The sequence below is a fragment of the Peromyscus leucopus genome, chromosome 23 (assembly GCF_004664715.2).
Source record: "Peromyscus leucopus breed LL Stock chromosome 23, UCI_PerLeu_2.1, whole genome shotgun sequence".
Lineage (NCBI taxonomy): Eukaryota > Metazoa > Chordata > Mammalia > Rodentia > Cricetidae > Peromyscus > Peromyscus leucopus.
The window spans coordinates 12247215-12391393 of NC_051082.1; the positions used below are offsets into that span (position 1 = coordinate 12247215).

The 144179-nt window shown below is 49.7% G+C and overlaps 2 protein-coding genes and 1 long non-coding RNA gene across 3 annotated transcripts; all 3 read right to left on the bottom strand.

The window, feature by feature from the left end:
- Positions 1-34133: 34133 nt before the first annotated feature.
- LOC119086556 lies at positions 34134-39951 on the bottom strand. The gene is made up of 4 exons (XR_005089862.1): positions 39831-39951; positions 37728-37812; positions 35991-36059; positions 34134-34506 (listed from the first exon to the last, which is right to left on the bottom strand). It is a non-coding gene; the product is annotated as an uncharacterized LOC119086556 (long non-coding RNA).
- A 20126-nt stretch (positions 39952-60077) lies between these two features.
- Positions 60078-114147, bottom strand: Ptpn11 (protein tyrosine phosphatase non-receptor type 11). Its single transcript, XM_028855669.2, is given in 19 exon segments — positions 60078-63896; positions 64511-64603; positions 67125-67237; positions 76102-76253; positions 76663-76730; positions 77587-77741; positions 81959-82090; positions 84570-84728; positions 84831-84910; positions 88238-88334; positions 99156-99269; positions 101759-101875; positions 103393-103585; positions 106318-106439; positions 106441-106550; positions 106858-106990; positions 109096-109234; positions 112731-112851; positions 114072-114147. Coding segments are annotated over 18 exon segments (2151 nt in total). The 3' UTR covers positions 60078-63896; positions 64511-64533.
- A 25452-nt stretch (positions 114148-139599) lies between these two features.
- On the bottom strand, positions 139600-140878 carry LOC114681908 (pre-mRNA-processing factor 17-like). Its single transcript, XM_037198515.1, is given in 2 exon segments — positions 139600-140142; positions 140144-140878. Coding segments are annotated over 2 exon segments (1014 nt in total). The 5' UTR covers positions 140615-140878.
- Between the last annotated feature and the right edge of the window lie 3301 nt (positions 140879-144179).

A 144179-nucleotide genomic window follows, 5' to 3' on the forward strand; every position in this document is an offset into this window, starting at 1 on the left:
GGGGGGGTGGAGGACTTAGGCAGGAAAAGTAACAAGCTCTGGCTCTAAGTAATGAAGCCTTTGACACACTCAGCCCCGTGTGGCCTCAGCGTTGGAGGAGGTGAGAGAGAGTTAGCTGAGACAGCTCCGCTGACACCATCTCTTTAGAGCCAGCAAGAGCTCAGTGCTGCTTTACAGGTTTGGAAGTCTCCCCGGGGGACCTGAGTGCTGAGAAATCTTTATCTGTCACTACTGTGATGACAGGAGCTGGAAAGTCAGCCCTTACTTTGTCTGAGGATGTTTAAAATAAGCCAAGGAAGTAAAGCCCGGAGCAAGAAGCAGGTGTATCAAGTGAGAAAGAGGATCAAATGAAAAAGATCTCGCTCTCGCTCTCGCTCTCGCTCTCACTCTCTCTCCTGCTGTTCTGTGGCTCTTTGGACATGGTCTGTTTAAAGAAAAACTTGATCTGGTCGGGAGGCTGGGATGAAAACCCCGATCCCCACATCTCAATAGATTCCTGGGACAGCATCAGAGACAGCGAATGTAGACACTCCTGGCCTCAGAGGCTCGTGGGGGGTAGCCAAGAGCCTTCACATAACTTGAGAGCTTCCAACAAGCCCTCCCCTTGCGGTGCTGGATTTTGTCCCTCCCTCCTGTTAGGTAATGACAAAGCCAAAAGGTGGCTGAGCCCAAACCACTATCACCCACAGATGCAGCAGTCCTGGGAGAGATGGCCCACTACAGTGGCTCTGGTGGGGATGTCTACCACATTTTGCGTGTCAGAAACTAGGTCCCTGGTCCCCTTAAAGATGGTGGGCCTTTAAGAGGAGTAGCTAAGTGGAAGGAGGTTAGATCATCAGAGCCCCCCCCCCCGTAAGGCCCCCGCTGTTCTCACATAGGAAGTTGTCCCAAAGATTAGCAAGCCTGACTTCTGAATCTCTCAGGCTTCCTGCCTTGCCATGTAATTTGTACGCCTTCCATACACAATTCCACCACGTTGCCATGTTGGGACACAGCCCCTGGTTGATCTTGGGCTTTTGGTGTCTAAAACCGCCAGCTAAATAAAGCTTCCAGGCTCAGACTATTTTGTGATAGCCACAGAACCCCGGATTCATTACAGCATCATCAGACCCCTGTGTTAGCTTTGCCATGCCCACACCCTCCTAGTCCACCTCCATGCTAAGCAGAATAACAAGCAGACTCCGACTCCATCTGCCTCTCCTCCCTTTGGGTCACAAACAACCTGCACAACTGTACTCAGAAGCTCTGACTGTCTGCTGTAGTCTCATCTGTGGTGGGTTTGGAGGAGGAAAGAGAAGGAATCGTATTTGTTTTCTTTATTCCTGGGGCTACAGGGGAGACAAAGGCCTGTACAGAACTCGGTGTCGGTATTCTGCTCTGCCCACGAGAGAGTAAAAACCACACAGAGCAGTGGGGGTGCGGAATGGAAGCCCGTGCTGCCTCGGTCTCTGCCCGGGTGCAGCTCAGGCAACCAGCTACAGAGACGACAACCTAAGGGGTCACAGCCTTTTCCAAAAATATCACTGGTCACCAAGAGCTCTCTGTAGACCTCTGCCAACCTGTGCTGTTGGGACAAGCCTCAGAAGGCTCGGGGTCTCCTCCCCTGAGCACAGGGCCAGAGCAGCTGTGTACCAAGAGATATACTGAGCACAGGCGACCAATGTCCATCACAGGCCAGTGAGCTGGGTCAGCAGGTAAAGCAAGGATTAGGAACCAAGTCAGAGTCCCTGGCACCCATGTGAAGTGGGACATGGTAGTGCGTATCTGTAATCCCAGCACGTCTACAGAAAAATGAGGGCAGAGAAAGGAGAATACCCACAGAAGTCCAGCAGGCCTGGAGGTCAAGGCGGAAAAACCACAAGGGGTCCTCTTTCAAACAAGGTAGAAGACAAACACTGGCACCCAAGGTTGTCCTCTGTCCTTGACACACACTCTGTGGCACTTGGACACACGCCTACACAAATAAATAAGCAAATCAATCAATACACGTTTTTAAAAAAAAGTTATAATGTGGTTGACTTAGTTTCTACAACCCTTGCTTTGAGGATAGTGTTGAGAACACGGAGGAGCAGAGACACCCTCCCACCCTGGTTCACCTTCCAGAACCTTCCACGAAGGTGCCAACACCCCCTGTATCCAGATCTCTGACTCGGGCATCTCTCTGCCACTTGAGTTAACTACTTGCTTGTTCACCAAGAAAGAAATTTTTCAGCTGAAGAAAATAACTAACCCCCTTCCTCTTTATCCCTGAGCCTTAAGTGTGAGGGGAAACAGTAAAGCGGACTTCCACCCCCTCCACCGCCCCACTGGACGGTAGCGGTGACGGGAGGGGTTTCGGGTGGCACTCATGCCAGCAGGCGGTGCCAGGGCCCGAAGGTGCAGGATGCTTCCAGAAGGGAAGGCCTGTAGCAATGAGCACTCTGCAAAACCTAGGGAAGAAGACTTGGTGCGCGGGGATCCGTCGAGTGCATAAAACAGGAACCCAGAAGGCAGTGCTTGCCAGCCCCTCCCCCCACAGCCATTAAAAATGCCCCTCGGCACTGCGCGGCAGAGAAAAGACAGAAGCCATTAAGTTCCATTTCTGTCTGAAACAGCAGCGAGCTAATTCCCCATATGTGACCTACATTGCGATGGTGGTGGCCAGGGCTGTAGCTGTAAAAGGGACTGCCCTGTGAGGTAGAGGCAAGCAGCTGCAGCAGTGGGGGGGGGGGGGGCTTCCATGCATGTGTTCGGGCGAGTGGCAGGAACCTTGGACTGCAGGCTTGCAACTTCGAATCTGCCTAGACTTCTCCTAGCAAGCAGTCCCCTGCCTTTTGTAACAGTGGTTCTCAACCTTCCTGATGCTGTGGCCCTTTCGTACCGTTCCTCATGTTTTGGTGACCCCCCCCAACCATAAAGTTGTTTTTGTTGCTCCTTCATAACTGGAATTTTGCTACCGTCATGAATTGTAGTGTAAATGTCTGATAGGCAAGGCCGGGGGTCGTGACCCACCGGTTGAGAAGCACTGCTTTGTAACCTCCTCACCCCTCTTAAGAATTTGCAAGGGTCAGGGAGACATCTCAGGAGCACAGCAGCCTTGGGAAATGTTATGATGCAATGAGTAGGACCACACACACACACACACACACATACACACATCGTTCAACAGTGTTTTCTCCATCACTGAACCCCTCAGTGGATTCCAAAGCTTTGGACCTTAATCTCATACAATTAAGCTTTTGTCTGTTATCCAAAGCTCTGAGCAGAGAAGCTGCATTTGGAGAAGGAAGGCTACGAGAAAAGTGAAGAGAGGCTACTTGCTACCAGGAACTGGGATGTGGCTTATGAAGTCCCAGGTTCAGTACCCAGTACTGCTTGTGTGTGGTGCCTCGCGCCTTCGATCCCAGCATTTGAGGAAACAGAAGCAAGGGAATCGGAAGTTCGAGGTCATCCTCAACTACATAACAAGTTGAAAACCAGCTGAGGATACACAAGACCCTGCCTCAAAATGAAAGCAAACAAAAGACGGCGTGTGTGTGTCAGGACCATACAGAGGGAGTAAATACACTGCACTCAGGGGAGACCTGACCCTCCACCTTATTTTGTAAATACAGTTTCACTAGAATACAGCAGCACCCATTCACTTTGCATGTTGGCTTACACATGCATATTTGCATGGCAGACTGAACTAGGTAGCAGGTGGTGGGAATACCTTCATGTCAGCGGCTTGCTTTGATGGCAGCATCAAGGTTAAGCAGGAGGCCGTCCCTGTCGGTAGGAAATGGGGCTGAGGTGTAGCCTGTGGCAGCTAGCTAAAACCTGGGCACTCTGCTCCCAACTTCCCTTAAGTTTGTGCCCATTTCAAAAAGTATGAAATAGCTGGTGATGTGACTCAGTGGGTAAGGGCGCTTGGTACCAAATCAGACGACCAGGGTTTGCTCCCTAGAGCCTATGTAGTTAAAGGAAAGTACCAGTCCTGCAAGTTATCCTCTGACCTCCACATAAATACTGTGGCGTGTATGTGTGTGTGTGTGTATGTGTGTGTGCATGTGTGTGTATGTGTGTACATATATAATAAACAAACACATAAATAAATCAATGTTTTCAAAAGCATTAAACATAAAACAAAGAGTATCTCTGGACTCAATGAGTTGCAGCAACTACCGACAAAGGCCAGCCTGAGTATGTCCTCGGGCAACGCGGCTGACCTCATTATCCACATCCATCTTCTTCTCCCTCCTGCAAGCCAGAATAGATGGACCACAGGCACCAGCAGCTGCAGGTCGGTTCCTCTGACATCCGGGCACCAACCCAGCAAGAACCACACCTTACCGCTAAGTGGATCTTGTCCCAATCCATCAAACACTTAGCAGCCATTCCTGCCGATGCAGCAGCCATCCCTTTCCCTTAGACCATTTTGCCGACAAGCCACACAATCCATCACATCCTCCTATTGGCTCGTCAAGACATCCCCAGAATCCAGAAGTTCCTCAGCGCCTCCACAGCTAATGCTCTGGCGTGAGCCTGCTTTTCTCACACCCGTTACTCTAGCTGCTTCCTCACAGATCTCCCTGCATTTGTCCCTGATCCCCAGATGTCTATTCAACACTGCTAAAAATGAAATCAAACGGCCGGGCGGCGGCGTTGGCAGCGGCGTTGGCGGCAGTGCACGCCAGGAGGATCTCTGTGAGTTCGAGATCAGCCTGGTCTACAGAGAGAGGCACCAAAACTACACAGAGAAATCCTGTCTCAAAATAAATACATACATACATACATACATACATACATACATACATACATACATAAATAAATAAATAAATAAAAATGAAATCAAACTTAGCAATTAGACCCCATCTCTCCTGCTGTCAGTATCCCAGCAAGGCCCCCTTTCACTCAGGATGGAGGCTACTGGCTTCCCCATCACCCTCAAGGCTCTGCAAAGCCTCCTCCATCCCAGATTCTCTCCCACTTTCTCAGCGGGAAGTTCCTACCTCAAGTCCTCAACACTGGGTATTCCCTCTGGCCAGAATGGCCGTTCCCCTTCTCCACTCAGCCAGCTCTCCCCACATCCAGGGCCTCACTCACCTGCCACCTTTTCTACAATGTATCTCTTGACCCTATTTAAAATAACCGCATGGATAAGCCCAGCACTCCCTCCCCACAGACCTATTGTTATTTTTTTTTTCATGGCAATCTCTACTCCATGAAACTTTGTAATTTATGTACTTACAGGGCTGGAGAGAGGGCTCAGCATTTAGGAGCACTGGATGCTCTTCCAGAGGATCCAGGTTCAAATCCCAGCACCCACATGACGACTCATAACTATCTGTAACTTCAGTTCCAAAGGATCTGAAGCCCTCCTCTGTCCTCTGCAGGCACTAGGCATGAACGTGGCACACAGACATACCTGCAGGCAAAACACCCAGGCACATAAAATAATAAAAGACAAAAATTAAAGAAAACTATATAGTTTATTTACTTAATATGTTTCAAAGTAATAAGCATAATATTTGCCCAGTTGGGGTGTGGGCTGGCATAAGACATCTTCCCCAAACGCCCTCCACTTTATTTTTTGAGACAGGGTCTCAAAACATGGAGTGCACTGGTTTATCTGGAATAGCCAGCCAGGGATTTTACAATCTCTTCCTCTTCGGCACCTAGACTGCAGACACATGCCCACTGCACCCTGCTTTTTATGACTTCTGGGGTATCAGACTCAGGTCCGTAATGTTTGAACAGCGAGTGCTTAGGAATTGAGCCGTCTCCCCAGCTCCTGTCTTCTCATTTTCACTCAAACATCCCAGCTCCTGAGACTATATTGGAGGCAAAGCTAAAGTAACAATAAATACACGTTGAAATGAATGGATGAGAGAATGAATGAGTGAGTGACTAAATGGATGAATGGGTACATGAGTGAATGAATGAATGAGTAAATGAATGTATGAGAACATGAGTGAATGAATGAATGATTGAGTACATGAGTGAATGAATGAATGAGTAAATGGATGAATGAGTTCACGAGTGAATGAATGAACAAGTCTTGGCGTAGAGCAGAGAAAACAGGAAGAAGGAGAATGGTACACACCTTGAATTTTGAATGTACAATGTCCCCTCTGGCAAACGTATTTGAATACTTGGTCCTCAGCTGGTGGCACTGTTTGGGAAAGTTGTGGAAGCTTGCGGAGGTGAAGGCTCACAGGAGAAAGTGGGCCACTGGAGGCGGGCCTTGGGGCTTTCTAGCCTGGCCCCACTTCCTGTCCACTCTGCTTCCTGTCCACTCTCTGCTTCCCGCTCCCAGAAGACTGAGGTGATGGGTGAGCAGCCCCAGCCACCCACTCTAACTGCCATGGAGATGCCTGCTACCATCCTGTCCTCTCAGACCCTTCCTTCCAGAAGTTTCTTTTTGGATATTTGATCACAGGGAGAAAAGGACCCAAACTGAGCTCAGGACCCACACCAAGGCAATACCTCAAGACCAGAGTCCCTTCCCAAGTCCCTCACCCCTCACTGGGACCACAAAGGGAGGTGTCAGGGAAGCGAACTCCAGTGACACTGTCACCTTAGATTACAGCTTCCAGGGATGCGTGGAAGACAACGGTCCTCCTGTCCCCGCCACCCAGGCTCTGGAATCTTGTCCTGGTCACCCTAGTGGATGAACAGAGCTGGCGATTAAACAGACAAGATGTGGGCGTTGTCCATGGAGCTGCCAGCAAGTTGTTCAGGGAGCTGCCAGGGTGCCACTTTGCCTGAGTAAGACAAGAGGGAAAGACATTATGGAGGCAAAGTGAGGCAGACTGCAATTGAAGTGTCCATTCACCAGGGGCATCCTTAAGATCACTGCACTCAGCAGAATATACTCAGTAATACTTTTAAGAACACTGCACTCAGCAGAATATTACTCAGCTATAACAAAGGCTTGTGATCCTGGGGACCAGCCGTGTCCACCAGTCAAGTTGAAAGAGAGACTATAAAATTGCCCAGGATCTAGAGAGTGACCACAGTTGTGATCATCGAAAACTCCACACGCAAGGAATACCTACCGGTGGGAAACCCACAGCCAGCTTAACTGTGACAGCCTCCATCTGTCACAACTCTGCTCTCCAAATTATTTCCGGTAATTATAGACATCTTTCTCTCAACGTAGAGGAAAACTAAATCGATTTCTTAAATACACTTGTGACATCGGGGAAATGTGTAGTATGAATTTCCCCCTCACAATAAGTCTTCCATTCTTAAAACTAACGGCAAAACAAGGAATGATTGTAGTTGGGCATTTTACTCTTTGAGGACCCATCACCCAGCTCCCAAATAAATACATGGAGACTTATTCTTACTTGTGGATGCTGGCCTTATTTTTTTTTTATATTACTTTACTTCTCTCTTTAAAGACTTTATTATTTTTAAACTCTTCCTTTCTATGACTGTCTATACCTTTCTCTTTTCTTTCTTAAGCCTATGTACATTTTTAAACACGCTGTAACCTGTTTAGAGGTTTTTTCCCCATCTGGATCTGTCTTTACTGCGTATCTCTATCCTTTTCTGACCACATGAGCCTTTAAAATGCTATTCGGTGCAGCTCGATAGATTTAGCAGCCGAGTTTGCCCAATTCTCAGGCCATAAAAGCCGAGTCTAAAGCTCACAGAGTAGGAGGTACGTTCAACCCCCAGATCTGGAATTTCAGAGCCCTGCACTGTGGCAGGCATTTTTTTACTTAGTTTTTTGTTTCTACTTGGTGCCTCCTGAGTGCTGGGATTAAAGGCGTGCACCACCGCAGCAGACTAAGGCAGAACTTCTTAAAGGAGCTGTGTCCTTTTTTTTTTTTTTTTTAAGCTTTCTCAGGCCCTATGGAAATTTGAGTCTCACATTGGACCGCCAGAATATAAGGGTGTTTGTTTGTTTGTTTGTTTGTTTGTTTGTTTGTTTATTCTGTGGGGACCCACCATCCACCTCCCAAATAAATACACGGAGACTTATTCTTACTTATGAATGCCCAGCCTTAGCTTGGCTTGTTTCTAGCCAGCTCTTCTAACTTAACTGAAATTATCCTGGGGTTGGGGATTTAGCTCAGTGATAGAGTGCTTGCCTAGCAAGCGCAAGGCCCTGGGTTTGGTCCTCAGCTCTGGAAAAAGAAAAAAAAAAAAGATCAAAAAGAAAACAAGGTAACTGAAATTATTCTATTTCCCTTTAACTAGATTTTGCCTCTGGTATTTTTACCTTTCTTACTTCTATATATCTTACTTTCACTCTTACTCCGTGGCTGGCTGGGTGACTGGGTGGCTGGGTGGCTGGGTGGCTGGCTCCTGGCATCTTCCTCTCCTTTCCTCGCTCCTCCCTCTTCTCTCCTATTTATTCTCTCTGCCTGACAGCCCCGCCTATCACTCTCCTGCCTAGCTATTGGCTGTTTGGCTCTTTATTAGACCAATCAGGTATTTTAGGCAGGCACTGAAGCACAGCTCCACGGAGTGAAATAAATGCAACATAAAAGAATGCAGCACATCTTCGCATCATTAAATAACTATTCCACAGCATCAATGAATGTAATGCATGTTAAACTAATATTCTACAACAAATGATGTTGACATTTATTAAGCAATTGTGCCCTGTGATGTTCTAAGTAGTTGACTTTTTTTTTTGAGCCCTGGCTGTCCTGGAATTAACTATGTAGACCAGGTTAGCCTTGAATTCATGGAGCTCCACCTGGCTTTACTTCCAAGGACTGGGATTAAAGGCATGCATCACCATGCCCAGCCTGACTTTCCTGAATTCACTTAAACCTTGGCTCACTCACGGCCCTACTCCTGAAGTGATGTTCCCTGGACTCTCCACTGCCCTGGGCTGGGTGAAAACAGGCCTCAGACAGACACAGATGAAAGAACAAATGAATGAGTGAACAAGTGAGTTGGTCATCACCTGAGGATCCGGAGGATGGAGCCCAGAAAAATGTCCATGTTTAAAAAAGACAAGTGGACCAGTGAGACGGCTCAGTGGGTAAAGCACTTGCCAAGAAAGCGTAATGACCTGAGCACTGTCCTCAGAACCAGCTAAAAGTAGAAAGAGAGAACTGATTCCACAAGGTTTCCCTCTGACCTCTGCACTTGAGTCATGGCATGCATGTACTTTATGTGATCTCACAAGGGCACATACACTAAAGAAAAACTAAACAGAGATGAATAGGAGTTGGAGAGTTGGCTCAGTGGTCAAGAGAGCATACTGTTCTTGTAGAGGACCCAGATTCAGTTCCCGGGATCCAAATCAAGAGACTCACAATTACCTGTAACTCCAGCTCCAGGAGATCTGACTCCCTCTTTTGGCTTCCACTGGTACTGCACTCACATGCACAAGTCTGCCTGCACACACACACACACACACACACACACACACACACACGTAATTAAAGTAAAATGAAATCCTTTTTTAAAAAATGAAATGATTAGTAGAACAACACACCATCAACAGGAACTCTTAGCAACAGAGAGGAATTCAGGCCATATTCATATTTTCACCTGACTCCTGATACATTGATAAATAACAAGGAAATACCAAATCAGAACAAAAAATTTGGTATGGTTTAAACCTGGACACTTAATGATTTGATGCTCTTTAGCCATACTTACAATAGCTGTGCATATAACCTGATCTGCAAAAAGCATGAACTTTCATGACTGCCCGGGGCCTTGAGGTGTGCAGAACAATGCATTTACTAAGACAAGAAGTGAGTTCCAGCCAGGCAGTGATGACACACGCCTTTAATCCCAGCACTCAGGAGGCAGAGGCAGGCAGATTTCTGTGAGTTCGAAGCCAGCCTGGTCTACAGAGTGAGATCCAGGGCAGGCTCCAAAGCTACACAGAGAAAGCCTGTCTCGGGGGGGCGGGGGGGGGAGAGAAAAAGAAGTTAGTTTCAGTTGCATCCACCATCCCAGTCTCTTCCTGCCTCTCTTCCCTCTGCCAGGTTCCCTTTGTTCAAGAATCCCTCACCTACTCTGGTTGGCTCATGCAATGGAACGTGCCACCCAGAACTGAGTGGCATAGCAAAATAAGCTTCAATCATTTTGCTCATGGATTATTTCAATCTGTAACTTGGACAGCATTCAGGAAGGCGTCATCTTTGTTCCTTCATTATTGTGAGGAGCAGTTTGGCTGGAAGCTGAAGAATGGACCTTCTAGATGATGCGCTGGCATGGTGGGCAAGCTGGCATGAGCTGTCAGCCTGGGGCACAGCCATGCTGGGGGCTTGCTCACACTATGGCAGCTGGGCTCCAAGAGCAAGCATCCAGTAGAACAAGATGAAAGTCGTAATGGGCTTTCGGAAGTGGCCTCGTAGCACCTAGCCCTGGGGGAGAGAACACCAGCCCTTGATGGAGAGAAAAGTCAGTTCGTAGAAAGAGCTTGAGAGATGAGATGTGGCTCTTGGGAAATGCATTCTGACACGAGAATCCTGGGGAAGGCAGGTGTTCCACAGACTCCCGGGATACATCAGTTCATCCTTCTTGCTCCATTTCTTTGATTTACATAAGCATGGGATGAAGTTCTACGCAGTGAGATGTGAGGAACTTGCCTGCATCTTTAGAGAAACATATTTTTGCTCTTAAAAGGAGGCATAAAATCAAGCAGGGAACGTGGCTTAATTGGTCAAGTGCTTGGCACACAGCATAAGGGTGAAACTCCAAGCACGGCAGTGTGTGTCTGTAACACCGGCACTGGGCTGGGGTTGAGCAGAGCAGGAGGATCCTTGGAGTTTGCTTGTCAGCCAACTCTGCCCAATCAGTAAAGTCTAGGTTCAGTGAGAGACCTTGTCTCAAAAAAATAAGGTCAAAACTAGCACGCACACTTTTTTGTTTGGTTTGGTTTGGTTTTTTGAGATAAGGTTTCTCTGGGTAGCCCTGGCTTGTCCTGGATCTCACTCTGTAGACCAGGCTGGCCTCAGACTCAGAGCTCTGCCTGCCTCTGTCTCCCCAGTGCTGGGATTAAAGGCACAGCACACACTTAGTGGAGTTACAGGCCAGCCAAGGCTGCATGGTGAGACCCATTCTCAAAAAAAAAAGAAAAGAAAAAGTAAATAAACAAGGTAGAGAGTAATTGAAGAAGTTACATGATGTCAACCTCCAGCCTCCACATGCACACTCATACATGAGCATATGCAGACACACAAACACACACGCATGAATGCAAAAAGACACAAAGTCACCATGTGCACATGTGCACATACCCCTCATCTAAGCACTAAGGAGGATGAGCAGGAGATAAACATCCTCTGTCTCAACCAGGCGGTGGTGGCGCACGCCTTTAATCCCAGCACTCCAGAGGCAGAGCCAGGCAGATCTTTGTGAGTTCGAGGCCAGCCTGGTCTACAGAGCAAGATCCAGGAAAGGCGCAAAGCTACATGGAGAAACCCTGTCTCGAAAAACAAAAACAAAAAACAAAAAAAAAATCCTCTGTCTCAGAAGGGCAGAATCCCTGTCTCCTGGGGTTAGACAACATAGTCCATCTGACAACACCAAGAAGTAGACAGTCATCACCACGACGCAGATGTGGGGCTGGCAAAGGCGGGAAGAGTGATGCCGGTCCCCACTGAGATAACCACGTCCCTGCATTAACCTTAGAGTCCCGGTTGCCAGTGACCACGAATTCCTCTTGCTTAAGCCAGGATTTTATGTTGTAACAAAAGCAGCCTGGTTGTTTTTACCTGGCTTCTGTCGCTCTGATGGGACACTACAGCCTGGGTAATTCACAAATGCGATGGTGTGAGTGAGAATGTCCCTCACCGGCTCATCTATTTGATTGCTTGGTCCCCAGTTAGTGGAACTGTTGGAGAAGGATTGAAGGGCGTGGCCCTGTTGGAGGAGGTGTGCCACTGGGGGTGGGTTTTGAGGTTTCAAAAGTCCATATCAGGCCCAGTCTCTCTCTCTCTCTCTCTCTCTCTCTCTCTCTCTCTCTCTCTCTCTCTCTCTTTCTCTCTCTCTCTCTCTCTCTCTCTCTCTCTCTGCCACCTGTAGATCTGGATGGAAAGCTCTCAGCTACTGACCCAGTGCCATGCCTGTCTGCTTCCTGCCATGACAATGATGGGCTAACCCTCTGAAACCCTAAGCAAGGCCCTGATTCAATGCTCCCTTTTCTAAGAGTTACCCTGGTCATGGTGTCTCTTCACAGCGATAGAATGCTGACTAAGAGAATAAAGAAATGTAAATTCTCAGTTCCAGAGGCCATGAAGTCCACTGTTAGGATGACAGCACCTGACAGGAGCCTCTCTCACGGTCACGACACAGGGATGGACAGGAAGGAAGCATTCCAGCTCGATGGGTTCTTCCTCTCTGTGTTAACCCATGAATGCCACCATGGAGCCTATCATGGCCTCATCAAACCGTAGCCACCTTCAAGTATCACTGTGATGATGAGATTTAACTGTCAACTTGACTCAACCTAGAATCACCCATGAAGGGGGTCTCAGTGAGGTGCTACCTACATTGGTTTGGGCTGTCGGCATGTCTGTGGAGAGGTACCTTGATCAATGTGAGAAGATCCAGCCCAGTGTGGGTGGCATCATTCCCTAGGCAAGAGGTCCTGGACTATTTAAGAGTGGAAGAACCTAGTTGAACATCAGCAAGCATGCATGCATCCACTTCTCTCTGCTCTTGATTCCGGATGTGATGTGAAGAGCTGTTTGAAGTTCCTGTCTTGACTTCCCCTCAATGTCAGAATGTAACCTGGAATTGCAAGCCAGACTAAATGCTTTTCTCCCCTACGCTGCTTTTTGTCAGGTTATTTTATTACAGCGACAGAAATAGAATGAGAATAGTTATCAGCATTTGAAAGTAAAGATTCCATTTCTAACACATGAAGGGGTTGGGTGGGGGTCCATGTTCCAAGCAGTAGCCGCCGTGTGATATAAACAGATGCCACTCATAGAGCTCTTATGGGAGGGTGCACATATATGTGCTGGTGTGCATGCATGGATGTGAGAGAGAGAGAGAAAGATGGAGAGAGACAGAGACAGGGAGACAGAGAGTCAGAGACAGACCTAGGGCACGTGCAGAGGCTAGGCAGCCTCCAGTGCCATTTCTCAGGCATGAGGCCCACCTTTTCCTTTTAAGGCAAGGGCTCTCGTTAGACACTAGCCCTGGAGTTCACCAACTAGACTAGGCTGTCTGGACAGCAAAACCCAGGAACCCATCTGGGATTACAAGCACATACTGTCACGTCTGGCTTTTTCACTGGGATGCTGAGGAGCCAACTCCAGTCTTCATGCTCACAAGGCAAGTGTTTTACTTCCAAGCCATCTCCCCAGCCTTTGTTAAATATATCTCTCTGGAGCTGGAAAGGTGGCTCAGTGGCTAAGAGCACTGGCTGCTATTTAGAGGACCCAGGTTCAATTCCCAGCACCCACACGGCAGATCACACCTGTCTGCAATCTCAGTTCCAGGGCTTCTGACACCTTCACACAGACAGAACACCAGTGAACATAAAGTTAAATATATATATATAATACACACACACACACATACGCACGCATGCACGCACGCACGCATGCACGCACGCATGCACATATCCCACATAACAACTCATAGGTGGGTGGTGACTTTAACTCATTACTGATGAGGACAATTTAAAAAAAAAAAACAAACTTCTGGTTCAGAGACTCAAGGCAGAGCTAGGATCAGAACCTCAGAGGGAGGCCCCTGGCTCTCAACGAACTTCCACATCTACCTCACACCCCACTCAGATCTACAGACAGATCCAGAAAGTAACTGTGGCTCCTGCCAAGTTATGAGTCTGATCTACCAGAAGCAACTGTGATCTTGTGTGTATGGGATGGATGGATGGATGGATGGATGGATGGATGGATGGATGGATGAGTGTGAGTGCATACACACACGTGTGTGGGGACCAGGGGTTGATATTAGGTGTCTTCATCCATCCCACTCTACCTTATTGTTTTGAGGCAGAGTCTCTCACTAAATCTAAGCTTTACCAATACAGTTTTCCTGGCTGCCCATCAAGCTGCAGGGATCCCCCTGCCTCCCCATCTCTTGTGATGGGGTTACAGGTGCACATCACCATGCTGAGCATCTTGCGTGGGAGTTGAGGATCTGAACTCAGGGCCTCACGCTTATGCAACAAGCACTTCAGCAGATGAGCCACCTCCCCAGGTCCCAGCTCCTGTTGCAATCTCAGGAACAATCCCTTATGATACTTGACAGCCATCCTGTGAAATCGAAGCGTGAGCTGTGACCAGGTGGCCTGAGGACAGCCACTCAAGCCCCATCCTGAGTAGGAAGATGGAGGAGAGTTTGGGAGGAGAGTCCTCTTAGCTCAGAAGCACACTCCACCAGCTCCCCAAAGCAAGATTCCAATTTAGTTCAAGCACCACTTAGAGAGCTGTTCCCCACTTGCGGATGATCCTCAAGCGTAGTTCGACGAGCACTTTCGCTCTGGTACATACATAACACCCCTTCCAGAGGACAGCAAAGCTTTCCTGGTGATGAATCGAGCAGACCGTGAAGTGCCTGGTTGACATACACTTGGAGAATCTAGAAAAAGCCATAGAGCTAAGATCGTCATCTGACAAACCCCCGGATGTTTAAGTCAAGCGCCTCTACTGCAGACATGTCAGGAACCCATCCTACGTTATAAGCCAGTGAGTCCTGGCACACTTGAAGCCCTGCACTCAGGGCCTGGCTCCCAAAAGAGCATCTGATGATTGTTCTTATTACCGTCATTTTGATCCTTATTATTACAAGTCAAAAGTCAAGTACAGCACCTCACTGTCCCCAGCCAGCCAGAAGAGTGAAATACTAATAGTAGCCAAATTGTCCCACAGGGTGAGGCTGGGCTCTGAGAAGTATATGCCCCTTGGTGGCAAGATGACAACCAAGACACACAGGCCCTTTGTGTGGGGGTGGAGAGAGATGATCTCATCCCAGGGACATGAGCATCCTGAGTGCTCGGTGAATCTGGGCCTGGGGAGACTTTCTGGGGAGGGAGGCATCTGAGCACCCTCGCCTTTCTATCTGGAGCCCAGTGACCGGAGTCTCCAGGCCCCTCTCTGACTCCTGAGCGGACTCATTGCATGAGCTGCCGTCTGCTCACCCCGGGTTTTCACTCTGTCCCTAAGGGCCTGGGGTATGTGACACAGAAAGGTCCAGAAATGCGATGTGCTGCATGGGATGCTTCCCTGCTGTGGGATGTTCTGTATGGCAAATGTGTTGCTCTGATTGGTCAATAAATAAAACACTGACTGGCCAGTGGCTAGGCAGGAAGTATAGGAGGGACTAACAGAGAGGAGAAAAGAAAGAACAGGAAGGCAGAAGGAGTCACTGCCAGCTGCCGCCAGGACAAGCAGCATGTGAAGATGCCGGTAAGCCACGAGCCACGTGGCAAGGTATAGATTTATGGAAATGGATTAATTTAAGCTATAAGAACAGTTAGCAAGAAGCCTGCCACGGCCATACAGTTTGTAAGCAAAATAAGTCTCTGTGTTTACTTGGTTGGGTCTGAGCGGCTATGGGACTGGCAGGTGACAGAGATTTGTCCTGACTGTGGGCAAGGCAGGAAAACTCTAGCTACACTTCCCTCCTGGCTCATTGCTTCTGTCCTTGACACCCCCTTGGTCCCCCTCCTGCTCCCTATCACTGATCATTCTCCTCATGCACACGGTCTTGGTCGGGGTTACTACTGCAATGGAATGCCATGACCAAAAAGCAAGTTGGGGAAGAAAGGGTTTATCTGACTTATACTTCTTTATCTGAGTCCATCACTGAAGGAAGTCAGGCCAGGAACTCAAACAGGACAGGAACCTGGAGGCAGGAGCTGATGCAGAGGCCATGGAGGGGTGCTGCTTACTGACTTGCTCCTCATGGCTTGCTCAACCTGCTCTCTTCTAGAACCCAGGACCACCATCCCAGGGATGACATCACCCACCACAGGCTGGGCCCTCCCCCATCAATCACTAATTAAGAAAGTGCCCTACTGGACACGAAGCTGGGACTGTTCATTGGCCTGGTGGGGGACTCCGTCTGCAGGGGCTTTATGTCGTCTCTCTCGACTCCTTTCTCTCTCTTTCTGAGACTCTGCTCCCTGGGAAAGGAGGGGACAGCAAGGAGACAAGGAGGGAGCATGGCTTGGCCATCCTTTCCCTTCTTGCTTTGTCTTCCAAAGCTCGGGGCTCAGAAGGAGAAAATCTGTTTTCTGATATTTTGGAGGATGTGAGGAGGCATGGGTATGAAGTCATTCTGCACGCATGTGCAGTAGCCAAAGAAGTACAGTGAATGCTCTTTTCTCTCACACTCCACCTTATCCCCTCCGGACAGGGTCTCTCACTGTACCTAGAGCGAGACTAGAAACCAACAAGCCCCGGCCATTCTCCTACCTCTGCCCACCCACAATGCTAGGGGAACAGGTATACCAGTGATCATTCCCAGACTTTTTACATGGGTACTGGGATTTGAACTCAGTCCTCATCCTTGCATAATAAGCACTCTTACCCACTGAGCCATCTCCCCAACCCCTCCTCTTCTTGCATTTTTAGGAGCAGCCAAAGGTGGCTGGGGAGCCAGATCCTTGCCCACATCCGGAACTACCTAGGAAAAAGTCATGCTTTGTGGTGAAGTCTGTTCATTTAACTGAGCTGAGACCCACTGGAGCTAGCTGCCTTCGTCTCTGCCAGGAAGGCACAGCCTCATACATTTAAGCTACCAAGTCTGAGTTTAGCCAGGTGTGGTGGCGCACGCCTTTAATCCCAGCACTCGGGAGGCAGAGGCAGGTGGATCTCTGTGAGTTCGAGGCCAGCCTGGTCTACAGAGCGGGATCCAGGACAGCCAGGTCAACACAGAGGAAACCTGTCTCTAAACACAAACAAGTCTGCATTTGACCACTGACTGGCGTAACATCACTGCCATGCTGTGCATCCTGGGAGAGGATGGAGGGAAGAGAGGAGAGTGGTCCAGAAGAGTTGTTAAAGAGCTTTCAATCCCAGCTGCACCGCTTAGCTGTTGTGTGACCCTGAGCACACTGCTTAACTTCTCCGAGCTTCTCTGACACCACCTTTTCGTTCCGCTTCCTTAAACCTACACACACACACACACACACACACACACACACACACACACACACCATCTGGGCCTCACGACTTTTCTCCTCCCGAGATTTTGTCTTGGAATTAAGTATCAATCCCTTGAAAACCTCTAACTCAGCCTCAAAGATTTGCAAGTGGATTTGTTTACCAGATATAGACACAGCGGTTGTTCAACAGAGGCCTGGTGACAGGTGGCAACAGGGAGGTAAGCTTTGACTGGGGAAGGAAGATCAAGAAGCTTCCAGAAGAAGTAATGCAGAGTGCTAGGGAGAGGATCCAGGCCTCAGTTTCCCCCACGGCAAGCAATGTGAACAAAACGTTATTGAGCTCAGCTGTCTGTGCAAAGGTTTCACAGTCTCCCTCCCTATTTCCTGTTCCCACGAAGCCCATTTTACAGGTGACGAGATCGAGACCTGGAGAGGTTAAACAACTCACTCTGGGTCTCCCAGCATCATGTGGAAAGACTGTGTTGAAATCTTGGAGCCTGGGGAACATCTCACGGATCTTTAAACATCGCATGCATCCTTGGATAGGGCTGGAGAGTGGGGACAGGGATTAAAAAGAAATCAGGGATGAGCAGAAGCTACTGAGAAGTCCCAGCCATGCTTTACACCGACATGGCTACCACGGGCCTGAGCATCAGACCCTGTGGGTCTCTGAGAGCAGCTAGCTGCCACCATACCTTCCTCCCTCTTACTGCAGGCATCCTGTCCCTGAAAATTGTTACCATGACAACATTCTCACAGCCTCACGACTTTCTCCTCCCGAGATTTTGTCTTGGAATTAAGTATCAATCCCTTGAAAACCTCTAACTCAGCCTCAAAGATTTGCAAGTGGATTTGTTTACCAGATATAGACACAGCGGTTGTTCAACAGAGGCCTGGTGACAGGTGGCAACAGGGAGGTAAGCTTTGACTGGGGAAGGAAGATCAAGAAGCTTCCAGAAGAAGTAATGCAGAGTGCTAGGGAGAGGATCCAGGCCTCAGTTTCCCCCACGGCAAGCAATGTGAACAAAACGTTATTGAGCTCAGCTGTCTGTGCAAAGGTTTCACAGTCTCCCTCCCTATTTCCTGTTCCCACGAAGCCCATTTTACAGGTGACGAGATCGAGACCTGGAGAGGTTAAACAACTCACTCTGGGTCTCCCAGCATCATGTGGAAAGACTGTGTTGAAATCTTGGAGCCTGGGGAACATCTCACGGATCTTTAAACATCGCATGCATCCTTGGATACGAAGTGACAATAAAAGAAACAGGAGCAGAACTACTGAGAAGTCCAGCATGCTTTAACGACAGGCACAGGGCGAGCACAGATGGTCTTGAGAGCAGAGCTGCCACCAAAAATGAAAAGACCATGAAAACTCAGGCCAGGCAAGGAGCTGAGGCCAAGTGGCAGGAGGCTGAGAGAAGGAGCTGGCACAGGGCTGAGGAGTGAGCGCTGGGGGCCCAGGAGGCAGCGAGGAGGTCACCAGATGGCTACAAGGCCGGAGGCCAGAACACGCCACAGCAGGAATCCCAAGTGGTCCCACTCTGCCAGGCTCTCTTCAAAATGGTGATGCCTCTACCCAGAAAAAAAAGAAAAGAGAAACTGCAAAGAAACGCACATTCCCTTTTGCTCAAACCCAGGCCTCCTGAGTGCTAGGCAAGCACCAGTGAGCCATAGCCTTGGTCTAGACCTGAGGAACCCAATTTTCCCTCTTTAATCATGCTCAGGTTTTCTGTGTCCCAGATCCTCCCAGGGTGCCAGGATATAATTACAGGGAAAGCCCAGATCACCACTGGTCCCCAGTATAAATAGTGTTAAGAACCCCCAACGGAAGCAAGTATAGTGTTGAACACCTGTAATCCCGGCACTTGGGAGGCTGAGGCAGGAGGATTACCAGCACTTGGGAGTTGGAGACAGGATGTCCTGATGAGCTTTAGCCACCACCTTGACTCAGCCTAGAGTCATCTGAGAGGAACCACTTGGATCAGATTGGCCTGTGGCCGTGGCTGTGGAGGACTATTGATAATTTATGTGATGGGGTTCAGCCCACTGTGGGTGGCATTACTCCCTAGGCATGTTGTCCTGAACTGTACAAAAAAGCTAGCTGATCATAAACCTGCCTGGCCAGCAAGCAGTGATCCCATGGCTCCTGCCATGCTTCTTTGGCTGTGAAAGGAGTTCCTTGATTGGCAATAATGCCGTGTGGACTAGCCAGCAGACCCACCCTTGGGTTTCGGTCTTGACTTCCTCCAAGATGGAGTATAACCTAGAAGTGTAAGCCAAATACACTCCCTTCTTCTCTAGGTTGCTTTTGATTGAGGTGTTGTATTACTGCAACAGAACTCAAACTGTGCCTCGTTTCCAGGAAGGGAGCACCTGGCTCCTCCAGCCAGCTCACTGAGGGGCCTCACAGAGTCACCCTAAGTCAACAGGAGGCCTTGCAGCCAGCACCCAGGGTCTCCATCTTCACAGTGACCTTGGGTCACACTTGTCCCTTTCTGGAAAGTGAGTATAATTATATCACCCACCTCTGAGGACTGCTGTGCAGGGGGAAAAGGTCCTGGAGAGAAAGGATTTGATGTGCCAGCTAGGGTGGACTCTGAACTCCATGGGCCAGAATTATTGTTCTCGTTATAAGTTGTTATCATTAGTGTGGCACTTGTCACAGTCAACCCTTCCTGAGTGATGTGTTCACTGAGCATGTCATTGGTCTTTATACTAAGGATCTTGCCATTCAGACCGGGCATGATGACACCACATGCAATTCCAGCGCTCTGGAGATGAAGACAGGAGGGTCACCCTTTGGGGGCCAGCCTGGGCTACATAGAGAGACACAGAGGTATTGAGTTCAAAAAGTGGGACAGTGCCAAGGGCCATGTTGGGGTCCGTGGTCCTGCTGCAGCTTGGGCCAAGTTGATGTCCATTTGCCATTACCTCTGGAAGCCATGTGGATGTCCCTGGGCCAGGCTGCTGCTGGGGACTATGTTGGTGTCTATATTGCCACCAGAGACCATGATGAGGCCTGTGGCACACGCTGATGCCAGAGGCCAGGTGGGCGTCCATGGCCTGTGCTGTCGTCAGTGGAAGTCCATGATCTGTGCCCCTGCCGACTGTAAAGGACCAGGAAGCTTCTCCAAACCGGCAGTGGTAGTGATAGCTGCAGGCTCACAGTTGAGAAAGAGAGATGGCTCAGTGGTTAAGAGCACTGACTGCTCTTCCAGAGGTTCTGAGTTCAATTCCCAGCACCCACATGGTGGCTCACAACCATCTGTAATGAGAACTGGCGCCCTCTTCTGGCCTGCAGGCAGAATTCTAGTAAAAGAAAAAAGAGAGAGACATAGAAGGCTTCTGTGACAGCCCCTCCCCCAACAAAAGTAACAACCTAGACAGGAAGCCATCAAAGAGAACTCTTAATACTTGTGATAAGGGCTGGGCAGTGGTGGCCCAGGCCTTTGATCCCAGCACTCAGGAGGTAGAGGCAGGCAGATCTCTGAGTGTTAGAGGCCAGCCTGGTCTACAGAGTGAGTTCCAAGACAGCCAGAGATACACAGAGAAACCCTGTCTCTGAAAACGAACAAACAACAACAACAAATGTGACGAGGGTGTTGAAGTCTAGTTCTCCACAGCAGATGGCTACTAGCAGGGACGGGGAAGACTCATTTTTGAGGAGCTGGCCACCAGGAGTTTGACCATGCTCCTGTGGCTATGTGGACAACACAGATGGTACTTTTTTCTTTTTATCTTTTTGGAGTGAGAACCCACAAGGGTTGGAGGTGGACCTGTGAGGATTGGGAAGTAAGGGTGATTGGGGTGCAATCAATAAAAATAATTAAGTTAAAAAAATAAAAAGCTGCAAGACAGCTCAGCAGGTCAAGGTAATGGCCACTAAGCCAGATGACCTGAGTTTGACCCCAGGAACACACAAGGTTAAAGGAGAGAACCGATTCTTACAAGTGTCCTCTGACCTCCACATAGACACCATGGCACATGTACCTACATGCACATAGACAAACAGATAGATATTTAAAAATAAAATTCTCTCTCCCACAGCCCAGACACCCTTCCTGGGCACCCCTCAGACACAGATAAACCTCAGGGCATCTCAGGGACAATCAAGAGAACCTTGGTCACAGTAAAAGCTTTAAGGGACCAGGCAGGTGTGCTGCCGACATCCTAAGGGGGAGATGACCACAATCCTCTGCTCCGATCCCAAAGCCTGTGTAAATTGTGAAGCAATCTCAGGACTGGAGGCAGCGGGGATGGTACCCTTCATTTCAATTATCCAGCAGACTCTCTAAAGCCCGCTACAGGACACACAAATAAAACAGGAGGTGCTGGGGCCCTCTCGGCAACACACAGCCGCTAGAGGCTGTAATTAAGAGCATCTCGGAGTCGTTCCAAATGAACAGCCACCTCCCCCCACCAGAAAAGAAAGAAATATTTTGACAGGCAAGGTGGAGTTTTCCCTAGACAGTGTGCTTATTTAAAGCATGTGTGGCAAGCTGCGTGTGGTGCCACCGCCTTTAATCCCAACACTGGGAGACAGAGGCAGACGGAGCTCTGTGAGTTCGAGGCCATACTGGTCTACAGAGCGAGTTCCAGGACAGCCAGGGCTACATAGAGAAACCCTGTCTCAAGAAAAAAAAAAGAGAGAGAGAGAGAGGAAAGAAAAGAAAAGAAAAGAAAAAATAATTGTTTTATTTATGTGACTATGTGTGGGGGCACCCAAGGAGACCAGAAGAGAGTGTCAGATCACCTGAGGCTGGAATTACAGATGGTTGTGAGCCACCAGGTGGGTACTGGGACTCAAACTCAGGTCCTCTGCAAGAGGAGTAAGTATTCTTATCCACCGAGCCATCTCTCAGGTTCCTCCATTTATTTAACTGGAGTCTTTACAGTCCAGAAACTTCACGATGATTTAAAAAGTACAGGAGTCTCCACAGGGGACTGTGCCAGGGCCGGCTAGTGTTCTGGCTGATGGTCTGTACGTGGCAATGGACAGGCACATCCATTTAGATGACGGGGTGAGAGGGACTGTTATGTAACTGCATACTGCTAATCTCATTAAGAGGAATCTAATTACTTCTTCTTTCCTAGCCAGAGACACAGTAGTTACCAAAGCATTCCTCTATTATTCAGAATTAAATGTTCAAGTGAAACATTACAGTGATTACAGAGCACTGGATGGGATGAGCGTGATTCTGGGAAGGGCTGAGAGGGTTCATGAAAAGCTTCAAAAGTATTTTCAGCCCCTAACGGACAATGCCTGAGCCTCGGCACACAAGGTGCATGAACACAGGACAGACAGCATGTGTGGAATCCTGGAGACATTACACTCACTGTGTCTAAATTTATTCCCCTGAGGATCCCTCAGATACAGAAAGGAAAACAAACCACCCTTCTCGACCAAGAAAATTGACTAGAAAACTAAGAAGTGTTAAAGAGTGCACGGACTCTGCCCCAAACTCACGGCTGGACCAGGGATGAGATGACAGGATGCTGGCCGGGGAGATGGTCCACCATCTTGCCTTGCAACCATGAGGACCTGAGTTCAGTCTCCAGAAGCCAGGTTAAAAATAAATATAAAAACAGGGTGAATGGTGTACGTCTACCGTCCCAGCACTGAGGAGACAAAGACGGACAGATCCCTGGGGCTTAGCAGCCAGCCTAGGCTACGTGGTGGGTTCTAGGTCAGTGAGATCATCCCAGAAACAAGGTGGCCCCTGCCTGGGGAAGGATGCCACATAGCCTTCCCCCGAGAACTGAAACTCCTTCAGGAATTTCAAGGAAGGGAGGCTCGTAAGACTCTGGCTGACAGCTCCAGGGGTGCAGCTTTCTTGACTCTGTAACCAGTGTTGGGGTGAGCTTTGGAGGGTCACCAGGGTTGGGGTGCTGCTTCTGAATTACCCCTGCTCCTGCAAGTATCCCCAATAAAATCTCATTCGGGGGAGGAGGGATACATAATTGGCTCAGCAGTTAGGAAGGAGCACGTACTGCTCTTCCAAAGGACCCGACTTTGAACCCTAGTACACAAGCCAAGCGGCTCACAACCACCTGTAACTCCAACTTGGGGAGCATCTAACACGGCTGGCCTCAGCAGGCACCCATGCTCAGCGCATGTACATGGACACGCATAACCACATCATCTAAAATAATTTTAAAAAAAAACAAATGTTTTTACGTCTCATGGGTTCACCAAGGGAGGATGTTAGCTGTTCGGTGGCCATGGCAGTAAGACGTGGACACTGTGGTCTGGGGTTGACTTTCTAGAATGTGGGGCCATTCTGCTTCTCACCACGGAGCTGCCTCTCACCAAGACTGAAGGTGGCAGATTGACTTGGGCACAGCCTGTTCAAGGTGTATTATCAGGCCCTGGGACCTGGTCACAGCAGTACACAAACAGCTGTGTTATCAATGTTAGAATTTGGGGGATGTTGTGGGGGGGGCAGTGAGGAACCTCTGACACCAACTACCGGCAGTCTGCAGAGACTCAAAGGAAGAAAGGTAATAAAGAATAGACAGAGAGAGGAAGAGAAGAACGGGGCTTCAGAGAGACAGAATGTCACATTCAAAGGCCCAGAGGTCACAGGGGAAATGCAAGGAACAGTGTGGCTCAACTGGAACAGAGAATACGAGGCTACAGCTGCCATTGAAGCCTTAGAGATCAGGTTGGGGAGCCCACAGAGCCATGGACAAAAGCAGGCGTGCATGTGAGAAAGAGAGGAGATTGAGGAGGCTGGGGTGCAGCCAGGAGTTGGCTCCCTATTAAGGAGTGGGTCCTATTTCCCAGGATAGAGAGCGGAGTTGCAGTTCAGACTGTAGAGTTAGAGGAAGAATGGGAGTGGGAACTGGGAATGGTGGGTTGAGCGGGACTAGAGACCAGTGGGATGCTGGGGTGGATCAAGGAACTTCTAACCTCCAGGCCAATTGTATGGTGAGGCCATTGGGAAAAAAAAAATGAGTCTTCATGATCTGGGGAAAGATGGAACTTAAGAGCAGTTCTGTGCTATGCTGGGTAATGGCCACAGCCACATGGGCGACTCACCCTGGACCTGAAATGGACCTGTATGATGAAAGATGCGGCCCTTGTCCTGTCTAGTTTTAAGGGGTTAATCCTAATGTCTAACTCCGTTCTCTTCCACCGTTGAAAGGCATTTAAGTATGCGTAAGCCTTCTTCATGGCTCTCTGCTTCACCCCCTGTAAACATTCTAGAGCCTAGACCAAATCCAGAGCGAATAGTTCTGATGAAAATTTAGTCTCCGCATTGACATGTGACGTGTCCTGGTTCCGCGTCTGTCACGGTGGTGAAACACCTTGACAAAAGACACCAGAGGAGAGAGGGTTTATTTCAGCTCACGTTTCCAGAGTTCAGTCCATCACAGCAGGGAGCCAAGGTGGCAGGAAGGCCATCACATCACAGCCACAGTCAAATGTGAAACAAATTAAAACAGGCATGCTTGTTACTCATCTAGCTCTCTCTTCACACAGTCCGGAGCCCAGACCTAGGGAATGGTGCCGCCCACCTTCAGGCTGGGTCTCTTCATATTAAGACAATCAAGACAATCCCTCACAGATGTTAATCCAGATGATTCCTCATAAAGACTCTCTTCCTAGGAGAGTGCAGTAATTACAACTAACCATTGCTGCTGCTGCTGGTGGTGGTGGTGGTGCATGCCTTTATTCCCAGCACTTGGGAGGCAGAGGCAGGCAGATCTCTGTGAGTTTGAGGCCAGCCTGGGCTACAGAGTGAGTTCCAGGACAGGCTCCAAAGCCACACAGAGAAACCCTGTCTCAAAAAACCAAAAGGAAAAAGAAAACTAACCATCATGGGCTATAACGGTAAAATGCACAGAGCTTTCAAAAAATAGTACAGAGAGAAAAGAATTGTGCTAGGTGTGATACAACACGCCTGTAATCCCAGCATTGGGTGGCAGAGGCAGGAGGATTGAAGTTCTAGGCTAGCCTGGGCTACGGGGTGAAGAGGAGGTTAGTGTGGGCTACAGAGAAGAAAAAGAAAGGAAGACCAGGGAAGGAAAGGGAGGAGTTGAGAAGGGGAAGGAGAGAAGGGGAAGGCGAGGGAAGGGGAAAGGGGCCTGTGGTAGTATCGTATTCCCCCAAAATATTGTGTACCCTAATAAATTTATCTGGGGTCAGAGAACAGATGGCCACTAGATACAAAGGCTAGAAAATGGTGGCACACACACCTTTAATCCTAGCATTCCAGAGACAGAAATCCCTCTGGATCTCTGTGAGTTCAAGGCCACATTGGAAACAGCCAGGCATGGTGACACACGCCTTTAATCCCAGGAAGCAAGCCTTTAATCCCAGGGAGTGGTGGTAGAAGGCAGAAAGGTATATAAGGTGTGAGGACCAGGAACTAGAAGCATTTGGCTGGTTAAGCATTTGGCTGGTTAAGCATTTAGGTTTTGAGCAGCACAGTTCAGCTGAGAACCATTCGGAGATGAGGACACAGAGGCTTCCAGTCTGAGGAAACAAGACCAGCTGAGAAGTTGGCCAGGTGAGGTTAGCTGTGGCTTGTTCTGCCTCGCTGACCATCCAGCATTTCACCCCAATACCTGGCCCAGATTTGTTTTTATTAATAAGAACTTTTAAGATTCATGCTACAGGGGCCTTCACCTCCACCATCTTGTCAATATTTACTAGCAATCTGAGCTGCAGCCACAGGAAACATCTACCACAGTCTCCATTGGAAGCAGAGCCCTTAATTAATGAAACAAACAATTAACCTTGAGCTCAGGAATGTTCCCCAAGGCCCAATTCAGGAGTTTGCTCATTCAATTCAATGAACATTCACTAGGAGCCTCTCACGGGCAGGACTTCACACGGAGTGCCCTAGGAAAGAGCCATCAATCAACGGTCTTCCACTCTAGGGCAGATGCAGCTCAGATCACCCTTCTCAAGCCAACAGGGACAGTCCACTTGCTCTTCCGGCCTCTGGGACCTCATCCACTCCTGGCACCTGAGCTGCCCTCCCACCACCTGGTGCTTCTCAAAGCAAAGCCAGACCCACGGTGAAGCCAAAACCAACACACGGGTGTAAAAATCCAGGATCCAAGCACTAACAAAGCCCATGCCTTAATATCTTTGGAGTGTACATTCTACACAGGTCTACAAGCTTGCAGAAAGTATCATTTAGGATTACTTTTTTTTTCCTTTTGCCTGGACAAGGTGTGAGACAGGGTCTCACGTAGCCCAGGCTGGCCTCCAATTTGCTATGTACCTGAGGATGACTTTGAACTCCTGATCCTCCTGCCTCACCTCCCAAGCGCCGGGATGACAGACATGTGCCACCACACTCTGCTCTGAAAAGATTCTGTCTATGTTTATTTCATGTTCCAGATTTTGAATATTATATATACTTTTATATTATATAATATTATATACTTTTATATATACTTTTTTTTCTTAAACCCTCAGGTAGGCCGGATATGATGACATATGCCTTTGATCCCAGCACTTGGGAGGCAGAGGCCTGTGGATCTCTGTTCAAGGCTAGCCTGGTCTGATACATAATGAGACCCAGTAACAAACAAAATAGAATAAACCTCTAGTGAAGATAGAAAATGCTGCCCAAAACAGGTCAGTTCAAAGTTACATGGTCAAAAGCTTAGAAAATAGAACAAAGAATTACATCAATAGTAAAATTATCATGCAGAGGGGCTGGAGAGATGGCTCAGGGTTTAAAAGCACTGGCTGCTCTTCCAAAGGACACGGGCTCAATTCCTAGCAACTATGTGACAGCTCACAACCATCTGTAACTCCAGTCTCGGGGGATCTGACACACCATCTTCTGGCCTGCACAGCCAGGTTCACGTGTGGTGCACACACAGACATGCAGGGCAAACACCCGCACGTGTAAAATACTTAAATGTCTGCAAAATGATCAGGCAGTGATAAAGAGATGAACCCACAAGGAGTCCGTACTCTGATTTCAAGGCAGGTATGGTGGCACGTGGCTATAACCTCAACACTTAGGAGGCTGAGTCAGGAGAATTACATATTTGGGGTTAGCCAGGACATGTAGTGAGACCTCTTCTTAAAACCCCATGAGGTGACCAGTGAGGTGGCTCAGGGGGTAGGCGAAGGTGATTGCTGCTAAAGCAGTTAGAAATCCAGTGCCCAGCCAGGCATGATGGTGCACACATTTAACCCCAGTGCTCGGAAGCCAGAGACAGGTGGATCTCTGAGTTCAAGGCCAGCCTGATCTACAGAGTGAGTTCCAGGACAGTTGGGCCTACATAGAGAGACAGAAAGAAAGAAAGAAAGAAAGAAAGAAAGAAAGAAAGAAAGAAAGAAAGAAAGAAAGAAAGAAGGAAGGAAGGAAGGAAGGAAGGAAGGAAGGAAGGAAGGAAGGAAGGAAGGAAAGAAGGAAGGAAGGAAGGAAGGAAGGAAGGAAGGAAGGAAGGAAGGAAGGAAGGAAGGAAAGGAAAGAAGGAAGGAAGGAAAGGAAAGGAAGGAAGGAAGGAAGGAGGGAGGGAGGGAGGGAGGGAGGGAGGAAGGAAGGAAGAGAAAAACAGACAAGCAGATATCTAGGAACCACATGAGGGAAGGCAAGAGAACTAACCTCTGCAAGTTGTCCTTTTACCTCTACATATAATCACACTCAGGCATGCACTGGCACCTGGGTACACACCTATGGACTTTCACATGTACATACATACATACTGTAATACTTTTAAAAACCCAAGAGGTAGAGATGTGGCTTTGCATTAGAGTGTTTACCTTGCACGTGGAGGACCCTGGGTTCTATCCTCAACATTGCAAATGTGTGTGTGTGTGTGTGTGTGTGTGTGTGTGTGTTATAATATACATATTATATTATATATGGAGGTCAGATAACTTGCAAGAGAAAGTGCTCTCCTTCGATCCCAGAGGTTGAACTCAGATCCTCAAGCTTGGCAGCAAGCCCTTTTAGGGGCTGAGCCATCTTGAAAGCCCCATTTTTTTAAACTTTAAATAGCTCCCAGGCTCTATGTATTTCTGTACAACTTACCTTTATTTTCCTAATGTGTTTGGGGGGATTCACAGCCCCAGATCATTTGCTTCTGGGGAAGACGGTATCCACACCCATTTCCTCTCGATAAGGGTCAAATTTCCATCCCATTCACAAAGCCACTGTGCCAAGACCGTGAAAGAGAATTGAGTGTGGAAGATGCCTGTGTTTCAGCCACGCGAAATGAGCCAAGTGTCTTTAATACCAACCTCAGAGGGCTTCTGTGAGAGCCGGAGGAGGAAATGCTCATAAAAGTTAACGTGGCCTGTGTGACCATCCCCAACCCCTCAGGAAGAACTTTGCATCCAGGAGGCATTTGAGGCATTTAACCCTCGGCTCAACCTCCGTGACAGAGCAGCAGTGTTCTCATTTACAAGTGAGGCAACGGAAGCTAGCCTGAAGACATGCCTGCTCAGTGGTAAGATGAGGACTTGAACTCAGAACCTTCTCCCTACTCTGCTTAACTCCGGAAAGTCACAATAGAACGGAGCTGGGGTGGGGCCTGGCCCAGCCTAAGCCCTCAGTCACTGGCCATTGTTGCTATTGGTCATAACGAGCCATGTTGGAGTCCCGACGACGGACTGTCAGAACCGGCTTTAATTATTCAGCCACCTGGGGACAGAGGAAAAGAGATCACACCTTCCCCAAAATCCATTTCTAATTACTTCCCCTCCCACTCCAGGGAGCACTCTGAATCCAGGAGCACCGGGAAGTGGCTCCCCTTGGACGGAGAAGTCAGTGGGAGTGCAGCCTGTTCTTGCCAGGTGCCCAGAAATGGGTGAGGAAGCTGCACAGGTTTGAACATCTGCCTGAATCCTCTATGCAAATTAACTCAGCCTTCACCACACCCAGGAGGCTGCAACTGAAGGTAAAGCCACTTAACTAAAAGCTGCTAGCATAGAGAGCGGCAGACACCACACACCTGCCCACCACTATACCAAGGATAGGGGCGGGACAGACAAGAATATCACCTTTAAATTAAAAAAAGAAAGAAAGAAAGAAAGCTGGGCAGTGGTGGCACCCGCCTTTAATCAAAACACTCGGGAGGCAGAGGCAGGTGGATCTCTGTGAGTGCGAGGCCAGCCTGGTCTACAGAGTCAGTTCCAGGACAGCTGGGACTACATAGAGAACCCCTGTCTCGAAAAACCAAAAAAAGAAAAGAAAAAGAAAATGTCAGGGGACCGGGAAGAGATAACTCGGTAAAGCACAAGGAACTCACTAGTGGAAACTGGTGGTGCACGGCTTTAATCCCAGCACTTGGAAGGCAGAAGCAGGCGGATCTCTGTGAGTTCGAGGCCAGCCCGGTTTACATAAGGAGTTCCAGGCCAGCCAAGGAAGAGAATGTTCCGGCATGTCTGAGGGTAACAAGAGAGATGAATGGGAATGGACATGGTCAAGATACATTGTATATATGTATAAAATTGTCAGTGGATACATTTTTAAAATAGTATAAAATGGGGAAATAAAATAAAAAATTAAAATGTAACCACAAAAAAGTCACAATACTAGAATTGAGTTGATTGCCCTTAACCAGTTAGTGAAATGCTACATTGTGTAAGTGCAGACAAACTGTCCCTTTAGATTTCTTTTTCTTCTGCTACTTCACAGGTGCTGGCTCCCTAGGCGAGCACAGTTCTTCCACCCTGAAACCGGAGGCTCCACAGCACCAGCCCTGAGCCTCCCAGGCCCCTCTGGCTCCCCACGGACCTCTCAGCCCCAGGAATAGAATGTCACTTTTGTCCTGTTCCAGAGACAGTGTGGCTCACTTTTTAATATCTCCGTTGCCGCCGCCGCCGCCGCCGCCGCCGCCACCACCGTCCTGGTGATGTGTCGAAACCAATGCAGCAGGCGATGGCGTGGAAAGATGCAGACAGATGCTGACAGCCAGCAGAACCCCGGGAAGACAAATGACTCACAGGCACACCTTGGAACGCAGAGGTTAATTACCAGCATCTCAAATATCTGAGGGGAAGGTGTGGCACACCCAGATCCCCAATTAACCTCTCATCTGAAAATCTGCAGCTGTTACAATTCATAGACAGAGACTAGCCGGCTGGCAAGATGGCCCAGTGGTTAAGAACACTTGCAGCTCTTGCAGAGGACCCAAAGGAAAACTGTCCACCTCCTTTGTGACAGAGTCTCTCAGTGGCCTGGAGCTTTCCAACTAAGTGAGGCTGGCTGATCGGCGAGCCCCCAGGGATCGGCCTGTCTCTGCCTCCCCAGTGCTGGAGTCACAGGCAAGTGCCACACCACACATGGCATTTCATTTGGGTTTCAAGGTGGAACTCTGGTCCTCATGCCAGCAAGGCAAGTGCTTGTCTGACTAGGCCACACCCCCAAGGCGCTATCTCTTCATGTGAGGACACTGATCCCACTCAGATCACACCACCCTCCATACATCATCACCCGGAACGGCTTCTTAACACCATCAAGCAGGGAGTCACGATCTCAGCATATGAACTGTAGGTGTGGACGCACATTGTGCAGAGCACAGTTTCTGCTAAAGTGGTTTTTTTTAAAGTCTTTTTTTATTTCTATTATTTTTAATTATGTAGGTGTATGTGTGTGGGTTTGAGTACACATGAGTGCAGGTGCCGGCGGAGGCCAAAAGGGGGCACCGGATCCCCTAGAGCTGGGGTGGCAGGTGGTTGTGAGCAGCCCGACATGGGTCCTGAGACCTCTGATTCTCTGCGAGATCAGCAAGTGGGCTCTTCAATGCTGAGCCACCTCTCCAGCCTCTGAATGATTCTGACCACAACAGACGGCTCCATCCTCCATCACACGGAGGAACGGAGCACGTGGAGAACAGACTATACCCTCCTCAGCCGGAACTGACCATCATCTTGGTGCACTGAGAGCTACCACACAGGGACTATTTCATGAGTGTCCCGGCCACAGCAGCACCAGTCACCACATAAATAAAAGACGCTTTACACAGTGCCGCCCCTTGCCAGGTTGTACTGAGACAGGCGGTCCTGACTGAAGGCTTCAGAGTGCGGCTCACACAGGTAAGAAGAATGAGGTGGCTGGCCATCCCCCACACACACACACACAGCCATGTGTTCAGCAAGTCATCTGCCCCTGCCAGCTGTCGTTGGAGTGATGGTTTCCTTTCAAAGAACAAATCACAGGAAACGAGGCCACGCGATTCCCGTGGGCTCCATGAGGCCGCTTGGCATGACTCCCTGCCGGGGACTGATCTGGGTCCTGTTCTGAAAGCCCGAACCTGCTGGTGCTGGTGCTGGGAGCAGATCCAGTAGGATAATCCTGGAACCAAAATGCCTGCAGGGAACACTGAGGAAAGAAAATGTCCTTCTTCTCGGTGACAAACAGGAACAGACTCCCCTGCTCACTTAAAGGGACAGTTGCTCTCAACCCTCTTGATGTGGTTCCTTAGGGATATTTTTCTTTTTTCTTTTTTTTTTTGGTTTTTTGAGACAGGGTTTCTCCATGTAGTTTTGGTGCCTGTCCTGGATCTCGCTCTGTAGACCAGGCTGGCCTCGAACTCACAGAGATCCACCTAGCTCTGCTCCCCGAGTGCTGGGATTAAAAGTGTGTGTCCAGGGTTATTTTTCAGTTTGTCATTATTAGCATTATTATGTGTGTACACACCCATGATGGGGGGCGGGGGGGAGGTGCCACATCATGCATGTGGAAATCCTAGAACAATGTTGTGGGTTTAATTCTCCCTTTTCACCTCTATCTGGATTCTGAGGATCAAACTCAGGGTCCCAGGCTTGCACCTCAAGCTTCTTTCTCAGTTGGTAGCCCAGATTTCCAGTGAGATCTCTTGATTAGTTTCGCGTTGTTTTTGACACAGGGTCTCTTGTATCTTAAGGCTGGCCTGGACTTCGTGTACAGAAGCCCATGTAGAAGACAGCTCTAACCTCCTGCTTCTGCCTCCCAAGTGCTGGCATTATAGGCACCCACCACCACACGACACCCCATTTAATGTGGATGAGAATCACCCCAGAGGTTTCTAATTTGAATGCTAGATGAGTACTCTGCCAGCCGAGCTAACTCCCCAGCCCAGGATCTCTTGGTTCTCAGATGCCAGTTTCCAGTTTTTGTTCTGTTTTGTTTGGGGGTTGCTCTGTGTAGCCCTGGCTGTCCTGGAACTCACTCTGTAGACCAGGCTGGCCTCGAACTCACAGAGATCTGCCTGCCTCTGCCTCCTGAGGTCTGGGATGGAAGGCGTGACTGCCACTTAAATTGTTTTTTTTTTTTTTAAATCATATGGTGCACACTGTGGAGACTGCATGAAAATTCGCTGTCTAGTCCTCATCACTCTACTGCTCTTGGAAGTGACACAATCCCCTCAGCTGGACCAGTCACACACCAGCCTTGTGAATGATGCTATGCCCAGGCCACCCAACCAAGGTGAAGGAATGAGATGTCTTCCCCTACCCATGTAGGCTTTCAGGAGGCCTAAGTCTTTGTGATGGGCACTCAGCTCACCTCACAAAGGAAAGGCATAGAGTCAAGATCAGACCTGGGCTGAGGAGGTGCCTCAGTGGATAAGGTTTTCATCTCACAAACATAAGAATTGGGGCCCGGGCGGTGGTGATGCACACCTTTAATCCCAGCACTCGGGAGGCAGAGGCAGGCGGATCTCTGTGAGTTCAAGGCCAGCCTGGGCTACAGAGCGAGTTCCAGGACAGTCTCCAAAGCTACACAGAGAAAGCCTGTTTCGAAAAACCAAAAATAAATAAATAAATAAATAAGAATTGGCGTTCAAAAGCCAAGTGTGGTGATGCGCAGTTATAGCCCCAGTGCTGGAGGAGTGGAGACGGGAGGGTCTCTGAGGCTCATTGGCCAGCCAGCCTAGATGAATCAGTCAGCCCTGGGCCATTCAGAGACCCTGTCTCAAAAAAAAAACAAAATGCACAGCTCCTGAAAAATGACACCTGAGGCTGGCCTCTCGCTTCCACACAAATGTACACGTATGTACACATATTCATGTGCGTATATATGTACACATACTTACAAGTGTGCACACAGACACACATAAATGTAATTTTTAAAAAAATCATTGCCATGCATAAAGTCTGGACATATACAACCATGTATGGCTGCTCTCGCTGCTGCGCTCCTGCAATTTTCTAGAGGATAAAAGCCCTATCTTATCCCACTGTGTGACCCTGTGACCTATAGTTTTACCTTATCAGAGTGCAAATCCTACCCTGGGAATCCAGAGCCATTGTATTATCTCATTTATGGGGGCGGGAAGAATAAAGACAATAACGGGGTAAAGGGTGAGTGAAAGTCCCTCAGAAAATCTTTGAGCAAAGTAATTTCAGCATCCTTCAAAACCCTGTAGGCGCCTCCGCCTCTTAGGTGGGACCGTCTCTTCAGAAGGCCACACTCACACTTGGGTACGACCATCTCATCCCTCTAAGTACCTCTCTTCTCTAACCCCCGTCCTTCCATCAATACTCAGGTTAATACGTCCCAACTCTGCTTTCTACAGAGTCGCCCTGAGATGCTCTCTACAGTTAGGACCCAGCTTTACCTGGGTGGGGGCCACTCGGGAGAATCTCAGCCACTGAGGGCGCCACACCTCATAAGTTAGCTGAGGATGCTGGTCCAGTTCAGAGTTCTGAAAGTCCAGTGAGCGTCTTAGCCAGGGGAGCTTGGGTAACCCACTAGGGTGACATCTGAATGACAGCCACACAGACACGGTGGAGGCACCTGGGCCTCTGTCCTGCCCCAGCAGACTCCCACCCCGTCGTCCTTTTCTCTGAAACCCATTCTAAAGAGATTCCAAGCTGCAGGGCTCAGAGAGCAACCTATGCAGGGTCTAGCAAGGTCAAGACTGTTTATGAAGCCTGTGACTCCCGACCTTTGGTTTGCCATCTGCAAAGGCTCTAACCACCTGCCAAGTTCAAACCCTTAAAGAGTCTCTGCTGGGGGTCGCAGGATGTCTAGGCAAGGGAAGAAGCTTGTTGCCAAGCCTGGCAACCTGAGCCCTATCCCGGGAGACCCACATGGTGGAAGTAGAGAACCAGCTCACTCAAGACCTCCACACTTGTGCTGTGATACACGTGTGTGAACATGTACACACAAACACACACACACTAAATAAATAAATAATAAATACATAAATGTTTAAAATTGTAAGATACTACGCTGTAGCCCCTTCATTGTGTAGGTGGTAAACTGAGGCACAGAGCTGCTTCCAGTTGACATTGATGATGTCATGGTCATCATCCAAACAAATGAGGTCAGACCTGAAAGGACAGCTGCAGGTGAGCAGAGGTTATGATACTGGCAGAAATGCAGGACTCTTCCCTGGACCCTGACCTCTGCTCCACACAGAAACGCAACCACAGGGAGCAAAGGGGTCCAGGCAAAGTTGATAAAGCTGGCAGGTGCTGTGTCGTTTCCTCATGTCCCCAAAAATACAAATGGAGCCACTGACGAGGCTATCAACACAAGGAAAATGGAAAGATGGAGACTCTGAAATAAAGAGAGACACAATGAGGAGCCAGTTCAGAGAAAAGTCAGAGTCAAACGAAATGCCTGCTGACCAGGGTTTGCTTATGTGGGTCCAGACTTGGCCACTCCATGAAATATTATACACCTGTTATAAGTGTTGCTCACAGGGGCTGGGATATGCTCAGTGGTGGAGCACTTGCCTAGAACAGACAAGGCCCTGGCGTGTCCTGTACCACAGAGGCAAGGGTGGGGTATCCCCTGATGGCCATGGTCCCACATGTCTGTCATCCCAGCACTAAGGACCTGGGTCTGTGGGATTGTAGTTTTGAGGCCAGCTTCTTTTGACATGATTCTTGATTCTCTGCGGACCTTCCCAGATCTCTGCCTTCGTATTGCGGGTGGCTGTGGTCTGGGTTGGTTTGGTTTTGACTTTGTTTAGGGTTTTTTTTGTTTCTGTAGGTTGTCTATCAGCTGCTAAGGTTTACCGGTGGCTTTCTCACAGCACAGAGTGCCGCAATGACCTTGGATGGACTCACTCCAGAAGGCCTGTGTCCCTGTGTGACTTCCAAGGAACCACAATTAGCCAGGATGGCCAGGATCTTGGGAGAAAACCTACTACTTCAGTATTGAGGAAGATGACTCATTTGGAAGAGATCTGGAGCTGGCCTGGGTTCCCTGGCTGGTGGGTGACTGTGAAGGGACAAAATGACTTCAAATTGAAGAGTGTGGCCATGAAAGAACACCACTGCCAAAGAGCCTTCTATGCTAGTGAATGGCAAACTCCAACCACTGTAACTGAGGGAGAGTTCTTGCCTGCGGCCAGTAGCTGAGAGCAACCATCTCTACTGGAGATTGACTCAAACCTTCTTCTACAGCGGTAGCAAGAGGCCAGGTCTGACAACACTGAGGACAGAGACACAGGCCTTAAGAAAGTGGAACAAGACCTGGGCGGTGGTGCAGGCCTTTAATCCTAGCACTCAGGAGGCAGAGGCAGGCGGATCTCTGTGAGTTGGAAGCCAGCCTAGGCTACAGAGTGAGAGCCAGGACAGCCAGGGCTGTTACACAGAGAAACCCTGTCTGGAAGAAAAAAAAAAAGTGTAGCAGTTCAGACAAAAACTAAAATAATAATAACTCTCACGACCCATCTGCTCCAAGAGACATCTGAGCATTCTCTCAAGTATTTGTTCCCACTTTTTTCTTTCTTTTTAAATGTCACCAGGCTTCAAATCTTGAATGGCCCCTCCTGAGCTTCTGGGACACCTCCTGCCTTCTGAGAAAACAACCAAATCAATTACAATAGTTGAACACCTGGATCCAGCCATGTCTGAAGGCCTCCCAAATCCTGGAGCTACAGTCTCAAAACTAACAAAAAATACATATTCTCTCTCTCTCTCTCTCTCTCTCTCTCTCTCTCTCTCTCTCTCTCTCTCTCTCACTCTCTCTCTCTCACACACACACACACACACACACACACACATACACACACACACAACAGTCCCCCAGACCTTAGCACAGCTGACGCCATGATGGACGTATCACTCAGACCATGGAACCCAGCATGGAGGCATCAACACCTGCCAAAAAAAAACGAGAACAAAGACCTAATCCATCAAAGTCCGTAGTTCTGGGAAAGTCCCTACATGTACAACCCTTGCTCTTCGGCTTCTGTAGCTCTGCTTCTGGCAAACTGTTCTTGCTAACTGAGCTGTGTCAACCCAGGATGTGGTTTTTGTGCTTAAAAGCTCACCCTGAGAAAGGATCAGGACTGCACTGGGGTCCTGAACACCCACTGTAGTCTCCGGCTGGCTAATAAAGACTTTCTATTGGCTTGGACCCATGTCCTAGGAGTCTTCTCTGGTGGATGCCTCACAACATCTCTCTGTCTCCCTTCCTCTCTCCCTCCCTCCCCACTTCTTCCCCTCCTACTCTTCCAATGGTCATCTCATTTTCAAAACAATCCTGTAAGAGTCATAAGAAAGCTTTATTATAAAGCTCAAGCACCATGGAGTCAGGCAGTGGTGGTGCACGCCTTTAATCCCAGCACTCCGAAGGCAGAGACAGGCTCGAGGCCAGCCTGGTCTGCAAAGTGAGTTCCAGGGCAGGCTCCAAAGCTCCAGAGAAACCCTGCCTTGAAAAACCAAATAATAATAATAATAATAATAATAATAATAATAATAATAATAATAATAAAGCTGAAGCACCATGAAGAAAATCCTTCTCACTGTCAAAGTATCTGGGGCCAGATCCAAGCAATAGGCAGAGACAGGAGAAGCCCTGGAGTTCAATGGCCAGCCAATCAGTGAGAGAGACCTTGTCTCAAAAAATAAGGTGGAGGGCCGGGCGGTGGTGGCGCACGCCTTTAATCCCAGCACTCGGGAGGCAGAGCCAGGCGGATCTCTGTGAGTTCGAGGCCAGCCTGGGCTACCAAGTGAGTCCCAGGAAAGGCGCAAAGCTACACAGAGAAACCCTGTCTTGAAAAACCAAAAAAAAAAAAAAAAAAAAAAAAAAATAAGGTGGAGAGTTATTGAGGAAGATGCATGGATTCTCCTAGACTTACAGCCCAGGGCACCGTCATAAGCCAAATGCACTGTAAGTGAAAGGCTTTGAAAATCCCAAACCTGGCCAACCTCATTGCTCAGCAACACAGCATCCCTAGAGTCCCCATTGCTTCCCCTTGCAATGTAGTGGTCTCCTGGGATCTGCAGCTCCCTGCCACCACCCAGTACTAAAAAGAGGATCCTGGGGCATATTGCTAGTTCAGGAACAAACCCCCAAAACAAAACTCAAAGATTGACTCCTGCTGAACGCTTTTCAGCATCACACCATGGTAAAGCCAAAAAAGATGAAAGGCAAACCACTGGGAGTCAGACATCAGCAGTGCCACATTTCGCCTGGGGGTGGTGCCTGCCTGTAACCTCCACACTCAGGAGGCCAGGGCCAGAGGAGGATAGGCCAAGCTACACAGGGAACTCTTGCCAATCACTTACTCAACGAATCAACCATCAATCAAACAATAATTTTAAGTGTAAATCTTCATTGCCAAAATATAAAAACTGCTACTTATAAGTCCTGGTGTCTGGCTTCTCAGGAAATAGGGCAATTTGGTGACACAAGCCCAGCACCACCACCCCACCATGGCATGGCTGCACAGATTGGCACCACCTGCCTGGGTTCCCATCCTGCTTTGCTACTTGTTACCATACAGCTGCAGGCACATGACTGGGACCTCGCAGGTCTCAGACCTTGGTCTCTAAGATGAGAGACGTCAAGTGGCAAGCTCAGGTCACACGGAGACTCCCTGGGTGCAGATTGTTGCAGACGGAATGCCTGAGGAAGGGACAGAACAGAGCCAAGGCATATAACCCAGTTTCAGTTCTTCCCGGTCATCACTCCTGAGCCACTAACATTGTCCCTCATTTGGTGTCCCCAACAGTGACCCTTGTCTTTGAGGGGTCCCCATACTTGTAGTATCCCACCCTGGACTTCACAGGGTCCTTATCAATCAGGCGCAGGTTGTGCCCTGAGTCACGCAGAGTCCCACCTTCCCCCTGAAAGACCTGCAGCCCCACACAGGGTTTGGTGGTGGCTGCCACCAGGCTTTTGCTTTGGGGCACATAGGACAGAGAGGGACAGAGCTAGCTCTGGAGAGATTCAAGTCCTCTTTCTCTCTTGGCAAGAAAGCATTTAAACATTTGGGGGAAGTGTTTGGGCTTATGACACCTGCCAGGTCATCATCGAAGCTCTGGAAAAGATGAAAAGCAATTGCCAGGTTTTGCAAACAGAAGCAGCCCCCTGGGAGAGTGTCCACCTAGCATGCAGGGAGCCCTGGTTTCCATCCCCAGAAAGGCCAAAACCAGGCATAGTTGCTCAGGTCAGGCCTGTCATCCCTGCGCTGGAAAAGCAGAGGCAGGAGGATCAGGAGTTCAAGGTCATGTTCAGCTGCATAGTGAGTTTTAGGCTAGCCTGAGACACATGAGGCTGACCCACATTCTGGATACTAAATGCAAAAAACAATAAGCTGCTAGATCTTTAAAGAGTTGTTAGTTTTTTGTTTTTTTGTTTTTGTTTTTTTTGTTTGTTTGTTTGTTTTGTTTTTGGTTGGTTGGTTTTGGGTTTTGTTTTTGTTTTGTTTTTTTGTGTAATTAGTCTATTTCTGTCCACCCCTCTCATATTTGTCAAGGTTACTATCCTGTGATGAAACTCCATGACCACCTTGGGAAGGAAAGGGTTTATTTCATTCATACTTCTTTAAAAAAAAAAAAGATTTATTTATTTATTGTGTATACAGAAGAGGGCACCAGATCTCATTCTAGATGGTTGTGAGCCACCATGTGGTTGCTGGGAATTAAACTCAGGACCTTTGGAAGAGCAGTCAGTGCTCTTAACCTCTGAGCCACCTCTCCAGCCCTCATTCATACTTCTATATCACTGTTCACCATTGAAGAAAGTCAGGACAGGAACCTGGAGGCAGGAGCTGATGCAGAGGCCATGGAGGGGTGCTACTTACTGGCTTGTTCAGCCTGCTTTCTTATAGAACCCAGGACCACCAGCCCAGGGATGGCACCACCCACTATTTACTGGGTCCTCCCCTATCAATCACTCATTAAGAAAATGCCCTACAGGCTTGCCCACAGCCTGATCTCATGGAGACATTTTCTCAATTGAGGTTCCCTCCTCTCAGATGTCTTTAGCTTATGTCAAGTTGACATAAAACTATCCAGAACACTTCTCTTCCCAAGGAAGAGGTCTTTTATTCCGTCCTGTCATTATCCCTATTTAATAGGTAAGGAAATTGAGGCTCAGAGACGCCTAGTAACCCGCCGGAAGTCACCCAGCTAATTAAAAAAAAAAAAAAAAAAAGGCAGAATGGAAATTTGAACCTAGTGTTTAATCTTTATGCCCCAAGTACCTCAGCCGGGCAAACACTTGTGCCAAGCTGCCTTCAAAAGGAAGTTTTTTTTAATTAATAGCATACTTCCAATACCAATTTGTTGGGTTCCGCACGGATTTAAACCTCTGCCTTCACCTGGCTTGGCAGCGCCCTCTCCCACACTTCACGCCGCCTCCATCTTTCTCTCATTTAAGTATTTTGGAAAAAAGACCAAAGTTTGACAAAAACTGAAAATGTCTCTTATTTCATCCAGCCCTAGTTACCGGCAACAGTGGGCGGCCTTTCCTTTCCCCTCTTATTTTATTTTATTTTATATTTTTTTAAGCTGCTCTCTTTCTATTTTACTCTTTGTAGTTGGTAAATTCCCTCCGAGCCGCCGCTTGCGAAATCAAAAGGCCTGGGCTGAGGAGTTCGTGTGAGGCTGCGCGGCTCTGAGTTCAGAAAGCCCACGTACCAGGAGCAGCTGCACCCATCCGCCGCTCCGAGTTCCCACTCCCACTCCTAACCGGTCCTCGGAGGTCTCTCCAGGTCTCGTGGCCCCCGGAGTTATTTTTAGACCTGACACTCAACCGTCAAAGCTCTGTCTGGGGAGCTGGCAAGATCACTCAGTCGGTAAAGAGCTTGCTTTTGCAACCCCAGCCCCGGGGCTGGGCCCCCGCCTTGCCCAAGGGTGCTGAGGATTTGAACTTGGGCCCTCATACTTGAGCGGCAGCGTTTTGACTGACTGCACCGCCTACCCAGCTCCCGTGCCGGGATTTTTTTTTTTTTAAAGGCAAAGTCTTCTCTGTGGCTTGGTGTCTAGAGGGCTGGGAGACGAGGCCCAGTCCACCACACCTGGCTTGGATTATTTTTAAACACCAGGTCCTGTTCCAGCTGTGCACAGGCCAGTGGAAAACTGCAAATAGCAAGGTTTTTCCTATATCAAACAACATCACACACACGGTTGTCGGGTAGCGGGCAGCCCCTGCGCCGTGCAATTACCAAGCCCGCCTCGCGGTGACCCTCGACAGATCCTGACAGCCTGGGACTGGACACCGCAAGAGAGCAGCAGCTGGGCTAGCTGGAGGCCGTCAGCCAGAGCTCCCAGCTCCAGTTCTGCACCGCAGCTGACCATACCGGAGGACAGAGAGAGCTGCCCGCTAAAGGAGTCCCGTGCAGACTCGAATCAGACTGAGTCCTGAGCCGGCCCACCTGCAGGGGGCGCCACTCATAGAGGCGGCCGTGGAGTCCACCCGGGACCTGAGCATCATAACGGCCTCATCCAGGGTGTCGCACCAGCTGTGATGACCTCTGGCCTTTACTGAAATAAATTTATTTTCCAGGTAAAGTGTCCAGTTCCACGAGGCCTTTAAGGGAACCATGCCGACTCCTAAGACATTTTCACCGCTGCCAAAGGAGTGCCATTCTATTGTCCATACCTCACCTCTGTTTTCCCACTCACCAGCGAATTGGCTGTTTACAAAAACCTTCACAGCCTTTAAAACCTCGGTCCCCGAGGGAACAAGCAACGGTCTGGGATCCAAGCTCATCAGCTAGTGCACGTCTGGGACCCATGTCAGCCATTGCACTCATAGCTCTGGTTAGTCCCGTGGATCAAGATTATACTCACTAATATTGAAGGAAAGAAGGGTGGACCGTCTTTAGACAGACAGCTAAAACACCAGGCTTGCCTGCTCTTCATTCCACAGATAATCAGTGCGGCCGTCAGGCTCAGTGTTGAACGTACAAGCAGCACACAGATCTTCCCTCGGTAAACAAGACTCACGTTTTTCCCATCCACTTTTTCCTCTTCTAACTGCACAGCACTTCTTGCTCTCGCCTCGGGGCTGGCCTGGTTTCTTCTCAGCCAAGCTTCCATCCTATTCTACGACTGAGCTATTGATTATCCCAGCAAATGTTTTTTTTTTCATTTATTTATTCGTGCACACACACATACACGCACCCTGGGTCCCAGGGATTGAACTCAGATCTTCAGGCTTGACAGCAAATGCCTTTACCTGCTGCTCTATCTTGCCTACATAAGATGTTGTTGTTGTTATTATTTTAGATACTTCAGAAAGGAAAATCCCAGCACTCAAGGAGGCAGAGGCAGGTGGATCTGTGTTCGAGACCAGCCTGGTCTACAAAGTGAGTTCCAGGACAGCCAGGGATACATGGAGAGACCCTAAAAAAAAAAAAAAAAGTTGCGTTGCGTTGGTGTCTCTTCACAACAGAACAGTGACTAAGGCAGTGTGTCAATCATTTCTACACCTGTGTGACCATAGGACCTTCAGAGACAACTTGAAGAAAGAAGGTTCTAGTCCATCATGGTGGGCCGGACCTGGTAGAGCAGCTAAGTCTACAGTGATGGGAACCTGCAGGTGGCTTTTCACATCCCAGGGAATGTGAAACTGCGTGTGGCCCAGTTCCTCCAGCTCTACCTCCTGAAGGCTCCACAACTTCCCAAAATAGTGCCACCGGCTGGGGGCCGAGTGTTCAAACCACAAGGGGACATTTCTCTTCCAATCCCTAGCACAGGCTGACAGCCTTGGGTAGGGACGGAGGCACTAAACAAATGAAAAGACAAATAAATATATCTGACCACATGGTGAAATTGTGAAGAAAGACCGGAAGGGGGGTGGGTGCTGAGAGCTGGTGTTATGGAAATACTGCCTATAGGAACCCAGAAGTAAGCCGGGTGGTGGTGGTGGTGGTGGTGGCGGCGGCGGCGGCGGCGGCGGCGGCGGTGGTGGCACACGCCTTTAATCCCAGCACTTGGGAAGCAGAGCCAGGCGGTTCTCTGTGAGTTCGAGGCCAGCCTGGTCTACAGAGTGAGATCCAGGACAGGCACCAAAACTACACAGAGAAACCCTGTCTGGGGGGGGGGAGGGAACAGAAGTAACTGGGGGGTGGAGGGAGGCAGCTCTCACACCTGCCTTTGCCCCATGATGAGAAAAGTATAGTGTCCTGATGAGGACATGATGGGGGATTGGATTCGGGCAAGGGGTTTTGTTTTTTCAGACACAGTTCTGCTATATCGCCCAAGTTAGCCTTAAACTCAATCCTCCATTCGGGCAGTGGTGGCACTCGCCTTTAATCTCAGCACTCAGGAGGCAGAGGCAGGTGGATCTCTGTGAGTTTGAGGCCAGCCTGGGCTACAGAGTGAGTTCCAGGAAAGGCACAAAGCTACACAGAGAAACCTTGTCTCAAAAAAAAAAAAAAAAGAAAAGAAAAGAAAAAGAAACTCAATCCTCCTGCCTCAGTTTCCCCTGTGCTGGGATTATTAGCCTGTGCTGCCACAATCTTGGACATTGTCTTCAATGTAGTGGTGACTGTCCTTACTGGGAATCCCAACTGCACCCCTGGTCAACACTGTGAGGTGGACTTTGTGGGGTTCAGGAAACACGGGGAGAGGAAAGGAGGTGACAGAAAGCAGCACACTCACATGTCACTCAAGGTTACTGCTGGGACAACCGCATCCAAATGGAGCCTGAAGTCCCAGGAGAACGCTCATTGGAGTCCCAGTCAATGGTGACATTGGTGGATGCACAAGGAGCAAGACGAGTAGCCAGATATAGGTCCAGGCTGAATCTGGGTCAGGTGGTGCACACCTGTAACTCCAGGCAGAAGATCTCAAGTTCACCGCCACCCTGAGCTACAGAGTGAGTGAGTAGTCACCGGCCAGCCTGAGCCACAGTGTGAGACCCTGCCTCTAAATAAAGAACTATTCAAATAAACAAGGTTAAAGTGGGTCAGTGACGGAGTCCTTGCCTGGCATGCACAAGGCCCTGCGTTCAGTTTCTAGTACTAACAGAAAAAGGGTCAGGCTGTCAGTCAACGGTGATGCCATAGACACGTGGGCCCAGAAATGTGTACCTGGAGGCCTGTGGGCATGGCTCTGTCAGTAGAGTGGATTGCCATAAGACAGAGAGAGAGGAGCAGGAGGAAGAGAGGGGAGGGAGGGGAGGAGAAGAGAGGAGACAAGAGGAGAGGAGAGGAGGGGAAGGGGGAGGGGGGAAAAGAGAGGAGAGGAGGGGAGGGAGGGGAAAGGGGGAGGGGAGGGAGGGGAAAGGGGAGGGGAGGGAGGGAAAGGGGGAGGGGAAAGGGGGAGGGGAGGGAGGGGAAAGGGGGAGGGGAGGGAGGGGAAAGGGGGAGGGGAGGGAGGGGAAGGGGGGGGAGGGAGGGGAAAGGGAGAGGGGAGGGAGGGGAAAGGGAGAGGGGAGGGAGGAGAAAGGGGGAGGGGAGGGAGGGGAAAGGGGGAGGGAGGGAGGGGAAAGGGGGAGGGGAGGGAGGGGAAAGGGAGAGGGGAGGGAGGGGAAAGGGAGAGGGGAGGGGGAAGAGGCAAGGAGGAGAGGAGGAGAGAGGAAAGATGAACAGGAAAGGAAAGGATACAAAGGGGTACACAGGGTACCCACAATGTCTGTCTCAGGGAGCTGTTGGGGTGCTCCTACATAGCCCCCGCCCCATCCTTTGTTGAAGAATAAAACACAGGTGATGTGGGAATCGAGATGCCCAGCTCCCAGCCTGTAGCGTGGAGCAGCAGGAGATCTCACAGCCTGGTGGTCTGGCTGTGGGGGAGAAGTGGATGATGGGTAGATGGGGAAAGAGAGGGAAAGAATCAGGAGCAGTGCCCAGAATCCTCTGCTGGCAACGGTAATTGCCGGTGACATTCCCTGAGGGAGACATGTCATTTTGGAAGCCAGTTAAAGGTAATGTGGTGTGTAGCGTGGTTTGCCCATCCTAGGGCCTGTCCCCTGATGGGTCCTGGTTCTGCAGGATTCAAGACAAATGATGGGCTGAAAGATGGCCCCTCTGGGGGTAACACAGCACACAGGCTGTGCTCACAGCCTACCCCAGGCGATGGGATTCCAGAAACTGCCTTCAGTCTTGGAGGAACAGGCAAACTGCCCCAGGCACCACAGTGGCAGGTGGGCTGGCTTTCCGAGGGCGTGGTCACTTCCTGCTAGAGAAGAGCTTTTAATTTAGTATTTTAAAAATTGTTTTTTTTTTTTTCTTCTTACACAGAGCCTAAAAATAACAACTGGATGCCGAGTGCTTGGGATTCGTGCCAGAAAAACTAAATCAGTCACTGAGGGATTTAACAAAGCCAGAAGTGGTGCTGAATGCCTGCAGTCTCAACACTCAGGGGATGGAGGCAGGAGGATTCCTACCATACTGCAGTGTGGGCAGTTTCTAACTACGGCTTCCATGGCCAATGGCTGCCCAGGCTTGGTCTGAGCCTCACAGCGTCCTGTCTGTGTCTTTAGGGCACAAATACCCAACCTTGATATCAGGAGCAAAAATGAAGCCGACCCTCAAACTTGTCCCCATCCTTTGCAACCTCTGATGAAGGTGCTTAATCGCATATGACAGGGTCTCCTGTAGCCCAGGCTAGCCTCACATTCAGTATGTAGCCAAAGATGACATTGAACTTTTGGCCCTCCTGCCTCCATCTCCCGAGTGCTGGGATGGAGGGCGTGTACCACCTCACCTGGTTTTAGGTGGTGCTGCGGATCAAACCCAAGGCTTTGTGCATGCCGGGCAAACACTGTACCAACTGAGCCATGTCCCCAGCCTTGAACTTTGGGATTTAATGGAATTCAATTGTCTTGAAGACCAAACTGAAAAGCAGGGCATGATGGCACACACTTGTAATCCTAGCACTCAGGCTTTGAGGCTATTTCAGAAGAAGAAGAAAGAAGGAGGAAGAGGAGGAGGAGGAAAAAGATGAGACATACTGTTTTACACCTGGAGGTAAAGGAACTTTATGGAGGATGTAAGGACAGCCATAGATCTCCCAGAATCCCATTCAAATTCTGGTCAGCCTGGGAGTTCCCAGATTTTTCTAGTCCAATGACCTCTCTGAGTCTCTAAGAGGTCAAACCCTCCTCCACACTGCCCAGCCCTGCTCCGGGCACAGACACTGTCATTGTTGCCAATTGTACCTTCTCTCACTCACTCCACCTTAGTTCCACGAACAGGTGAGTATACAGCCATATATCTGTACATATCGGACCTGTTCTTTCCAATGCAGGCAAGAAATGTGCCATGGGAAATGCTCATTCCTCCCTCCTCCCCCTCCTCCCCTCCCTCATCCCCTTCCTCCCCTCCCTCATCCCTCTCTCCTCCCCTTCCTCCCCCTCCCTCATCCCCCTCCTCCCCTCCCTCATCCCCTTCCTCCCCTCCCTCATCCCCCTTCCTTCCCTACCTCATCCCTCCCTCATCCCCTTCCTCCCTCCTCATCCCCTTCCTCCCCTCCCTCATCCCTCTCTCCTCCCCTTTCCTCCCCTCCCTCATCCCCCTCCTCCCCTCCCTCATCCCCTTCCTCCCCTACCTCATCGCCCTCCTCCCGTCCCTCATCCCCCTACTCCCCTCCCTCATCCCTTCCTCCCCTCCCTCATCCCCTTCCTCCCCTCCATCCCCTACCTCATCCCCCTTCCTCCCCTACCTCATCCCCCTCCTCCCCTCCCTCATTCCCCTCCTCCCCTCCCTCCTCCCCTTCCTCCCCTCCCTCATCCCCCTCCTCCCGCCCTCATCCCCCTCCTCCCCTCCCTCATCCCCTTCCTCCCCTCCCTCATCCCCTTCCTCCCTTCCCTCCCCTACCTCATCCCCCTTCCTTCCCTACCTCATCCCTCCCTCATCCCCTTCCTCCCCTCCCTCCCCTACCTCATCCCCTTCCTCCCCTCCCTCATCCTCTTCCTCCTCTCTTCCTCCTCCCTCCTCCTTTCCTCATCCCTCCCTCATCCCCTTCCTCCTCTCCCTCCCCTTCCTCATCCCCTTTCTCCCCTCCCTCATTCCTCCCTCATCCCTTTCCTCCCCTCCTTCATCCTCTTCCTCCCATCCCTCATCCCTCCCTCATCCTCTTCCTCCTCCCTTCCCTCCTCCTTTCTTCATCCCTCCCTCATCCCCTTCTACCCTTCCTCATCCCTCCCTCATCTCCTTCCTCCCCTCCCTCATCCCCTTCTTCCCCTCCCTCATCCCCTCCCTCCTCCTCTCCTCTCTTGTCAGCAAGTGTCAATTCCTTATCTCACATTCGGAAGATACTATGGCGACACCACAAAAAGCCCGTCAGAACAATGGTTTGAGGAGGTGCAGCAGGCGGGCAGCCTGCCATTCCTTGCTCCCAGCTGCATTTTCCAATGCCCCAGGATGGTTCTTAAAAATCACCTGCAGGATGACAAAAGGGCTTGCTGCAGCCTTAAGTCGGCATTGATCTCCGTCTTTGTCCTTGTAATCACAGCCATCTATCCTGCCTAAACAGGGGCGTGAAATGGACTTATTACAATAATGGAAAAATACCCTGTCTTCCTGCCGACAGTCCATGTTTCTGAGGCCTCTTTAAATGTACCCCAACATTCACCCAACCCAGTGTGTCAGTTTCAGGAAAAACCAGCAAGATGGCGGGGTGGGGGGGTGGCTGGTGTGGAGGGGGGGTGAAGGGTGGAAGGTTGCCATGACAACAAAGGATTTCAGTGATGAGTATCCATGGTGATGGGTGCTGGGTTCTGAGCGGTTTTAAATGCTTTAGTTAAAATATGTAGCAAGCACACAGCTGAGAACTCAGGAGAAGGATCGGGGCACTGTCTGCTCCCGGATGGGTGTGGCCCTGGGCTGTTGGAACAGAAAGAAAGGTAGTGTAAGGATGGGTCCACTCCCTGCGAGACACTGTTGAGGGAGTGAGCGAGACACTGGGTCAGCCCGAGCTGGACGGCCTCTAAACAGTGCTTTAGCCCCTGTGGGTCCCTTTGTATCTCCATGGGGTGACACCTGTGACGGACCCAGTCCATGCCTGCTTCTTTCCCAGCAACCCCCTTCTCAACCACAGCCTTGGAGTCAAACCAGCTCTCTTCAGAACCAAGTGTCATCAAGCCTGGTCCTTACTGGAGATCTAAATCAGGCGCTGGAGGTGGCAAAGCTGGGCCATCCATCTCCTTCCACCCCCCCAGAGTCTCACGGGATAGGAGCTAGAGAGAAATCCATCTGAGAGCAGTATTTTGGAATGCCCACAACCAGGAGAACTTGAATCTTCATGGCTTACTCAGAGTTCGATTATACTCCTTTTATAGCAGAATACTCACTGGGAACCGTTGAGACCAACAAAGCATGGACTTTAATACAGTGGCAAGCCAATAAGTGCACGCCAGTAATCCCAGCACTCAGGAGACGGAGAGAAGAGGACCACTGCAGCTTAGAGGCCAGCCCGCTCTACATAGGCCGGCTCCAAAAACCAAATCAATAAGTAGAGCAACTGCAGAGACTCGGGGAACCGGGCTCCCTCGCCATCATTCGGCCACCATATAAAAACTCCCTTTTCGTGCTCACTTCATTGTCAGATAGGACTACCTGATTCCAGCCACCACATCCAAGCTCCGGAGGGTAGGACAAATGAGGTAAAAGCAAGGGTCTTTTAGAGAAAAGTCCCTGGAAGGCCCAACAAGTCCCAACTGCATCATCTAAGATGGGGTCACCTAGCCTCAAAGGAGAATAAGGTCATAGTCTTCCTCCAGGGGGCGCGAATTGGCCTATCAAATTCAGGAGTCCAAGAAATCATGGCGGAGTCAACACTGGGGCCAACGAGCATTCTCAGCCACAATGCTCTCCAGAGAGAGCCAGACTCCATTTGGATGCCTCTTTTTTCCTCTCCTCCTCCTCCTCCTCCTCCTCCTCATCATCATCATCATCCCTCTTGCCGCCCTCCAGGAACCCCTGAAGCAGCATGTTGGGAGAGATTCGCTTTCCCCATGCTCTGAAGACGGCAGTGACCGCTGGACCCTGCTGAGCCCCCAAGTGTCGCTCTTGGGAAAATCTTGGAGTTCGGCCACCATAGGAGGCGAAGTCATCTTCTGCAGCAGGCCCATCGTGGATGCTGACTCCTACCAGCCTGTGTGAGCCGCTAGTCATTTTTTTTTTATTGTTATGACAAAATTCCCCAAAAAGCAGGGTTGGGGATTTAGCTCAGTGGTAGAGCGCTTGCCTAGCAAGCACAAGGCCCTGGGTTCGGTCCTTAGCTCAAAAAAAAAAAAATTCCCCAAAAAGCAAATTTAAAGGGGAGCCGTTTATTTTGACTCACAGTCTGAGAGGGAAGGATCCATCGGAGCGGGGAAAGGCAGAGTTCACCAAAGCAGCCGGAGTGGGAGGCAGAGGCTCCTCCTATCTCAGTGGGCCAGAAAACAGATCAACAGACGAGCCTGGGGGAATATTTCACACTCAGATTATAAGTGGGTCTTAACTGCCATCAGGGAAGGGAAGGCAAGTGTCCTCACTCTCCATCAGGAGCGAGGCCCCGAGGCCTTGAGACAGCGGTACACTGAGCAGTACAGTCACCAGGGGAAACCCACCCCTCTCCATCCACTTCCAATCCGAAGGGCGAGCCAGACCTTGCAAGTCTCAGGACGGCGCTACTGGGTGCTGGATGTTCTAGCAGAGAGAGAGCCTGAGCTTTAGGCGTACCTAGACACCCAAGAACGTTAACTGTGCTTCCGAGCACCTGCTGGCTCTTATTCCACACGAGAGAGGGTCTGATTCCTGTGATAAAAAAACACTCTGACCAAAGTCAGCTTGGTCACAGCCATATTGTCACAACCCATCATTGAAGAAATCAGGGCAGGAACTCACAGCCAAGGAAGCACAAGGGAGGCTATGAAGAAAGGCTGCCCGGGGGGTTCACTCTTCTGGCTTACTCAGCTTTCTTACACGGCTCAGGACCCCTGCCTAGGAACAGCCCTGCCCACAGTGGGCCGGGCCCTCCATCAATTCGCAATCGAGATAATGCCTCACCGACAAGGCCATACATAGGTCAGTCTGTTCTCAGCAATCCCGCAGGTGAGACTCCCTCCTCAGGTTACTTACTGTAGGTTGTATCGAGTTGACAAGTGACAGGGATGGATTCTAATCTGAGTTCCGCCACTGCCTTGCTGTGTGGTCTTAGACCCATTCCTTCACCTCTCTGAGCATTCACTCTCATAAGACAGGGGGAGGGTGGGTAAGTTAGATGGTTTCAGAGATCTCTAAAGAACAGAACTCCAGAGGTTTACAGAGAACACCAAATATAACTTGGAGACCCTAGCTATCACTTTTTTTTTTTTTTTTTTTTTTTTTGAGACAGGCTGTCATGTAGCCCAGGCTGGCTCCAAACTTATTACGTAACTGAGGCTATCCTTGAGTCCTGGGATGACGGGCATGCAGCTGGCTAGATGCCATTCTTCTGTGAAGGCAGCTCCAGCAGCGGCTAGCTAGCTCCATTGAGCATCTGGGTGTACACAAGCGGCCAGCTCAGCTTAGTGGCTGAGAGCAGGCTGCATTCAGTGCATCATAAAGATGTTCTAAACCAGGCAGAATCATCTCTCAAACTTGCAAAATTAGACTCAATTATTTTTAAAACAATGCCTCCCTTAATTTGCAAATGAGCACAGCAGAACGCTAAGAAGGGTCCTATTTTGGATGCTCAGTATGTAGCCTTTTCAATCGAGATTCTAAGGCTCTCTCTCTCTCTCTCTCTCTCTCTCTCTCTCTCTCTCTCTCTCTCTCTCTCTCTCTCTCACACACACACACACACACACACACACACACACACACACACACACAATCACCACCACCACCACCACCACCCTCCTGGCTGGTTATTAATAAGCCTGCCATTTCCTGGGTTTAAATTAGCCCCAAACATCAAACCCAGGGCACAGAGCAGCTGCTGGCTTTTTGCTCTGTAGGAGTTATTTGTCTGATTCTATCCCAGACCAAAGGCCCGTTTCCCATTTTCTCAAGAAACGTGGGCCGATCCTCCCTGGCACTCTGGAGTTTAGCTGACATGAGATCACTGTCTCTCTCACCTGAGTTCCCTAGCTTACCAAGAAACACACATTTTAAGACCACAAGAGGGACTTGGAGAGATGGCTCAGCGGTTAAGAGCACAGACTGCTCTTGTATAAGACCTCAGTTTGGCTCCCAGCACTCATGTTGGGGGCTCACAGTCACCTGTAACTCCAACCCCAGGAGATCCAATGCCCTCTTCTGGCCTTCAAAGACACCTGAACTTGTGTACACACACACACATACACAGATACACATAATTAAAAATAAGACAAATCCTTAAAAAAAAAAAAAAAAAAAAAAAGATTGAACGGTTGCACACACCTTTAATCCCAGCACTTGGGATGCAGAGGCAGGTGGATCTCTGTGGGTTTGAGGCCAGCCTGGGCTACAGAGGGAGTTCCAGGACAGTCAGGGCTACACAGAGAAACCCTGTCTCAAAAAACTTTAAAAAAAAAACAAAATAACAAAAAACTACAAGCCACGTGTGGAGGTGCACACTTTAATCCTAGCACTTGGGAGGCAGAAGCAGGCAGATCTCTGTGAGTTCAAAGCCAGCCTGGTCTACACAGTGAACTTCAGGCCAGCCAGGGCTATAAAGTGAGACCCTAGCTCAAATTTAATTAATTTCTTAAAAAATCTACAAGAAGGCCGAAGATGTGGCTAGAAGGTTTGGTGGTGCACACCTATAATCCCAGGAGGAGAGAACACAGGAGGATCAGGAGTTCAAGACCAGACTCTGCCACAGAGTGAATTCCAGGGTAGCCTAGGCCACATGAGACTCAGCCTCAAAAATTCAAAAATAGGGCTGGAGAGGTGGCTCAGAGGTTAAGAGCACTGACTGCTCTTCCAGAGGTCCTGAGTTCAATTCCCAGCAACCACATGGTGGCTCACAACCATCTGTAACGAGATCTGGTGCCCTCTTCTGGCCTGCAGTCATACATGCTGTATACATAATAAATAAATAAATCTTTACAAAAAAATTCAAAAACAAACAAAAAAAGCCCCAAGAGTATACCATGAGACTGGCAACAGCAAGTACTGGCACTATTGAAGAATTCTGTAAGACAAGAGGTCCACCTAGGAAGGTGTCAGTATGTGCCAGGCAGAATGATGGTCAGAGGCTCCCATTTGGTGAGTCTGACCATGCCAGGCACCAACTGCTCCTTGTTTGAGGGTACCACAGAGCCCATGAGGTCGGATGCCTTGCGGAGGCGCGCTGATGTCCCAGTTGAGAAGGGTGGGCCATAGGTGAATTAAGCTAATGGTGTGAGTTAGCAAACCTTGTTGGGGAGAGAAATTTTTTTTTAAAAAGAGGGAATCCGGGGTCTCCAAAAGGGTTATGATTTTAAAAACCATACTCAACAGGTAGCAAACAGTACGTCTGCTGAACCTGACAGGAAATAGGCCTGTGAGGTGTTTGAATAAGGGTATTCTAGGCAGAAGGACAGGCTGGGCAAAGGTCCTGAGGTTGTGACATGCCTGGTCTGATTAAGGACAGTAAGGAGGCTCATGATTGAAGCGTATCAAGGGACACACAGAGGAGGTAAGGACCAACAATGAACAAGGGGCCTTGTCAGCCGAGGGAGGATAGGAGTCACAGAAGAACTCTAAGCTGAAGGACCTAGCATCCCTCAGGGCTGCTGGACTGAGAAGACCATAGAGTGGACGGCGGTGAGGATAGAGTGGACGGCGGTGAGGATAGAGTGGACAGAGGTGAGGACAGAGTGGACGGCGGTGAGGACAGAGTGGTCGGCGGTGAGGATAGAGTGGTCGGCGGTGAGGATAGAGTGGACGGAGGTGAAGATAGGGGGGTGGAGGTGAGGATAGAGTGGACGGCGGTGAGGACAGAGTGGACGGCGGTGAGGATAGAGTGGACGGAGGTGAGGATAGAGTGGACGGAGGTGAGGACAGAGTGGACGGCAGCAAGAAGGACATGATCAGAGACGAGACCACTGCAATCGTCTCAGCACAGGTGGAGGTGGCTGGGCAGCTGGTACAGTTCTTGATAGTCAGAAGTAGAACCAACAGAATTAGTTGAATCCAGATGGGATTGAGTTCAAATCCCAGCACACTCCAGATCTTGGGTGCCTCACAGGCCCTCCCTGAGACTTTGTTTCCCTTGGGACTAGTGTGTGTCACAGCTTTCTTCAACCTACTGTGTCAAAGTTAGAGTCCCATCTCCTGTGGCTTCACAGAGCTAAGGAGAAATCCATCTGATCAGAGGTGGATTCTGAGGAGTTGATGAGACCAGGGCCATGGAAGCAGGGTGGGTCACAGCCCATGACCATCCTCGATTCAACTTTGGCCTTCCTCCTGATGTCCAGCCTCAGCCTTTCTCTTTGCTTCTCCATTTCCTCACCTTCCTCTATTAACTGCAGTCTCTGGTTCTCCCTTGAAAAGGCTCACACTGCCCCTGGGCCTTTGCACATACCAATCCTGTGAAATAGGTAGGGAGGGTGGGTGGGTGGGTGGGTGGATGGATGGATGGATGGATGGATGGATGGATGGATGGATGGATAGATAGATAGATAGATAGATAGATAGATAGATAGATAGATAGATAGATAGATAGATAGATGATAGATAATTATGTGTTGCCTAGTCCAACGAGCTTTTGTGGCGTAGGTGTGTCTTCCACGGCATCCTGGGACACAGGAGATTGAGGTGGACACTTCGCTTCCCATCAGCGCTTTCCACACCTAGACCCAACTCAGTCCTATCCGTTACTCCCCACCACTCCCAGTGAGCCAGGGCAACACTAATCAGACCCACCAAGTCATATTAAAAGACTGACCGTGTGGAGGCTGAGAGACGGCTCAGTCAGTAAAGCCCTTGCCATGAGAGCATGTGGACCTGAGTTCAGACTCCCGCACCCAGGTAGAAAGTTGGGTGTGGCAACGTGTACCAGGAACCATGGTAATGGTGACATGGATACACGAGGATCCCTGAGGTTGGGTAGCCAGCCAATCTAGCTAAATTGGAGAGCTCGGGTTTTGGTGAGAGGCTCTCTCAAAAACTAAGAGAGAGATGAGGAACACACTTGACATGGACCTTTGACCTCCCTCCACACATATGTGAGTACACACACACACACACACAGAGAGAGAGAGAGAGTTTTTGTTGTTGTTTTGACTTGAAACAGGATCTCATATAGTCCAGGCTAGCCTTGAACTCACGCTATAGCTTGGGATGACCTTGAACTTGCCTCCATTTCCTGAGTGCTAGGATTGCAGGTATACCCCAACATACTCAGCAAAAAAAAAAAAAAAAAAAGTTTTCCTTGTTTTATTATTTTTATCAATTTTGCCTATGTGTGTGCACGCATGTAGCATGTGGGAGTCAGAGGACAACTTTCAGGTCATTTCTCTCCCACCACCATGTGGGGATCAAACTCAGGTCACCGAGTTTGGCAGCAAGCACCTTTACCTGCTGAACCATCTGGCAGAGCCAAAGAACCATTTTCAGAAACAAGTTTTTGTTAGAAATGCTGGGAGCCCCGACTTGATTCTTTCTGTCTCTTGTAAATGCTTTCTGTCCCATCCTCTTAGCTCTTACTGGACGGATAAATGGATGATTAATAATCTGGAGAGAAAGCTGGAGCCGCTGGCACCATTTACATGCCAGCTGCTATTATGCAAAATTGTTATTCAGAGGGTGCAAACATTGTCCTCTCGGTGGGGTACACTTGCTCCAAAGGGAGGTGGGGAAAAACCAAAGGGAGGAGGCAGAGGACCTCAAAAACACAGGCAGAGGGTCCTAAAGCCCAGGAGCAGGCAGGGAGGCCACTTCCTACCTGAAGTTCCTGCAGCAGCATCCTGCCACTCAGAATGTGCACAGCTGAGCCCTGGGGAAGCAGAAACAGGAGGATGCCAGGGGCTGCTAAGCCAGCCAGCCTAGACTACTGGGCAAGCTCCAGGCCTGTGAGTGATCCTGTCTCAAAAACCAAGGTGGATGGCTCCCAGGGAATGATACCTGATGCGCACACACACACTCACAATTTTTAATAAAGATGCCAGGCTGGGGGGATGAAATCAGTAGAGTTGTTGCTGGCCCAAAGTGAGCCACTTAGCTGTCCTCTCTCACGATCTAGATTCCTCGCCTGGAAAAAGAAGTGAATTTGGGCATGGTGGTACAAGCCTGTCACCCAGCACTGGAGAAACTGGGGCAGGACAAGAAGACTGGACTGGGCTATATAGTGAGAATCCATTTCAAGAGGAGGAGGAGGAGGAGGAGAGAAGGGGGAGGAAAGAGAGGAAGCAGATGGTGAGAGGAAGGGGAACGGGGAACCTTCAATGGAGGGGGGAGAAGGGGGAGAAGAGGGCAGAGGAGGAGGGAAGGGAAGGAGGAGGGGGAGAGACCCACGCTACATGAGCACTTCATACCTGGTACCATAGTAGATTTTTTTTAAATTTCACTTTATGTGTTTGAGAGTTTTACCTGCATGTATATATGTGCACCATGTGTACACAGTGCCCAAGGAGGCAAGAAGAGAAGGATCACTGTATTCCCTGGACCTGGAGTTATAGACATGTGGATGCCGGGAATCAAACCCTGGCCCTCTGGATAAGCTCAAATGCTCTTCAAGCTGAGCCACCTCTCCAGACCCCATGTCCCGTACTGTAAACCTGGTCAAAAGCTCATGGCCGGTGGGGGAGGGGCATCATCACTACCAGGACAATAAGATCCATGTCCACCTGACGGGTGGGATGTATTACAAGGACACAGTGTCACCAAAATGGAGGGCACATTCTACCCTCCAGGGTACAACCATGAACATGTAGTCAAGGACTTAGAGCCATGTCTGCCCCATGCTCTCCCAATGCTCACACAAAGAGCTTTGTGCCAATGGCTGCCCCATGCTCCCCCAATGCTCGGGCTGCGGAAGCTGGAGGTGAGGGTTGCTGCCGCACACCAGGACCTGCCACACACTTCAGTGTGACGGAAGCAACAGGGGAAGCTCCGTGAATGAAGACACACATGACTTTCTTCGAGCCTAGAAACCTGTCAAGACTCAGGCATCTGCAGCTCCGGAGAAGACTCTAATTTCAGCACATTCCCGTTCTCTGTTGCCTTCCCTTCCCATGGTTACAGGGATCTGGCAGGTGCTTTGGGGTTCCACAAGCTGGGGCGATGGGAGTGATGTCTAAGAATATCTGAAGCTGCTTCCCAGACGTCTGTGATGCTGTTTGCCTTGGTTGTTTTTTTTTTTTTTTTTTTTTTCTTTAGATCCTGTTTTTTGATCCCTATCTGCTCTATAGCCTGGACACTTGCTGAGCCGATGATACCAGGCAGGCTTCAGACCCGAGGGCCAGCAAGATGGCTCCAAAGGTAAAGGAGCTTGTCACCAAGTCTGATGAACTGAGTTTGATCCCTGAGATTCACGTGATGGGAGAGAAGAGAGCCCCTCCGATTGTCCTCTGACCCCCATGAACATGTGCTGGCACACATACAATCTCCCCCACACAGATGGTGCACAAATGAATAAATGTAAAATATAAAATGAGGGTCTGAGAGATGGCTCATGGTTGGAGAGCACCGGCTCCTCTTGCAGAAGACGGGAGTTCGATTCTCAGAACCTACGTGAAGACCCTCAACTGCCTGTAACTTCGGCTCCAGGGGCTCTGACGCCCCCTTCTGGCCTCCACAGGCACTGCAGACATGTGGCAGACTCACATGGACACATAAAGGAAAATTTAAAAAATAAAATAAGCTGGGCATGGTGGTGCAGGCCTTTAATCCCAGCACTCAGGAGGCAGAGGCAGGCAGAGTTGGAGAACAGTCTGGTTTACATAGTGAGAACCCTCTCAAAAGATTAATTTTTGATTGGGTAAAATAAGAACTCAGAGGAAAAAAAAACAAACAAACCGGGCGGTGGTGGCGCACGCCTTTAATCCCAGCACTCGGGAGGCAGAGGCAGGTGGATCTCTGTGAGTTCGAGGCCAGCCTGGGCTACTAAGTGAGTTCCAGGACAGGCACCAAAGCTACACAGAGAAACCCTGTTTCAAAAAAAAAAAGAAAAAGAAAAAGAAAAAAAAAAGAACTCAGAACCTCACCTCCAGAGGAACCGACATAGGCTTGGATATGACCTTGAACATTTACCTCCACAGGGAAATCTGCTTGTACAGCTATCCTCAAACCACAGGAGGACAGGTGGGTGTCCTGGTGACCTTGAGAAGCTGCACATTTCGGACTGCGGCTCAGTGGTAACAGTGCTTGTATAAGTTGCCCAAGGTCCTGGGTTCTACCTTCAGCACTGCAAAGGGAAGTTTTAAAAGCGCCAGGTGCACCGTCCCATGCCTGTAATCCCAGAATTTGGGGAGTGGAGGCAGAAGGATCAGGAGTTCAAGGTCATCCTACTTAGTGAGTTTGAGGCCAGCCTGGGCTACATGAGAACCTAGTCCAAAAAGCTAGAAAGAAAAAAAGGAGGGATGGATGGAAGGAGGGGTGGGGGAGAACAGGCTGGCAGGCAGATAGATCTGATGCAGAAGTGAGCTCTGAGACTGCATTGCCAACAGTCCAGAAGAGCGACCATTCTTTAGATGGGAGGGTCCTGTGAGCCTCCACCCAAGAGCATCCTCTGCCTGGCTCTGCCTTGGGAAGCTGAGCCCTGTGGATCACGGCAGACTGTGGCCCCTACAGATCCTAAGCCCCTACAGCTGCTGGGCCTATACCACTTGGCTCTCTCGACTTGCCAGTGGGTTAAGACAATGCAGTTAGAGTTGGAGACGGGGAAGGAATCAGCAGGCATTTCTCCCTCCCTTTTCTGCTACACCCTTCTAAATCCGAAGCTCCAGCCAGGGTCTTTTCCTGGCCCAGGAACCAACCACTCCAACCAGAATCTACATTTGTATATTCACAGCTGCACTGTGCCTCTCAAAGGCAGGAACGACTAACCTATCTCGAGGTTGAATCTTGGCTAAGGAGTAGAGGATTTGAACCCCAAACAAATTCTTTTTCAGTGTAATTATTATATATTTCAGTATAAAGCTGGTCCTGCTATCGTGGCTCATGCCTTCAATCCCAGGCAGAGGCAGGTGAATCTCTGTAAATTCAAGGCCAGTCTGGTCTACAGATCGAGTTCCAGGATAGCCAGGGTCACATTCTGAGACTGTTTAAAAGCAAAGCATATTCGCCGGGCGGTGGTGGCGCACGCCTTTAATCCCAGCACTCGGGAGGCAGAGGCAGGCGGATCTCTGTGAGTTCGAGGCCAGCCTGGGCTACCAAGTGAGCTCCAGGAAAGGCGCAAAACTACACAGAGAAACCCTGTCTCGAAAAACCAAAAAAAAAAAAAAAAAGCAAAGCATATTCTACGCAGGGAATATTAAGACTCATTTTTGTACAGGGCTGCCTCCTTGTAACCTTTGATTTGCTTTGTTCTAGAGTCTGAATGTAGTCCAGGCTGGCCTTGGACTCAATACATAGCAACTCCCCTCTGCCTCCACCTCCCAGGATTACAGGGACATGCTACCACACCCAGTCTGCTTTCCACTCTTACTTCAATAGCTATATTCAATTAAAAAGAAATGACATGACTTTACATGTGCCTGGGGTAAGAGTGACATTTCAATCCGGTATCCACTGTGTGATCAGATTGGGATACGTGGCATATCCATCACATCGACCAGTTAGCATTTCTTCGTGTTTGGGAGCACTCAAAATCCCCTCAATTAGCCATTCTGAAATACACAATTAATTGCTGTCAACCATAATCATCCTCCTGTGCGACAGAACATTAGGCTCCATTGATCCCATCAAACTGTACCCCTGAGCTCATCCATCATTCTTTCCCCATCCTCCCCAGCAGCCACACTTCCGGTATCGGGGCCTCGCGTGACAGGAATACCAAGCTTTGGTACCTGGACTACTGTGATGGCTGATCTCGGTGGTCAGTTTGACCTAACTAAGAGGAGGGAACCTCCGCGGAGGAATCGCCTCCATCAGACTGGACTGTGGGCAGACTGGAGATAGGAGAACCCAGTCCACTGTGGGCGGAACCATCCCTAGGCAAGTGGGGCCTGGGCTGTATTTAAAAAAAAAGGGAAGAAAGAAAGAAAAAGGTAGCTAAGCAAGTCAGTAAACAGTTTCTGTTTCAAGACCCTTGAGTTCCTGCCTTGGTTTTCCCTTGATGATGGAACCTGTTTGCGGAATAAACCTTTTCCTCTCCAAGCTGTTTTTAGTCACAGCAACAGAAAAGCAAATGAGAATAACTATCACCACCACCGAGTCCACAGACTTCTAGCTCATTGTTGTGCAAATTCACTTTGGAATCCAAACTAGCTGGGGGTCGGGATTGTGTCTGAAGTCAAAGCTCTCAAGACCAAGGTCCCCTTTCACCCCCTCAGCGTATGAAGGGACACAAAGCAGATGTGAGATGGGACCACGCGGAGGGTAGGTTCTCAGGCCAGGAAATTCTCTGTGGAAAGGTGACCTACCTAATCCAAGAGCCCCGGATTCCTTGCTGTAGAATTTGGTCCTCCAAGAGAGGCCACCACCATCTTCATTGGATCACCTGCGCTTGCTTGCAAGTCCATCACGTGGAACTTGTGGATGGCTAGCATTCCCTCTCAGGGAAGGTGTGAGGGGGGCCTTCATTCTTCCTTGTGCATGCAGTTCCTCCCTATCTAGAGATGGCCTCTGCAGTCGCTAGAGTATTAAAGGTTGGGGAGCTTAAATGAACGGGGCTCCATCTACACAGCTATCAGGAGCCATCCTCCATGCTGCAGGTAGGCTGCTTTAGGATCACATGACCACATTGCCAACCACCCTTCACCCATGTCCTGTAAGGCACCCAATAAATCCATTGGTTGCCCAGAGTGAACTCTGATGAAACTCTACTCTGGTTTGTCATTGGGACCTTATGAAGAAGGGCCAGGTGTTGCTTATGTCTCCACAGGGAAGGAACTGCATTTCATCTGCCCATCGTGGAGGGTTGGCACGGCACTGGTGGGCTCTTTCGTGGCCTCACGACATCACCACCCCCCACCGTGCACAGCCCAGGATCCCAGGAGGATGTGAACTACGGTGTGGAGAGGCCAGCCGTGAGTGCATCGAGCCCGCCTTCCAGCTCCTCTTCTCTTTACCCAATGTGCTCTCAGCCCTGCCAGGCACCTGCAGAGGAACACCCCACCAGCTGCCTCTAACCTGTGCCAGGGGTACTGCTCTTCCTGGCCGGCGGCGGGCATCATGTCAGGTGGTGTGGTACCTGTCTGGCATGGCTCAGAGCCTGGCATTTAAAAGGCAACCTGTGTTTTCTGGAGAGCCCAGTGGATCCAATCATCTTCATGGCATGCCTGGGCTGGACCCTCAGGGCCGTGGCATTTTACAGTGTAGGTAACCGAATGCCTTCCCTTCCCAAGAGAGGACAAGCAAGTACCTGCTTGGGTGTTTATGAAATGATTTCCTCCTGCCCAGTACATGCTGTGGCTGGAGGAACAGGGCCTAGAGCTAGAGGGCATGGCACGGCAGGAGAAAGCCTGTCCAGAATCCCCCAGGCAGGGGTTGGGGTGGGCTCAAGCGCTAACACAGGTGTGGCCCCAGGCTCCCCCTACAGTTAGAAAATAAAGACAGCACCCTTGCTTGGACATGGCTTGTACAGGGAGCGCAGATGTCTCCACGGCACAGTGCTGCTCCTGATGTACACGCCTCAACACCGCTCATGCAACCCTGTTCTGCAGCATTCCCACGGCGGTCACACACAGCCCCGGACCTTTGTTTACTCTCAAGTCCTTCCAGGCAGAATCCCTGCCTCTCCCTGGCAGCCACGGGGCGGGCCAGCAGTGAGACCCTTCCAGCAGAACCTGCTGCAGCCTGAGGCGCCTGGTGTGAGCGGCAGACTGAGCCAACAACATTCCCCTTCCTCATCATCCTACCCCCCCCCCCACGACGGCCAAGCGAATGACAAACGCCGTAATACAAGAAAATGGTTTTATTCTACTATTCAGTTCCAGACAGCTCACAAATACACTGCCTCTGATGATCCACGGAGTCTATGCAGACATACTCTGATGACGTCAGCTAAGAAAGCAGCTGACGCTCGCGACACAGGTGGGCAGGTGGCGACCTCTGAGGTTTCTCTACCCGGACTGTTCTGTTAATGTCACTTACAAACCCGCGGGCTGCATGTGTGGGCAGAAAGGCAGCTGAGTGCATCTCCTGACGCTAAAGGGTGATAAGCAGCAGCAAACAGCCAACATTTACATGATTCACACCAAAATGATGACACCCAAAAACATGTTCCTTTTAAAGGACAGATTTACCAATAAAATAGTATATTTCTTTAATACTCTGCCTGATGCTTCATATGCTGTGGGGAGGTTAAATGTGAGTCTAGTCATCAGTCTCAGGGAGGGGCCTTTCCCATTAGCCTTTATTAATAAAAGAGTCACAATTAGGTCATAAATAAACAGGCAAATTATGAACCCCATGATTGAGGTTTGAGAGGAACACTTGTTAAACTCAGTTGGATGCACAGCCACGTTCCACAGCACCACATAACTGCTCTCTGCTCTCACCGGTGTCCTGCCCCCAGAAAGAGAGGCAGGCCGCTGGTGACGGGAGATCCAACGCACTCCACGCAAGAGCTTATCTTTCCATAAAGGGGGGAGAAGACTCAACAAAATGCCAGACTAGCACAGAGCCTAAGAAAGGCTTCTGAAACCAGGGTGACTGTGTGCTGTAAAATGTCCCCAACAACGGACAGGGGCAAAGCCTGCCCTGGGCTTGTACTTTGGCCTGTAGTCTGTTTCCCTAAGGATCACGAATCTACAGAACTCACGAGTGCACCTGCCTTAGTCCCGGCACAGGAAACCAATGCTTATGTTCATGAACCCCCAGGAAACACCCTAGAAATAATGCTGACCACTTCTGAGCCACTGATGGCTACCAGCTCTGTAAGAACAGAGCTGATGACAGCTGACAACATTTTCTCACCCCAGTTTTGCCATAAGAAAGGCGCCCACTGCAACAGCAGAGGTGACCCGGGGCATCACTCGGGCCGCCCATCAGAGGGGTAAGCCTTCTTACTAGGTAAGACTCTTAAGTGTGGCTTTCCAGAAACCCCAATACCATGTGCTAGACGACTTTTTCCCCAAAATATAAAATCCTATGTTTCTAATTTAAAAGGCTCAGCAGTGAGGGGACCACGTGTCCAGTCTGCTCAATGCCGTCACGCTGTGCCTGGGAAGCCGATGTCCACACACTGGCTACTCTGGCCCTGTGCCCTCCGACTTGCGCATGAACCAACTCTGCAACTTTCATTCCCACCACTTCAAATCCACACCTCCAAGACCACACCTTCCCAGACACTGCACCTGCCTCCAACACACCAAGAGCCCTCTCCTGAGACCCTGCAACCACCACACTTGACAGACCCGGGAGACCTGGGGACTCCTAGGAATCTGTTTCCTTACTGGTGTGACAACGGGCTGGCTTCTAGGAGGGGAACCCGGAGGAAACCATTTGCTGTACTGAACACAGTGGGCTCAGAACGGGTCTTCTGCTCCGGGAGCTTGAGCTGCAGGCAGAGACGTTAACTCAGTAGATCAGCTGGACAGCCAATCTCTGTGTGCTGGTGAGAGACGTTGTCCCCAATGTCCAGAGTCTAGATATTACCACCATCCCCAACACGGTTCATTGTGACAATGTGCTAAAGAGAATAGGGTTCGGGATCCTGGCTGTGAACGCTGAACTGATCTCGTCACAGGTTTCTGAGAAGACTGCAGCCTCCAAGTTCCCCTGATGAGGGAGCATGGCCAGGCCACGCTGTGCTCTGAAGCAATGAGTCCAGTGGAGAAGGGGCAAGGATCAACACATGTGCTCTGAGAAAATGGCGGCCTCTCTGCTCCCCGACTGCCTCGGGCTGTCAGGGAATGGGAGGCCTCAGAAGGAGCGATGGAGGGCAGGGTCCAGTCCTTCCTTCCAGGAACCGAAGCCAACAGAATGTGAGTGGGGGCCGTGCCACCGTCAGGTCATGAGCGTCATCCGGATGCTTTCGCTGAAACCGGCTCTCGCGATAACACACAGGCAGAGGGCGTCTCTGGAGAAGGCACTTACGGTAGCACATTAGCAAATCCTGCTGCTTGGTTAGAGCGCACGCGGCTGACGGGGGCTGACCGGAGGCCTGGCCAGGACTGCCGCTCTTCGTACTCGGCCAAGGCCCCATGAAGCATCACCTTCACCCGTCTGTGGCACTTCGGGAACGAGCTTCCATCCGTCCAAACACGCCCACCCTTACCACACCAGGTCTTCAGGTGAGGACGGTGCAAAACGTGTGCGGTGCCAGAAAAATGGGCTCAGAAGCTTCTAAAATGTGCACTGTACATTTCTCATCTGACCCACCGTTTGCACCAGCCACTATAAGCAGCCTTGGCTCTTGCTAAGTACAGTCACTTGCTTCCACGGCATGGGCGGGGGCCGTCTGACAGACTGGTGGCCCCAGAGCATGGCACCTCCACGACACACCTCAAGCTCAGTCTGATTCCCTCACAGGCAGCCACAGAAGTAGTCACGGTCATTCCAGGCCTGAATCTGAGGAAGGCCTGGCTACTTCTGCCATTGAGCCCTGGGGGGCCTAGAAAGGCCCAGGCACCCTGCTAGTGAGGCTACAGACACCCAGGAGAAGCGATCTGGAAGACACTCTGAGACAGAAGCTCAGTGTCTCGGCCTTCCAACTTCCCGAGGGAGCCCCACAGGACAGTGGGCGTCATGCAAGCCCAGACAGGACTGAAGAAAGGAGGCGGGTCGGGTCAGTCAGGAACGAGTGAGGACCAAATGCCGCTTGCTCACTCACTCATCCTGGGGTCTTACTAACACAAGATGATGATTCCAGTGCAAAGACAACATGGTCACTTCTCCCAAAACAGCTTCTCTGTCCACACCTGAAGCCAAGGGGTCATCTTCGGAGGAAAGACTTCTCATTCGCCGATTCCCATGGCCTTTCAGCCATGACTTTTTAGCCCAGCTCTCATCACTGTCCTTTACTGGGTCAGTCTGTGCTGAATGTGCCCCAACATAGCATCATCTGCAGGGAGCGTGGAGAATCCCGATGCCGTGGTGGTGACAGGCGGGGTGCTAAGGAATGGCTGGGTCTCAAGGGTGGACTCACAGGGTCATCATCGATTTGCTGTAGATCGAAGCCAGCTCTCATGCTCTCCTACCGGGCATGGCACCCCCAGAGGCCCTCACCAGTGCAACCCTGCAGCCTGGCCTCCCGGGCCCTGGAACTAAACAGTGAGTCTCTGGTGATGATAAGCCACCCTAAGCAACCCCTGGCCGGTCGGTGTAAGATGAGGAGCGGTTTACAGACTGCTGGCTTCTTGGGGGGGCTGTTCCTGAATTTCCCCAAGTCCTTTCTTCTTACTAGGGGCCCATGATTCCCCAAAGGGAGGGGGTAAAAAATCAGATCAGTTAAGGTCATAAAAAGAAACAAAATCCTGCCCATAACTAGAATTTGAGTCCCGTAATGTGTAAAATGCAGAGCACAATTTAGCTGTTTCCACAATTCAAAACCAGTTCTCTAAAAGCAGCGCTGTTGACCACGCAGAGCGGTTTCCCCTTATCTGAGGAAGGGAGGTGCCGGTTGGACTCGAGACTCGTGCTCTTCACATGGTTCCAAACTTCACTTCTCAAAAAGCAGTCAGTCAACCCGGGCGGGCGAGCTTCTGAACACGTGGGTCCTGGAAACTTTCTCGTCTATTCTGGACATGTTTAGGGAAGGGGTGAAAGTTCGCATCTGAGGAAGAAAGAAGTTGCAACTTTTAGGGAGCACATATCTATAAGCATGGAGAGCGCCATCTCTCTGGAGGGCGCTGGGCACTGGAACTAGGGTGTCAGACACACACGCTAGACAAACGCTCTCTGCTGAACTACACTATCGCTGACAGGAATTTTATGTGTGTTTCTAACGTACCACACAAGCCTGCGTCACGCATATGGGTCAACCATGGTGACTGACAGAGGCGCACCTCACGGGGAAATGACCCAATCAAAAGCCAGGGGAGCCCAGGAGCCCGTGCCCTCAGGCATGGCTGCTCCTGATGCCAAGAGACCAGAGGTAGCAGGGCCTATGCCACTCAAGTCCAGTTCTACGGCAGCACAGTGATGGCTGCTCTTCGTCACTGCCAACTGTTGAGTGCCAGCCCCACCCCCACGCACAGTTATCTGATCTGATTTTAATGCTCAGTGAGCTGCAAACCTAAGCCAGCCTAGAGAGGGACAAGGCCAGAGAAAGGAGGCTGGTCTGCAGAGCTCAATCACAGTACGTTTTGCTCTGGCATACACAAATCACTGGCCCGTCTAGGAACTCTGTGCATCACAGTCCCAGACAGCGCCATGGCGTGTAGATACCTGCGTGCCGCCACTGGTGGGGCTCATCTGAAGCTCCTCTGCTGCTGCATGAGGCCCACGTTCTCGTAGACCCGAGCACTGTCCTCCCTCATTCTGCAGAGGAAGAAGGAAGACGCCTGAACTCCCGCCATGTCCCATCAGGCCCCGCTCTGTCTCCACACGGACATCAGACAGACATGCGCAGTATCATTAGGAAGTTGGAAAAGCAGCAGGGGCCTTGAGTTCTGTGCCTTCTGAGCGTGGGTGGGGGTAAGGCTGCTCGGAGGACAATAAAGGAGTCATGTGCACGCACACAAGACAGGAACCATGGCCATTTCCAGCAGAACAGGTGAAGGCAGGCTCCAGTCACCTTGAGAGCCTTAGGGGAAGAACTAAAGCATCGGAGGGCCAGCCTCCTTCTGTGAAGAAGGGTACCAGAGGAGTCTGTGTGGCCCAGCAGGACAGCTCTGAGCAGCCCCAGGGCCCAGGATCGGAGGTGTGCCTCCTATGGGGGGACCATGCGAAGGGCAAGGCAGAGTGGCCCTGTTGGGCTCAGGAGAGCTTCCTGGGAGAGGTGCGGGCTCCCCAGTAAGTGACTACGGCTGGTGGTCTAAAACCCCAGCATCCCCAGGCGGCCTGCTGGGAAGAGGGAGACAGGAGGAGGTGACTCAGAAGAGAACACCGTTCCCCAGGATTTCATTTCTGTGTTTAATAGGAAGAGTGTAAACACAGGCCTCTCTCTGCTCTCGGAGCTGTGCAGAGCCAACAGTAAAGTCAGCGGGGCTTTAAAAGCCCACAGCAGAAGCAAACAAGCCAGATTCCAGGGGAAAGAGAAGGTAAATGTTATGGTGGACAGTGAGTTGGCCGAATAGACCTCGCAGCTGCTAGCCACATAACCAGGCTAACCAAGGCTATCCTGATGTGTTTATTTTAAATCAGGAACTGGCAAAGCCCTTCTGGAAAGAACCAGTGTGTGTGTTATGCTTTGGGGTTTTCCTTTCCCAGGCCACGGTGCATGAGGGGCAGAGGGGTGTGGTGTGAGGGATGTGGCTAAGCCCTGATGGACACTGAGCACTGCAGTGACAGGAAGAGCAGGGTGAGAGAGGTCAGAGAGGTCACAGAAGATGTCAGTCCTCGCTGAGCCAACAGCCTGAAACTGTCACTGAAGCTGCAGGGACCTGGGTCTCCTAGAAGGCGAATATGGGTTCTGTCCGAGTCCTGCCTCTCATGGAGTCTTGAATGGCAGGCCACAGAGCACCAGTATGGAGGACTTCACCCCAGAATGGCCTCAAGAGATTTGTGCCTTCAAGAAAGTTGTAAGCATCAGCCCATGGCTCCAGGTTCGAGACTGTGTCTCTCTAACAGACACAGAGGGAGCTCTGAGGAGAGGGGTGCAGCACACTGCTGGTGAGGTACTCAGAACCCTGAGACCTCCTCAGCTGCTGAACTAGCGAGTCTTTGCAGTCTTCAGTGCAGTGAAAAAACTGCAAAAGTCAGGAACGAGTTTCCTTTTTTCATCCCCAGCTCAGTGCTGCTTGGAGTCTGACTGACAGGGCACGGGTCCTTCAGCACCCCACTTCTGAGTGTCTCTAGCTCATCTCACAGGCTAGAAATGTCGGTCACACAGCTTCCTGTCACAGATGTACTATTAAAGTACCTCCCAAATTCTGAAACTATCAAGATGACATCATGCTCGATGCCTCTGGAGGAAAAGCTTTCCCAAGATCTAAGCGCTTCCATTAGAGGGACCCTCCAAGTTGCAAGGTCAGAGGTCACCGTGCTCTTCAGGCTCTGGCTGTAGTTACCAGGGCAAGCTATCATGGGAGTTGACCAAGGTGCTTGAAGTGCAGCTGTGTGACAGCTGTTCCTTGAAAACACAGCTGTCCTCACCACTGCTGGACACTGCTTTCTGACTGCATTTGGTGTATGGAAAGAGCTTTGAGCTTTCCCTTCCGGTTCACTGACCACCAGGGAAAATGAGTCCTTCCCGTGTGTCCCTAAGCCATTTTCCAGCATGCCTATTCATACCTGCCCGTCATTTCCTACTGGGATGGCTGCCCTTTTGTTTTTTATAAGAATTCCTGTAAAAAGCAAAGCTAGGCCTTGCTTTCTTGCTTTCTGACCCTTGGTTTAAAAACCCTGACTGGGCCGGGCAGTGGTGGCGCACGTCTTTCATCCCAGCACTCAAGAGGCAGAGGCAGGTGGATCTCTGTGAGTTCGAGGACAGCCTGGTCTACAGAGTGAGACAGCCAAGGCTACACACAGAGAAATCTTGTCTCGGGGTGGGGGTGGGAGGGAGAAAGAAAAGAAAACCTGACTGGCGGAAGATTGGCAGACCATAGTCATGTCCACACACAAATAGAGAATTTATTCTTACTTGTCAAGGAGTAACAACACATTTTAAGGGCCAGCACCTTGCATTGAAATAATGCCCCCTGGAAAAGGAAAATTAGATTTCCCTAGAGGACCCTGACCTGACAGGCTTAGGGCCACACAGAGTCTGGAAAGCCCAGCACCGGCCTCCTGTTTAGGAACCTGTAGACATTGTCCACACAGTCCCTAGAGAGCCCCTCACCCCAGCCACCCCCATGGCACCATCAATGGGCAGCAAACAGCTGCTGTTAGCTTTACTTACTCTGCACAGGGTGGTGTTGGGGTGCAAGGTGGCAGGGGGCTCTGGTCGCCACTTGTCTGGTCCACCAGGGAATACTTAATATTGGTATACTCATGTCCTTTCCTCTTGCTTTTCTGCAAGTTGAAAAAATACAGGTAAGAAGGTCTGTGAGTGTGTATTCTAAAAGAATACAAGAACAAAAAGCTATTTTATCAAAGGAAAAGAGACAGATGGACAGGCCAAAATCTTAAGAACATTGACATGCTGATCAGACCGTCAGGAACGTGTCTCTTTTCGACCCAGCCCCCTCCGGAGGGATGCTCTGGGACCAGAGTCCCCCAGAGCTCCTGGAGCTGCAGGAAGACAGAAACTGCTCCCTGAGCCAGGCCAGAGGCCCTGCTCCTAAGCACAGAGTTCCTGCTGCCCTTGACGGAGCTCTAATCGCTTAGGGTGTGCGCCCACTCCACCACGTTCAGTAGACAGTAAGGAAGGGATTCACTCCAAGTAGAAATGCATGCAGGGATGGAAGGCACAATAATGCACTTTATTCCTTTAGCACTGAGGGTGTCGCCCAGAGCCCTTGCACATGGTTGGGTGTGTGCCCTGCCACTGAGACACTCCCCCAACCCTGCAGCCTACCTCCTAATACACATCAGAAAAGATCACAGCACCTTCAAGTTTATTTTGACTCTAATGATGTGGGGAGGCAAGGAAACCAACAAAGAAAATCAACAGGAATGTAAGCTCATCTCATGATGTCTTTGTATGTATGTGTGATGTGTAGAGAGCAGAAGACAAGCCCGTGGAGTCAGCGTCTCCTTCTGCCATGGCACTGAGGACTTAGGTTGTCAGGTCTGCACAGCAGTCCTTTTGCCCGCTGCCCCACCCCACTGGCCGGTCACCTTTTCTCATATTCACTGCAGACTGCCACTTCTCAAAGCGGAACCCGAGAGCACGAGAGCACGGAACCCGTCACGAGAGCAGTGGCACCGCCCTGACCTTAGTACTGCTAGGAAGGCAGGGCGGCCATACTGAAGACTGGCATACACCTGGGAACCGCCATCAGCTGCACAGAGAGGTAAAACTGGGAGGCTGGAGACAAAATTAGCAATAAGTGCTTCCTACCTGGCTGTACAAGGCTCAGGGCTTGACCCCCTGGCATTGGAGGAAAGAAAAGATGCCAATGATTCTCAAGAGTGAAAGTGGCACTAACGAGCTAATCTTTAGGGGAAATGAAAAAGCATGTATTGGAGGAACATCTGCATCTGTGTCTCCCTGGGAAAGCCTTGCACTGAAGCCTAAGAACTGGACAGGGGTGGTTGGAATAGGATGCTCTTTATAAATGCCCAAGGGAAAAAAAGAACAGGATGCGTCCATATAGTGAAACAGAATGCAGGAGAGACGGTGTGCAAACAGATTCCTCTAAAATGCTCAGTGGAAAACACAAGCTGAGTAACAACAGGACACCGGGCCCCACTGGCCAACAACTGAACTAGTGAACAATGGTCTCTGCAGTTCCGAGATGTCTATGTTTGTGTTTCACTTATGTATGTACATGTGTGTGTCTGTTTGTGTGCATGCCACATGTGTTCAAGTGCCCTTGGAAGCCACAAGAGGGCGCTGGATTCCCTGAGCTGGAGTTACAGGCTGTTGCTATAATTGCCAACGTGGGTGACAGGAACTGAACTCAGGAACTCTGGAAGAGTGGCAAGGGCTCAGAGTGGCTGAACCTCCTCTCCAGATCATGTACTTGCACTTTAAACAAAGGAAGTCACTTTGGGAACAAAGATGTAGCCCAGTTGGTGAGTGCCTGCCTGCCCAGCATAGGTGCCCTGGCTTCCATCCCCAGCAGCACATTAACCACTCATGATCTCAGCACTAGGAAGGTGGAGCTCAGGGAGGATCAGAAGCTCAAGTTCATCCTCAACTTCACAGTGAGTGGGAAGCAAGTCTGGGCTAAACGGGACCTTGTCTCTACATAAACAAACAAGTAAATACAGCATAGAGCTTGGGGTTGCTCTGGGATTCCAGGGTGGAGACGTCAAAGAGAAACTCAGCTGCACTGTCTGTATCACCAGATGGAGACTGACAGGAGCCCAGCACACCCACAGCTACTCAGGAGCAGAGGTCTAGCACACAGACCTTCAAGCACAGCACACCAGCCCGCAGATCAAAGGGCCGTGCTCCACCACGGAGGCTGGGCCAAAGGAAGGAGGCGCCTGACACCTGACGCAAGCTGCTCACACTGCCACAAGATCCTCAGGAGGGAGTGCTGGGCCCAGGAGCTCAGGTGAGCCCTGGAGGAGGGGTCCCTGTAGGGAGACACCACAGCGCAGGCCTACATCCTGCAGGCCCATTGCAGTGTCCCCAGCCCCCTCTGGGCTAAGGCAAAGGAGGTGAGAGGAGCATTATCAACTTCATACAGTCACCCTCTATATCTGTGGCTCCTACAGATTCAACTGTGAATCAAGAATATCCATAGACAATGATGTGCTGGGCATACGCAGACTTTCCCCACATTCAAGGCCTGCCTGGGCTACATGAAGGCCATGGGAGGACTGAGCAGGTTCTCTGCAAAGCTAAGCCCTCACACAAGGAACGTGAGAATCGGCAGACCTCATGTCTAAGTCTCCTTGGATGTTGATTGACGGCTGCACTGTGTCAGGAGTGGCAATGACCACTGAGCACCACACATGGATGTGCTCCCAGAGCAAAGGCAACAAGGCATTCTGGGACAACAAATCCAGTCAAGGAGGTGGCTTCTCGGTGACCACTCTCCCTTCGCTCTGGGGGAATGAGCCAAAGGAGGGTGAGAACACACCCTGGGACAGAAAAAAAAAAAAAAAGCCACAGTGGCTGTGTGCACACATGATCACAGCACTTGGGAGGAGGAGGCAGGAGGAACAGGACTCTAACCTAGTCTCTGGGCTGGAGAGACGTTGGGGCAGGTAAGAGCTCACACTGCTCCTGCAGAGGACCAGAGTTCAAGTCCCAACACCCTCCTCAGATAGATCACACCTGCCTATAACTCCAGCTCCAGGAGATCTGACACCTCTGACCTTCACAGGCACCTGCATGTGTGTGTACACACCTACACACACAGAGAATTATAAATAAAATATAACTATTTTAAAAGAAAGAAAGGGACCTTGTCTGAAATCTCCTCTCTGACACGGGAGACTGGAAGGGTAGAGGGAGTGGGGGGCAAAAACAGGGAGAGGCTGCACCCCATCAAAGCTGGCCGAACGTAACGTCCCGACTGCGTGCGTGCGTGCGTGCGTGCGTGCGTGCTGCCCAGCAGATCCGCAGAACTTCCTCACCGTGCATGACAGGGATGTCACTCCACTGACAGCGGCCACCCACTTTCTCCTTACTCAGAACCTTCCTGGAGCCAGAACCAACTGTTTCTGCAGGAAGTGGCCAGCGTTCTCTAGGGAGGGACAAGTGACACGGGAGGGCAGGACTATCTGGATGGACGGTGACAGCAGCCCAAGAAGCTCGTCTTCCAGCCATTTAGGAAGAACATCGAGAGAAGCCAGATGGGCCTGTCTTAGTGCTGTGGCTGCCCCATGGGGAGGAGGGGCTCTGTTTTACTTCCAGGTGAGGGGAGGCTCTGTGTTCCCAGTACCTAGGAAACCCCCGGACCAAGGCTACATGTCTGCAATTCATCTATGGTCAACTGATGCTCGGGGAGAAAGACTGAAACCATCTGCAGTGAAGCGTCTTCCATGGGGAGACACTCTGACCTTTCCTAAACTCTAAAGGCAAGCTGCCTCCCAGCCCAGAGCAGGATGGGAGGGCAGGTGCCCCTGGCTGGGACACAGAACCGTGACTCCTTCCAACCCCATCGAGGAATCTCACTATTCTGATTTTCCCCATTCAGCCTCCCAGCCTGAACAAACCATCATGAGTTATGTCTCCAAGTACCCAAGCCTGGTGTCCACCATCCCACAGGAGGCAGGGTCCTCTCTTAAATCAAGGCCATTTTATGCCACTCTTCTGCTTCTGACTGCCAATGGCTTCCACAGAACAGTGTGCAGCCTTGCCGGGCGTTGGTGGCGCACGCCTTTAATCCCAGCACTCGGGAGGCAGAGGCAGGCGGATCTCTGTGAGTTCGAGGCCAGCCTGGGCTACCAAGTGAGCTCCAGGAAAGGCGCAAAGCTACACAGAGAAACCCTGTCTCGAAAAACCAAAAAAAAAAAAAAAAAAAAAAAAAAAAAAAAAAAAAAAAAAAAAAAAAAAAAAAGAACAGCAAGCACTAGCCGGGCGTGGTGGCGCACGCCTTTAATCCCAGCACTTGGGAGGCAGAGGCAGGCGGATCTCTGTGAGTTCGAGGCCAGCCTGGACTACCAAGTGAGCTCTAGGAAAGGCGCAAAACTACACAGAGAAACCCTGTCTCGAAAAACCAAAAAAAAAAAAAAAAAAAAAAAAAAAAAAAAAAAAAAAGAACAGTGTGCAGCCTTCCCAGGGAGGGCCCTGCTCCAGCCGGAATGGAAAGGTGCCCACAGCCTCATACATTTGAGCACCTGCCCCCGCCCCAGCTGGTGATGCTGTTTGGGGAACTGACAGAACCTTTGGCATGGGACCAGCAGGTAGAGGTAGGTCCCCAGGTGCTCTGCTTCTGGTCTTGTCCCTGTTTCCCCATCCAGCCATGTCACAAGCTTCGAGTCATGGAAAGGAGGAAGGGAGGGAAGGAAGGAGGGAGGCAGATGGGCAAAGGAGGAAGTGTTTGTCCGCATGCGTGCGTGTGTGCGCACGCACACACACACACACACACACACACACACACACAGAGAGAGAGAGAGAGAGAGAGAGAGAGAGAGAGAGAGAGAGCGTTCAGCTTAAGAAGGCAACCCATCTGCAGTAACACAGGTGAACCTGGAGGTCATCAAGCTGAGTGAGAGGTGCCAGACACAGAAAGCCAAGCACTCCGTGGAGCCTGACAGACTCCTAGAAACTGTGACTGGAGTGAGGGGGGCGGTGTGAGGGGTGGTCAGAGACAGGTGGTGGGGAGACACTGGTCACAGGTGCACATCCTCGACGTAACATGGAGGTGCTGGAGGCCTCATGCTCAGCACTAGACTGGACAAGACAGAGCAGACCTGAACTCTGAGGAGTGCAGATGCCAACGTCTCAGCACACACAGAAAGAAGTGGGCTGCAGGACGCTGGGCGCAAGGAGCCACCTGACCATGGCGGTCATTCCAGCGTTTCCGCACACCAAAACCAAGGAGATCATTGAAGAAACAGCAAGTGTCATTTGTCAAATGCTATGCGAATGTTTTTAGGCAAGAATTACTGGGGCTGGAAAGACCGCTCAGTGGTTCAGAGCACTGGCTGCTCTTCCAGAGGACCCAGGTTCAATTCCCAGCAACCACATGGCAACTCACAACTGTCTGTAACGCCAGTTCCAGGAGACACAACCCCCTTATACAGACATACATGCAGGCAAAACATCAAGGCACATAAAAATAAATTCATTCATACATTCATTTTTAAAAAAAAGGGGGGGGGGGCAGGTGGTAGATCTCTGTGATTTGAGGCCAGCCTGGTCTACAAAGCGAGTTCCAAGACAGCCAGAGCTACAGAGAAACCTTGTCTCAACAAACAAAAAATATATACACATATATGTATGTATCAATGTATAACTAGTAGGGGAAAAAAAGTACAGTGAGAACTAGGCTGCTTCCAGCCTCAAACACCCCCCCCCACACACACACACACACACCCCGTGGACATCAGTCCAAAGCTTAGGCCATGCTGATTAAGCAATGTGCTGCTGAGCCACGTCCTCAGTTGAGTGTGTCCAAATCTTTTATTCCCCATGTGGGATGTATATGTATATCAATGTGTGTCTGTCTGTCTGTGTGTGTATGTGTGTGTGTGTGTGTGTGTGTACATGCTCGTGCACACATGCACGTGACTCCTGTAATAACTCTCAAGTGAAGAAACCTGTTACCTTCTAGGAGCAAAGCTAACCTGATCATCTTAAATCAACTCAGCAATGGGCACAACACAGAATGGCTGGAGTCTCAGGAGAGGGAACAACTGGCAGCTTCCCATCTGTGGAGGGCAGAGTGACAATGTGACAGAGAAACCGCTCACATGAAAGACAAGCCACACACATGGTGTGACCCTGACCTCAGCAGAGACAGCTTGTAAAGTCTGAATGTGGTGTGTGAGTTGTTTTACCTTTTTGGGGGTGTGCATGTGCAGGCATGCGTGTGCACATGCACGTGAGACCAGGTGCCTGAGGAGGTCAGAACTGGGGGGGAAAGGGTTGGATCCCCTGGAGCCGAAGTTAACTACAGTTTGAAGCCTCCTGACATGGGTGCTCTCTACAAGCAGTGCATGTCCTTAATCTCTGAGCTACTTAATCTTCCAGGCCGTATTTTTGGTTTCTTGCTTGGTTTTGGTTTTATCAAGAGAAGGACTAATGTAGCCCAGGCTAGACTGGGATTTTCGACCTTCCTGCCTTAGCCCCCAAGTGCTTGAGTCACAGAAGTGTGTGGCTGCCCCTGGCATGCTTGTGTGTGGCACTGGGATGGACCCCAGAACCCTGGCGGGTGCTCCCATACTGGGCTAAGCCCCAGGCCTGACCTGAGGTTACACAGAGCATTCTATCCATGTCTGCTTCTCAGCTTGGTAACTGAACCATGACTAGGTAACAAAGTGTCCTTATTTTTTTGAAAATACATACTAACACATTAGAAGCAAAGAGGTATAAATTCATGTAACTTCTAAACGATCCCTTTTTAAATATTACATACATTTTAAAGTTTAAAGAGAGAATGATTGCTTGTGTTAACATCTTAACATTCAGATAAGTTGGGTAAAGGAAATACCACACACTGCTTTTGCAAATAAAGTACTTACTACTATAAATGGAAAATTTTAAAAGCAACCTCTCAACCAAACCGCAGGGACAAGAGGCCTGTTATACACAGACACTCATGGCTGTCCCCACGCTCTGTCCCCAACACCCCCGTCTGTATTTCTTTCTTGCTGGCAAGTGTGCGTATTCTGTCTCTGTCTCTCTCTTTTCCCTTCCTTTCCCATGGCTCTCCACCCAGCTGTCCCTTTCTTGTTTTCATTTAACCTTCTTTAGCAAATTCTTTTACTCCCAAAGGGCCTTAACTCATCCTAAATTGGAAAATGACCACATTTCGAAATAATTCATTATCCTGAATTAGTTTTGTCCTGTTGCTTCATTCAAGGATCTGCTTGACCTGAGAGGGAGCCATGGCGGTGGGTGAGATTGCAAAGTTCTCCTGCAGAGAGAAGCGCAGTTCCCCCTCAGCAATGCTGGGCAGTGCAAGCACACATATCCTGCTCCAAGGGATCTGAGGGTCCATGCGCACCTGTACTAACATGCACAGACCATACATGAACACAGGCTCACACATATTTAAAATTAAATTTAAAAATAAGTGTGGTGGGGGGGTTGGTTCTTTGTGTATCGGTGGCTTCTTTTTCATTGTTGTCTTGTTATTTTTGCAACCAAGTCTCATACAGCTCACGCTGACCAGGAACTCAATAATACATAGCCAAAGATAACCTTGAATTTCTGATCCACCTGTTTCTACCTCTCAATTCTAACACAAATCCAAATCCAAGTGAAACAGAGAACTCCTGGCAAGGTGACAGGATGCTCCTGAGTTGTTCCTAACCAGACTTAGCAACCACGGTGCCACCTCTTTAAATTTATTCTCTGAGCATCTCTTTTTAAACTATTAATGGTCCCAATTAAATGTAATACTGGAAGACATGTATAAAAGAACTCCAGAGTAACCATCTACATTTAGAGGTCTGGGGGTGCAGATCGGTGGTGGGGTGCTAGCCTACTGTGCATGAGGCCCTGGGTTTGCTTTTGTTGAATTCAGATTTAAAACACTAAAGTTCAGGATAGGTAGCTGTCAATCAATCACATGACCTCACATACGTATGCACACTTGATTTCTCAATGTGTGCACAGTGAACCACCTGACACAGGTGTCTGGGTGAGCACCCAAGCTCAGGAAGGGACACTTCCCTCTGGCTCCCAAGGCTGAAGATGTGGTTCTGTTGCTCCAGGCGAGGTACAGCAGCACACACCTTCATCCAGCACTCGGGAGACAGAGGAAGCAGCACCTCTATGAGTTCAAGGCCAGCCTGGGCTACACAGTGAGTTCAAGGCCAGCCTGGGCTACACAGTGAGTTTCAGGCCAGCCTGGTCTACACAGTGAGTTTCAGGCCAGCCAGGACTACACAGTGAGTTTCAGGCCAGCCAGGACTACACAGTGAGATGGTCCTTAAAAAAAAATAATAAAGCTACCCATTAAGAGACAGCCTGCCACATTGTGACCTGCACTGAGTCCCCTTCTCCTGGGCTTTCTGAACAGCAACAGCAGTAAAAAGGACAAATGTGGTTGGTGTTCAAATACCACCCATCTGCTACAACACAATGGGGTTCGGGAGGGGAATAAGCAAAGCGCCCCAAAAGAACAGCTCTCCTCATCTCCCTCGGCTCAGCGCATCCTAATTAACTCCGCTTTGTGTCTGTTATGAATAGCCTCACATGGAAAGGCTCCAACTGCACACTCTTCATTATGCACAGCTTATTAAAATTGAAATTCACTGTTTCAATGCAGCCAAATTAGTGGCTCAAACTGCCATGCTCTATTAAGAACAAGGCATTCATTTTACAAGACGGAATCAGGATAGACCAGCCTAGATCAAAGCTGAAGCAGGCTGGAAACTGCAGGCCCTGAGTTCTAAGCCTGGCGTGTTAAAGTCACTTTCTTTCTGTATGGCAGAGCCTTGACTGTCGGCTCATGATGATGGCACCACACTTCCCTGAGCTAGGAGGCAAAGGATGACCATAGCTTCCAGAGAGACTGACCACTGGGGTGGGAATGTTAACCTTTTCCAGATAAAGAGCCGGTGCTCTGGCTCTAAGAGCACAAGTCCAGGCGGCCTGGACTGGAGCTGAGCCCGTGTGCCAGCCCCTCGTTCCATACCTGCTCCTCCTCAATCCTGCGCTGCAGCGTCTCGATGTAATGCTGGACGGCCATGTAGATGAACCTGTACTGCGCTTCTGTCTGGACCATCCCTGACCTCTGGGACCGAACCATCTGAATGGTTTTAGGAACATCGATGTCGCAGTCCACACCTGCAAAGCAAAGATCCTGACGCTGCAGGAGTGCTAAGGCCAGGCTGAGCTGCTGGGCACCCACTCTCCACAGCAGGAAGGGGCACAGAGCTGGTCTTTCCCACACCACGAGCCATGGGGGATGCCCAGGACTCCTGAGCCAATGCTCAGGACAATGCCAGGAGCTGCTAGGGCAAAGTGCCACCCCACCCCAGAGGCAGGGAATGAGTGGCTGGGGGCCTCATGACACGGGTAACAGAAGGCACAGTGATGGGGCCAGAACTTAGGACACCGCTGACAGTAACAGCTGAACAGGAGAACTCACTGGAAGTGAATCTCATCATATTTAAATGACCATCTCCTTTCCCTGGCACTCTCCTTTCACAAACTAGAACAGGAACTGTGGCTTCTTGTCCTCCAGATGACCTACCTTTCTCTCTAATGATGTCAATAAGGATATCAATCACGATGAATGTTCCTGTCCGGCCGATTCCAGCACTGTGGGGAGAAGAATAAACAGCAGGGATGCTGGAGTCACTGTGGGGGTTTCACACTAAGAACCAAGCTATTAAAGCCCGCAGGCTCTGCTCTGTGGGTCTAGAAGATGCTGGTCACAGCTACACACCAACTCCTCCCCGCCCCATCCCTAAGGTGTCAGATCCCTCTCTTCCTGATATGGGTCTGTAGGGTATCCTTGCTTCCTCAGCCGTGGAATGGGGGGATGACAATATCTCTTGGGGGCTTGCCATGAGGTTCACACTGCTGAGCAACACATGACATCTTTACATCTTTTCTCTACTCCCAACTTTTACTTAAAAACAGTTGGACATATTATGGCTCTTCTGAGCAGAGAAACTTGCCCACAGACTCGTGGCTTCCTGTCTTAAAAGGCCACAGCAGACATTCAAAGGAAGAAATGTGTGTTCCTTTCTTTCTTAAATAGCCATCTAGCTGCAAAACCTACATTAATGGTGGTTTAAAAACAAAACAACAACAAAAAAGAACTGAACAGGCCAGCACTTGGGAGGCAGAGGCAGGGGAGTCACTGCAAGTCCAAGGCCAACCTGACCTACATAGTGAGATCCTATCACAAAATAACAATCACAAAAACAAACCACTGAATAATGAAAGCTTCACTCATTTCTAGATTGGTTCAACGTGTGAATGAGAGTTTAGGAAACCTAATCAGGAAGCCCACACCCTCTGCCGTGGTGACCCTGGAGCAGCCTCCACTGAGTCCCACAGGGGAAGTGACTGGGTGCTGGGCAAGCAGAGTGCTGGGAAGGGCGGGTCACATCTCCAAAGAGAACAGAGCCCCACAGCTGAGTTTAAAGAAAGCAAGCTGGGTTGTCACCTGCAGTGAACCACGACAGGGCCTGCATCCACGATGCTCTCCTGCTTGTGGTGAACCTCCTCCAGGAAGTCCAGCACACCTCCAGGGTCGCTGGGCACGCCATGGTCCGGCCAGGTCCGAAAGTGGTACTGCCAGACGGTTCTCTCTGTATTTCCCTGGAGTAGAGCCAAGAAAAGCCAGAACAGAATTAAATAAATCAAGGGTTGAGGAACCATGGCCTCTAAACTTTCCTAGCACCTTCTAGAATGGAAAGCCCAGAATCTCTGGCTCCAAGGAGCACTCGAAGGCTAATGGGCCAGCCTGGAGGCAGCGTCTGCCTATCAGGCGATCTAAGACATCCAGCATGGCAATTTGTTCTCTGGCTAACCATAGCCAAAACACAGCTCTGAGTCACCAGAACAGACCATGTTCCCCTCCTTCCTCAGTCAGGTGGCACTCAACTCCAGAGGCGGCTGAGGTCCCTGAGGATGGCAGCCTGGCAAACTCTGGCTCCTCTCAAGCATTTGCTCCACTGTCCTCTCGTATCATCGCCCTTGGTGGCTCACACAGGCACTCACGCCCATGACAGCACTGTCCCAGCTGAAGATGGGCTCTGTGAATGTGATGGTGAGACCTGGGCTCAAATCCCAGGCGGCCCCTTACTGGAGAGTCACCGTTGCATAACTCAAACCCCCAAATCCACTTGCAAAGAAATCTCTCCCACCGAGGGATTAAAGGAGCAGAACAGAGCTTCTTCCAGCAAGCAGGAAGTAACTGGGGACTGAGGACATCCTGGCTCTTCTGAGTGACAATGGCCAGGGACCAACAGAGGCACCAGGACCATGGGACCACAGAAAAAGGAAAGGAAGAAGAGAGGGAGGGAGGGACAGAGGAAGGGAAAGACAGAAGGACAGAGGAAGGAAGGCTACAATAGCAACCAACACTGGTGAATTTTCTCGCACCCAGGACTCTTGCCGTGATTAAAAACTCTCTTGTGTGCTACACGCATTTCATTTGCCGATGTCATGGGAAACTATCCTTGTCGTTACTAAGTGACCTGAAACTCAGATAGCTCCGTGGGTCACAGACAGGCCAGCAAGAGAAACGGAGCATGCACAGCCTCACTGTGCAGCAACACCCCTTCTAGGCCAGGGCATTTCTGTACATCAGTGCTGTACAAGCAGGTGATCTGTCATCATCAAGGCAGGAGCAGGGGGGGCCATGTCAGCCCCCATGTCAGCACACGTGTGCCAACATCTCCCAGATCTCCCTCTCAAAACCTCCTGGTAAGCAGGAGGGAGCGAGACCTGTGGCATTGTCTCAGTTCCCAGAGACAAGTCACACAGCAGTCACACCTTTCAAGGAGAGGGGGAGGGGAGTGGGTAAGACAAATGACTTCTCACTAGCACCAAGGGAGAGAGACCACCTGCTGCTCAGAAACCCTCACCAGCCTGGCAGTTCATCACAAAACCTCACAAGAGGGCTGGCAAGGCAGCTCAGTGGCCGAAGGCACCTGCCACCAAACCTGACAACCCAAGTTCAAGCCTCAGAATCCTCGCGGTAGATAGAAGAGCACCAACCCCTCACAGCTGTCCTCCGACCTCCACAGGTGTGCCATGAGGAACACACCTCCTGTAGCATGTACACACCATGCACACACCCTTCAGAGAACACATGAAACAGATCCCTTTCTGCTCATCATCAGCCCTAGGCTCTGTTCCTCCTGCCCTCCCAGCACCACAAGGCAAACAGCCCACCCACAATGCACTGGGTCACTGCCCTCTGCCCAGCTTCCCTGACACCTGCACTTCCATGGCTCAAAGGCACTTCCACAGGATCCCTGCTGCTCCTCCTGCGGCCCACCCTGCAAGCCTGTGGGTCATCCTATGCTCACCACCTAACCCACCATTGTCCTCTACAAGGACCCCAAGCCAGCCCTCTGCTGTCCAGCCCCCCTGCAGCACCCCAGCCAAGCCCCACGATCTCACCACCCTAGACAGCAGCCTCCAACTGGTCCTAAGCTCCACTGCAATGGCCTCAGCCCCTCCAGTTCGACAGGGCAGAGGGTAAGTGCCAGCTCCGGCTGCCCACATCACTAAGGTAAATACCATCTCTTTCCTGGCCCATCTCACCACACTGTGTTCTTTGACTTGGCCCTAACTGCACTCTATAGTGACATATTGGGGCACAGGATTCCTGGCTCGAAGTATTCTAGACAGTGGAGTGTAACCTGAGGGAGGGACAATACCCGTGTTAACTCCCCAGCTGTCTCCAGCAAGCAGCACAGTGCTAGAACAAATGTATGACTCATAACTGTCCAGACACCTGATGGACACGCCTACTCAAAGGCTCAGCTCGGTGCATCCGGAAGGAAGTGGATGTCCACACAGCAGCTCTGCTTCTGGCTTTTCTCACGGTTGACACAACACTACTGTCCAGTCAGACTCAAAAGTTCTAAGACACCTTTGGTCTCTCTTTCCCTTCAATAGCCAAACTGTCCCGATGCCCTGCAGATGCCTTCCCAGGCGCCTGACGCTGCTTCTCTGCCAGTCCGTTCCCAACGAAAGGCATAAGCAGAGCAGGAAAACCCACTGCAGGAGACATGGAGAGCTGGCCAAAGGCCTAGACTAACACAAAATTTGTCTCCTAGTAGGCCTCCTGGCCAGTAGTCACATCCCCCCTGTCCCGATCCAAGGGCTGCAGAGACCTCCCCACACTCAGCTTTCCACCTGTTCACTGGGCCCAAGAACTGAGACAAGCTCCATGTGGTGACTAAAGCTCAACGCTCTTAACAGAGTATCTTCAAACCACAGGTAGAAGGAGAAGCAATCCCATCCCTTGTCCTCTAAACTCTATGCTCATGCATGCACATGTAAAAATAAAGAAATACACTTGAATACGCAGGAGCCGGATATTGTGGGGCACATCTTTAATTTCAGCACACAGGAGACAGAGGCAGGTGGATTTCTGTGAGTCTGAGAGGAGCCTGGTCTATATTGCAAGTTCCAGGCCAGCCAGGGCTACATAGTGAGACCCTGTCTCAAAATAAGTAAATAAACAAAATAAAATAAAATAAAAATACTCAGCCAGTCTGGTGGCACACACCTTTAATCCCAGCACTAGGGAGGCAGAGGCAGGAGGATCTCTGTGACTTTGAGGTTAACCTGTCTCTGTAGCCAGTTCTAGGCCATCCAGGGATACAGAGTGAGACCCTGTCTCAAAACGATAATAATGAACATAAATAAGCTAAACTAATTATTTTTTAAAATAATTCTTCCCAATGTGGCCTACCCCAAGAGTATGTCCTCAACACCCTCCCCCTCCTCTCCCGCCCTCTATCCCATTTTCCTGCAGTCAGGACTTCAGTATGTGGCTCAAGGAACACCTGTGCCCAGAAGGCACACCAGAGAGGGGCCCACCCCAACTCCAGCTGGGGAAGCCACACTGAGCACATCCGCCTGAAGCAGGGCTATCTGTGTGCAGGGCTTCTCATTGTGCTTAGATGGAATCCACGAGGGCGAGAGTGGTTTCCTCCGTCTTGGAGTCCCCAAAGACATCAAATTAAGCCCTTCTAAATACGAAATAAAAATGACTCCAAACCAAATCCTGTTTTGTCTTGGAGCCAGCCACTCCACGAGCAATCCTGAGCCACAAGTCATGACAAACATCTGACAAAAGCAGGTGGTGGTCACACACACCTTCAATCCCAGCACTCGGGAGGCAGAGACAGGCGGATCTCTGTGAGTTCGAGGCCAGCCTGGTCTACAGATCGAGTTCCTGGATAGCTGGGGCTACACAAAGACACCCTGTCTGGAGAAAAAAGAGAAAGCTGCCACACTGACCATGATCACAGACAGGCGCTCCTGCTCCCTCTGCTTTCATGCGTGGCTCCTCCACTCGACATCTCAGCAAGTGTCACCCTCAGGGACCCTCCCCTACCCACCCTGTCTCATGTACCAACCACTTTTTTTTTTTCCAAATAAGGTTTCTCTGTGTAGCCCTGGCTGTCCTAGAACTCACTCTGTAGATCAGGCTGGCCTTGAACTCAGAGAGACCCACCTGGCTCTGCCTCCCAAGTGCTGGGATTAAAGGTGTGCGCCACCACCGCCCGGCTTACCAGTCACTCCAGAACACATCACAGGAGCTGAAGGCCAGCGGCTGGTAGTCACATTCACCTACATCTCTCCAGGCTCCGTGAGGGCAGGACCGGGGCCTGTCTTGCTCACTAGGCACAGCAGTGTTGAACTGGGCCCAGCACCTACAAGGCACCCACTAAGGCCATCCAATCAGTGAGTGACAGGACACAGGACAAAGGTTGAGTGCGGGCAGGGGCGCCACAAATGACTGTGAGCCACAGAAAGCCACAGTCTCTAGAATACGACAATATACTTACTTGTCCGACCTTGGAGAGCTTGAGTTCTCTTAAGGTATAGTCATGAGCGGCACTTTCTTTGACGTTCCTAACACGCATGACCCCATATTCTTTGAGCGCATACTCATCAGGCCAGTACTTGACGCACTTGCTCTGGAAGGGACCAGTAGAGAGCCTGTTAATGTCCAAACCCTGAACGAAGCCCAAACAGCAGTGAACAACTGTCCAGTCCTGCTCCGGACACCAGCAAGGAGAGGAGCCTACCTCCTCCTTTAGGTTGCCAACAACAGAAAGGAGCAATTCGAGTAAGCAAAGCAGGCCAAAGGGGAGGAGGAGAGCAGATGTGGCACATCAGCCTGATCCCCCATCCCCCACCCTCTCCCCTCCCTGCCAAAGCAGAGTCAACACCTGCTTATTCAGCTCTGAGGAAGAAAGAAGCCAAGTGGGAGGAACCAGCCAATGGAAGACTGTCCCCTGGCAAGCAGAATTTCCAACCCCAGCACTGACCCGTCATTCTGAGGGGAAGCCAGGCTGCTCACACTGTCCCATCACTGATTTCTCTATATCCGGACTCATCTTACACCAACCACACACACACCAGCTTCCCAGAACTGAGAACACAGACTGCAATAGCCGCTGGCTTCAAGAACAAGTGGGACAAGCACACTCCATTATTACTTCCGGCACTTGGGAGGCAGAGCCAGGTGGGTCTCTGTGAGCCTGGGGCCAATCTGGTCTACACAGCAAGTTCCAGGCCAACTAGAACTGCATAGAGGGACCCTGAACCGATGGACTGAAAGCTGAGTGTGCACACTTGCAGCCCCAGAAGGCAGAGACAGGAGAATACTTCACTTTGAAGGCCAGCCTGGTCTACATAGCAAACACCAGCCCAATGAGAACTATATAGCAAGACCCAGTCTCAAAACAAACAAACAGCCAAGAACAACAAAAACAGAGCAGGCAGTTGAGAAAGGTAACAATGATGTAAAGGAAAGAGGTCTTGTCCAGCTGAGGAATGAGCTTGCATCTACCAGGTGATAAGGCTGAGGCAGAGTATCTTCCGTTTCTCTCTTCCTGGCACCAGTTGCCCACGACACTCACTTTCTAAAACCAACAACAACAACAACAACAACAACATGGGCAAGAGAAATCTGCACCGAGGACTAAGAACACCGGGCAGCTGCAGGTGATGAGAAACAAGAGCACAGCCAGCTACAGAACTCAGTGATTAATGCAGAGAAGACCCCGAGGCAGGAGAGGCTGATGGAATGGTGTGGTCTCTTATTCTGAATCCAACTGTGCATCTGTGTTTGACAGGTCTGATAGGATTCTATCATCCCTGATGGAATGGTGCTGGTTTCTGGACAATCAATTCAGAGGACTGTACTAGTCACTACAGAGAACACAAAATCATCATGACTTGAAGATGAACATTTTAGCTGACTCTCAACACCTGCAAGCTGCTGCCCTCTACCCAGTTTTCCGAGTACTGCAGAGGAGCTGTGCAGGGGAGGTGTCGCGGTCTGGCTCTCTGTCTGTGCAGTGGGAACACAGGCTGTGCACACTCCCAGGGAAATGGAAGACTGGGTCAAGGATGTGAGGACTAGAGCGGAGCACCGGGCCCAACTCTGCCCGATCTGTCTGCTCTGGAGTTTCCAAGCGCATGTCTAATAGGCTGACCTGACTCCTTGGCTACAGGCCTAAGGTGACCTCTCACACCTCCACAGAGCAGGAGCCAGGACTGGGAGAAGCTGTAACTGCCCAGGAACTCAGGACACCTGACATCACTGCTGAAAGCACTTGGAAGCGCGCCACCCAGAACCCTGCACAGTCACGTGCTCCTCAGCTGCCAGGCTCAACTCCCAAGAGCCCATCTGTCTTGGGTGAGCTTCTACACGAGATTGTAAAATTGTACGCAATCTTTATATAAACCAATAAAGGATATCCAAACAAAAACTCTAGCCACAACACAAATAAAAACCAAGACACTTCCATATTAAAAACCTATAAATTGATTTCACTTTGAGATGATGCAAAGATAGCACATTCTTTCAAGGAGATGCCTGCTGCTTTCCTGGAGGTGTGGCACACTGAGTTCTAGGAATGCACAGCATCCTAAGAACATGGGGAGCTCAGCTCAAGGCTATGAGGCTGGGGAGTGGGGTGGGGTATGACAGTTCTAGAGGGTGGCTAGGTGGCTGATGCAAAGTAATACATATACACAGAGGCCCAACAACTCTTGACATCTAATCCAGACAAACATAGGCCACAGTCTGCGAAGAAATGAAGGAAAAGAACAAGACTGTTCAGCTGAGCAAAACCACACTACAGCAGCCAGAGGATCGGTTCATCCATAGCACAAAACACAGGCTACAGGCCAAATGTGTGCTAACAGTGGAAGACACCACCCATCCAATCAAGCACCACCAAGAAGCAAAAGGGAGCTACTGTGGGAAGGTGCAGCTCAGGTGGAGCCCAGCGCAGAAGAACCACACATCCAAATACGTCAAGAACATTTTATCAGGCGCTGGGGACAATGGGCGCACACTGGCTGGGCACACACAAAGCAAAGGGCTGAGTGAGTGTGGGGGGGTGGGCAGGGGGTGGTGTCAGAAAAGATGACAGTGCATACCTTCCCTCTCTCCACCTCCTTTGTGGTCATGACAATGACCCGAGAGTTCTCCTGGAACACCATCCTCCAGAAATCATTCACCGTGTTCTGCAGGCAGCCCTGAGTGGCAATGTAACTCTTTTTGGGCTTCGAATTGTTGCACTTGGTTTCAAATTCAGGCTAGAAATTAGGAAGAAAAGCCTCAAACATTTGAAAGACGGTGTCACGGGCACAAAGACACACGTGACATATGACAGAAATCACAGTGCGGATCAAGCTTACCATGATGATGTTCGCGTTGATGTAATCAGAAACAGGCTCGTTGGGATCCCCATCGTGCAGGACGACCCTGGTGTGATCAACTGAGGAGAAAAAGATGACAGCCAGTCAGCCCAGAGCTCCAGTACCAGCCGGGCAGCCTCCAGCCAGCCAGTCTAACGGAAGTCCTTCACAAGACCAACTGGAATGTGACAAGGCATGCCACGGCACTTTCTCAGAACTCCCTGTCTCTATGATGCTGTGGGCGCAGGTAGGGTACAGGATTCACCACAGAGAGGCAGACATCGGGTGCTGAGAACCTTCTACTTCATTGCTGGAACTTCTTAGGAGTCTAAAAGGTTTCGGTGCCTGTTTGTTTTCTTCCTGTTAGGGTTTGGTAGTAAAGGTGGGGATTGAACCCAGGGCCTGGAGCATGCCAGGCAAACACTGTGCCACTGAGCTATATATCCCCAGCTGGTTTTTAAATAAGATTAAAGTACCAACAATGATGTCTAAGATCTTCAAGGTCATGTAGGGAAAGAGAAGTGGATCAGAGCAGAGACAGAACAAGGCTGCACCCAAGCTGGCTGCTGCTGAAGCCAGTCAAGAGGTACGCTCAGCTTCTGTTCGTTAATCAATTTCAAGTGCTCCATAGTAAAAGGTAAAGAGGCAGAGTGCAATACAGTATCTGTAAGACCGGATTCCTATAGTATCAGTTGTCCTCATCTGTACAAAAATACACTACTGGTATAAAAATCTGAGTGCTCTGTAAAAAACGTATTTTATGATAGGAATTAGCAACAGGGCTCATAGGATGCTGCAGGCCTGGAATCTCAGCTACTCAGAAGGATGAAACAGGAGAATCGCAAGTTCAAAGCCTGCCTGGGCAACTTAGAGAAACTGACTCAAAACAAAAAGTTTAAGAAAGGGCTGGTGTAGCAAGGCCCTAGGTTCAATTACCAACATTTTTTAAAAAAGGCTCAGTGGAAACATCTGATTGGGTCATTAATTAATACAGCAGCAGGCAGGGCATTTGAGAAATTGTAAGCAACTGCTTCCTTCAGCTTTTCCTATAGCTGCCCTTTACAGTGAGAAGCAGCAGAGCTGAGAGGAGAAAACTTAGAAACAAAAAGAACAAGGCTCCTCAAGGCCACCAGGACCCTGCTACAGCGCCACACAGCTCTCCGTAAACTCCTGTTTGCTTTTCCCATGAGAGCAATGCCCCCCCATCCTCACCTCCAGTTAGATAGCCGTGTGAAACACACACATACACATACACATACACATACACATACACATACACATACACATACACACACACACACACACACAGCTTATAAGAACTCATGAGCTGGGTGGTGGTGGCGGCGGCGGCGCACGACTTTAATCCCAGCACTCGGGAGGCAGAGGCAGGCGGATCTCTGTGAGTTGGAGGCCAGCCTGATCTACAGAGCGAGATCCAGGAAAGGCGCAAAGCTACACAGAGAAATCACACACACACACACACACACACACACACACACACACACACACACACCACACACAAAAAAAAAAAAAGAAAGAAAGGAAAAAGAAAAAAAAAACTTATGAGGCAGCTTTGACCAGCTGAACTGTGAAGGCAATGCTTTCCAATTCTGCTCCAGTAGTCCAGCAGAAACCCTCCACACCCAGAGGCACACATCTACAGAAAGCTGTCTCTACGTGAACCAGGTAGACACACCATCAATTTGTGCATCAGATTCGGCTTTCTTTTCTCTTCTTTTAGATAAAGGGTGTATTTATACTGACATTCTAAATGTTCCCTTTCCCCCATGAAAGCCTGCACAGACCACCCTGCAGATCTTGCATCATCAAAAGATGCCAAGAACACTGCATGGGGCCTGAGTGGCTGCTTCTCCCACTGACGACGACGACGACCTTGCTAAATGAGTTCGTGAGATGAGGAAAATAAGAACGCTTCCTTTCATGCACACAGACATGCAGGCAAAACACACATGCACATAAAACAAGATGGGGGGAGAAAAGAACATCTGCTGCTTTAGCCGGCCCTTCGGGTGCACGTCCGTGGTCCCAGATATTTAAGAGGTAGAGGTAGGAGCATAGCAAATTCAAGATCTGCCTGAGCTACTGAGTAAGTTCAAGACCAGCCTGGGCAAAACAGTGAGACCCTCTCTCAAAATAAAAGGAAAAAAGAGGTCTGGGTGTTTAAGTTCAGTCTCTATGTTCTTGCCATTCAAGCATGAAGCCCCGAGTTTGATCCTCGGAAACCACTTTTAAAAGCTGGGCGTTGTCAGCACTTGGGAGGCAGAGGCAGGCGGATCGTGGAGTTCCAGGATCGTGGAGTTCCAGGCCAACCTGCTCTACAGAGTGAGTTCCAGGACAGCCAGGGCTACACAGAGAGACCCTGTTTTAGAAAAAAAAAAAAAAAACACCAATAAAATAAACAACAACAACAAAATAACAACAACAAAAAGCTGGGCATTAATAGCATATGCCTCTAAGCCCAGCCTAGCAAAGTACAGATAGGCAAATCCCTGGGCCCTCTGACCAGCAACCCTAGCCTAATAGTGGAGCTCCCGGTCAATGAGAGACTGTCTCAAAAGGAAAGAAGATGGCACCCAAGGACCAACACCCAAGGTCATCCTCTAACTCCACACACACACACACACACACACACACACACACACACATGCACATATACCCAATGCAAGTATACCCGAACACAGAGGTGTACACACACACACACACACACACACACACACACACACACGAATGAATGTACAAAGAGGGCTGGGGTTGGACTCCACATGTATGCACATGAACACAAAGGTACACACACGCGCGCACACAGAGGAATAAATATACAAAGAGGGCTGGAGATGTAGCACATTGGCAGTGTGGAAGGCCCGGGGTTAAATCCCCAGCACTCCAAAACAAAACAAAACACCCTGCTCTGTGTCCACATTAAGTTACAGATCAGGTCACATCAAGACGTGCAACAGTAGAGTCACCCCCATGGAGAGAGGAGTTCCAACCTGTGTGGTGACGGGCTCCTCACTGAGGGCCTCTGCTCTCTGCCAGTGGGTGCATACTACAGGGGACCCAGCTTGGTGGTACTCACAAGGTCCCTTATCTGCAGAAGCTGAGCCAGCAGAAGGCGCAAAGGAGCGGCACCTACCCCTACCTCACAGACACAACTCTCAGACCTGAGGCACGTGCCTTAGTCTCACAGAGTTCCCCCGAGCCTTGAGGTTGTTACATGGAGGTAGAGCAGGAACTAATGAACAAGAGGTGACCACAGAGGGCCTCTCCTCCTGCAGCTTTACTGGCATCGGGAGGACATCCGTCCCCATTAGGGTTGGTTATCTGTTAGCCAGCGTGTGACCCCAGGCAGAGACTGCTACTGAGGCAGGGAGGGCACTGATACTCACAGGGCAGGATGTTTTTGTATCTGTTTTTGTTTTTATTTTCTTGTCTCTGTCCTTCTTTTCGGCTGTAGAGAAGTTTGCATTCTTGTTGCTGCAGCGTCTAGAAGCAAAGAAAAGTAAATATGTATCAAATGTATCCAAAGACGGGGTGAGAGCAAGGAAAAGTAACTGTGTATCAAATGTATCCAAAGACGGGGGGGGGGGGGGGGGGGGGGGGGGGGGGGGGGGGGGGGGGGGGGGGGGGGTGAGTGCAAGGAAAAGTAACCGTGTATCAAATGTATCCAAAGATGGGGTGAGACGGCTTAGTGGCTAGGAGCACCTGCACACATCTGACAACCTGAGTTCAGTCCCCAGGATCACACCATGGAAAAAAAAAAGAACTTCTGAAAGTTGTCCTCTGACCTCCACACACACAGTGTGGCATGAGCCATCTATGCATGCGCGCGCGCTCACGCTCACACACACACACACACACATAAATCAACAAATGTAAAAAATAAACATAAATATAAAAAGCACTCCCTTAAAAAAGAAAAGGAGGCCGGACAGTGGCGGCGCAACGCCTTTAATCCCAGCACTCAGGAAGCAGAGCCAGGTGGATCTCTGTGAGTTCGAGGCCAGCCTGGGCTACCAAGTGAGTTCCAAGAAAGGCGCAAAGCTACACAGAGAAACCCTGTCTTGAAAAAGAAAAAGAAAAGGAGAAAATGGAAAAGAGGTGAAAGGAGGAGAGGGGGAGGGGAGGGAGAGGAAGGAAAGAGGAGGAGCAAGGAAAGGGGGAGGGGAGAAAAAGAAAAAGAGGAAAGAAGTAAGCCGGTCTGGCCTGTGTTCTGCTTTAAGGGTTCAGCCTGTGGAATGTGAGTCAGGCCCATGGGAACAAGAACACCCGTCCCCACAGAGGCACTCACAGTGGCCTAGGCCAACAAGAGGAGACCTCCTAAGTCACCACGGGCCACCCGGGTGCAAGGTGCATATCGTCCAATGCTCAAGAGGGAGGATCACAGGGGTGAGGCCAGCCTGGACCACAGCACAACCTGAGAGAGGGAGGGAGGGAGGGAGGGAGGGAGGGAGGAGGGAGGGAGGGAGGGAGGGAGGGAGGGAGGGAGGGAACTCTGTTGTCCTGTCACACAGAAGAACTCTGTGACTCTACAGAGTCAGTCTGGATGGAAGGATGGTCACAGTGGGTCACACAGAGTGGGCTGGAGCCACATGCTTACGTGCACCCGGGTACCTACGCAATGGCAGCAGCGCACACACCAAGGAGGGACGGGGACGCGAGTCAGAAATCCTTGCCTGCTGTGTTTGATTGAGCTCATCTGTTTCCTTTGCTGCTGTGCCCCTGGACTTTTACAACATGTGTGAGAAGAAAAGCCTTTGGAGACATGGGGGACCGCTGGGAGAGCTGGAAGAGGATGTGTGAGCGGCACCAGAGTCGTGTTCTGCGGGAGTTTAGGGTCTGCTCCCTTCCACCTCAGTTCCATCAAGAGCAAGCCCCATGGCAGTCTTAGGATGTGGACACTGGAAGAGGCAGAAGCAGCTTGGGGCCACTGGATGGCAGGAAGGGCAACTATTAGTTCAGCGTGGGGGGCCTCTCATGCCAAACCCAAGTCAGCGTCTCCATGACAGCTGTTTCCAGAAGCCTGCTGCCCTCACTTCCCTGGGAAACCTGGACAAGATGCAGAGTCAGACCTGGCAGGACAGGGCAGGGACAAGGATGGACTCCAGAAGAAAGTGCCAGACAGCTCTATGGGGCAAAGAGTTGAGGACACCATTAAGAGATAAACCAGGCAGCCACAGTGAAACTGGCCCAGCCAGAAGTGGGGAAGTAGTGAGGACAGTCCAGAGGGGAACAGACCAGGCTGAGGCACAGTCAGAGAGGAGGTTTCATTTTCTTTTTTTCTTTTCTTTTTTTTTTTTTTTTTGGGGGGGGGGGGTTGGTTGAGACACGGTTTCTCTGTGTTGTTTTGGTGCCTGTCCTAGATCTCGCTCTGTAGACCAGGATGGCCTCGAACTCACAGAGATCCACCTGCCTCTGCCTCCAGAGTGCTGGGATAAAGGCGTGCAGCACCACCACCACCACCACCACCACCAACAACAACAACAACAACAACAACACCGCCCGGCGGGTTTCATTTTCAGAAGTTCTCTTCCTTATCTCTCAGCAGGCCTAGCCTGTGGGTTCTGTGATGCTGAGGATGGAGCCCAGGGCCTCTGGCACACACTCTGTCAGTGATCCACCACTGAGGCCCCAAACTAGTGTTTTGATAGAAAATCACAAGCGGACAAAGAAAGTGAAAGGCAGCTAAAGAGAGAAAGGTTTCCTTCCTCTACGAGATGCCAAAACAGCTGCCTGGGAAGATCTCTGCAAGGAGGCAGGGCCGATCTGGCGCAGCACCAGAGCCTGCGCTACTTCCACGTTGTGTACCTGAAATTTCAAAGACGGGTATAGAAGTCAAGGGCTTAAGACGAGTTTTTGGCACTCAGCTCAAAGCACAGTGTTTAGCTTTGGCACCTGGCTCATAACAAAAGTCTTTAGTTGGTGGGGACTTGAACAGAAAGAAAACAAGGTGTGCAGAACTTGAACAGTGCAATGCTCGTTCAAGTTTTGTTTTGTTTTTTGTTGTTCTGTTTGTTTTGTTTTTAATGAGCTCCAATCAAGTAATTAAAGCTATTTGCCTTCTGGGAGCTGGCATTCCCTGACCTTGAGCTGGCCACAAAGGCAACTCAGTGGTGTTGGGAAGACACTAGCCCTTGATGTTCAGATAGGTCATAGGGATGATGTTCAAGAGTTCAAGCATTGAGAGGGATCTGTCACTTCAAGAGCAGCCAGAATGAGGCTGGGGGCACTGGCTGGGGCAATGGGGGGCTGCGGAGGGGAGGACCCGCGGCTTTACTTAAACGTGGCAGCAACTATGACCATCACCTATGAGCCAAACCTCATGACACTTACTCATAAGTACAGATGGCAGGGTATCTATAAAAGGCGGGGCCCTCTGTTCCCCCTGGTTCATCTTAGCTACGACAATTGGGGTGCCACCAAGAACAACCTTGCCAGAGTAAACTCCAGAGTTCCAGGTCAGGGCACTTCATCAACACAACCCTATGTGTTTGCTGGACCACCCATCAGGAGCTCTTGCACATGCTGTGGAAATCAGGACAGGCTGTGAGCCCTGGAGGCCCCCAGAGAGGCCAAGCCCAGGTCCTGCATCCAGATAGTTGGGCGCTGACTGCCAGCAGCTAGCAACCTTCAGGGTCGGCAAATGCATAATAATGCCTACCTCCGCTTTTCCTCCATTGCTCTGCAGCCCATCCCCATGCATGTCCAGGGGCCCAAACTGTCCAGACCCGGTCATTCCTCCAGTGAGGGCAGCTAGCTGTCCATCTAATAAGAGCTAGAATTTAGGATTGTTGATCCTCTGTCCCCAGCTGGACCTGAATGGCAGCTAGCCTCTGCCAAGACCCACTTCCTTCTTGGCATCAGGCTAATGGGAGCATGAGTCTGAATATATCTAAGAGCCCTGCCCTAAAATACCTCCTCCAGCCGGGCAGTGGTGGTGGTGGTGGTGGTGGTGCACACCTTTAATCCCAGCACTTGGGAGGAATAGCCAGGCGGATCTCTGTGAGTTCGAGGCTAGTCTGGGCTACAGTAAGTTCCAGGAAAGGCACAAAGCTACACAGAGAAATCTTGGGGGGGAACATGGGGGGGGGCACGGGGGGATGGGACACCTCCTCCAAGGTTTGTGTCCTGCAGTGTCCACTCACTCCTGGGGACCTGCACTGTCACTCAGTGCTGAGGACAAGGCAGAGCAGGCAGCAAAAAGCAAAACTGGGACATAGGCTGCAAGACGCCATTCCCCCAGGGATCACAACCCAACCAGGAGCTGAGAAAAGAGTCAGCGGCAACTGAGAGGCAAACTGCAGAAGTTCAAACAGAGCCAGAGGTGGAGAGACACCATCCTAGTGTGTAACTCCAAAAGCTTTATGAGAGACTGGAGATGGCCCAGCAGCACTAGCTGCTCCTCCAGGGGACCTGGGTTTGGTTCCCAGCTCCCACCTGGCAGCTCACAGCATTCTATCACTCTAGTTCCGGAGATCCTGTTCTGGCCTCCATAGGTACTACATACATGTGGAACACAGACATGTATACAGGGAAAACACCCACACACTCAAAAACCTTTGTGAAAGACAACGCTTCATTCCTCTGTGCTGGGTCTGGGACAGCTCTCCTGAAGAAGTTACGGGCCCACACAGAAATGAAGGGAATACTGGACACTTCAGCACCAAGAAGGGCCAGGGATGAAACTGGGTAGCACGTCTAGACACTGTGTACTAGGAAGCGGAAGGAAGTGAGGAGAGATGGGAGGCAGGAACATGGCAGAGGACCAGAGGGCCAGGCAGAACAATCTCAGGCTGAAGGAAGGAAGCACAGCCCAGCCAACTTGGAATGGGACATGAAACCAGAAATCCCCAAGCTGGAACCATTTACCAGCCTCATCCCTGGGGACAACTTTCTTTTTTGAGAGTCAGATTCTTAGTTCTTCAACATGAAAATGTCATGCTTCCATAAGGAAACAGAGAGCCACTGAAGGTTCTGGAACAGAAAGGCGTGAATGCTGAGATTAGCATACAGGGTGCATACAGGGGCAGAGGCAGAGGCTGGAACAGAGGCAGGAGACCAGAGCATCAGCCTGGAATCCTGTCTCCATGCCCTGCCCATCTGAGCTACCCTAACAGGCACGTATCTCTCCAAGCATCTGGAGATACAACTAGATGCCCACCTGGCACAACACTCAGCGGGTCACAGACGATGAAAATGCCTTCCTTCCCAAGAAAGGCAGACACACACTAGGAGGGGACAACAGGACTTGCAAGGTCTAGCCATGGCAGAGGGAGAGAAAATTGCATCAAGGGGCACCAAGGACCCTTCAGCTCCAGAGTAATGCAGGACCTCCAAAGACATGGAGTAGAAGAAACTTTTCGTCTCTAGAGGAAAACGGCCTGTTTGGAAAGCATGAGTCTGAAGAGCAAAGACAGGGGAGCAGAGTGGGAGCCCCCAAACCATGAAGTCAGAGCACCAAAGCTACACAAGCTGGCGGGTGCTGGGGCTGGATGAGGGTCAGCCACGTCCTGAGTCCGAGGCAGGAACCACAGGACCATCAGCAAGAAGGGACAGGAGCAAGGCGGGGGGTGCTCCTGCGGCAGATCGGAAAACTGAAGGAATGGGGAGCTGGCAGTGGAAGGAGACCAAGAGGGAGAGGGAGAGATCCTGCCTCAAATTAAAGAGAAAGCAAGGCATGTTGGTGAATGCCTGTGAACCCAGTACTTAGTTCAAGATCAGCACAGGCTTGTCTCAAATCCTGAAAAAAAGGGGGAGAGGTGCTGAGCATGTACCTCGGTTGGTAGTGAGCTTATCCAGCACACACACTGCCCTTGGTCCAATCCCCAGCACTGCATAAACTGGCTACTCAGAAGTTGGAGGCAAGGAGTTCTAGGTCTCCCCAGCCTCATGATGAGTTTGAGACCAGCCTGGGCTACACGAGACTTTGTCTCAAATAACAAAAAACCCCAGTGGCATCTTCCCAGTGTGTCATCTCAGTCCACAGGGGGACACCACAATAAAGAAGTAAGGCTCAAGAAGTAAAGGGCTGAAAAGAAACGGAAGCTGCAGCAGGGCCACTCATGACCTAAGAGGAAGCGGTGAGGTCATCCAAGGCAAGGGGTAACAGAAGGGAAAAAGCATACGAGCATGTGTAGTCCAGAGCCACAGCCAACAAAACCCTACAGAGAAAAGCATGAGAGGGCATCAGAGGAGAGCTGTGGGGTAGGAACAGGGGTATCAGAGGAGAGCTGTGGGGTAGAACAGGGGCATCAGAGGAGAGCTGTGGGGTAGAACAGGGGCATCAGAGGAGAGCTGTGGGGTAGAACAGGGGTATCAGAGGAGAGCTGTGGGGTAGAACAGGGGTATCAGAGGAGAGCTGTGGGGTAGAACAGGGGCATCAGAGGAGAGCTGTGGGGTAGAACAGGGGCATCAGAGGAGAGCTGTGGGGTAGGAACAGGGGCATCCAGGAACAGGCATCAGAGGAGAGCCGTGGGGTAGGAACAGGGGCATCAGAGGAGAGCCGTGGGGTAGGAACAGGGGGCACAGAGGAGAGCCGTGGGGTAGGAACAGGGGGCACAGAGGAGAGCCGTGGGGTAGGAACAGGGGCACAGAGGAGAGCCGTGGGTAGGAACAGGGGCACAGAGGAGAGCCGTGGGGTAGAACAGGGGCATCAGAGGAGAGCTGTGGGGTAGAACAGGGGCATCAGAGGAGAGCTGTGGGTAGAACAGGGGCACAGAGGAGAGCTGTGGGGTAGAACAGGGGCATCAGAGGAGAGCCGTGGTAGAGGGGAGAGAGTGGGGAACAGGGGCATCAGAGGAGAGCTGTGGGGTAGGAACAGGGGCATCAGAGGAGAGCTGTGGGGTAGAACAGGGGCACAGAGGAGAGCTGTGGGGTAGAACAGGGGCATCAGAGGAGAGCTGTGGGGTAGAACAGGGGCATCAGAGGAGAGCTGTGGGTAGGAACAGGGGCATCAGAGGAGAGCGTGGGGTAGGAACAGGGGTATCAGAGGAGAGCCATGGGGTAGGAACAGGGGCATCAGAGGAGAGCTGTGGGGTAGAACAGGGGCATCAGAGGAGAGCTGTGGGGTAGGAACAGGGGCATCAGAGGAGAGCTGTGGGGTAGGAACAGGGGTATCAGAGGAGAGCCGTGGGGTAGGAACAGGGGCATCAGAGGAGAGCTGTGGGGTAGGAACAGGGGCATCAGAGGAGAGCCGTGGGGTAGGAACAGGGGCATCAGAGGAGAGCCGTGGGGTAGAACAGGGGCATCAGAGGAGAGCTGTGGGGTAGAACAGGGGCATCAGAGGAGAGCCGTGGGGTAGAACAGGGGCATCAGAGGAGAGCTGTGGGGTAGGAACAGGGGTATCAGAGGAGAGCCATGGGGTAGGAACAGGGGCATCAGAGGAGAGCTGTGGGGTAGAACAGGGGCATCAGAGGAGAGCTGTGGGGTAGGAACAGGGGCATCAGAGGAGAGCTGTGGGGTAGGAACAGGGGCATCAGAGGAGAGCCATGGGGTAGAACAGGGGGCACAGAGGAGAGTCGTAGGGTAGGAACAGGACCAGGCTTAGATTGAGCAAGGAAACCTCAGCTCCTGAACTGCTCTGCCCGACAGGATGGTGCTCTTTGCTGCAGCTGGGGCCTCCAGGGAGGACATGGAGTGCTTGGAGCCTGCAGCTGAAGCCTGACTGGGGGCTGTCCTTCAATGCTGACAGCTTAGTCACCAGAGGAAGATGGCCACCAGAGATGACCAGCAAGTACTCTAGACAGAGCCCTGGGGTGCAGGTGAAGCCACCCTGGAGGAGAGTCACGGTGCCTGCAAGCAGGACAGTCGCTGTGGAGGAAGCAGAAGAGGCTACAGGTGAAGGCCCCCAGGCTCCTCCCAGCCTCGGGCCAGCAGAGCTGCAGGCCAGGCCAGGCGCCCTCTGACGGGAGGAGACTGCACTCCAGAATACTGAAGTTACTAAGGAAAAAGAGTTTACTGAGAAAATTACCCAGTAAATCAGACGGTCAATGACACTGTCTGTTTGGGATTTGGGGGTTTTGTCTGTTGGATTTTTCCCCTTTGTCGTGTGTTGCAGATTTAATCAGAAACACTGAGTTCAGAAACTACAATCTTTCTGAAATCCAGCCCTGTGGGCCTGAATCAGAACGCCTGGGGCATGTGTGTTCAGAGATCTTAGTCTCAGCTGCGCACACCCCAGGTTCCATCAGGGACTCATGAAAGCAAGCTATATCCCAGTAAAGCGGGCTATCTCGAGCAAAGCCCAGAACACTGCTCCAAGTCACTGAATCAAAATCTAGGGCCTGAACCCAACACAGCACTCTCAAATACATCCACAAAACTATCTGAAGCCCACTTGGGAGTGGGGAGTAGAAGGCCTGCCTACTGGATTCTGGGGCTACAAGGAACCAAGGAGGCTCTGTCCAGGGCCCTCACGACACTAGTCACTTTCCTAGGTGACACGAACCCCCTTGTTCCCTCAGCAGTTTCATGGGGACAAAGCATTCCTTTCCCCCAACAGACTCACTGAAGTTACCTGCGTCTATGGATGTGTGGGGCATTAAAACAATAGCAACACAGATTATTCACAAATTCCTATGCCCACACACACACAGGAAGTACCCAGCTTGCAATGGGGGTGAGGGAGGGGGAAGGCTCCCCTGAGAAAATCCCCAGAGCGGGGAGCTAAAGACTCAAGAGGTGTCAACAAAAACCCAAGTAAAAGCTGGCAGCTTCACAACCTGCTCCCTCCTCCTCCTCCTCCTCCTCCTCCTCCTCCTCCTCCTCCTCCTCCTCCTCCTCCTCCTCCTAATAGCAGCTCAGGGCTCCTTTGAAAAGCCAGAGCACACCGAGAAAGTTGGGATCCCACCATCAGAGTGCCCTGAGAAAGGGGGGACCTCCCAATGTGAGTGTACTGAGAAAGGTGGGTTCCCCCATTGGAGTGTCCTGTAAAAGGTGGGTTCCCCCATTGGAGTGTCCTGTAAAAGGTGGGTTCCCCCCTTTAGAGCGCAGAGGAAGACAGGATGCTGCATTAATCATCCTCCAGGAAGCAATCCTGATGTGTTCACTAACTAACAGCATCCTGTGGATATGGCTCAAACTTTAGTCTCATGGGGACTGAAATTATGAGGGTGACTTCCAAACCCCTGCAGTGGCCTTTCTGTCCTTAGGCTCATGCCCGACTCCAACCTCAGCAGGCAGCAGTTTCTTAAAGCTGACTTAACTGGAGAGGCAGGGGTAATAAGAGATCCGGAAAGCAGGCCCTCACCTACACCGACAGCTCCATCTATCCGCAGGACTCCTAATGCTCCGACTCCCACCCCAACAGTACAGATGGGACTCTGACTGTTTTCCATACCCCCACACACACAAAGCCAACTCATTTTTGCCCTTTATGTTGGTATTGATGTATATAGAAGGTGGACTGAATTTGATTGGTCATGGGGGGAGGCATCTACAATTGTTTTCCATGGCCACAGCAAAGGGTGAGCTGGACAAGTGATACACACCGGAACCCAAACACTGGGGGAGGGAGGGGAGGGGCTAGAAGCGGGCAAGACGGGGAAAGGGGCCAGAGACAGACATGGAAGACAGCAAACTCCCACCTTCTTCCTCACCTCCTGACCTGAGGTAAGGGCCTGGCATGGCAGTCTTTTGTTTTCCACAGCAGGGCTGGGATTGGCTGAAATGGTACAGGCTATGTTCGAGGCCAAACGTGAACATATCTACCTCAAGCTGTGGCCTATCACCTCCGTCTTTAAGATGACCAAAATTAAGCCGGGCAGCAGTGTCGCACGCCTTTAATCCCAGCACTTGGGAGGCAGAGCCAGGCAGATCTCTGTGAGTTCGAGGCCAGCCTGGTCTACAGAGCGAGATCCTGGACAGGATCTACAAAACTACACAGAGAAACTCGATCTCGAAAAACCAAAAAAAAAAAAAAAAGAAGATGACCAAAATTAGGTGAGGGGGACCTGTCCCATGCCCTAAAACACTTAGAAGACCCAGGGCTGGGGGCTGGAAAGATGGCCCAGCAGTCAGGACTGTTGATCCTCCACAGGAGCAACGAGCTCTCAACAGCTGAGCCCTCTCCCTAGTTCCTCTTTCTGTCTTAACCCTCAGGCTGAAGTCTGTGAAAACACCCTTTATTTTACAGTAATTCATATGCTGGAGAACTGAGTCAAAGAAATGAATCGGGATTGACTGGTGAGCGAGTGGGCAGGTACTGTGGTGCACTGGTGGAAACGGACTTAGCTTTACAGACGCAGTCTAAAGACGACAAGCCGGACGGGTCACAGCTCAGCGGGACAGCACGGGCTCTGCCTGCACAAAGCCCTGCATTTGATCCACAGGACCAATAAGTACGTAAGTAATTTAGAGGTGACCTCGTGGCCCATCTGCTCTCCTCACACTTTTACTGACACCTTCATCCCTATTCTCCTCCCAACAAGAAACTTCTGATGGTGGAAACCCTGTCTGTCACGCCCCCACATTGGTGTTCAAAGAGCCCATCCCAGTGCCTGATATGAGACCAGACCCAAGTTCTAGTCCCTGTCACTGCAGAGCAAGCACCAGGAATGTTCTAGAATAGACCTATCCCCAGGGCTGGGATGATCAGCATCTGTGCTACAGAAGGTGGGCAAGCTACTTGAGCACGCTCCTCTATGGAATGGGGCTAGCATGTCTCTCCGAGAGCTGGCTGGCACATGCTGGCACAAACAGCTGTGAATCCTCAAGTCCTACACAAACCACGGACTAACCACTCCTGTAAAACAGAAAGTGGGAGGGGAAATGCAGGAGGGTGGGTATCTGCAAGAATGAACAAATTAAAAAGATTCTTTAGGCTGGGCATAGCGGTGCATGCCTTTAATACCAACACTCAGAGGTGGATCTCTGTGAGTTTGAGGCCAGCTGGTCTACACAGGGAATTCCAAGACAGCCAAAACAGGCTCACACCTAAGCAGGGCTCAGGACAGACAGACATCAGCTTCCCTATTATTAGTGTGAACAACCCCAGGCCCTTCTCCTGGCCTCATTCAAAACAATGAAGCTTCATTTGTCTGAAGACCCTTGGATGCCAGAGGAATTTGATTCTTTTGTTTTCCTGGGGTCCTGCCAGTGGTCTGAACCAACAAATAGAGCTGCTACCTCATCCATCTGAGACAAGCTGCCAACCCTTCCCAGGAACACAATGCCTTTCTGCTTCAAAGAAGTACCCTGAGTGACCTGTTCCATGCCACAACAAAGGAGCCAGACCCCCGCATAAGACTTCTTCTCACCTGTTAAAACAGCATTTAATAGCATACAAAAGACAATCTGTCAGTGACTTACCTCAAATTCTTCCCAAAAGCCCTGTTTGACTTTATCTGTGGTCTCAGCTAGCTTGCTTAGCTCTCGAACCCGGCTTTCGATTTCAGCAGCATTAATACGAGTCGTGTTGAGGGGCTGGTGTTCAGCAGTGGTGGGAAAGGAAGAAAACGTGTTGAACAGTGTTAACACAGAAAGAAAAAGACTTCACAAGAGCAAAGGCAGGATGCACATCACCCCAAATAGGTGCATGTGTATGAGTGCCTATGCATGCATGTGTGCATCTGTGTGTATTCATGCATGTGGGTGTGTTCATGTTTGTGTGGTGTGCTCATACATTTGTGTGTGATATGTGACTCTGTGTTCTGGTGCCTATGTGCATGTGTGCATGTGTGTGTGTAATGTGTGTGTGTGTGTACACGATGGTGACGTGTGGAGATCAGGGACAGCATTGAGGAGATGGTTTTCCCCTTCCTTGTTTAGGTGGGCTGCAGGGATAAAACCCCAAAGCACCAGCACTCTCCCTGAGCCCCCCTGAGCCCCAAACTCAAACACTTGGAAATGTACTTTCACTTTCTCTCCTGTTCCACCAGGAAATGCCTCTTCACTCTCAACCAACATGTTAAAACTCAGCTGGTACAAATGCAAACCTAGATTTCTAGACAGTTAAACCACAGCACAATTTCCAGATGAGACCACTGTCATAAAAGTGAAACAGCTGAGCTCGGGAGAGCCTGTCCTGCCCCTTGTCAGCTGCCACAGGTTGGAGAACCGGCCCCACCCCTCACCTGAGCAAATCGGGAGAGCTGGCCCTGGTGGCCAGGATGCAGGAGGGCTGACCACTTCTGCTACTACCCAGACCCACACTCAGGGCTTTGAGTTGGTCCATCCCAATATCTGCTCTATCCATGAAGTTCGAGAAGGGGCTGGTCCTGCAGAACTAAAGGACCTCTGTGACACTGGGCAACAACAGGATATCCGAGAGGAGTCCCGGTGAGGGTCCAGTGTTGACAGTGCAGCAGAAGCCAGAGCCTCCAACCAGACCAATGACTCACTGCAACCGACATTTGCAAGTGAAGCTGTCTGCACAAAAGGGCAGACTGTGAGACACAGCGCTTCCACAGAGAGACTTGTTTTTGTTTGTTTTCTTTTGAGGGAAGGCTGCAAGGAGAGAGGGTGAACATGGAGTGATGGGGAAATAAGGGGGATTGGAGTGCATGATGTGAAATTTACAAAGAATCAATAAAAAGTTTTTTAAAAAGGGAAACGGCAAAAACTCCAAGCTGAGAAAGTCTGAGTCCCCCAAGGGAACTAATGGTAATTTGCAGTGAACATTTCTTTTTTATGTGCACTGGTGTTTGGTCTGCATGTCTGTGTGAGAGTCAGAACCACTGGAACTGGAGTTAGAGACAGCTGTGAGCCACCATGTGGGTGCTGGGAATTGAACCTGGGTCCTCTTTTTTAAAGGGCATGATAGTACGTATGTGTCAGCCCAACATGGAGGCAGGAGGGTCATGAGCCTAGCAGGGCTACATGGCAAGACTATTTATCAAGAACAAAGGACAAAGCAGTCTACACATGTGGGCGCTGGGATGGACTTCAGAGCTGAGGACTTGCCTAGCATGCACAAGTCCCTGAGGCTGGACTCCCCAGCACTGAAGAAAAGAACAAAATCCTCTGTAAGGAGGCAGGCCATACATCTGTGGAGACCCACAGAGGCTCCCTAGTGACACCTTACTCAAGGTCAGAGGATCTGAGCTTACTTTACCCAGCAGAGCCACATAAGGGGATGATTTGGCCATGGGTGTGGTTACCAGGTGTTTTGAAGGGTCTACACTTGGCTGTACATTGTGCTTTGATCTTGAAAGGGGGAGGTCTTTTGCCTCTCCCCTTGGTAGTGTATAAAAAAATCCTTTGGAATAAACTTTGAGGCGACTGGGCATTGACCCAGAGCCCTCCAGAAGCTATCCTGTGTCTGTCTACATGTCTATCTAATACTTCCTCATTCCTCTCTCCTCCCTGCAAGAAGCCTTTGACAGGTCAGAGCTGGACTCCGACAGACTCCCACATATATCCCAGAGTTCAAGCGTGGTGTGCCCTGGGTTCAACCCCAACCCCAAACACTCTGAGGTCCTTCACAGATGTGGAAATGACGCAGCATCTAGAATTTGTTTCCAAACACTAAATGAGGTGTTCTGTCAGTGAAGAGACTAGAGACTGTATGCCAAGACTCTGTCTACTCCCACATTACGCTATGATCTTGAGTGGGCTATGATCTTGAGTGAAACCCAAGGGACCACGTGTTGAAGGCTTGGTCCCAACCTTAGGTGCTACCGGGAGGTAGCAGAACCTTAAGAAGGTAGGGTCTACCTACCCTAGGGCAGGTCACTCTGTTTCTCAGCCATGTGGTAAACACCCCCAAGTGTTCCCACCATGGTAAATGTGCCACCACAGGCCCAGGGCAGCAGGGCCAGGTGACTGGGGGCTCCTCCTTTGAACCCTTTCCCCTATCCGCCAATGCTTCTGTATGTTGTCACAGTGACGGGACACTGACTGGTACACACACAGGACAGACTCCATGCCAGCCTTCTCCCAACCCTGAGCAGAGGCAGCTTCAGTTTCCTGACCTGCTTGAGCTGCAGGACTGTGCCCAGCGTCTCCACCATGGGGTTCTTCTTGTAATGCTCCACCAGGTCTGTCAAAGAGTCAAAGCGCTCTCCTCCGCCAACGTCGTACTTCAGTTCCTTCCAGACCAGACAGATGGTACTCATTATTACCTCAGGCTAGCCCACTGCCTTCCCAACCTCCTGCGGCCACTGCGTTCTCAGTGACACTTAACCTGTGTAACCAAGCCACTGGCTGGCTGGAGGGCACGATGAGAACAAGACACACTTGTGTATCACGTCTGTGTCACCACAGTGGAGCCACACTGGGCCTTGAGAAGAAAACCTGTCCCTGGTGACAAATGAGGCAGGAGGCCCCTCCTAGCAAATCAAAGAAGCCACTTTGGACACACGAAGGAGCGTGGGTCACCTCACTTATGTGTAGCCTCCAAAAACAAGTCCAACACACAGTGACAAGAGATCAGATGGTGGCTATGAAGGACTTGGGTGAAGGAGAAGGTACTGGAGACACGCAGACCCTCCCTGTGTGGTGAACAGGCTCAGGAACCCCAGTCCATCCGCAGCAGGTGACAGCGGTGGACAGGGTACACACACTGCAGATCTGCCAGGAGGACATGTGAAGGGTTACGAGGTGATGGGTAAAAAACTACACTGTATTCAACGGAAGCCAGACACTGACTCCCGGAAACGGAAAGCCCACTGTCCTCAGTGCTGTGAAGGAAAGAGAGCAAGAGCAGCGGCGAAGGGGGGGGGGGGGCACTCAGGGTGGAGCAGGTGCCAGGTTCCATCCCAGCACCAGAGACAAGAGATGGCCTAACCCTTAATTACATCAGAATCAAACAGAAACTCCACACGGGCTGCCACATGCTTCCCATCACCTCCAGACTCCTCCCGGTGCCTAGGGCGGCATCAGCGCTCACATAAGGTGGTCATGTACAGCTGTGAAGCTAGATGGGACTAGAAAGTCTTCCCATGTCTAGACGGACAGGATGCTGAAGACTGCTGGCCCCAGGGGGTGGATCCACAGACAAGGAGGGCCCAGTGCGGTGTCACCCGCCTGTGACACTCCTTAGGACAGTCAATCCCACAGAGCAGAGGCCGTGTGCACTGAAGCATCTGTCAGAGATGGACCCAAAGAAAAACCAGAATGGAAAACTGGGCATGGTGGCAGCATGGCCAGGGCAGGCGGATCTCTGTAGGTTCCAGGCCTGGCTAGCCTACAGAGCGAGTTTCCGGACAGCCGGGGTACACAGAGAGATGCCGCCTCAGAAAAACAAAAACAGCTCGGCGGTGGTGGAGCCTGCCTTTAATCCCAGCACCTGGGAGGCAGAGGCAGGTGGATCTCTGTGAGTTCGAGGCCAGCCTGGGCTACAGAGCAAGTTTCAGGACAGCCAGGGCTAAACAAAGAAATCCTGTCTCAAAAAAACAAAAAAAGAAAAACAAAAACAAAAAAAGCCAACAGAAAAACACAACAACAACAACAAAAAAAAAGAATAAAAGTAACAGTGCTTCAAAACAATGAGACAGACCCAGGAGAGACGGCCATGAGCAAGGAAACTGAGCTAAGCGAATCCTGATGTTCGGGTGTCTGGTCCCCAAACGCCACTGCACCAGCCCCACAGTCCCGGGCGCTCTACCTGACAGCGGATCATGACGTGGGTCACTTTGGACTTGCCGTCATTGCTCTCCCCTTTGTCGTCACCGGTTCGGACGGACAGAACGAAGTCCCCGGGGTGGCTCTGGCTCTCTCGGACAAGAAAGCTGCCATGCTTCCCCTTCTCCGTCAGCAGCTTCTCTGCTTCCTTTCCAGACAAGTGACCATGGAACCACCTATGTGTGGGAAAAGCAAACGAGCCGAGCTCAGCTGGGCTGTGCAGTATTGTCCATGTAGCACACTGAGTCAGCTCTCCTCAACACAGCTTCCAGACAGACAGCTTTCTCCAGGGGACGGACTGTCCGACTAGACAGACTGCATCCCGATAGACAGGAAAATGACAAAGATGTGTCATTTTTCTTTACTGAGACAATAAAAGTATCAGTGCTGAGATTACAGGCAATGCCACCACACTGGCCTCCACTAAATTTTAACAAGGAGCCCAGGATCATTTGAAAACAATATCCGCCACATGGTGGTACACGCCTTTAATCCCAGCACTCAGGGGGCAGGCAGAGGCAGATAGATCTTTGAGTTTGAAGCCAGCCTGATATACAGAATAGAGTGAGTTCTGGGACAACCAGGGCTATACAGAGAAACCCTGTCTCAGAAGAAAAAAAAAAAAAAAGAAGAAGAAAGGAAACAATATCTTCAATGCTTCCTATTTCTTTTTAAATCTCCCATCTTTTAAAAATACATTTGACTTTTTTTTTAAGTGCCTAACCCTAAAAGAACCAACTGTTGAGTTACAGGCATTTAGTGAAAAGATAAGAAAAAGTTACAAGCCTGGGCACGGTGGCACATGCCTCTAATTCATGTGTGCTTACTAGTTTATGTCAACTTCATACAAGCGAGAATCATTTGGGAAGAGCGAGCCTCAGTTGAGGAAATATCCCCACCAGACTGGTCCATAGGCAAGCAAACCTACGGTGCATCTCCTTAACTGATGATTGGTGGAGGGGGCACTGCCCACTGTTGGCCATGCCCATCCTTTGGCTGGTGGTCCTGGGTGCTCTAAGAGCAGGCTGAGCAAACCAAGAGGGCAAGCCAGTAAACAGCATTCCCTCATGGCCTTTACATCAGCTCCTGCCTCCAGGTTCCCGCCTTGAGTTCCTGCCCTGACTTCCCTGGATGATGGACTATAAACTGTAAGATGGGGTAAGCCCTTTCCTCCCCAAGTTGATTTGGTCATGGCGTTTTATCACAATAACAGAAACCCTGACTGAGACACCGTACGCTAGGGAGTGGAGGCGAAAGATGAGGAGCACAGTGTCACCCTCAGTTACACAGCCATCAGGAGGCCAGCCCAGCCTACATGAGACCTGGACTCAAGCAACAAATAAATTATGAAAGAGACAAGATGATCATGAACCTGTGCTCATTTTGACATTAGATAAAAAGGGATCTTTGCTATAAATTAATTCAAAGCACCAGATTTTTCTGTACTTCTAACCTATACTTACGTGTCTCTCAATCTGCTGTCCAGTTCTTCAAACTACACTGGGTTATCAGTCAAGCTTTATGTATGTACATCTTGGAGCAGGGACAGGGGTTTCCCTAACAGTGTGAGCTCCCACAAGCAGAGAGCGATGTCTACATGGAACCCAAAAGGCTGTACTTTAACTGTTGTGCTGGAGTCTGGATGCAGGCTGTCCAGGGTCATGAAGTGGCAGGTTCTGAAACAACTTAGGTCAGCACAGAAGCATCGGAACCGAGTCACAGGAACGTCACCGCTTTAGGGAAGAAAGCCAACGTTCGCTAGCAGGTAACACTCCTCCCCAAAGACTTGGTCAGCGTTCTTCCATCTACACACCACTGAAAAGGTCCATGCAGAACTAAAGCAGATGAGACAGCTGGAGGCTACAGCAGCCCTCGGAGAAACAAATGACCAGCACATAATACGGGCATCACGGAAAGAAACGATATACAGACCCAGAACCTGCAGTCAGAAAGGGACTGCAGAAGCCAAGGCCAGGGCCAACCAAGCAAGCACCAGCTCTCAACTCCAAACCCATGGGAAGGGCTCTACCACGTGGCAGTTCTCCGAAGACAGTCATGCTCACACGTTTGGGAGATGACGTTCAAGAGAAGGTGAAGAGCCACGGGCTTAGCCTGACCTCTGTTGGTAGTGCTGCTGAACAACTGCTCTGAGCCACTACGGAACACTGCTGCTGTTCCAGCATCTTCCATGAGCTTTGGCTCATGAGCTGTGGATAAATCTCACAATTAAAGCCTAAAGTACTAAATCTACTCGGGGAGACGTGAGAGCCCCGTGGAGTCCATGGAAGGAACGCTGGCCACAGCTGCTGTGAGGGAAGGGCGTTCTGCAAATACTCTGACGCCATCATCCCTACTTTAACACACCCCCGGGCTGGGGCGGGGCTGGTGTGTAGAGAGCCTCGCTGGCACGACCCAGCCTGTGCTCAACCCCCAGGACCACATCAGCCAGACACAGTGAAGCACCTCTGTAACCCTAGCCCTCAGGAGCTAGAAGTAAGAAGATCAGGAATTCAGTCATCTTGCTACACAAGGAGTCCCAGGCCACCCTGAACTACACTAAATCCTGTCACAAACAAAACAAAATGTAACGTTTTAAAAATGACAGCATGGGGAGCTGGAGAGATGGCTCAGCAGTTAAGAGCACTGGCTGCTCTTCCAGAGGACCCGGGTTCAATTCCCAGCAACCACATGGTGGCTCACAGCTGTCTGTAACTCCAGTTCCAGGGGACCTGACACCCACAGCAAAACACCAATGCACATTAATTAATTAACTCATTAATTGACAAAGATGACAGCATGAGGGACAGACACCAGCTTTGGAGTCACACAGATCCTATGTGCCCCACAAGACGGGCACGTAGCATGTAGCCCTAGAGTGCAGATTAGCGCTCATTAAGGTGTCACTGACCTTTCAGAGGTCGGGTCTGCGCAGTTCAGTGGGTACTTGAGCTCAATAACATCCCCATTCTTCTCTTTCAGCTGTCCGTGATGCTCCATGTAATACTGGACCAGTTCAGCCAAGGTGGCAAACACCCTTCTCGCCTCCCCACCGCGCGATGTATGGGTCATTCTCCCAGTAAGTCCCCCAAAGTTGTTTCTGGGAATCTTGAATAGTCGTGGTGACGGCTAACTCATTTTCTTCTATAAAAGAAATGAGAATCCTGGAGCGTCACATCACATCAAAGATTCCAGAAACTGGGACTACTATGAGGGGGGAGTCGGTGATCAAAGTAGTCGGAGAGAAGCTTGGAAAAAGAGACGATCGTATCAGTTACGGCAGAACGATTTGTGCTGCAACTGCCCAAGTCATAACTAACCCATGGACATGTCATCAGCGGAAGAACACAAACCCTATAATAGAAGAAAAAAAATTGTACGGCGGCAGTCATGCCTGAATAGCTAGGGGATCAACTCCACACCACCGGCACTGGCGGCCACAAGGACCCGCCCAACTCATCTTTTGAAAGGTGTCGCATGAACGAGCACCAATCTAATGCACGCGGACTAGACATCTCGTGACGTCCACTCTTGACCGGTGTGCTCACCGAGGTGTCAGACGTGCCCCTGTCCATTTTGATATACTGTGGGAGTAGGAGGCGGTTTATGGTATTAACAAAGACATAGTATGATGTGGATCAAGTCGACATACTCCGAACTAAAGGTTTCCGTTTCTGATCACACCAGTCTCATGTGATACGATGAATCTAATCGAGTTCAATTAGATATGAAGTTAAGTTAATTAATAAATGACAGCCTTAAAATTGCGGTGAATTTAATTCGCCACTGTGGGGTCGGGACCTCCACCTTAGGCCACTGGAGTTACAGAACAGCCTGTTTGGAGGCACCATGGTGGGTTTGTCTCAGGCAAATTCAGACCCATCCGCGGTTCCCTGAAGATAACAGCGCCCATGTGTCTTTGTCTCTTCTACGAGACATATAGATAAGGAAGAATAGATAGCAAAAGACCCATTCTTTCTTCTCAAATCCATTACGGACAAGTGACTAGTCATTAGTATTTAAAAGCGATAAAACTCACATAGATTAGTTTATTTTGTTTCTACGGTCACAAGTAGTAATTATTAAGTGTAGCTTACACGGGTCGCACCTGGGACCTCCTCAGTTCAACGTGTAGCAAGATGATGAGAGAGTTCTCGACGGATCTGTGCAGAACTATATCGACCTCAAGCCTTCCTGGAGGGGTCATTGGGTATCATAGCACGGCAGGTAGCTAGACCTCCACTGGTGTATTGTGCTTTGTATATAGTGATATACTAAGGTAGGGTTTATGGAAATCAGCTTGGCACCTAGGGCCGGTTTCGCGTTGGTAAAGTATCACTAGCAGTAAGTATGGCTCTTGTCACAGCACAACCAAGCCCCTAAAAAGTATGTGAGTCGCCCAAAGCCGCGACTGGGATGTGTTATAAGAGTAGTGGATGAAAATGGGTAACGAGCAGCTGCCGAAACTTGCGGCCTTTGACGGCCTCACTAGGCAAAGCTTGCTGAGGGCGAGGATCAGCTTGAAGCTTTTAATCCATTGGGAGACGCGCCCAGACACCTGGACGTTTAATCGATTGTCCCGACAAAGAATACATCTAGTAAAACATATATAGGGATATTCAAAAAGGAGGCCTGCAGATTCAACCAAACACCTCAAAGTAACAAGAATCACACAAACGACGTATGGGGACGATCCCACTGGATAGAAAAAGAATGGAGTGTGCGAGGCACACAGTGTTAGGCCGGTGAGGTGGGCCTCACAATAATGCCATTTGTGTCCAGACAGAGCTGACTACAACCTGTTCAAATCCCAGGACAGGCAGGAGAAAAACCAGAGAGAAGGGATCAGGACATAAAACAGCCCCAGATGGCCCCTCTTCTTGCCAATCTTGAAACAGCGTTCCATGTTCCCCAAATACGCGTGAGCGAGTAGACCTGTTACTTTACCGAGAACTGCCAAAAATCTGCTGGAGTTAGAGGCCATTGATCACCCTTCGACTAGCGACTATTTGGGACTAACAGAACTGAGGTGCAGCTTTGGTTTTTGGCCCCATGAGCGATGGAGTTTACAATGTTCACAAAATACATTTCTACTGTGTGTACTTTGGTCAATGAATTTAGGGTCACTATAAAAAATATTCGTTTCCTTTTTCGTAGAGAGTGTGATGCTTACACGAATATTATAGTACTAAAACGTAAATTCTCATATTGTTTCTCGAAGGAAGTGCTTGGTTGGAGTGTGCGCTAGCGTGCTCTGCGATCTGCTCTTATGCATGTCTGACGATGGACCGTAAAATGTCAAGTGGGTGTACGATGTGACAGAATAGGCAGCGACACAAAAGCCGTGCTTTGGGCAGAGTGATTAGCAGCTGGCATCGCCTTGCTTTGACTGTCCTTAGGCCCTGAACGTCCTTAGAGGACTAGATATTGCCTCCAGGGGGATTGCCTTTGCTTGTAAAAGGATTGTGTTACGAGAAGCAAGGAGGCGGCACCAGGATGAGGGAGGAGGGGACGCACGTAAGGGGGAGCTGAGGCGGCATGAGAAGCGGAGGTCACCGCAGCACATTTAGTAGGCTTGGTATGGAGGGGGGAGGGGATTTGGCTTTGCAAGAAGTTGAGGGTGACGTGTCCGAGTCGGTGGTGGGGCAGGAGGGGAGAGCTATGGGTGGCAGGAGGGGGAAGCATGCGCTTGGCGTTCCCCGATGTGGAGTTGGAAGGCGAGCGGACTGGTGCTGGGGTTTAGAGGTGTGTGCGGGGAGGCGCTGGTGGGCGAGCGCATGTGGGAGAGGGGGACGACAACCGGTTGGGAGTGAATAGGAGGGGGTGAGCTGAAGAGTAAACAGGGGAAAAGAGAGAAAGTCGTGATGCTTGAAATTTGATGTGTAGGCACAAGAGTAGTGCGGCGATTTTATAGTCTGGGGCACGTAATGTCAAAAGGAGGCACGGAGGATATGATATCAGTCTGGGTCTTAGTCCTCTGTGAAAAGAGGGAGTACTGTGTGTGCTAGGAGTCGCAGTGAGATATGTATGGGGTAAGGAGGGGCGGTGGCTCAGTGGGCAGGAGCAAGATGCGCTGATGAAGCATCACGCCTAAGTGTACATCACACACGAGAGAACAACAATAAACGAACGTAGAGTGCTCCTCATCTTCTATTAACGTGCTGCACCTCACACTTACCATACGCAGCTACGGCATAGTGCTCTGGCTAACAATGTCGGTTTCTGCATCTATCCTGTGATACCTAGCAGGATAGGATGTCCGTAACACCGCCCACTGGAACCCATAATTCTTAATTGCGCGTGTAAGGGACTCGCGAAGGAACTGTGAGATCTCTACAACACCACACCTCCTTACAGCGTACTCTACAACTTTCTTTCAAAAGGCATCTTAGTAGACGCCACCACCGATGGTTGTGGAGTCGTGGCGCTGTAATCCACTAAAAGCATTCAGGGCGAGAAAGCGCATCCCGAGGGCGCTGAAACTCTCTGTCGAATTCAGATGCCGAAGCACGGGTGGAATTAGCTGAATTAGATGTCAAGTTTTCGTCAAAAGGCGAGCCAGTGCTACTAGTGAGCCACTATCCTGAGGTGATGAATAAAATAGTACCTGTTTACTGGCTTGCCAGACCTGTGGCTACTAAACTTTAGATGAATGAATGAATGAGATGAAATAACCATTTATGAATAAACTCTAAGCATACATTACATACATAAAGTGTGACTCTGAATGTTAATAATATAGATAAAATGAGAATAAAATGGTATTCCTAAGTCTCAGCATTCTAAATAAATTCCCCGAAAAGAAATGAGTTCTCATACCCTTCAGCTTAATGGACAAAGAAGTAAATTGTCTAGGGGGCTGGAGAGTACAGGCTGGAGTGCCAGTCCTAAGAGCACTAGAGGCTGCTGGGCAAGTCGTGCCCCAGATGACCACCCAAAGTGATTTAAAAGTTCCCGAGCGAGACCTGCACCGCATGGCAGCTAGTCACAAATGTTTTGTATACCTCTCTGAGCGTCTTCACATGGGAAGATCCAGAGCATTGGCCCGTCGGGATATTATAGCACTAGAACAATGTGAGGTGCAAAACAAAGGACCACTCCAGTGCCATTTTATTCAACCAAAATGAATAATCAGACGACAATATGAAGAAAGATGGAAGGGTCTGAAGCGAAATAGAGAATGGATCGGAGGCTCTAAAGAGCAAGCTTAACATGAGATTAGGAGAGCACTGACTGTTCTTAGGCATGTCACCCCAGAGGTCCTAGTTCAATTCGTGCACAGAGCTCCTGATACAATTTTTTGGCTCGTCTATTTCTTACAACCACTGTAATCGAGATCTGGTGCTACTAAACTGCTCTTCCATGTGCCCTGCAGAGACAATCGAGTTGGTTTCTTTTACGGAGGTAAGGCACTTAAAGAACAAAGATCACACTGTATTTTGTTTAAAAATTTAAAAAGAATAGGATGACAATTTGGAAGACTATTATAGTAAGAAAGAATTCCATTATCATGAAATGAACAGATATAAGTCTATTATTTCTGTATTTAATATATTTCAATTTTCTCACATAAGGAAAGAACAAAAAGAGTCAATCTACTCATAGCATAACTCCCTGGTTGCGATGTTTGACCACAAAGACTCACTCTAGATTATTGTATATGTGCTACATAGAAAAGTCATATACTGAAGATGTCCAATAATTCTGCAACTGCATCAATCTAATCTGCCCTAGACGTACCCTGCCTGCAGGCCTATGGTACCGATCACGGCTGGGATTGTCCCCAAAGAGAGTGTGAGAGTCACCCACCACTGCTGGTCGAGAGCATTCTCCGCTCATTATAATCCATGATCCTGGCAGCTTAGACTGTAGTATGGAAATGATGCAGTGTGATAGGTCTTCGCATCATTTGATCGTGGTGCATTGCCTTAAAATCTACCGAGTTCGGCAGTGCGAGTGATATCTAATGATTATCATTGTCTCAGTGAAAAATGATTAGCAACTTGTCCATTCCGAGTGCATGCTAACTACCTAGCTAGCAATCGGTTGCACTCGGAGCACATGAGACTTCAGAATGTTAATGTGCTGGACACTACAAGAGCTCTCACGATAGGCTAAAGGTCGAGTGTGCAAGCACGATCATACTGCGTGGGGGGCAGGACTCATGCAGCCCCTGGACCTAGGACACCGTTGCCTAAACTCGAGAATGATGGCAGGGTGAAGATCGTCTGGACTGGGAGCAGCATGGTGTTGACTGCAGAGGACCAAACTTCCTACGACGGACTGTGATCTTCGTTCTTCCGACGATGAGAGTGGACATGTAGAATGTGACGTATGAAATACCTTACAAAGCATGTTCTCCAGCCCAAGGGACTACGAATAGAGCTCGGACTCAGCTAATAAAAGACATACTATTACGGCACGACAGCATTACAGAAGTGGTGAGGAGTCCTAGGCACCCAGTGCTCTAGAGTCGCTCTCTCAAGTAGTATTGTCTCCTTGCCCGGAACAGGGAGAGTGCTAATTAGGGAACGGATCAAGCCTGCTGCGTGAGTGACGGAGCAGAGAGCAACTATGCAGTTCTTTCTTCTTGGTCCAACGTACGAGTCGTCAGGGAAGGCGCAGCCCCTGTGACCCTGGGGCTGAGGGTGTTAGCCTCTGTACAGATTGTCATCGCGGGACGAGAGGGGCTTTGGAAAGATGGCTCATTGTTAGGAGCAATTGAGCCCGCGATGACATCGTACACATAAGGACATTGGACTTCGAGATTGTCTCAGGACCACAGCTATGAGTGGCGCGGCTCAACGACGTGAACTTCGGTGGTCTGTAGGGCGTGGGGCGACCAGTCCCCAAGGAAACCCTAGGATACCCTCTTTTGCCTGCTAGCCTCATATCTGTTTTTGGGGCATCCCCAGACACACACAGGTGACTACGATTTCTGACATCATCATGCAAGTGCAGATACATTTTCACGACTCACAGCGGAGTATAAGCATATTTAAATACTTTAATAAAAATATAGCGTTTATTACTGCTAGGGCATTGGCCTCGAGGTGCGTTCTCCGAGCCATGTCAATTGTCTATGATTGTGGTCTCTCCAGCTCTTGATATATTGTTTGTGTAGTGCTATCCAAATGCTCTGTCTCTTCTGCCTTCTCGCTGGATTATACTCATCCTGAGTAACTGTCTACTCTGTTACGATTCTTCTCTTGCTACTTTCCATGAACGCACCCATGAGTGCAGAGTCTCCAGGCAGTATCTAATCTGCTTACTCTGTAGCCCGACCTTGTGCGGCCTACAAAAACCTGGGACCAATCGACTCACTCACGAGGCATCAGGCATCGCACTAGGCGCTCTCGTGCGTCGCCCTCAACAGCGTGCAGATTGATGTAATGAGGGTGCGCAACAGACGCGAGGTGCTGCTGAATGCGCAAGGAACGCAAAGCTGCACATGAGAAGCAAGAGCTGTCAGTAGACCTTTTGGGTTCTTTCTACAGCCAAGGCGGCAGCTAGCTGAGCTCTCTGATCGTCACACCGTCGTGCGTGTTCGCGCGAACTGATTGACAAGGGCTGCACAGACGAGCCTCCAGCTACGCTCTCACTGTCCCTCCTCCTTAGTCAACGGTCCAGGTCTCCTTGCACATCCGGCGTGACAGAGATCCCGCGCTGCCCGTGGCCATGCTGCCACCATGCCCAGTTTTCATTTCTGAGGAGTCATGCATTCCTGTTCCTCTTTGAGCGTCCTAGCTCTAGTGCCAGGAGGTAAGTGCAGTTAGGTGCACTGACGGCCTGGCTGGTCTGATGCGGCGAGGCTGTTACATGTCCTACAAAGTTGAGTCGTCACATGGCGGCTCTGTACACCCCCAAAAGAGGATACCACTGAGGGTCCCACTTCCTTGAAGATTCTGGTCTGCCATGCACCACACACAGTGCAAACAGCAGACATGTCATTCAGTCATAATAAAGGGCAGGATACGAGATCGCCGCTGTTCCAGCTCTAGAACATTGGGAGACGCAAGTCTTTTCTAAGTGCTCAGGGGGGTGGTGCGAGGTCGTGGCACAGGGCTGGTCAGCACATGAACCACCCCTAATCGAACGTCGCTGATGCCGCCCTAGGGCCCAGGGAAGGAGTGTGGACGGTCATAGGTGATAGCCAACTGTGGCAGACACCCGCGGGTGGACGATTTCTGCTATAATTATCATCGTACATAACATGATGCCTCAATCGTAAGTAGGTTACCGGTATGTCACAATCAACTCTTGTGACTCAGAGGATAGCCATGGGAGATGCGAGAAGACTGAGAGGCACTGTTTTTCCGAGCATAATACACATCGTCAAGTTGCGTCCGTGAGTGCCCCCCCCATCACGACCCACCTTACGCTTCGTTCCTAATAAGACTAACAAAATAAGACTCTCGTATCATATATGCCATCATCCAGTAGAGGACACTAAGATTATGGACAGATAACAAAGAAGTTCTTTTCTCCTTTCTTCTTTTGGAAGTTCTTCTTTTTTTTTGTGCAAACCAGGAATTTCGCAACTATGATCACGCTGTGTTCAAGTTGTACGAGCACTTCATACGAACTTCAGACCTCTCCACTTGCACTTCTAGAATAAGACTACTTCCGTGTAATCGCTCTCACCAACCGCTCAGTGATCAGTACCTAGCTGATGCTTAATCTGCAGTCTGCAGTCCTTCGATCCTGTCCTAGAGGAGCAAACTGTCGTGCGCTCTCGCATCATCGACCATACGAACCCTTCAATTGATACTGCACGTGTACTCGTTATACTGAGGACACCACATAGAAGGCGACTCTACTCGACGAGACATGCATTCGAGGTCTAGCTAAGCATCCATCACCCCCTAGTTCTCCCTTCAAGCCACAATGTTCTCCAATCATGTGGCTGAGAGACGACTGCGTTGAATGCCTATTTGTACACAGCGACTGTGCTCATGTTGGTGTTGGACTTGTTTTGTGGAAGGCAAATACGCACTCGATGATAATTATGCGCGCTCGAGGGCCAGCGTCGGTTCCGGCTCAGCACGCGTCTTTGTTACCATCACACAGATGCGACTTCGTGTGTCGAGGTTTGCACGATGACGAGAGCGGCTCATCTCCTCTTGTGCACTCTGTCATGAGGTCCGTCACCATGGGCTACCAAGGTGGAATGCTCATGGTCTAAAGGGTCCCTCAAGAGCCAGAGAGTGGCTGACCCAACAATGATACGCTCCACTACAGACGTATACACACACTCGCGGTGCTTGTTCTCATCGTGCCCTCTCAGCCAGCACAGTGGCTTGGCATTACTACAGGTTGAAGTGTCCACTGAGAACGCGCAGTGATCGCGCGCAGGAGGTTCGGGAAGGCATGTGCCACCCTGAGTAATAAAACCTGTGCACCGTCAGACAACAATCTCAAGATACTAGAAAAAGCAAGAAAAGAAAAGAAACAAGGACTGAGTCATTATATACGTACACCACGCTTACATCGGAGGACTACGACGAATCGTCTGTAATGATACTCACTTGTCTCGAGAGAGGATCTAGAACTTGCCCCTGTGCTGATGTCCACTGACACAGTACACAACCACCATGGTGGCACGACGCATGAGGGTCATTCAGCCCCATCCTGCACGTGGTGCGTCAAGCTAAGACGTAGTTCTCATGCGCTCGAGCACAGCCTAGCCACACACTACACTCGACACAGCACCCACACTTACAACATCGACATCACAAGCCGACTTAAATAATAGAGGAAAGAATTTAAGGACGGTGGCTTCCTGCGATGCATTGGCATCGTTGTAAACATTCGTCACTCCAACAGTAGTGCATGCTGAATCTGAACCTAAGTATCGACGTCAAGTGCTATAACGCACCCGCTCGTGACTCTTGTGAGAGCGAACTAGTGACATGATAGCCTAAATATTCTGCTCGCGAGGTAGAAGTGAAGAGTCAAATAGGTTTCAAATAGGTGACGTAGCCCCATCCCGGAACCCAAGGCTGTGGACCGCGCCATGCCAGTCCTACTGCGAGCGTGGCCAGTAGTGCTGTGTGCAACACTTATGCCATAGCCATAATGGAGACCTGCTGGGATTTCCACCTTGCGAGTGTGGCATAGGTTGCATATTCTACAGAGTTAGACATTGAACACAACGAGGAAGATGACCTGGGCCGCGTAAGGGTTGAGACAGCGACCTAGACTAAATACCTCATCCCCTACTATCGAGCAGGTAGTACTTACAAGAGGCTCTACGGCTAGCATGCATGAATCTCGCCTGTCTCCTGTCGCATATGAAGCACACACATAAGAGCTATACTAAGATAGCAAAAGAAAACCAAAAAGAAACTAAAAAACCCGTGGCTCGGGTCAGCCCATCGCCCTTGTAATGTCCCATTAACTCAACTCGAGGACAGAGGCAGTCATGATTGCACTTCATACGATGCAGTTAGAAAGAGTTCATGGGAGACTTAGCGAAGAGGAGCTGGACACCGTTAGTGTTGTGAAAACGCAAGATCATCTAAGGAGAAAGAACAATACTATGTTGCGTCTGACATCTCTCTGCTCTGAACTCTCCGTTGAGGAATAGAAATCATCTGTGATGTGGCTTAGTTGGACCACAGGATCTACAAAGCGAGTGCAACTGGCTCGGGTTCATCTAGTCCTCTATATTCAGGTTTTCTAGTAAGGAGCACAATCAATGGTACTCACTTAGCTCTTAGCTCCAGCGGACGCGTCGTAATGGGTTGACTAAACCTTAACGATCGTCTTTCAGCTTACATCATCGTACGCACCCAATAGCCTCTGATGCTTTCCATCGTTAGATGATGGTTAGGCATGTCCAGAATCGCGAGATGTAGAAGGCATCTCTGGACACGTGCACCCTCATACTATTGTAAAACAAAGACACACGCTACTTATCAGACCAGTCAGAAGGCAGATGGAGAGGTGAAGTGGGACAGTCAAATTAGATAGACATTACCACGATTATCACGTCCAGGAGACTGTACGTATCTTTCTGGACTGGTGCTAGAGGTGCTAATGCACGCCGTTCAGAGTTCTGGCACCTCAAGTCTACTTACAGAGCAGGACACTCTCATTATAGCCCTAGTAAGAAAAAGACATAGGTAGGGCAGTGCATGCTAATTAACCAGAAGATCGAGGTAAGCTAGAGACAGTGTGAGTTGAAGATCTCAGCCTGGTTACATGAGTCTGATGTATCCAGGACAGATAAACTCCGTTTTGGGGAATTGCAAAAAGAAGAAGAACAAACAAAAAGATCTTGTCTGAAAGAAAAGAAAAAACTTACCTATCTCATAATACAGGTCGGAGACAAAATCCGTCAGAGTACTGGATTTATGGTCTTGGTGTTAAAGGCATCCTCCAGTGGGTGAAAAAGCATTTGACTGCAGGGTTTCAAGGGAAAAACCCAGAACCTGGTGCCAGACTGTCTTGGTTCAAATCCCAGCTGAGTGACCCTTGCTAGTTAACCCCTCTCAAGCCATCTATGACGCAGGGAGAGTAACTGCCCCTATGGCACAGGGCCCTGAGAGAATGATACAGCACAGAACTGTCTAGAACAGTGCCTGGACACCCTGTGGCAGACAGTGGTGGGAGCAGGAAGATCAGAAGTTCAAGGTCAGCCCCTGTGCCTCCACTCCCCTCATCTGTTTGACGTGAGTGACAGAGCGCCTGCCCTTCACAGGTGTCGAGGATGAGTGAGTCAAGGCACCAAAAGGAACCACGCACCTGCCCCAGCTCTCTGGGCTCCTCCGAGACAGCCCAGCCTGTGCTCAGGAACCGACCACCTCTGCCTGTGTCTGTGTGACTTAGCCGTTGCTGCTTCCCCACCCCCTTCCGTGACAATCTGACTTTTCTGAGCAGAGCTTCGACTGTAAATTCTGTCCAAATCAGCCACTGGGTGGGGACACAGCTTGCTGAACCTCAAAGCTTCAACTACTTTTTGTTTTTCACTCTCTCTAGAGACAGGCTGGCCTCCAACCCTTGGTCCTCCTGTCTCAGCCCAGCGCTGGGGTTCCAGGCATGGCACAATGCCTACCTCTGCCCATCACTGTCAACTTTCACTTTAGCTCTTTAGTAACCTGTTTCTAGTACGATTCTCATTTTCTGTATGGGTGTGCTCATGCCAGGGCACTCATGTGAGGTGGGTTCTCGCCTTCCTTCACCACGTGGTCCTAGGGATGGAGCTCGGGTCATCAGATCAAGGGCAAGTGCCTTCACTGAGTCATCTCGCTGACCCTTAATTATGTTTCAATCATAATGATGGATATCTTGTAGTGTTTGAAAATTACCCATAAGCCTACAACAATCAGAGTTATTAGATTTGTATTTTTATGTGTTGGAGTGTTTTGCTGGTGCATCAAATGTGTGCCATGTGCCCAGAGGCCGAAATGGACATCAGATCCCCTAAAGTCAGACAGTTGTGAGCTGCTACATGGGTGCTGGGAACTGAACCCAGGTCCTCTACAAGAGCAACAAGTGCTCTTAACCACTAGGCTCTCCAGCCCCAAATCACCAGGTTATTAAAGGGGACAATGGTGCTTCCTCTGTGTGAATAGTGAAGCAATCCCAGCCTCCCTCTCCGGAGTCACGGCCCACTATGAGTCCTCCTGAGAGGGCATGGCAGGCTCAGAAGCTGCTTCACTGTGCAGATCTGCAGCCTGGGCCCACCGTTCACCTACTGGCCTATTCTCTGTCCCCACTGTCCTTTTTTCCTCCTATTTTAAAAACAAAAGTCTTGGTGTCTGAAAAATTACCCTTAAGCCTACAACCATCAGGGGTTGTTTTTTTTTTTTTAAGACTTCTTTGTATCTTTTATGTGTGTGGATGTTTTGCAAGGACATCAGGGTGGGGACATGGCTCAGTCAGTAAAGTGCCTGCCATGCCAACACAGAGCTCTGAGTTCAGATCCCAGGCACCCATGCAGAAGTTGGGTGTGGTGGTTTGTGTCTGTAACTGGAGAGGTGAGGACTCCTAGAGCAAAAACCTTGTGAAGATGGTTTTTCCACTCTTATGTGAGCTGTAGATTCAGTGAGAAACCCTCTCTCAAAACGAAGTTACCTGTGAGAAACTCAGCACCATGCACACAAGTGGGAAGCCAACTTTTAACCTCCGGCTTGAAGGTCTCCCTGTAGGAGTGCATTCTTTTCCTGAGTACAGAACATCCTGCTGTGCCACCACAGTCATATCCCTGATGTAAGAGGCTTATGCAGCTGCTTTGGTTACTCACATCTGTATTATCAGTGCGCAGGAGGCTGAGGCAGGTGGATCTTTGAGAGACAGAGGCCAACCTAGGCAACACAGCAGGACTGTCACAAAAAAACAAATTAACAGTCAAGCATGGTAGTGCTCACGTGCAATTCCAGCATTCACAAGGCAGGGTACAATCCAGCCTTGTCTACACAGCAAGTTCCAGGCTAGTCAAGGCTACAGAGCCAGACCTTATCTCAGAAGTAAAGGAAGGAAGGCAGAAAGGAAGGAAGGAAGGAAGGAAAGGAGGGACGGAGAGAGGGCACCCCGTGATAATGCTGCACTCGTCTTTGGACACACTCATATATGTAAATTGGATTTTTGGAAATGAAGAGTCAGTGAGATGGCTCAGCAGGTAAAGGGCCTGATTGCTGTTCAAGCCTAGCACCCCAAGTCTGATCCTGGGAACCCACCCAACGGTGGAAGAGAACCAGCGCCATAAAGCTACCCTCTGACCTCCACGTGCACCACGGCAAGCATGCTCCCCTCCACAGTAACAATAACTAATTTATCAATAAAATGTTTAATCTACATAAGTAATTTTTCGTTGTGTTTTGTCTTGACAGGGCTGCTCTGTTGCCAGGCAACACTGCGCTGGAAGGATCCCTCTGTCTCTATCTTTCAAGTGCCATTAGGCCTGCTTTGAGGGATTCTTTTATGTGGACATGTGTCGCACATGCTAAACACTGAGCTGTGTCCCCAGCCCCTAACTTCTATGGTGACAAATACTGCCAACTACCCTGGCGGGCACACCTCCACAGCCATTCCATCCCTCACCTTTATCAACACTGCATGAATTATCAAGCTCTGTCTGCTCCCCTGACCAGTGGAAAGTGGCTTCATCTCAATTTGCATTTCTCTGACACCTTTCCACCAATTTCCTGAGTTTCAGGCTTCTCGTCCATTTTTCCCCCTTATGAGTTCAGGTTAGCTTTAAACTCTATATATAGCTGAAGATGACCTTGAATCTTGATCCTCTTGCCTCACCCCCTGAGTGCTGGGACTTTTCCCCTCTTGGAAGTTTCCTCTTATTAATATGTAGAAGCTTGTGACATAACCAGAAAATTATCCTTAGCTACATGTGTGGCAGGTATCTCCTTTTTCCCCTTCCTCGGTTGTTTTTTTCCTACAGAAGTTCCTCTTGATGGAGTTAAATTTGCAAGATTTTTCCATTGTGGGTTCAGAGTTTCCTGCCACACTTAAGAGATGAACCTGAGTGAGCTCTGTCACGCACTGGAAGTGAGTTACTACACAGGCCAGCTCAGACATCAGCTTTGGAAGCAGAGAAAACACTCACAGGCCGGCAAGTGGGTTTAAGGCACTCGCCGTCATGCCTGACCATCTGGCTTTGGTCCCGAGGACCCACATGGTGAAGGAGAAAATAGACTCCCAAAGTTGTCCTCTGACTTTCACATGTGTATCATGGTACCCATGTGCCCTCCCCCAAAGTGTACACACACACACACACACACACACACACACACACACACACACACACGAGTAAATTCATAAATAAAAAGCCAGTGAGACAGCTCAGTGAGTAAAAAGCACTTCTGCCAATCCTGGCAGCCGGAGTCAGACCCCTGGAATCAACATGATGAAGGAGAGAACCACCTCTCCAATGCTGTTTTCTAACCACACCCAGGGGACAGACAGACAGACAGACAGACAGACAGACAGACACACACACACACACACACACACACACACACACACACATACTTTCTCCCATTCGCAAAATAAGGAAGCAAACGTTTAAAAAAAATAAAAGTAATAAAAATGTAATGAAATCATTTTAAAGGAAAACAACGTAAAGTCACAGATTTTAATGGGTCCTACTGCCCCTTGTGCTCTGGTGACCTCTATGGTGTCCCTATGTGGCCTCTGAGCAGGCTTTTCCCTCTCAGCCCCAGTCAGATTCCCCACCTCACCTTCCCAATGAGTCCCATCCTTCCCCTGGATGACGCACAGCTCGGTGCTTTATCACAGCTCTCCATTGCCACTACACTCAAGGCTGGACCGGCAATTCCACGGAGGTGGAATGCTGGAGCCCACTAGGTTTCCTAGTGGCTGTACCCAACAGGACTGCATGAGAGGTTGATTGGACCATGGGCCTGGGTACCAGGTGTTTGTAAGGGTCTAACTAGCAAGGGGGAGGTCTTTTGTTCCACCCCTTGGCATTGTTATAAATAGACCTTTGGAATAAAGTTCTGGGCTGGTGGATAAGGATCCAGGCTCACCACGTCTATCCTGCGTTTTCTCTCTCCTCTATTTCTAACGAACTCTCTTATCCCTCATTCCTCAAGAGTTCCTGGGGTAAATAAGTGTGGGGGCTAGTGCCCTAAGCGGACCCAAGATGTGTCTATTTCTTTCTCAGTGGACCCCAAACTCCTACAAAGGGCTAACACGCAGCAATGTATTCTGGAGTCAGAATCTCACTCTGCAGCCCAGGAGGCTCTGGAGTCCCAGTCTTCTGCCTCAGTCTCCCCAGCGCTGGAACATGGAACTGCAATACTCAATGGAGCCAGCAGCTCCACCTGATGACATGGAATGGCTATTGATTCTGGTACATGTCTTATACTGGACACACGCAGCAGATGAAGCAAGTTTCCCCTGTACAGGCTGCTGTAGAAACATTAAGAATTTGGACTCAGCCGGGCAGTGGTGGTGCCTTTAATCCCAGCACTCAGGAGGCAGAGCCAGGAGGATCTCTGTGAGTTCGAGGCCAGCCTGGGCTACAGAGTGAGATCCAGGACAGGAACCAAAACTACACAGAGAAACCCTGTCTTGAAAAACCAAAAAAAAGAAAAAAGAAAGAAAGAAGAAATATCAAATTTCCATATTTCCACTAACTCAGCGCTGGTGGAGAGAATTCTGCCATTTCTTTACCATTGCTGCCCTGGCATCCTAACAGCACGTCACCCAGTTCTGTCCCAAGCCCAGCACTCAGAAAGCAATGTATTGATAACTGACACAAATTTAAAACAACAGGGGCCAAGATTCTTTCCACAAACCAGCAGCTGAAGTAGACCGCATGGTGAAGAGCACCTAACAGACCCCATGGCAAAGGCCTGGAGGTTCCTCTGACAAAACTGGGAAGGTTTACCATGCTCACCAGGACAGGAAAATACCCAGTGTCAAAACAGCTCTCCAAAGGTCAGTACAGACACAGGAGGTAAACTTCACCTTTGACCTTGAACTATGAAAAGACACCCAGTATTTCTATGAAGTGCATTTAACAATTTTTAAAAGTTTACACATTTTGGAATTCCCTCCAATGAAGCCAATAAGGACATGTATTTTTAAATATATGCATCTTCACTTAACACAAGTTGTATTTTTATTAGCATTAAAGATACAGAATAAGGGGCTGGAGAGATGGCTCAGAGGGCTGGAGAGATGGCTCAGAGTTTAAGAGCACCGACTATTCTTCCAGAGGTCCTGAGTTCAATTCCCAGCACCCACATGGTGGCTCACAACCATCTATAATGAGATCTGACACCCTCTTCTGTGTACATAATAAATTGTGAACTTAAAAATGCTTATGCCGGGCGGTGGTGGCGCACGCCTTTAATCCCAGCACTCGGGAGGCAGAGCCAGGCGGATCTCTGTGAGTTCGAGGCCAGCCTGGGCTACCAAGTGAGCTCCAGGAAAGGCGCAAAGCTACGCAGAGAAACCCTGTCTCAAAAAAAACCAAAAAAAAATGCTTACAATTGCAAATATTTTGTTCATCTAAAAAAATAAGGAGGAATGTAATCACCATACATTATATGTGTGTATGAAATTGAAGACAGCGATGTTCTAAAATAGAAAGTGGTGATAATGTCATGGGCTTATGAGGATGCTGGACTAAAGTCTATCATACTGTGCAAACAGGCAAATTGTATACTATGTGAATTATTGGCCAATAAAGATTTTATAAAATGTAAAAAAAAAAATTAAAGGTTTGTATATTTTTAAAAACACTATTAAAGTAACTTTTTTGTTTGTTTTTGAGACAAGTCTCACTGTGTAACCCAGGCTGGCCTCCAAATGGCAATCCTCCTGCCTCAGCCTCCAAACTGCTAGTATTATAGTGAACAACCCCATGTAGCCTGAAATCAAAGTTAGTAACTAGTCTACTATTTATATGGAACTCAGAGCTGCTGGATGGGTTCTCACCCTGACTATCTCAGTCTCCTCTCTTCCCTAGCGCATCCACTACAGACACAGAGGGAGGTGTGGGAGGTTCTGTGAGAACTGTTTCGGCGCCTCGGGTGAGATCCAGTAAACATCCCTTTACCCCTCAGCAGTATCAGAAGCAGGTGATAAGTCAGGTGGCCCTTCGCTTACCCTTCCATTAAATCAGCTGCAGTATTTCATTTACAACTTGTAATTATGCCCGTCCTGTTATTACGGGTGAGCAGATGAGTGCTGTTTCCAGGGGAACCACAGAAACCAGTATTTAGTGCAGAGGACCAACAGAGGAAAGGTTTAATAAGCATTAGTTTCCTGCTGCTGTTGCTGGTGGATGTCCCGAGGGACAGGCGCTTAGGCGTAATGATGATTGTTTCCCACAAGCTGTTAGTGTGTCATTTCGGTTCCACTGTCTTTCCAGACACTTCGCTTCTCTGTGGCTCCGGGGCTGTCCCCACGGTGTTTCAAACAGATCGAAGTTTCCATGCCATAAGCCATCCCCTTGAGCTGGAATATGCATTAAACCCCACTCTTAGCTAATTTTTCAAAAAGCATTTCTGATGACCAAAGCCTTTCCCTCAACTATACGGACAGTAAGATAGTGCTGTGGTCGGCAGCGTGTTCACTAGTGAGGAGCAGTGAATCCAGCTGCTAAGAAGATGCAGAGAAATGACGAGATTCATAGGAATGTGGATTCTAAGACTGACCTCCAGGGCTCTATGCACTTACAGAGATTCTGTTTGTCTGTCTTTAGTATTCGGCTTCTGATTATGTGTCTATGGTGTGTGTGTGAGAGAGAGAGAGTAGCTGCATGCCACAGTGCACTACAGAGGTCAGAGGACAAACCCTGGGAGTCAGTGTTCTCCTTCACAAGAGGAGCCAGGACTGCATTCAGGTGGCCAGGCGTTCCCAGCAGCCCAAGCTAGCTAGCTTCAAACTCCTGATCCTCTGGCCTCCATCGCCCAAGTAGTACGAACACAAGCCTGGGCCACCCCAGATTCTGGCTCAGCTACTTTGGACATTAAGTACTGAAACAAACAAAAGTCTCCAAATGGCTCTTCCTCCCACCTTCTACCTAGCAGAATTTACCACAGGAGGGACCAGCCCACAAACCAGCCACACCTGCACCACCATGGAGCAGTGTCTGTATTATCTGGAGAAGAAAGGCACACAGAATGACTCAAAGAGCTTATCGACGAAGTGACTGATACTTAGTGACCATGAAGACTCAGGACGGCTGGGGTGTGGTTCAGTGAAAGAGCTTATGCTGGGCAGGTGAAGCCTGTGCTTAATCCCAGTGCCACTGATAATAAAATAAACGTCAAAGACACTAGAGAGAAGGAAGAAGTGAGTGCTATTCTCTTGCTCATTCTGAGACTTGCCACCCATGCCCATCTCTGGCAACCACCTACATTAAGGATCGAACATGGCATGGTACATGCCTGAAATCACAGCACCTGGAAAGCAGACAGGTAGATGGATTGCCACAAGTTCAAACCCAGCCAGTGAGTCCCAGGCCAGCCATGGCTACATAGTGGGTCCCTTCTCAAAAACAAGAAGGACCTGTGGTCATAATATGTCTCAGGTGGATTCCAGCCATTTCACAGAAAGATGCACATACTCCCGAGCATCCCCCGCAGAAGAACTTATAAAAAAAGAGCCTCAATGCCGGGCAGTGATGGTGCACTCCTTTAATCCCAGCACCCTGAAGGCAGAGGCAGGTGGAGTCCTGTGAGTTTGAAGTCAGCCTGGTCTATAGATCGAGTTCCAGGACAGCCAGGGCTACACAGAGAAACCCAGTCTTAAAAAAAAAAAAAAAAAAAAAAAAGGCCGGGCGGTGGTGGCGCATGCCTTTAATCCCAGCACTCAGGAGGCAGAGCCAGGCGGATCTCTGTGAGTTTGAGGCCAGCCTGGGCTACCAAGTGAGCTCCAGGAAAGGCACAAAGCTACACAGAGAAACCCTGTCTCGAAAAACCAAAAAAAAAAAAAGGAAAAAGAAGAGCCTCAAGTCATCATCTGAAACCGACTTTAGAATTTACTACAAAGAAGCCCTCTGCCGGGTAAGCTTGAAAAAATAAAGGGCATAATCCTGCAAGAGTTACAAACTCAAGCCAGGTAGAAGCCCAGGACTCAGGCTTTAAGTTCAAAGCCAGCTCTGCTACACAGCAAGTTCTGGAGGCCACTCTAGGGTACAAGAGACTGTTTCAAAACAGCAAACACACAAACCCTGGCATGACAGCACACATCTATAGATAGTCCCAGCACACAAGGTGGAGGGAAGAGGATGAGAAGTTCAAGGCCACCCTTGGTACACAGAGAGACTGGGGCGAGCTTGAGCTAGATGAGACCCTGCCTCAAAAATTTAAAAAAAAAAAAAAAAGTTTTTAAGTATACAAAGCAAAACTATTTAAAGGGAATTCAAAGAGAATCTATATCCTGGATTAGGGAGCAGGCATGTATGTACTTCAGTGGTAGAGCACTTGCCTAACATGCAGGAGGTCCTGGGTTCGATCCTCGGTACTGCATTAATTAATTAAAATCCAGAGCTCTGCTCTTTAGGGGATAGGAACCTGTGACAAGTGGAGGGGGGAGATGGGTTTGGTTGTGTGTGTGTGTGTGTGTGTGTGTGTGTGTGTGTGTCTCTGTGTGTGTGTCACGTGCGTGCGTGCTTGAGACATAATCTCTCTATGTGGTCCTGGCTGTCCTGGAGCTTGCTATGTAGCCCAGGCTGGCCTCAAACTCAAGAGATTCTCCTGCCTCTACTTCCCAAGTGCTGGGATCCAAGGTGTGCACCACAGGCGAACAACAGATAAAATGGAATAAAGCAAATGCTCAGGAAACAACAGAAGGTGACAGTGCTGACGTCTGTGCTCTGCAAGCCACCGCCCCCAGGGCTACAGCAGAGCAGCTGCAGTGCAGGAGTTAGAGCTGGAGGTCTGCAGTCTCCTTCCAGCTCCCGCCAGCAAACAAGGGGCCCTGTTCTACCCTTCTCACCTCTGGCCCCAGAAAAATCACACTCTGTGCAGATGACAATGGTCCTCTTCCCCAGTTAAATGGGAGTATTCTCTAGGAAAAGGCTAAGTCCTGGAGAAAGGTAGTCATTAGGGACAGCAATCTAAGCAAGACGTTACAAAAAAGTCGCAAGAACAGCTCTTCTGGGGCAGCAGACGCTCTGTCCGTACAAATCTGTCTTCTGGAGTCTTCACTGGTCAGCATCTCCACTCTGATGACAAGGCAATTAAAAAAGAAAGAAAGAAACTGGCTCCAAAAGCCTCTTTCCAGAGTGCTTCTCCCCCACTTCAAAGCCTCACCCTGTCTGATCTTGCTGAACCCCCTCCTGCGATCCTGCCTTCCCAGGAGCCAGAAGGATATTTTTAAACAGATCAGCTCATGCCACTCCCCATCACATCCTTCTATGGTTTTTTCATTGCTCTGAGGTGCACGTGACACTTAAGACCTTAGGAGTCCCCACAAGGCTGGGGGTGTAGCTCAATGAGGGAGCACAGGCTGAGCACACATGAGGCTCTAGGCTCCATCTCCAGCACAAGAAAGGGGGACAAAAGGATTCCTTCACAGTCCAATTCCTGCCCTGCATGCACCCCCAGTCTCACAGGCTCTGCATATGCTCCCTCCTGCTCACCAAACACCCCTGGGACTTCCCCCAGCTCAGCACTTTTAAAGCACTGTTTCTTCAGACCTGGAACACTCAGTGCCTAGCACAGGAGCTGGTATACAGTAATCCCACCAAGTTCAGTGAACCCTGAGTAGAACATGCCTGAAATCACTCAGGAGGCTGAAGCAGGAGGGTCTCACATCCCAAAGAGCCTGGATTAAGCGAGACCTTGTCTCTAAATAAATAAGCCAGGTGTGGTAGCACACACCTATAATCTCAGAACTATGGAGGCAGAGGCAGGAGGATCATTCAGCTACATGTAATATTTTAGACCAGCCAAGCTACATGAGACCCATCATAATGAAAATAAACTTGTCAGTGAATAGACAGTTTCGTCACTGTGGGCCAATGCATTTGTTTCTGGTTTGTTTTTTAAGTCCATGTCTTCCTATACCCAGGCTGGCCTCAAGTTCACAGCAACTCTCCTGCCTCAGCCTCCTGGGAGCTGGGATTACAGGTATGCGCCACCAAACCTGGAATTATCTTTAGATAATTCTAAAAAATAGATTATGTGGATGTGAGTGTTTGCCCAGTATGCACGAGGCTCTGCATTCAATCCCAGCACTACAAGAATTGAAGTGGAGTGTGGTAGCACATGCTTGTAACACCAACACTTAAGAGAGGCTGAGGCAGGAGAGTTCTCAGTTTGAGACCAGCCTGAACTACATAGAGACACCTTGTCTCTAAACTAATTAATTAAAACAGACTGTGTGTGTGGACAGACACACACATTACTTAGGTACATATACACACTCACAGTTGCACATAGGTGTACATCACGATATGTACAGGTAAATGTATACACAGTATATCATACACTGATCAACTGTAGATCTCAACTTGGAACTGGTTTTATCCGACTCATCTGCGGCTGGTAAAGAAGTCAGGCTCCTCCACGAACTCAATGCTCCTTGCAAAGATGCACAATCCAGACCCTTTCCCACGCCAGCTCTGCCAGGTACACAGCACCTTTGCTAAATGCACAATACAATCTCAAAGCCATGACATTGAATCAGGCTGCACTTTAGAGCATTTGAACCCGTTTGAGGGGTCTCAAGCACTGGTACAATCCAAAATTCCCCTGGCACCCGCCAACAGCAGTGTTCGCCCTTCCCCTGAAAATGCCAATTGCAGATGGCAAGTACCCTGTTTTCTAAAGCAAAAAGCAATTCGTTCAGTGTCCCATCACTCTGTGGCTGCCTGACTACGTCCACCGGGGCCTGCTAGGAACAATGACAAACATGACTTGGCACTGCCATTCCAAGATCATGTGCATCCCCCCCAACAGTGTGCACATTGAGCGCAAGAAAGAATGGGAAGCCCAGCTGGGCGGTGGTGGCGCACGCCTTTAATCCCAGCACTCGGGAAGCAGAGCCAGGCTGATCTCTGTGAGTTCGAGGTCAGCCTGGGCTACCAAGTGAGTCCCAGGAAAGGCGCAAAGCTACACAGAGAAACCCTGTCTCAAAAAAACAAAAAAAAAAAAGAATGGAAAGCCCAAACCCTGGCTTTCTGTAGGGCCACAACATGAATAAAGGCAGTGAGATTCACTGCAGAGGCACGGGAACTGCTGGTTTTCAGCAGCAGAGCTTACTTACTCCCCCAGGAGATAAACCAATGTGGCTGCCAGGGAGCACCTGGGACAAAATGTACTTGACTGCCATGACAAACCAGAGCCCTCCGGTCTGAGGACAGCTCAGCATTCCACCCTCAGCCCAAGTCATCACATGCATCTTTTGGAGGAGCAAAAGCAGACTGAAGGAAGAAGGCCAGAAAAGACAGGCAGTTTTGTCAGCTGAGTGAGGACAAGGTAGGGCACATATGAAATGTTAACACCTAAGTTCATTACTCTCTCAGCTGGTTCCCCAGGGCCAGTCATTTAGTTATCCCATGCCTTAGTTTCCCCACCCTCGAAGCTGAGAAGCCAACCTACTGAATATGCCAACATGCTGTTACTGAATGTCCACAAAAGTCTAAAGCCTGCAGACACTAATCAAAAGGAACTATTTTAGGACTGGGGGTTGTTGCACACACTTTCAACCCCAGCATTCAAGAGGCAGAGGCAGGTAAGTCTCTGTGAGCTCAACGTCAGCCTGCTCTACATAGCAAGTTCTAGACCACCCAGTGTGACATAGTGAGACCCTGTCTCTAAAAAGAAAAAAAAAAGTTTATTATGATAATTAAGTAAAAAAAAAAAAAGTCAACATGGTGATTGTCACTCAAGTGTTAGTTCCTACAGTGACTTCCTCAAAAAGACCTTCCCTGAATCCTCATCAAAACTCAGTGTCTTCTCAGATCCTTAGGCCAGCAAGACGGCTCAGGCATAAATGCACTGGCCGGACAACCTGAGTCAATCCCTAGAATGCTCATAAAGGTGGAAATGAGAGAAGTGACTCCACAAAGCTGTTTTCTGGCTTCCCCATGGAAGCACACAATTAAACAGAAAATCTTCCTTTACAAAAAGAACCAAGGCCATTCGGAACTGGCATGAAGACAGGGAAACATCTGCGGAAGAGAAGAGAGTCAAGAAACAAACCCACATGAAGGTCAAGTGTTCTTCAACAATGGAGCAGCCTCTACCGTGGAGACAGGCTCCCTAGCAGAAGTGCTGAGGCAACTGAACAGCCCCGGTAGAGAGCTAGCAGGTACCCACACTCTGCACAATAGTGATATTGGCCTCTGCAGGAATGAGGCAGGGGTGTGGTATACATGCCTGTAAAACACCCATACGTACAAAATAAAAATAAATCTTAAAAAAAAAAAAAAAAAAAAAAGCTGGGCAGTGGTGGCGCACGCCTTTAATCCCAGCACTTGGGAGGCAGAAGCAGCTGGCTCTCTGTGAGTTCAAGGACATCAAGGACAGCCTGGTCTACAAAGGGAGTTCCAGAACAGCCAAAGCTATTACACAGAGAAACCATGTCTCAAAGAAAGAAGAAGAAGAAGAAGAAGAAGAAGAAGAAGAAGAAGAAGAAGAAGAAGAAGAAGAAGAAGAAGAAAGAGAGAGAGAGAGAGAGAGAGAGAGAGAGAGAGAGAAAGAAAGAAAGAAAGAAAGAAAGAAAGAAAGAAAGAAAGAAAGAAAGAAAGAAGTCAGAACTGAATTGACACATGACATTCCACAAAAAATGGCTCAGATTACAAGGACTGACTGTACTAAGTTTGGCGAAATGTGGACAAGCTGCATGTAACTCTCAGAGTGTGGCCGGAAAGTAAACAGTGGAGGGACGCACTCTTGCACACAGGCTGCAAGTGTCTGTAAAAGTCAAACACAGCCATTCAACGTCTAGATGGCTACTGAAGAGAGATGAAACCATGCTGACACCTTTGCAGGAGCATTCCCGACATCACATGTGAGTGAGGAGCTCGAGAAACAGCCAGAGGTCGGTCCAAAAGGGTAAATAAGTAAGCAGCCCTACAATGGAATGCTGCACACTCCATAGTAACAAGTCACTGAACTCTCAGACACGGTGTGGATGGATCTCAGAACAGGTGTGTTATGCTAGGCGGTGGTGGTGCAGGCCTTTAATGCCAGCACTTGGGTCACAGAGGCAGGCAGATCTCTGAAAGTTCGAGGACAGCCTGGTCTACAGCATGAGTTCCAGAACAGTCAGAGTTACATAGTGAGGTCCTGTCCTGGAAAAAAGGAATATGTACGTTGCACATAAAAAGTATGGCTCGGTGGGTAAAGGCACCTGCTGACCACCCTGACAACCTGAGTTCAATCCCCAGGACAACCTGTGCAAGGATAGAAGCTCTGATCTTCACATACTGGGAAAACTACACATGCACCCCAAATAAATGTTTGTTTGTTTGTTTGTTTTTTTTAAAAAAAAAAGAGTGAGACAGGGCTGGGGAGATGGCTCGGCAATAAAGGCTCTTGCTACCAAGCCTGTCAACCTGAGTTTAATCCCTGGAACCTGTGTGGTGGGGAGAGCCAATTTCCACAAGTTGTCCTCTGACCTACAAATGCACACCCGGACATAAGCCCACACAATGAATAAATAAATGTAAAAAAAAAAAAAAAACTTTCAATAATCAAATATCAGGACCACTTCCCCCGAAAAGAGTTCCTATTGTCTAATGCAATTTATCTAAAATTCTAAGAAATGCAAACTAATGGTGGTAACAGTGGAACGGTGGTCAAGGGATCAGAAAGGACAGCTGAGAACCTCAGCAGGAGTAGTGGATATATATGTTCATTTTCTTGACTGCCGTAATGGTTTCCCAAGGATGCACAGAAGTCAAGCCTTATCAAATTGCCTGCTGAATTAGATGCAGCTCATCTCAATAAAGCTGACTTAAAAACTAAAAAAAAAAACAAAAAAACAAGCTCCTACAGAGATCTAGCCTGTAACGTCAGGACTTAGGAGGTTGAGGTTAAGGGAATGTAAGCTGGAGGCTAACCTGGGCAACATAATGAGGGACCCTGTCTCAATCCATCAACCTCACAACTTAAAAAAAAAAAAATACACAAGGGCCACTTTATGTGTGTTGGGTTCCATAAGGAATCTTCGGGAAACACTTTTCTGTGACAGGTGCATGAAGTACCAGGGCTGAGGAGAAGGGATGACTCTATTCCAAACTGTCATTCTGACCACTTGCTGCTTGGGCTGTGCCCACACTGCCCTACTGCTCCACTAAGAAGCTGGACAATGTGGGGTCTATTGCTCCTCGCCCCTCTCCCCACCCCCAGGGCTGCCTCTCTGTCTCCTCCTAAAGCGGCAGATTCTTGCTCGTCTGGAAGAGCAGACAAAAGGGACAAAAGACTCAATGACTGTCTGACAGATTAAAGAATAGACAACTGTTTTATTTAAAAAGCTCCCTGAAGAATTAGAACATTTGAGTTCTATACACTGTTCTGTTGAAATGGAGTTAGATATTACCCGGATCTGCAAGCACATGCCAAGAGACCTGTCCAAGTCACTCATTTTCTACGAGTTTTCAATTTTCTTTTTTCCCCCCCTCCCTTTTTTTGGTTTCTGAACCATGAAGGAATACCATTCAGGTGTATTTCTGAGGAGCTAATATTTTGAAGTCTCTTGTTCAAGTACATGCCAACAGCTTGAAATAGTTTTTTTCAAATGTCTCAGTTGGTGGCCATAAAACTGAAGCGTCATGGAAAAGAATAGACAATGGGATGTGTGTGTGTGAGTGGTCTAGGAGAGGTACAAAACAGCACCATCCTTATTTAAGAACCAGAGGTCACACTAGTGTTTAGCAACAAAATTACAGCTTACAAATAATTAGCAACAGTTAGAGAACAATAACAGCAACCTAGTCATTAACATCCAGATTCTGTCTCCACCACTTATGAGGGCAACATTCGACAATTTGCTTGATTCTGAAAACTCAATCTGCTCATCTTTAAAACGGAAGACCACCGCTGACCACACAGGACTGCGGTACTAAAACGTGTTAGGCTGGCCTCTAGTAAGAGCAAAGTCAATGTCAGCAATCGAGTCTTGTTACCTTGAAGTTTCAAAAGAGCCCATTCACTCACTAATCCTCCTCCTGACCTTAGCTTCAAATCCTGTCCTGTCTGTCACAAGCACGTTACTTAGGCGCCTCAGTTTCCACACCCGTAAAACGGGAACACACTAGTTACCGGAGGGAAGGATCCCACGACACGATAAGGTTCCCCTCCCTCCCACCTTTCAAAGCGACGATCACAGGGGTAAGGAATAAGTCTCATCGGCGAGCGACAGCGTCAGTTTCCCCACTTGTGGCACTTAGGGGCGAGGGCGAAGACGCGGAAAGGGGGCACCTAAAAGGGTCCCGCGTGAAGGCCCCGCGATGGCCCAGGCGCCTCCCCGAGCGCGCGGGGTTATTTCGGAATCCCCAGGAGGCGACGCTCATGAGGCAATGGGTCAGGAATGCAGCGGCCGGCCGGGCCGCGGGGTGTCCCCACGGGCATCCCGGGCCGCGGGAGCAGGAACTTGGGGCGGCAGGAAATGAATGGGGACCCGCAGGCGGGGCGGTGGGGCAGCGGGGACGCCGGACCGACGGGGAGACCCGGTGTACCCCGCTACGACCGGGCAGCACCGAGGCGGCGGGGACCCAGGCCGCGGCCCGGTCCCTGCGGGCGGCTCACCTCCGCGATGTCATGTTCCTCCGGCCTCCGGCTCCGCACGGACCCGCTGCTCGCTCAGGCGCCGCGGGACGCCGTCACATGGGGGGACCCGAGCGAGGCCCCGCTGGGGAGCCGACACCGGTGCAGGCAGAGCCGGCCGGCCGCGCGAACAACCCCCGCCAGGCCTGGATCCCGGACGCTGCGCGGCCGCCCCGCCTTCGCCCCCCGCCCCTTGCCGCCGGCGCCGGTGTGACGTCAGCGCCGCGCCGCCTCCACTTCCGGCTTCCCTTTTACCCGGCCCTGCCCGAGGGCTTCCTCTGAAGCCAGGTGGTGGGGACGAGCGATTCCTCCTCAAAACCTGGGACGCCGCACACCGATGCGAGCACCCTCTGCACCTCCGGTGCACATGTGGGAAGAAACGAGCGGGGATGGGGAGGCGGCTCAGCGGTCAAGAGCGATTGCCGTTGCCCTTGCAGAGGCCCCGAGTTCGGTTCCCAGTCTATATATATATATGTGACGGCCCCCAACCTCCTGTACCTCCAGCTCCAGAGGTTCCACCGTCCTCTCTTGGGCTCCACCGACACCACACTAAGCGTGCACATGCCCGTACATATACACATAATTAAGTGTTTTAAGATTTATTCCTTTTGACGGGCGGTGGAGGCGCACTCCTTTAATCCCAGCACTAGGGAGGCAGAGCCAGGTGGATCTCTGTGAGTTCTAGGCCAGCCCGGTCTACAAAAGTGAGTTCCAGGACAACCAGAGCGACACACAGAAACCTTGTCTCGAAACAACAAAACAAACAAACAAATAAAAACAATGTTTAACTAGCTTAACTGCTGATTCTCTCCGGCCACCCCTAATGGTTTGGTTTAGTTTTGATTTTTGTGGGGGGGGGGGTAGAGGGGGGACGCTATTTGTTTGTTTGTTTTTTAAGAAAAGAAACAACTTATGCACCATGACCATAGCTTTTACAGTTTGAAGTAAAGTTAGCACTAATTTCTTCGTTTTTGTAGTTTCACCCACATCATATCATATAGCATCCATAGCATACCATAGCAATCCTGGCAAGCGCTTATTTTATTTTGTTTTGTTTGTATTGTTTTTCTAAGTTAAAAAAATTTCACCTTTTCACTTAAAAGAAGCCCTTCATAACTTCTCTTTGGACTGTCCAAGTTGTTAATACCAGTACGCTACTTGGGAGGGGGCTTTTGTTAGATAAATAAGGATTTCTTGAACAGCTGCACCTTAACAAAGCATGAAATTAAAACTGATGAACTGGGAGCTGCACAATGGATCAACAGACTGGAGAGCTAGCTGATTCTGCAGAGGACCAGGCTCAATTCCCAGCGTCCACTTGGCAGCTGACAACTATCTGTAACTCCAGCTCCAAGGAGTCAGACGCCCTCTTCTGGACCCATGAGCACTATTTCTCATGGAGCTTTCTGATTAGTAGTTTCAGACTGCAGTTGGCTGTGGGTAACAGAGAAAGCAAAACTCAGGAGAAGTAGGAAAGGCTAACAGCATGACCATTTTTTATTTATTTTATTTTGGTTTTTTTGAGACAGGGTTTCTCTGTGTGGCCCTGGCTGCCCTGGAACCCTTTCTGTAGACCTGGCTGACCTCAAACTGAGAGGTCTACCTGCCAACCCCTCCTGAGTGCTGGGATTGAAGATGTGTGACACCAAGCTGGGCTGTGATCATTTCTTTAATTTCATTCTTCTTAGAGGGGGAGGGTGGAGGAGGGGAGGCCTGTGCATGGAGGTGAGATAACACCTTTCTCAGGGTCAGTTCCAGGTTCTAACCCAGGTCAACAGTCCTGTGCTGAAAGCATCTTTATCCATGGAGCCATCTTGCTGCCCCTGTGTGACCATTTTAAGTGGGGAAGTTAGCATAGTCTTTTCTGGAGTGACACTTGAGTATTTGTTGAATATTTACCTGATAAGGGAGCAATCAAAGTATATGGGAGATGTGTCTAGGTTCTTTGTCATTGCCATTTTACATACAGGTTATAAACACCTTTGGGACTCAGTGTTCTGCTGAGCTCATCCCCATGGACACTGAGGAGTATGTGATCTCATCCACAGTGCAGCCCCAATACTCTTTACACTGAATCCTTCAATAGCTTCTCGCTGCCTTTAGGGTACAGTCCAATTATTTGGAACAAATACATAGCCTAATAATCCCAGCTCGCTTCTCCGATCCCTCATCTCCCCACCACTCACCTCATTCTCTATGACACTCCCCGAATGCTGAGGGACCCCAGTCCCGCCCCCACATGCTGTGAAATAATCTACTTCCTCCCTCTGGAGGGTTTTCCCCATAAGGACCCAGGTTTCTGCCTCCAACCTCAGACTGGAGGCGACTTCCTCTGGGATAAGAAGCCTCGCCTATCTACACCGTCCAAAAACAGCTGTCCTTGCTTGGTCCAAAGACAGCTGTCCTTGCTCTGTCCAAAGACAGATGTCCTTGCTTAGGACTCCTTCCGGGCCCTTCACCAGGAATCTAAGAGGAAGGGTCATAACAGAGTCAATTCCTGCATCTGCCCACGAGGATGGTGGATGTCACAGGCAACCCAAAGGGCCCCGTCTAGGTCAGTTCCCCTCTCTGCTCTACAGAGTGAGTTTGTAAAGCGCTCGGAGTGGTGCCTGCTAGACCGAGTTCTTGGTATAGACACCACTTCTCATCAGCTCCTTTTCAAAGGAGACTTGGAGCTCTTTGAGTGCGGAAAACGCTCTAGGCTATACCCTGTACACTCTATGGAGAGCTATCTAGATCTATCTAGAACACAACTGGAATTGTATCGCTCTTCTGTTCTGGGAAGGGGGCACAAGGCCTTGGACATTAAGCTGGAATCTTCCCATTTACACCAGACCCTTCCGATATATGGCTGACACCAATACCATCACATAAACCGACAGTTGCCGAAGGTATTATTCTTCCTCTTTCTGGCATAGTTGCTTTTCAAAGTTTAGTTATTTGGGTCTGGAATATTCTTCTCATTTTTAAAATTTTACTTATTTATTTTTGGATTTTTGAGACAAGGTTTCCTTGTGTGGCTCTGGCTGTCCTGGAACTTACTCTGTAGATGGGGCTGGCCTTGAACTCAGAGATCTGCCTATCTCTGCCTCCCAAGTGCTGGGATTAAAGGCATGCACTGTCACCACCTGGCTAAAAATTTATTTTTAAAGAGGCAGGACCTCCATTTGTCAAGGACTATAGTCACATAGGGTAACCTGAAACCCACCAGGCTGGCCCCAAACTTCCAAGCACCTCATCCTTCAAAATTGCTAGTATTATAGGCATGCATCACCAAACTCAGTGAAATATTAATGTTTAAGTGTAGATTTATTTTATTTTGAGTTATGTGTATATGTGGGGGGGTGCTTATAAGTGCAGTGCCTGCAGAATTCAGAAGGGGTATAGGACCCTCTGGAACTGGAGTTACAGACAGTTGTGAACCACCAGGTGGACTATGGGAAACAAACCCAGGTCTTCTATAAAATCAGGAAGTGTGCTTAATCTCTGAGTCATCTCGACAGTCCCCCCCACCTCCTTTTGTTTGAGACAGGTAGCTCAAGTTGGCCTTGAGCTCACTGTGTAGTTGAGGATGACTTCTGGTCCTCCTGCCCCTCCCTCCAAACTCTGGGATTACAGGCAAATAATCCTGTAATTATACCACACAAAATTCCTGCAGTGCTGGGAATCAAACCCATGCCAGGTAAGTATCTTGCCAACTGGGTTCCATTACCAGCCAAGGTCTGGAATAGTCTTCAAATCTTTGACCAGCTGGAGAACTAAATGCCAGGCAATACTAAACTCCAGTTTCAGTAGGAATAACACTCTGGACAAGACCCTTGACCGCTTTCCAAAAATAAGTTGACACCTCTTCCTGTGAGCCCCAGGAGGCTTGCTCATGCCTCTTCCTGTGGGTCCGACAAGGCTTGCCCATGCCTCTATCAGCCCCTAACACACTGAGGCTGAACACAGAACACTGTGTCTTCCTTCAGACCGCAAGCTCCTTAAACGACAAGGTCATTGTGTCCTTCCGCTACGTGTGCCTGGAACCTAACAGTGACGGGTTGATAACAAGTTCAAATATACCCGCTTAAAGATACTATATTGGGGGGGCAGCAAGATGGCGAAAAGAAAAGAACTTGACTCCTACAAGTTGTCCTTTGACTGCCACATGTACCCTGACATGAGTACAACACACACACACACACACACACACACACACACTAAAAAATTAATTAATTAATTAAATTTTTGTTTGTTTTTGTTTTTTGTTTTTCCAGAGCTGAGGACCGAACCCAGGGCCATGCGTTAAATCCCCAACCCCAGAATACTTTTTTTTGAGACAGGGTTTCTCTGTGTAGTTTTGGAGTTTGTCTTTGATCTTCCTCTGTAGACCAGGCTGGCCTCGAACTCACAGAGATCTCCTGGCTCTACCTCCTGAGTGCAGGGATTAAAGGCATGGGCCACCACCGCCCATAAATAAATAAATGTAATACAGTTGTTTTTTTTTTAATTTTTTTAGCTGGGCAAAGTAGGATTTTTTAAAAGCTGGGTATGGTGGCACATGCCTTTGATTCCAGGACTTGGAAGGTATCGAGGCAGGTGGATCTCTATCAATTTGAGGTCAGCCTGGTTTTCATATTGTGTTCCAAGCCAACCATGACTACACAGAACTTTTCTCAAAACAAACAGAAAACACACACACACACACACACACACACACACACACACACACACCATAGTTTATTGGGAGCTGAGGATGCAGCTCATTTGGTAGAGTGATTGCCTAGCATTCGCGAAGTCCTGGGTTTGATCCCATTACCCAGACATGGCGGGCACAGGACTGTGATCCTAGAACTCAAAAGATGGGGGCAGGAGAATCAGAAGTTCAAAGCCATCTCTAGCTACCCAGAAAGTTAGAGGCTAGCCTGAATTATGTAAGACCCACTCAAAAATACGTAAATCCTGCTGGAGAGACGGCTCGGTGGCTAAAAGCTTGCACTGCTCTTGCAGAAGACCCCAGGTTCAGTTCCCAACGCCCACACTGGTCAACTCACAACTGCCAGTAAGGTCAGCTCCAGGGGACCTAACACCTCGGGCCTCTATGATACCGTGGACAAACTCACACATAGAGAATACACACACACACATACACACACATACACACACACACATACACACACACACACATACACACACACACACACACACACATACTCACACAATACACAAAATCGGAAATAAAAAAAAATTTAAAAAATAAATAGGCCTAGTTGGGCAGTGGTGGCGCACGCCTTTAATCCCAGCACTCAGGAGGCAGAGGCAGGTGGATCTCTGTGAGTTCGAGGCCAGGCTGGTCTACAGAGCGAGTTCCAGGACAGCCAGCGCTCCACAGAGAAAAACCCTGTCTCAAAAAACCAAAACTAAATGAATAAGTAAATAAATAGGCCAGGGCGGATGGTACAATGGGTAAAAATACTTTCCAGCCAACCTGTCACTGTCAGTTTGGATCCCCAGGACCCAAGACAATCTGACACAGTGGCACAGGGTCTGTAACCCCAGTGTGGCACAAATGAGAGACCAAGACAAGAGAATCTCCAAACCCCCCACCTCCACCCCCCCCCACCACCCCCCACCCCCCACCCCACCACCACCACCCCCGCCAGCCAGCCTGGTATATGCAATGGCAAAGAGACCCTGTCTCACTCAAGCTAGAAAGGGAGGTTCTCTGACCTCTGACCTACACACACACACACACACACACACACACACACACACACACACACACACACTATAGCACATGTGCACTTGCAACTCCCACATGAATAAACAGCAACAAGTATACACAACCTTGCACATCACATACATACTTAGGCGCCACAAGACTACATAAATAAAGATACTTTTGCCGGGCGGTGGTGGCGCACACCTTTAATCCCAGCCCTGGGGAGGCAGAGGCAGGTGGATCTCTGTGAGTTCGAGGCCAGCCTGGGCTACCAAGTGAGTTCCAGGAAAGGTGCAAAGCTACACAGAGAAACCCTGTCTCGAAAAATCAAAAAAAAAAAAAAAAGATACTTTTATTCACTGGGAATGGCGATACGTGTTTCAAATCTCAGCACTGAAGTCTGAAGTCGACAGATCCTGAGGCCAAGGTGGACTTCAGAGTAACTTCCAGGTCAGCCTCGGCAGCTTGACGAGAGAATCTTCTCTAGATTTCTTACTCATCTGTGAAAGGGACAGGTCTTCCTTGCGTCAAGCCAAATGAAAATGGTTATATGGTATATGAACACCTGCCAGAGATCCCAAAATTGGGAGCTAGGCAAAATGATTGCTGAGAGTCTGAGGCCAGCCTGGGCTATTTAGCAAGCACAAGTCTAGCTGAGGCTACATAGCAAAATCTTGTCTCCAAAAAAATAAATAAATAAAAGCAGGGTCTGGGGAGATGGCTCCAAGGTTTAAATGCTTACTTTTTCTTTTTAGGGCTATTTTTGGTCATCAATGTGACTGTATCTAAAATTAACTAAAAACCAAAAATGGCTGGACACACCTGTGAGGAATTTTTGCTGAGTTAGATCATTTGACATGAGAAGAGCCACTTCTTTTTTTTTTTTTTTTTTTTTTTTTTTTTTTTTTTTTTTTTGGAGACAGGGTTTCTCTGTGTAGCTTTGGATCTTGTCCTGGAATGTAGATCAGGCTGGCCTCAAACTCACAGAGATCCACCTGCCTCTGCCTCCCCAGGGCTGGGATTAAAGGTGTGCGCCACCACCGCCTGGCCGGTCATTCTTCGTATAAATAACATCTATAAAGAACAAAATGAAGTTGACAATGAACTTCCATGAGGCACATTTACAACTCTCTTAACAAGAACCATGGGTCAACTTCATAAGGCCATACATGAAAAGGTTACTTCTAATCCAAATTGCCATCCAACACATTTTACTAATTAGTTAAATATGACGCTGGATCAAAAATTATCCCAGATTGTGAAAGGACTAATTCCATGCATCCCACAATTTAATGAGGCCATCCCAACCACATGTGATGACCGTGGACGCTTCATGTGGGTGCCACACCACACCTATGCACACTTCGTCATGGGCTTTAAACCTACCATAGAGTTTGGTGGTCTTCCAGTCCCAAATGTTTAAGTTTCCATTTCCGTCTCCTGAAATCACATAGCTCATGTCTGGTGAGAAGTCTGTCTGACAAGCGTAGCCTGCTACCATATGGCCCTTACATTTTTTCTTTCTATTTAATCTGAATCTGTTCTGTGCTCCAAAAATGAAGATTTGGTTATCCATTGACTGGCCTGCTAGCCATTTCCCATTTGGAGACAAAGTCACTGCGGGCATTGAGTGCCTACTGGGCTCTGCCATGCACTTGAAATCCACAGGGATATTCCATTCCCAAACTCTTAGACTCTTATCATCAGATGTACTCACAAATCTGTGATTCTCATCCACAAAAACAATGGTGTCAACGGCTCCCAAATGCTGATCATATTCCTGAACAATCTCTCCACTGAGGATGTCCCAACTGCACGATCTTTTGTGCAGACATCCCAGCCACAAAGAGATTTTGCTTGTCTTCTTTGGGATTGAACTTGACACAATAGGGTACTTTTCCGTTTGTAAATCCTAATATACACTGTCCCGTGTCCGTGTCCCAGAGTTTCAAGTACCTGTCATAGGCCGCACTGAGGAACTGTGTTCCTGCAGTGTTGAAGCAGATGTCCCTCACGGCTTGACTGTGACCAGTAAATGTTCTCAGACAGTGCTGGTCTCCATAAACTTCCCATAGCTTAATTTTACAGTCCCTGGAACAAGACAGCATCAAATGTCCAGAAAGAGGAAACAGCCTGACCGCATTGACACCCTGTGTGTGTCCAGACCACGCATGAATTTGTTTTTGGGGAAGATAACATTTTTCAGGTGACACAGATGATCGAAGATTAACACCAACGTCCCAAGGTATGCACAGGTAGGACCCGCCTTGATAGTCATACATTTCTTTACCATGAAAGATTGTCTTCTCCTCCCCAGGTCTCTCCTCTTCCCGTTTGCCTTTTCTCTGCCTCTTTGCTGTGATTTCATCCAACTCCTTTCATTCTTCTTCTGAAGGTTTGGCTACATCTTTTTCATCCACATGTTTTGCCCATGGTCCCAAGAAACCATCGATGTTAGATGCATCCTCTTCTTTGAACCTTTTCCTCTTTTCTGTTTTCTTCTGACCAGTTTCAAACACAGTTAAACCTCAATTCTTTTCAACTTCTCCCACAGAACCAATATATTTAGCAGACACTAGCATATTTCTAGGAGCAGCCATTTGCTGTGTTCTTCAGGGATTTTCTGGTCCAAACTCAGGAGCAAATATGGCCTCAGATTGTTCTGTAATAGCAGGGTCAAGGTGAACTCCAGTCTTCAAATCTTCCTTAACTGCCACTTCCGGAGCCAAGTCCACCGCCACTGTCAGAGAGGGTTTGGCTGGAGGCGATTTGGTCAAATACGTGAGAGAGTCGGCGGCTGCCCTCACTGTCCGAGTCAGATTCGGACCCTGCACCAAACCATACGAAGTGGCTAGAGCTGTAATTGCAGCAGACATGACTGCAACAGATCCTCTCTGTCTCACAGTAAAAACCTGGAGCAAGATATGGAGGCAAAGGCTGAAAGATCAGAGAGGCAGAGCAGCCAGCCACGAGATAGTTCCAAAATGGGGCTGAGCTCCGGTCTCCTCCCACCTTATATTCCTTTCTCCACCCTGCCATATCACTTCCTGTCTCCACCTCCCAAGTGCTGGGATCAAAGGCAATGAGATCCCAAGTGCTAAGATCAAAGGCGTGAGCCTCCACCACCTGCCTCTGTTTCTCTTTTAGACAGATTCAGTCTCATGTAGCCCAGGGTGGCCTTCAACTCCTGATCTTCCTGCTTCCACCTCCCTAGTGCTGGGATTAAAGGTGTGAGCCACTGCCACCTGGCAGACATTCTGGTCTCCCCCCACCCCACCCGGAGCTGAGGACCAAACCCAGGGCTTTGCGCTTGCTAGGCAAGCACTCTACCACTGAGCTAAATCCCCAACCCCTATTTTTTTTTTAAGATTTATTTATTTATTATGTACACAGTATTCTGCCTTCAGGCCAGAAAAGGGCACCATATCTCATCATAGATGGTTGTGAGCCACCATGTGGTTGCTGGGAATTGAACTCAGTACTCTTAACTTCTGAGCTATCTCTCCAGCCCCCATTCTTAAAGACTAACTGAGAGTCCTCTCTGAACAGAGATTCATGTTTTTTTTTTTTTGGTTTTTCGAGACAGGGTTTCTCTGTGTAGCTTTGCACCTTTCCTGGAGCTCACTTGGTAGCCCAGGCTGGCCTCGAACTCACAGCGATCCACCTGGCTCTGCCTCCCGAATGCTGGGATTAAAGGCGTGCGCCACCAACGCCCGGCCCAGAGATTCATGTTTTAGACTGAGCCTTTGCCCCGGCCTCCTCCCCCAAAGAAGATGGCATATCTAAGTTCACTATTTTTTTTTCTGAGACAGGGTTTCTTTGTAGCTTTGGAGCCTGTCCTGGAACTTGCTCTGTAGACCATCACCCAGCCCTTAAACTCACACTTATCATTCAGTCCTGGGTATGGAGAACTGATGTCTTTGGCTCCTCAGTATGGCTACCGCCCCAGCCCCAGAGCCTCCACCTCACAGAGCTCAGCTAATCTTCAAGCCAACAGTGGTGGGCCACTGAACCCTCACTGTTCTGAATCTGACTTCTGAGTCTAAAAGTCAAACTCCCAACTTAACCAGGGCCCCACTAAAAGTGGGGCCATCTTCCCAGAGCCACCTTTCTGCTTGGTAACACAATTCTAGAGAGTTGTGCCCAGTTCTGGCCGTGTTCTTGGCTTACACTGGGGCACGCACACTGGGTTGGAAGCCTCACGGTGTGGGGGAAGCTGTGCTGCCTTTTCTCACACGTTCTTAGCTTACCTACCTTGGAGCCGAGGGGACAGGTCTACAGTATCCAGAGTTGTCAGCTGCAATTGAGACTTGGAGATCGAGGATGCTCAAATAGACTAGTCAAGCCCTTTTTATAGTAGGGCCATATGAACACTAACAGTGTTATAAACCACACATCCTGCCTCATGGGGCAGTTGCCTTTAAGCCCACCAAAATCCACCCCCTGCTCACTTTTCTGGTTAGGTCTGACCGAGCACAGGTGAAAACCATCACTTCAAATTATCTCTTGCAGGCTGGAGAGATGGCTCAGCAGTTAAGAGCACTGGCTGCTCTTCCGGAGGTCCTGAGTTCAATTCCCAGCAACCACATGGTGGCTCACAACTATCTGTAATGAGATCTGACACGCAGGAAGAACACTGTATACATAATAAATAAATAAATAAATAAATAAATAAATAAATAAATAAATAAATAGATAAATAGATAAATAAATAAATAAATCTTTTAAAAAATTATCTCCTGCTCCTATGACAATGGTCCAACTTCCATCAACCACCTGGTCAAAGTGGCTAAAAGAACCCAGCTTTGATGTTGCTTGTAGTTCCTTAGGATAGCCTATGACTATGGGGATCCCTATACTGGGTGTGTGCTGTGTCCCCTTTGGGTCAGAGTGGGGGGGAATGCTTGTCCTAGACTATGTCCATCACTGGAAAAAACCCCAGTGTAGTAAGGTCCCCAAACAGAATGGAATGTTAAATACTTGAGTCAACATGTTAAGGTGAATTTCACCATTCCATGTTGTATCCAAAACCACCTCTATACTACAGAAACTGAAGTTCTCAAAGATCCTCAAGAGAAACTCTTGGTTGTTGCTGTCCTATGCTTAGACTCTGCCAGTTTTTCAGTATCCTAATTTGCTTAAAAACTCTAGAGAGCAGTATTGAAGACAGGGGGAACCAACCCTGACTTCAGGTGAGCCCCACTTTCCCTGTATATAGGGTAAAAACCTGACGGTTCATGGCAGACCGGCCACTGTGCTTCCCTGCACCAGTGGCAGACATTATTAATCAATCCCCGCACTTAGTCCATAGGAAGCTTTTGCTTGGATATATGCCGTCCTCTATAGCTCTGGCAGCTTCCAAGTGTTCAAGAAGTTTAGTACTTACAGTCTCTCGATCTGGTCCTTACTTGGGGAAGTGGCTTGCTTGGGTCACCCAAGTGGCTTTTATGTGGTCAGTCTCGCTGCCTGGAGAGAGCTGTGGTGGGGAATTGAAGGTCTGTTGCCAGCACTTGTCTCTAGTCAAGTTCAATGTGGATGGGGTTGAGAGCTCAAGACAAGGACAAGTTGCCTAGGGCTCAAGAATCCAAGTTTTGGCGATTGTAGGCTGTACAACGGATATAGATCCATAGTGTCTTCTAGTCTGCCACTAAGCCTTGAGAGCACCTAGCCTTGACCTTCCAGGCAGGTGATCAGGCTAGGTTCTGCCGACCCTTGTGTTTAACCTCTGAAGACTTGAACTCCTCTCTGGGAATGCCTACACCCCCTCCCACACTGGCCCAACGACAAACCCCAAAGTGTCATTCCATCAGTGCTCAACCTGGGGAAGAAACGAGGTTATTGGGGGCT